The sequence below is a fragment of the Cajanus cajan genome, chromosome 8, assembly GCF_000230855.2.
Source record: "Cajanus cajan strain Asha chromosome 8, NIPB_CcT2T_4, whole genome shotgun sequence".
NCBI classification, from domain to species: Eukaryota; Viridiplantae; Streptophyta; class Magnoliopsida; order Fabales; family Fabaceae; genus Cajanus; species Cajanus cajan.
Window position 1 is genome coordinate 4418095 of NC_138524.1, and position 131080 is coordinate 4549174.

Below are 131080 nucleotides of genomic sequence, written 5' to 3' on the forward strand. Positions count from 1 at the left end.
GCGAGCCCACTACCCATTGCTTCCTCTTTGGAGGTTTAAGGAGCACTTTAATATATAAAGGCTCTACATATAGGTGGACCAAGCAATGTGGGACTATTTCCTTTTGAAATATCACATATATGTGCAACAATCCCCCACATATTTCGAAAGGAAATACTTTAAATTTAATTACATTAAAAAGAGAGATAGAAAAATAAACTGAGTTCTCAAATTGGTTGTAATACATTGGACCTGGTGTAGCAAGCTATATGAACCAGTCTTAGATTGATAATACTTAACATACAGTGAGATCGGTGTAACAAGCTATATGAACCAATGCACTTGATGTATATTAGTGGTTTTATCAATCATATTACACCCCCACAATTCATTGCCGTTATCGCTGTTTTGCGCTACTAGGCCATGCGCGTGCCCGGTATTCATGAGTACTCTAGAGATCTTGCCAAGATCTCATGCAAGCGGCCCCACTTGACACTCATATAGGTGATTTCATCAAGTGCATGCTGCAAATCATACACCACCCATAAGGGATATGAAAATCATTAAAAGTTTTATAAAGTGTCAAGCTTTCTCATCATAAAGTTTGACAATAAAACTTACCCTCTCAGTAATGCAGCTCTAGCACTTTCTCATATTTAAGGAAGGGACAAAAATGTAATTTTAGTGCTAGCAGAACTAACAAGTAACTTGTTTTTACCCATATGAACCCTATTCATGGGATCTCCAATCACAAAGGTTGGGTTGTCATCACTTGTTTGTTTTCAATTGGCTTTAGTCTCATTCCTCTCGATGTTTCATAAATCATTTTTCTCCCTAGGGGTTTTGTCAGAGGATCTGCCAAGTTTCCTTCTGACTTCACATAATTGATGGAAATTGTCCCAACCTTCAGCAGCTGCTTTACTATATTATGTCTCAATTGTATATGTCTATTCTTCCCATTGTACGATTTATTCTTAGCTATGGCTATTGCTGACTGGTTGTCATAATGTATTGACACTGATGGGGTTGGTTTCATTTCTAGAGGAATGTTTGCCACGAAGTTTCTTAACCACTCAGCCTCAGTGCTAGTCATTTCTAGAGCTACAAACTCTGACTCCATGGTTGATCTAGCAATAATAGATTGCCTGACTGATCTCCATGCAATCGCACCACCACCAAGTGTAAACACATAGCCACTAGTGGATTTTGTCTCATCTGAATCAGAGATCCAATTAGCATCACTGTACCCTTCTAGTACAGCGGGAAATCCACTATACTCAATACCATAATCCATGGTACCTCTCAAGTATCTCATGAGTCTCGCAAGCGCTTCCCAATGATCTTGATTGGGACAATGGGTATATCTACTCAGTCTACTTACTGCATATGCAATGTCGGGTCTAGAAAAGTTCATCAAATGCAGTAAACTCCCTATAATTTGGGCATACTGAGATTGAGCAAGAGACTCTCCTTTATTTTGTTTTAGTTGAGAGTTAACGTCGTAAGAGGTAGTCACTGACTTACAGTCATAATAATCAAACTTCTTAAGAAGTCTTTCAACATAATGTCCTTGGGATAGTAAAATATTATCACCCTTCCTTACAACTTTAACTCCCAAGATTACACTTGCCTCACCCATGTCTTTCATATCAAAATTAGATGCAAGAAAGGATTTAGTTTTAAACACTATATCATCACAAGTACCAAAAATGAGCATGTCATCCACATATAAGCATATGATAACACAATCATCATTCATAGATTTGGTGTACACACATTTATCAGCACTACTGGAACTAAACTCATCATTAAGCAACATTTGATCAAATTTTTCATGCCATTGTTTTGGTGCTTGTTTTAAACCATATAAGGATTTTAAGATTCTACACACTTTATTCTCTTGACCAGGGACCTCACACCCTTCAGGTTGAGTCATATAAATTTCCTCTTCTAGTTCACCATTCAAGAAAGCGGTTTTTACATCCATCTGATGTATCACAAGCCTATGGATTGACGCTAAAGTTATTAACACTCGAATAGAGGAAATCCTGGCAACAGGAGCAAAGGTATCAAAGAAATCTATATCCTGTTTTTGAGTAAATCCCTTAGTTACTAATCTAGCTTTATATTTTTCTATAGATCCATCAGGGTTGTACTTTCTTTTAAAGATCCACTTACAACTTATTGGTTTGGCTCCTTTAGGTAAGTCCACTAAAGTCCATGTATTGTTTTCTTTAATAGAAACAATTTCAATCCTAATAGCTTCTTTCCAAAATATTGCATCTAAAGAACTAATAGCTTCTAAGAAACTTATAGGATCATTCTCAACTAAGTAGGTATAGAAGTCACTCCCAAAAGATGTTTCTTTCCTTTGTCTTTTACTTCTCCTCAAGTCCTCAAACATATGTTCACTAGAGGTCTCTAAAGGTGAAGGTTGAGAAGAACTAGTGTTGATACTAGACTTCAAAGGAAAGATGTTCTCAAAAAATTCAGCATTCTTAGTTTCTACTATCGTATTACAATCAATCACACTACTTTTAAGGACAAGAAACCTATAGGCAGCACTACGTTCAGCATAACCAATAAACATACAATCAGAAGTTTTAGGCCCTATTTTCCTTTTCTTAGGATCAGGTAACAAAACTTTAGCTACGCACCCCCACACCCTCAAATACTTTAGGTTAGGGACATATCCTTTCCATAACTCATAGGGTGTTTTACCAGTTCTTCTATGAGGTATCCTATTTTGTAGAAAACATGCAGTTAATAAGGCTTCTCCCCAAAGATTATCAGGAGCAGAGGAACTATTTAATAAAGCATTCATCATTTCTTTAAGGGTTCTATTTTTCCTTTCGGCTACTCCATTGGATTCAGGTGAATAAGGTGGGGTTACCTCATGAATTATACCTTCCTTTTCACAATAGTCATCAAATAACATGTATTCACCACCCCTATCAGATCTAATCCTTTTAATTCTTTTATTCAATTGATTTTCAACTTCCGCTTTATAGGATAAAAACATGTCAAATTCCTCGTCTTTATGTCTAATCAAGTAAACTTTTGTGTATCTAGAAAAATCATCAATAAAAGTCACAAAATAGTTTTTACCACCTCTAGACATAGTTTGTTTTAAATCAGCAAGATCAGAATGAATTAAACTAAGCGGTTCAGATTCACGAAACACAGAATGACATGTTTTCTTAATAAGCTTTGATTCAACACATATTTCACATTTACCAATTTGTTCATCATGCATGTTAATCATACCTAGTCGTTTCAATTTTAAAACATACGCGGAATTTACATGTCCTAATCTAGCATGCCACATACCATAAGAATCAATCATATAAGCAGAAGAAGATGCAGATTCACTTGTTATATCAGAAACATTAAGTACAAAAAGACCTTGGTCACAGTAACCCTTTCCCACAAAAACATTATTCTTGGTCATAACAATTTTATCAGATTCAAATGATATTTTAACCCCCACTTTGCCTAACAGTGCTACAGAAACCAAGTTGACCCTGATGGAAGGAACATGCAGCACATCGTTTAAAGCCAGCGTTTTACCAGATGTAAGCTTTATAAGAACTTTGCCTTTTCCTAGAACCGGAGTGGTCCTAGAATCACCAAGGTAGACTTGCTCTTCTCCATCCTCCACAGCAGTGTAAGATGAAAAGGCATTTCTATTTGCACATATGTGGCGAGTAGCCCCAGAGTCTACCACCCATTTGCTTACATTGGTCACAATATTTACCTGAGAAACGACCGCAGCAATAATATCATCCCCTTCAGCTAGGTTAACCTTAGCCTTAGGAGGGTTGTCGTTTCTCGTTGCTCAAAAATGGCACTGAGGTGCATGGTGACCTGGCTTTCCACAGACAAAGCAATTGCCTTTTCTCTTAAAGACGGGGTTAGTAGCACGAGGGAAAGAGTTCTTAGAATTGTATTTATTTTTCTTTTGATGATACCTCTTTTTGTTGGGTTGTTCTTGCACTTGTACCACGTTTTCTTTTGCTGCCAATGATTTTGCCTTTGCTGCAGCGCACTCCTTACGGTTTGCATCCTCTATTATGATGTGGGTGATAAGATCAGTGAGCGACATTTGTTTGTGCCTATGCTTTAGGTGTTGCTTGTAATCAGTCCAACTGTCTGGTAATTTTTCAATGAGCAGCTCCGAAACGAATTCATCAGGTAGAGAAAGATTTTCTGATTTGAGGTCCTCCAATAATTTATGATATTCATTTATTTGCACTTTAATGTCTTTTTCTTCGGTCATCTCCCAACGGTAATAGTTACCTATGATGAAGCGTTGTCTAACAGAGTCCTCGGCAGTGTACTTCATTATCATTGAGTCCATATATCTTTGGCTTCCTTGTATGAGCAGTACACATCAAAGAGATCGTTAGATAAAGCACTAAGAATAGTATGACAGCAAACCTTGTTGGCTTGAGACCAATCATCTGATTTGGATGCGGATGCCGAAGTGGAGGAATCTGGCTTGGGAACAGTGAGAGCGTAAGCAACACCGTGCATGTCCAGTATGGAGTGGATGCGTTCTTGCCATCGGCGGAAATATTGTCCAGCAAAGACTTCAATTTTGGAGACATCAGGCAAGGTCTTTGCATACGTGGTGGTCGTCGCGGGTGGGGTAGCGACAGCAGTGTTAGCGGTAGCGTTGTTTGATGCGTCAGCCATAATAAGTCCTTAAGATTGTAGAACGTGAAACGGCGGGCGCAAGTGGAATAAACCTGGAACCTGAAACACTGAACAAAGATGTTAGCAAAATTCCCTGAGGCGTGTGATGGCACTGACCTTAAGGACTTATTCGCGGGATACGCGCAAGCCCCCCAGGATACAACAGGGTCGTCTTAGTAATCTGAGGAGCAGAACTGGCAGGCGAAAATTATGAGAACTCAGAGAGGGAGAGTAGGAGAAAAGCATTCGGGTGTTTTAATTAAAATGTCGTGTCAGTATGTATAGAGTCTCAGAAACCCTAATAGGATCTGACCGTTTAAGGAAATTAACCCGAATTAATTAAACTACAATGAGCTCACAAGGCCCATTCTCACGTGTGCGAGCCCACTACCCATTGCTTGCCTCTTTGGAAGCTTAAGGAGCACTTTAATATATAAAGGCTCTACATATAGGTGGACCAAGCAATGTGGGACTATTTCCTTTTGAAATATCACATATATGTGCAACAGAGTTGGACCTCCTCTTGAGAACTTGATGGGTTTCCGAGGATCATGAGAAACTGTCAATTTAATAAGGTGAAATATTATTTCCATACATAGAACAAATATATAGGAAGAAATAGGGTCTCCTTGTCTAATTCTTCTAGATGGTTGAAACTCCCCCAGAACCTCCCCATTCCACAACATCTACATTCTAGAAGAGGAGATACATTGCCAAACCAAATTAGTAAACATACTTGGGAACCCATTGCTTTTGAGAGTTCTTTAAACAAAGTCCCAATTCAAATGATCATATATTTTCTCTAAATCTATCTTTATCATCATCTAGGTTTTCCTCCCTCTCTTATGCTTTATTGAATGAATCACCTCTTAAGTAATGGTAATATTATCACTACTATGACAATTATAACAGGAGAGTTCCTCCATGATGTGCACCACTCTTCAAACTCTTCTTGACTAATTGGAATAGTAGGGCATGAATTTCAACCCTCAACATCTCCTTCAAACTCAATATATCATCCTTATAGATTTCTTCTTTTGGGAATTCCATCTTTTTCATAAGACTATTGAAACCAGTAAAAATCTTCCCACCTCCTATAGATAAAAAGACTATTCATATAGGACTTGGTATGGTCTTTACCAACATTCTCTAAAGAAACCTCAAACAACTCTACACCATCCTTCGTCTTAACTTTTTTCGTACTCCACTTATTTGGATCTTCATCAGACTCATCCCTTTCCAAAACCCTAGCAGAGTCTATAAACGTCTCTATAAACTAAATTTGAAAGTTATACAAAAATACTCGAGAGACTTTAGGTTCTACCTTAATAATTAGATTACTTGTTATAAAAAATATTTTCACAAACTAAAAAAAATGAATAAAATAATTTTAATAATAACAAAATCACAAAATAAGATAAGAAATACATAAATTTTCTTATGTAAAAGAAAACTATTTTTTTTAAAATATTTTAACATATTAAACTTAATTAAAGAAACAAATATTAATATTTATCATAGATTAATATCATTACTTCCACAAATTCAACCGTTATACATTATTAAAAAAAATCTACAAAACAAGAGGAAAAATAGATAAAAGTATTTTAATAATTACCAATAGTTATTAAATTTTCACAAAATTCAAATAAAATTTAACTCCATAAAATAAGATGGAAAAATAGGATAAAAGTATTTTAATAATTATTATTTCTGAAAATTTTAATCGTTATACTACATTATAAAAATTAATTTCACCAAAATAAAATAAAAATGAGATAAAATATTTTAATAATTACTAGTTATTATTAGATATTTTTAAAATCCAATCATTTTATATTATAAAAATTAATTCCAAAAAAATCAAAATAAAATTTGAATAAAAATATTTTAATAATTACTAAGTATTAGTAGATTTTGGTGAAATTTGACTTTTAAATATTATAAAAATTATTTTTGCAAAATAAGAAGAAAAACATTAATAAAAATATTTTAATGATTAGTAATAATTATTGTATTTTTGCTAAATCTAATCATTATGCATTATAAAATTAATTTTTCAAAATAAAAGAAGAAAAATATATAAAATGTTAGATTTTATCTATATTAACGTGTAATAATGTATAAAATATGAGGATTACAATTGTATTAACAATCAAAATATTATATTTTATCTATACTAGACATATTAAAATTAGATATCTTGACTAAATTTCCGTTTAAACTGCTATAATCATTAATTCTATTAAATGTATGTTTTAATATGATTACTAATAATTATAAATATTATTAATAACGATAATTACTAGTTAGTTTCCCTAATTACACTAAAATAAACGTTACTTTTAATATAATATTAACATAATTATTTTCTGCAAAATAAATTATTTGAATTGAATAAAATAAATATTTGGAGTGAAAATCTAATTACTACTAAATCTAATTTATAAATAAAAATAAAAATTATTAATGAAACTATATTAAGAAAAATTTTGGCAAAGTTAACGAAAATAAATTGAATTGTATATACATTAATTTATATAAATAATTGATTCGACAACTACAATTTAAACTCCTAATTTAGTGAATTGTTTGTTGTGTTTTATATATTTTATTTTTAAATATAATTTAAAAATCAATATTTTAAAATTTAAAATCAGAATGTGACAATAAAGATTAATAGAGTTAACTTAATAATTGAGGGAGATGGAGTCTAGATAGAAGCGAGAGAATTTAAGTAGGATATTTGTTACGTCTATTATAATCTTTCTTATGTATTAGGAAAGTAAAGTTTTGTCGATCAACAAAAATTTTAAGATGAAGCAGTATGAAAAGTGGTACATTAATGAAGTACCATTTTTAACTGTTAGATTTAATAATAAAATAATTAATAGTTCAGATTTGTTATCTGTAACTTGTTTATGAAAATTTTTGTATTTTATAGATTAGTCCCTATATAAGGTTACTGTTTTGGCCAGCGACAGGTGGTGAGGACAGGAAAGACGATGGTGGTGAGAGCGACGGCGAGGCTGTCGAGGGCGAGTCAAGGGCAGGGAGGGCCAGATTTGGAGGTGGCGAGGTTTAGAATTTAATTAGGAGAGGCCCTGGAAGAGTTGAACGTCGCGGACGACGAGGAGGGGGAGGTAGCGACAGAGGAGGGACATGAGGCCGGTGGCACCGAGGAGGAGGAGCACGAGCCTCCGCTGCCACCGCTTGAAGGAGCCCACGCCTTCGCGTTGCCACCCGTGCAAAGGCTCTGCTACCACCACGTGAACGAAGTCGCGCTTTCGTTGCCACCTCGCGAAGGAGCCGGCGCCTCCGCTGCCACCGCGCAAATGAAGTCGCGCTTCCGCTACCACCGCACGAAGGAGGTCGCACCCCGCACGAACGAAGTTGCTACTGCCATAACTTGAAGGAGCCCGCGCCTCCACTCTTCCTACGCGCGAAGGAGATTGCGCCTCTGCTGCTACCGCAAGAAGGAGGTCACGCCTTCGCTGCCTGCCACCACCGTGGAAGGAGACGGCACCTCTACTGCCACCATGCCTTCGCCGCCATCGCGCCTCCTCCATAGTGTCTCCGCATATAATATAAGGACTATTTTACAATTTTAAACAAGTTAGAAAACTTGTTATTGCATTTTTACTGTCTCATAGATGAGATATTTCTTTTAATGCTTCATGTTAGAACGGTTCGTCAATCAATATTGTATTATTTTGAGTTCTAGAATTTTCATCTGAAAAGTTGTGTTGTTGTCATTGTTTTAATAGCTGAAATACTCATCATTTTCTAACTATTTATATATTATTTAGTGTCTATTTTTAAACTAAATTCATAACATGGATCATGATTCTCTTTTTACATTCAACACAAATTTATGAATATATTTTAATATATGTTTGTAAGTTTTAAATTACTTAAACCTCACTATGAATGATACAAATTAATTATATTTTTTAATGGCTTGAAAATTGCAACTATCTACGTTATAAAAAATTATAATATTGCAATACATTTTAATAATAATTTCATATTCCATATATTATTAGTACAACTTTTCAGTTAATTTTTTTAAATTATTAAACTAATTTCTTGACTGACCTACTATTGTTTATGTACATTATATACATGTGTTTGTTTTATTTTTTAATTTTGTTAAACAAATTTTTATTAATATACTAAAAATAAAATATTAATTATTACTAATACTCTGCCAACGTATTATACAGTTAATTCAAAATATAAATTATTTTAACGGACACAATTCTGACATATAAAGTAAACAAAAAAAATATTTAACTAAATCACCATATATAAATCTTATATACTGAAAATTTAGACTAATTTTTAACATATATTTTAATAATTTTACCTTTCATCTTCTTGGAAGATAAATATTGAGTAAATAGTGAGCTGTGAATATTTACAAAACAGTGTCAACTAATAAATTGAAAAATTACCATCTGGAAGTGCAAATTTGACAAATATATAAATATTTAAGGACTACAATAACACTAACTAAAAAATAATTGTTAATAATCAATTAAACATATCAAATAATAATAAGTAAATAAATTTAAAAATTATTTAGTTTAGACATAAATATCATTTTCCTCTCAAATATACCTATATTTAAGGTTTGGATCTCTAAGAGTAACTCTAATGAAAATTGTTTGTCTCATAAAACAATTCAAGCTTCGATTTCTTATCATTGGAAGACTCTGACGTGACAATATAAAAGAAAAAAGAGAATTATTTTCTTAAGTAACTGTTCCTTACCAGATCTCAAACAAATCTTATTAAACATATTTGGAAACATTTCAAAAATAATAATGATAAAAATTAATTTCGTATAATGTCTATATATTTATTATTATTTTATTTTATTTTATTTTTAATATTTACTTATTATATTTTTTTTCGTAATTTATTTTTTTAATTGTAGTACAATTACCTTTTTTAATAAAAATTTAAAATTAATTTATAAATAATTAAAAAAAATTTAAAAGTTAAATTTCTTAAACTTTCTTATTAGTAGAATAAATTTGTATTTGAATTACTTAATTACTAGAATAAATTTGTGTTTGAATTACTTAATACTGATATAATACACTCAAAATTATTTTTATTATTTTTTTTCATTTTTTAAGTCCATTAGAAATGTTCTAAAAGCTTAACTTTTTTTATGTCAAAAGCTTAACATTACATCTATATTTTTTTAAGTCTACCATAATTTACGTGTCAAAGACACAAGTCTCTTGTCAATATTATGGTCACATTTCAACTCATTTTACCCTGAATTACTGAAGAAGAAATTAATTAATTAATGAATAAATAATTAATAATATTAAAATAGTTATAAAAAAATTGGCAAGTACACTTTTACTATAAAAAAAATGTCATCTTAGTGTTCTTAATTTATACAGCTGTCTCAAAGCTTCACAAAATTAAAATTCAAAAAAATATATATATCTTCATATTAAAATTACCATCCCAAGTTCTTAATTTAAATCATGTTTATCAAAACTAAAGAGGTAGAAATTCGATACTATATCATTTCGACTGATCGATTACCACATTTGTAGGTCAAAAAAGAGAACCATACTCCATAAGAACAGAAAACCAAAACAGATACCCAAACTTAAACGGCAAAACCTTAAATAACTGAACATAATCATATCAATCCCTAGTTCCTCCAGTTTCCACCATCGGAACCATCCCCGTAATCACGGTCTCTACCACCGCCATAACCACCTCCACCGCCGTATCCTCCGCCTCCACCATTACGGTTGTAACCACCTTCACGACGACCACCGTAGCCTCCACCACCGCCTCCGCGGCTGTAACCACCACCGCCACTTCCGTAGCCACCGCCGCCTCCGTAACCGCCTCCACCACGGCTTCCGCCACCACCGCTGCTGCGAGACTGAGCTTCGTTGACAGTGATGTTACGGCCGTCAAGGTTCTGGCCGTTCATTCCTTCGATCGCGTCTTTCATTGCCTGCTCCGTGGCAAAAGTCACGAATCCAAAGCCTCTGGATCTTCCAGTCTCACGGTCGTTGATAACCTGCACAAAAAAACAAGAAGGATAAATCAGATCTAACGCATAAAGCGAGAAAAACAGAGGCAGAACCGAATAGAAACCGATCGATCTTCTCCTTTGGTTAAAAGACGAAGATGAACGTACCTATTGGCGTGAGTAATAAAAGAATGATATAGTAACAGAAGAAGTATCACAGATCAAGTAAGGCAAATAGATCAGAAGAGGATCGAGAAAATCAGAATCCGAATCGTGTCAGATCAAATGCGATGCCTGGAATCAAACGGACCTTCGATTCAACGATCTCGCCGAATTGAGAGAAGGCTTTCTCGAGAGCATCACTGTCGGTGGCCCACGCAAGCCCACCAACGAAGCAGCGGTACTCTACATCTGCAGAAGCCATGGAAAACGGTAGAAACCCTAGATTTTGGGGACACAGAGATTGTAGTAAGATAAGCACGAAGAAATGATGCACTCGCAATGATTGTTTTATAGCAGGTGATTTGTTAACCAGGGTTACCGCGTGTGAGTTGGACCAGGGTCAAACTGTAGTAAAATGCTTCTACGGTTCTACCCTCCAACATTATGACTCAAATATTTCCTTCCCTCTGTCGGATTATTCTTGATTTTTTTCTTAAAATTACCTTTAACAATTTCTGTAAATTTATTCACGTATTTGAGATTTTGGTCATATTTATTTTCCTAATATATTTTAAACTTTATATTTCTCTCGAGATTTTTCTTGTGTTTGTAAAAAAGAAACATTTAAATTGATTTGCATAATAAGCCCTAATTTTAAAATGTTCAATATAGAAATTATAAAATATTTTTATATTAAAATTGATACACCAAAAAAATTGTGACAAGTAAATATTAATTGATTAATTCAACACACTAAATATTAATTGATTAGTATACACTATACACAGTGTCTTAAATTTAAATAATGTTATAGTTATTATAATTTTTATAGATAAAGAATATATTTATTACTAAATATTTGTCATATATCATAATAATAAATATAATAAATTGAAATGGTTAAATATAATGGAATATTTTATGAATTTTTTTTTTAGTAAAGATAGGAAAGATTACAAAGATGGTTGCAAAATGAAGATTGAACCTAGGACCTCATGCTTCTAACTATATTTTATGGATATAGTTAAACATAATGCAATCGTTTTATAATAATAATAATAAATATGTCTGCGTAGAATTATGATTTTTATAATGCAATCATTTTGATAATTTGTTTATATAAAAAAATTATAAATAATAAGCATACACATTTAATTAAAATATTATATTCACAATATTTTGATAAATTTAAGATTCAATTGTAGTTTTAATTTTCTTGTTTTTGTCAATTTGTAATTTAGTCTTTTTATTTTAAAATAAAATATTTAATATTTTTATTTATAAAATTATAAAATTTGATTTTATCATGAATTTGATGTTTATTGATTGTTAAATTTTGATGTTATTCAATAATATATCACTAAAATAACGTAATATTTAATGACATAATATGTAAAAATAAAAATTTAAAAATAACATTCTAATTTTTTTGTTATAAATATATTTTAATATTTATTTTATTAATAATGTTTTTATATATTTTTATTTATAATTTTTATATTAATAAGTATTACATCACTTAAGTATAAGTAAAAAATAAAACTTAATTATTAATATGTATTTATTTGATAAAAAAATCTAAATTTTGTATTTATAAAATTAAAAAAGACTCGTTGTCTCTCTCTTAAAATAGAGGACTAAAATTGCAAATGGATAAAAATAGAGGAACTATAAATACAATTTGGCCTAAATTTAAACAGGTTGAAATATTAAATTTTTAAAAAATAATTAAATTTCTATTTTTGTTTAAAAAAATAAGTTTGACTTAAAGTACATGTGAAAAAATTAACTTCAGATTTTGCGTTAAATAAATAAAAGGAAAAACTATACTTTTATTCTCTTAAAATATTTCCAAAAAATAAACCCTGTAAAATTTTATTTTAATTTTATAAAAAAACAAAACAAAAATCACAATATTTTTAAAATGTATATAGATTTTTTTTTAACAAAGACATCCTTAACTTATTATTAGAGAAAATTTTATAGATATATATATATATATATATATATATATATATATATATATATATATATATTTACTAATGAAATGTGTTTCTATTTTTTAATAGAGTTTTTTCTATGTATATTAGTAATGCTAAATGTGTAACACTAATGATTTTGAGGTGTCTTGATTTAATTATATGATTAATTGTGTGATTTATGTTGTTTAATTGTTAATTGATATTTAAGAACTCTAGAATTAAGGGATTATGAGGGTTAAGTTGGCCTCTAGGTAATTTAGTCAAATATAAGTTGGGTTTGTTTTAGGAAGAGTATATAAAAGTTTTCTTAAGATGTGAGTCTCATAAATTCATGTTCTAAAAATTTATAAAGAGAAGTTAGATAAATTCTTTAGAACTTGAGAAAAACTGTTTTTTCTTCCCTTTTTCACTTATTTAACTCATCTTCTACTCCTCATACAACTAATCAGGTGGATTGATTGTTGATTCAAGCTTGTGAAGCTATGAATCTCGGGCCTTAGGACGAGCGAAACTTCTTTCTCCTCTCATTTTCTTGTTTTGGATTAATAACAAAAGGTAAGGGAAGCTAATGATTGGTTGATTTTGCTATTGAAGTTCATATATTTGTTGAATTATTTGATTTAATGAAGTTTGAATGATGAGGTACTTGGGTTCTTGGTTGTTTAAAATTGCTCACGATTTGAAGATGATTGTGAAATGTAGTGGTTGCTTATTATCTTGGTAGTTGAAAATGAGTTCTACATGTTATATATGAGTGATTTTCATAGTTGCATGTCGTTGGATTGTTGTTTTTCAAGTGATTTGGACAAAATTAGTTTCTACATAAGTGCAAAAACTGATATCACACTAGACGCATCTTTAAAGCGTCGGGCATGATTTCAACCAAAAGGTTATGTCTTGTCACGACAAACCTAAGATTGGTGGCCTTGGACACGAGAAAAGAGAATTGTCTAAAGTTGAAATCATATTGAACGTGATTTGAATGGCACCAAATGTGAGAATAGAGAATTGTCTTTGCTTGACAAACACTAGTGGAGTGATGTTAGATGCGAATCACACAAAGGCCCTTTGCCTAATTGGGGCCGCGTGGGCTTTTGCCACATTAAGCACGAGAGGATGAAAACTCTCTACCTTAATTGCACAAGGCACAAGTAGTTTGGCATTAGGCATGGGTGAGACGGGGAGTCCCCTATCTTAATGGCGTCAAACGTCTAGTGAGTAGTGTCGAGTGCAAGTTGCATGATGAAAACTTGTTGTTTAAAGTTGTTTTATAGCTAAATGATGATGAATAAGTTGTGTGGATGATGATGTATAATAATGAATCTATATGTTGTAAGTTGATGCATGATTAATGATGTTTATGCTGTTAAGTTGTGAGATGATAGATGATTAAGTTATAAAGTTATGTGCTATTTTAAATTGTTTAAGTTGTTAAGATTCTAAACATGTGATGAAGGTAACTGCCATTGTTAAAAATACATAAAAGTTATAAGAAAATTAAAGTTGTTTTAGAAAACTAAATATCTCATTATGTGAATATATGTTGTGGTGTTTTGATGTCCTAAGTTAAATCCTTTCTGTAAGTAAGTTGATTTTTAAATAGGTAATTGTTTTAAACTATCTCTTCTTGATTTTATGTTATATCCATATATTGGTAATGTCGAGACATGCATGTATTAATATAATTATATATATAATACGTATAATTTTTAAAATATTTTAATGAAGAAAAATATATTTTATTTTAAGAATGTGTTTAAAAAAATAAGAAAAATTAAATTATTTGATATAATTAATAATAATTAAAATATATTTATGTTTAAATAAATTTATTAATAAATGATTTTAAAATATTTAAATTTTCTTTAAATACAAAAAATAATAATTTCTTATAAAATAAATTAGCTTAAAAATATAAAAAAAATAATCATAACATCTTCATAAAAATAATTTATTAAAAAAACTGTTTATAAGTTTAAGTTATTATTTTAAACACATAATATTTATAAATAAATAAAAAAGAATATTTAATCTGAAGAGTGTGCAGGCATTTGCATGCATTTTACAGGTGCAGCCAAAATTGGGAAAGAAGTTGCAGGCGTTTGCATGAAGTGTGTGCCTTAAAACTTAAAAATTATAATTGTGGGACCTAACATCACGTGATAACGCTGCAATTGCTGAAACAAAATATCTGACGTACCTGCTACCAAAATATCTCATGCGTCAAATACCTTTTTATCCCTCACCTTTCAACCAAAATCTCTTTCGTCTGCTATGTTCCCATTTTTTAATTTTAAAATAAAAATTCAATCTTAGAAAATTGAAAATAAACTATTTTAAATACATGTTTGACATTATTGAATTATAATGTATAAATGTATAAATAAAACAAAAATTATTTGCTTATTTAGAATATTATAACAACACTTTCACATAAACTTGCGTTTTATTTAAATGGAGAGAAAAAGAATAAACTATAAATTTAAACTTTAAAAGTTTTGATATTCGGGTGAAACAATACTAGATGAAATTCAAAGGGAAAATTTTAATTATTTAGTTTTTTATTTAATTAAATTATGCTTTTAATTATTTTATAATATTTAAACTTTAATTTAAATTTATTGATTTTTAATTTTAATATTAGTTTATTAAAATTTATAATTTTGGTTCATTTTTTATTCGAAAATCAAGGATCAATTGTTTGATGTGTAGGTATGTTATTCAGTGGATCACGGGCGACTATCATTTCAGATTTTTAGCCAAACTCTATTTGCAATCGTCATACAAAATGGAGGATTAATATATGATGGTTGTGTTTGTGAAAGTATATAATTGAAGTTTTATTATAATAATCAAAATTTTAAAATCATATAAAATATAGTTTAGTTTGCTTTCTTTAATATATTTTTTATTCTGATTAATATAAATATATCGATAATTTTACTCTCTTTATCCCTACACCCATAAAAGATAAAATTGGACTACTTTGAATTTTAAAGAGACAAATTTATATTTTTAAAATCCATCTTCATTTTCATTCTTATCAAAGTCTCGTTAAGTTTGAGTAAATTCATGAAAGTCATTATATTATTTTTAAAAAAATTAATTTATTTATAAATTTTAAATAAATAAAATCATAATTTGATAATTATATTTATATATTTATGTGTATTTTAAATAAAATTTTTAAATTTAATCTTTATAATTATATATTTATGTATATATATGTGTATTTTATATTATATATATATATTTATTTAATTTTTTAAATAACAGAACAGGTACTGTTCCCAAATCCCAAGTCAAGAAAGCTTGTACTGGAATTCATATTGGATCAAAGGAGGAATGAACTGATGAGACAATATTTAAATATTATTTGTACAATCCTTAGTTGCAACGAGGTCCCATGGTCTAGTGGTCAGGACATTGGACTCTGAATCCAGTAACCCGAGTTCAAATCTCGGTGGGACCTTTTATTTACTCAATGATTTTTTTTTTTGTATTTTAGAAAATATATGAATAAATAATGTATTTTGCATTTTATTATGAGATTATAAATTTTATTTTTGAACGCTAAATAATTTTAAAAATTAACTCTCACAATTTATGTTTTTACTTTTAAATAAAAATGTGAATATATTAATTCACATGACGTAAAAAAAATATTTTATATGTAAAATTATTGTTTTTTCTCTCTCACATTTAACACTTTATTTTAATAAAAACATTTCTAACAAATGTACTTGTTTTAAATACTGAAAGATGTCATTTTTATTATTATATTATTAAAAATGTCATTCTCGTAAATAAAAGTTGACCACTGCATAGAATAAAGTTTACACTTATTACTATAGATATTGGAAAATGGCTCCATTCGACATGATTACATAATAAAACTGACGTTGTGTTTGGTAGTGAGACGGAAGTGGAATTAATATGCCAGGAAATGGAAAAGAAGAGTGAGTAAAAACTAAAGTAAAAATTGATATTGTTTATTAATGTACGAGTAGGGCCTATCGGCCATACCTAGAGCTGTCAAAATGGGCTTGGCCCGGTGAGCTAACCCGGCTCACTATGGGTTCGAGTCGGGTTGGGTTAAAAAAAATTTGAAAATTTTAATACGGGTCAAATTTGAACTCGGCTCACCCGGGTTGAACCCGTGGTGAGCCGGGCTGGCCCACCAACTCGTGATTAATTTTTTTTGTTGAAAAAATACAATAATTATTGGGTCATGGTGCAGTCCAACATGAGACAATAATAATTTAATGTTAGATTGTGATATGTAATTTTTGTGATTTTGGATTGTATTTGAAGTTTAAGATAATTTTGGATTATATTTATCTATTTGAGATTATTTAGATTTGATTTGATTGTATTTAAAATTATCATTTAATGTTTGGGATGAATAATTCATTTAAGGATGTCTTATTTAAGAATCTCAGATTTTTAAAATAAGTTTAAATTTTTGGGCTTTAGTTGTATATTAAGAAAAAAAAATGAATTTTTTTTTTAAGGTGAGCCAACCCGTTTAACCCACCAACCCGTAGTGGGCCGGGCCGGGTTCGATTTTTTTGAGTTCACTGATAAGTGAGCCGGGTTGGGTTGACCCACCAAATGGCCAACCCGTGGTGGACCGGGCCGGGCCGGGCCGGGCCGGGTAGCCCGTTTTGACAGCTCTAGCCATACCCTTCGGTTTGGTCATCCAGCTTAGCATTGGGAGTGTTGACATGATTAAATGCCAACACAACTCATCAATACGAAGTATTAATAATGATTAGACCGTACCAATTCAGTTCAGTCGAGTGTCGAAGAAAATCACTTTATAAAGGTAATCGGGGTTCGAAAGGATTGTTTCTAGTCGCTGACACCTAATCGACATTCTTGATTACCGAAGGGACTTAAGGAATGAGTGGTAGGATAAATAATCCATAAACAGTGATCAGAAGCTAATCGCGTATGTAAGAAGATTAAGGACATATTACCTAATTCGGTATATCTAGCACGGGGCCCATAGAGGGCAGGGCTCATTAATGTCACTATAAATAGTTCACATCTCGAGGTACGTCACTGTCCATTAATTACTATCGATATTCGTGCTTGTCTTGACTTAAGCGTCGAAGTGCCTTTTGCAAGTGCTCTCCCCCTCCCTCCCCCTCACCGGAACATTCGCTTGAAGCTCTCGTTCGGTTTTCAAAATATTAAAAATTACTAGTGTGCCCTTCAGACCGCTACAATTAAAAAGAAATTGGAAAGAGGATTAAATTTTTTTATATTAGTTTATATAGGATTAGACAAAAAATAATTTAAAATCGTGTTATATACGGAAGTGGAATTAATAAGAAAAAAAATGGAAAAGAAGAGTAAGTAAAAAAATAAAGTAGAAATTGATATTGTTTATTATAAGAAAATTGGAAGGAAAATTAAATTTTTTCATTAGTTTATATTAGGTTAGACAAAAAAAGAATTTAAAATCATTTTATAAATTAATTTCTAAATATGTCTTTTTTCTATAAATATATTACTGATATGAAATATTTACTGACTTTTTCAATAATTAATATCTGTCAAGAAATTTAATTAGTCACAATCATTCCTTCTAATCATATATTTTTTTTAATACAAGACTTGAACTTAAGTTTTGCTTAAGAAAATCAAGTTTAGTATTATACAAATGAATAACTTAAACCTTTACTACAAATATGTCTTTTATAATTAAATTTCTAATTCAGTTTTTTAATAAATAAGTTCATATAATTAATTATATAATCGTCATAATTGATTATATGGAGTCACCAAACTGCTTTTCAACATGTCACAATTAAATATAAACTTTCCATTGATTATGAATTTTCACAATATTACATTAAAAATCTTTGAAACTAAAAATTTGGCATTCATGTTTGACTATATTTCTGCCATAAATCGATTATGATCTCTCAAAATATCACATAAAGCCTCTAAAACTCAAAATTTGACTTTTATACCCAATTTTGTAGCAATCATAATTGATTGTGGTTGTTTAATTTGGAAGTCAAATTTTAACTTCCATAGTGTCAATTATAAGTGGTTCGAAACATTATATTGACATGAAAAATTACGTTAAATAATAAAAAGATGCGAAATATACATTAACTTTAGTGAAACGCAAAAAATTACGTTATCATTATATAACCAAACATATTATATGTAATTACGTTATCACTATCTTTGCAGTTCCATTATACCAAATGTAGCATTAAGCTTTTAATTTATAATTCTTTACATATAAAATCCTACATTACTGTTTATACACGAGTTCTTTTTCTATTTAAGCTAATGGATATTCAACGTAATTTTTGACATATAACACCCTACATTACACATAAGGTCTTCTCTATTTAAGCTAATGAACATACACCACCTTTAAACTTCACTTATAAACTCAACATGCATTCTCACCAAACATTTTCCATATCACAGTTTTGCAGTTTGCACAATGATTAGCCAATGGAGTATATAACTCTAATAAATATATATAGTTATCCTACTCAATCCGAGTAGAATTACACGATATAGAAGATACATGTGGTTATTTAATTACAGAGTATTAACAGGCAAAAGAATATCCTTGTGAATTTTTCTTAAGGAGTTTTGAAAGAAAAAGATGACTACAAGAGAAGAAATATATATTAAGATTTAAAAATATACAATATTAAAAATACATGGAGTTAGAATATTTTTTTTTTAATTTCCTTTAAGCATGATAAATACTCTCTGTAATTTTTATTATAAGAAAATAATATATTTCTTGTTCTTAAATATTTAATGATATTTTTTTAAAATATACATTTTTTAATACATGACTTTTCAGTTGAATTATTTGTTTTAACATTTATTATAAGGTTAATTTATTTTTTTTCATAAAAATAATAAAATTTAGTTCAAATATTTTTTTTAATATATGTGTCAGTTATTTTTACTTATAATAAAAAAATTAGAAGGAGGAGCATTTGTGGATAAAAAAAAAAAATTAAAAGAAAATTAAGAGTACAATATCTATATCAAAACAAAAGTTCTAGTAACTCCAAACATGTAGTTCAGTAACAGGGGTTGATCTACGCTTAAATAAGGTCAGAGGTTCGAATTTTGCCTTATCTATACAGCCACGTTAAATCTTGGGGTCAGCTATCCTATTCTTTGAGATGTTTCCAACCTAGCGAGAAGATTAGTCACTTCTATGAGCAACTAGTACTCCGGAAACAAATAAAAAAAAAAAGTGCTGGTCAGTCTTGTTCGTTAACCTCTTAATCAGTGTTTCTAACAATGTCGAAAGTGAAGAGTGGCAACTGTTAAACTCTTATCCATTACCGATTCCCACCACCATCTTCACCTTCATCCCTGAGCTTCATCGAGCAAATAAGAAAGAAAGAAAGAAAATAATAGATGTTCCTCTCATGTCAAAAATACAACCTCTCCGTTCCCCTCTGCACCCCAACATGCACCATTTTCAAGTGTCAAAACCCACACGCCCCCAACGAGCACCACTCCATTCTCCGCAAACACAATTCAAAATCCACAGCGTATCTCCTTCACCACCTCTCCCACAAGGGTGGCTTCGATCACCAACCCGTTCCCATTCCCAAACCCAACCCCGCTGAGCTTCAAGACCCAATGCCCCACGAAGAAAAAGTCAAGGTTTTGGAGCTTTCCCTCGTGCGCAGAAGAACCCCTCAGTTCCCTGGCTCCATCTACGCTCAATCCCCTAGCGACCCTGATGTGGGTTCTTCTCTGCCCCCTCTCCGCACACTCTTTCAGTCCAATGCTGACACTGACGATGGAGACGAGGAGGAGGAGCAAGAGATGATAATGCGCGCTCTCGAGATTCGTAGAAAGGTCACCGAAGAGGTTTTCAAAGAAGCCTTGCGAAGGGGAAAGTTTGGAATCACTTACGCTAACAATTTGGTTAGTAAGTTATCCGGGTTCATTGATTACATCATGATTGAAGCTGCTCACTTGAAAAAATTGCCCCAATATGCAAACTCCACCTTCAATTTACGCGCCAAATTTATAATTGAGGACTCCAGAGTGGTGCCACTTATTAGGTAAGGACTTAGATTCCCATGCGTTGGTTGTTGGTAAGCTGTTTGTTGTTTTGTTTGTATGAAACCAAATGGGATGATCAAGGTTTTAAATTGCGGTTTTTGTTGCTATCCTTGATGATGTGGGAAATTGCAGATAAATGCAGCTACAACTGTGGTCGCGGTTACTTCAGTAACCTTGATGATGTGGCTGAAATTATGTTCGTGGACCGTTTTTTAAGACCTTGAGATGATTGATGATCAATGATCAATTGATCATCCTTATTGATTGTTTTTTGTGGGTTGTCTGTGTGGGATTTCAATTTGAAATGCTTGTGTTTGATTGTTTGTCTTTGATTCTCTAGATGGTTGAAGCATAATGAACTATCGTATCCTCGGATAGCAAAGCTCATTTTGATGTCAAGAGGAAAAACTGATAGCATAAGGAGTCTTGCGGAGTGGTTGAAATCCGTGCGAGTGAAAGGAGAGTTTCTTGGTGTTGTAATGTTGAATGCTGGACAGAATATTTTGCAGCGCAACCATGAGGAACTGGATGAGATTGTTCTGTATTTGGAGTCCAATGGAGTCAGGAATGATTGGATGGGTTATGTTATTAGTCGTTGTCCTCAATTGTTGTCTTACAGCTTGGAAGAAGTGAAGACTCGTGTGCAGTTCTACCTAGATATGGGTTTAAATGAGAAGGATTTTGGCACAATGGTTTTTGATTTTCCTAGAGTACTTGGTTACTATAGTCTGGAACAAATGAATGAAAAGGTACATTAGATTTTAACATACTTTACATAGTGAAGTCATCTTGAAATATATCCTCATTGTCTTCCAAATACTTTGCTAATTTGTTCAGTTTTAGTATTATCCAAATCAAACATAAATGAAGTTTAAAGGCTTAAAGACATAAAGTTTACTTTGATGTTCATGTCGGTGCTGCAACTGTAATATTCAGGTTAATTACTTAAAAGATTTTGGGCTTCAAAGTAAGGATGTTGGCAGATTGCTTGCATTTAGGCCACAATTGATGGCGTGCAGCATTGATGAACAATGGAAGCCTCTTGTTAAGTATCTGTATTATTATGGGATCACTCGAGATGGTATGAGGAGAATGCTTACCATTAAACCAATGGTCTTTTGTGCAGACTTGCAGATGACTATCGTGCCTAAGGTATGCAAACACTGTTTTATATGTTTCTTTCATCAGTTGAGTGAGGCTTGTGATTAAGGTGTCAGCTGGTACAATTTATTGTGGTACTTTACACAGGAGTTTCATTTTGTTATTGTTATTTTCATTCCTCCAGCTCGTGAGATCTAGATGTTAATCTATTTTTATAGATTAGAAACCTAGTAGTTTCAGAAATAAAATTTCCAATGATTTCAGTCTTATTTCTGGATAATAATGCTGAAAATTTCACCTATTTTATTGTGAAGGTACGGTTTTTTGAGGACATAGGGGTTCAGAAGGACGCGATTGGCAACATGCTTGTGAAGTTTCCTCCTCTACTTACATACAGCCTGGACAAGAAGATTAAACCAGTGGTTGGTCCTTTTCTTCTGCAACTATGGAAGTAGCCACCATTATGTTATTTTTTCCAATGCCTTGCTGCTGCCATGATAGTCCTTTTCGATAATAATTAAAAAACAAAAAGAAACGAGTTTTCATATTATTTTCAGCAACACCAGCCCTAAATCAATTTGAATATAATCTTGTGCAAGCATACCTTATCGGTACCCAACCTCGTACCTTCATACACTTCAAACCACGTCCAGAAAGCATGAGTTAGGAATGGGAATTTATGCATCAAATGCTATGAAGTTGTCCTTCATGTAAAAGTAATGTTGCATAGACATAATAAGTTGATCACAATAATTATATATGTCTAAACTGTCTCATCTAGAGGCATCAATTGAGTCTTTTGCTGAAAATTGAATATTGTGTAGGTCATATTCTTGATGACCAAAGCTGGAGTCAATGAGAAAGATATTGGCAAGGTTATAGCTCTTGGACCTGAGCTCTTGGGATGTCATATAGTACATAAGCTTGATTTACATGTAAAATATTTTCTGTCTCTTGGCATACGACTTCGGCAATTGGGTGAGATGATTGCTGATTTCCCAATGCTGCTCAGATACAGTACAAATGTTCTTCGTCCCAAGTATATTTATTTGCGGAGAACCATGGTCCGGCCTTTGCAAGATCTCATTGAGTTTCCAAGGTATCACATAATTATATTTTGACCATAGATTGCAAAATCTTGTTAAATACTTGATGTTTTTTATCGCATTGCTTGATTTTCTTCAATTATCCATGCCCTGTCGTTATCAGGTTTTTCAGCTATTCTCTTGAGGGTCGAATTATCCCAAGACACAAGGTTCTAGTGGAGAATCAGATTAATGTGAAGCTGAGATACATGTTGGCTTGCACTGACGAAGAATTCAAGAAAATGGTCAAGGCTATAATTAGAAAGCGCCACAGATTTGAATCTGGTGTCACAAATGAGGATATTACTCATCCCCAATCTGATACTCAGGGATTTGAATCTGCTGTCACAAATGAGGATTTTAGTGCGGATGTTACTACATTCCAGGCATAAATTTTTTTGATGGCAGTGGTAAATATAACGGTTCTTGAGTTTTTAGGAATTAATGCAGTATAGTAATTTTACCTTGTTATACTCTCTTAACTTCATTGGTTAATAGAAGTGATTGTCATATAATCTTAGTTGTTCTTCACAAAATTGGAGGTGCTAAATGACTTGATAACAGCTGGTGTATGTAAAAAATAGAAGCTCTTAATTTGTCAGTGCTGCCTCACTTGTAAAGATAGAATTGCTGCACTGAAACTACCACTGTGGTGTCCGGACTAAGTCGGGAGTTGTGGAGACCTGACCAGTGTACTCTAAGATGGTTTGAGGTATATGCTTACACACTGTACATGTTGGGCTTATAGTGATTATTTTTGTTACATGTCTGCTTTAGTTCTTTATTTGATCCTATTTTTTCACCTTATTTTTGGTTCCACAACAGGAGCAAGGGAAGAATTGATTGTTGTGCAACTGAATAATCTGTATGAACTTGTAATGACACGGTAATCTGATATGATGCTTATTATGTTCCTGAATGCTAGTGTTGGGTCCTGTTTACCAGCAGGATACCAAATTTCATCCTTCTTCAGAAGGTCAACACTCAAATTGATATATGAAACCTATTTTAATCTAGCTTTCTGTAACCAGCAACTTAGTATCAAACTCCTTGATGACTCAATTATCATCACGTTTTTTATATGAACACGGTCCGGACATTGTAAGATGTCATTATTACCATCTCAAATTTATGCCGACCTTAAGATAGTTTGTAACAGCACCCTTCAGATCTTAATTTTAATCCATTAATAACAAAGCTTTTGGCTACAATTTATGAGAATAAGATTCTAATGATGTAAACATGTCAAATAATTAAAACAAGCACATCATTTAAAAATTGCGGATGCTAAAGAACCAACCTCTAACCATCGTTGTTGTTTGCTTGCTTGTTTCTGGTTTTTGAACCTTTGTTCTCAATACACGATAGTGTTGTATGTTGAAGAGAAGAGAAGAGTAGACTCAATGACCCAAAATAGAAATATGCGTTCGATTTATAAAACTCTAATCCATCAGAGTTTTTTTTGAACATTGGAGAACTATGCAGGAATTACTCATTTGATATTAGGTTGAATTAACATCAATAATGGACCATATTCAGAATATGTTAACTGCTTAATAGAGGAGAAAAAATCAGGAGTGTATATGCACATTGTGAAAATCATAGGCACGTTGCAAACTATTGTTTCCATTTATCCCACTGTTGCAAAACTGTTAAAAACAAAGTGTATATGCCAACATTCTCCCACTTAGTCCATTTATCCATTATCAATCAGAATAAGAAACCAAATATATGAATCATGGTGATAGGTCCTCTGATAATGAGTATTATCTCCCATATATCACAATATATCAAGTCTTTCATCATAAGCTTTTAGCTCTAATGAATAAATCATATGTTTATTCTAGGTCACAATTAAATGAGTTTTTTTTCAAAGTAAATAGGTATGTGCACAAGATAAATGAGAAAACATCAAACTAAATAAGAATTTTATCAAAATAAAATAATTACATCAATTGTCACATCATGAAACTAAATTCTATTCGTGTTACATGATCTTTAAAATTATTTTAATATGTGGAGGTACACGCGTAAGGCCACAAAAGAAATGCAATGTAAAGTAATTCTTTTACAATCAAGTTTGTGACTTTATCATATAAAAAGGAAATCAAACAAAAGGGTGCTTGTAGGATTCAAACCCGTGCCACAACAATTATATTTCAAATAAGCTAACCACTACACCAAGCGCTTTATTTAATATGTATGACACATTTAAAATATAAAACCTTATGCGCTTCAATAACAAACAAAAATGAAATGCGAAAACACAATGCATTTCACTTGTGTTTAACCTTGAGATAGGTCTGTTGGACCCGTTTATGACTTGTGAATTTAGAATTAAAACTCGACTATTTTAGCATGTTTTGAACACCAAAAACACCATTTTAATTACAGAAAACTTAGAAAAATCATCATCTTCCTCTCCAGTTTTAAAAACAATAATGGGATTAAAACACAATACCCAAAACAAACACAAGGCAGAGGTTTAACATATCTCTGATACCAAATATGACAATAAGATTCTAATGATCTAAGCATGTCAAACAATTAAAACAAACACATTCAAATCATTTAAAAATTGTGGAAGTTAAAGAACCAATCTCCAACCATTGTTGTTTATTCGTTTGTTTCTGGTTTCTGAACCCATGCTCTTAATACACGATAATGTTGTATATTGAATAGAAGAGTAGGCTCAATGATCAAATTAGAGATATGCGTCCAATTTATAAAACTCTAATATATTATAATTCTTTTGAACGTTGAAAAAATATGCAAGAATCACGATACTATATCCACAAGTCATTTGATAATGAATTGAATCAACATTAATAATAAATCACATTTATAATATGTTAACTACTTAATAAAGGGAAGAAAAGAAAAAAAGTGTATATGCACATTGTGAAAATTGAAAGCACATTGTCAATTGTTGCTACCATTTATCCCACTATTGCAAAACTTTTAAAAACAGTGTATATGCCAACACAATTTTCTTTTTCTTTTTGGTCATAATGGAGCCGGTTATTTAACTTATTTTGTATTGATTATGAATTATTACAACTTGTGTAAAAAATGGACGCGTACAGAATTTATTAGAAAGCAAACACAGGTGACATTTTCAATTGGTAAAGACGAAAACAAATCATCTTGCATAGCTTACTCGCCAGCAAAAAGCAATTCTTCACGGTACGCGGCGTGTAAATGGTATGAAACTATAGTAGCTGAGGCCAATAAACCTTGTCCTTGCAATGCGATAACTTTTCTTTATCATGAAATTATCCAAACCACAAAATTGAAATTTGGTAACTTTCTCATCAATCATTTCTTTCAGAACATACGAGTATAACCATAAGGGCGTAAATTTTTTCCCATATCAAAATTTTTCACAGAAATTGAACTAATAATCTACAAGTAGTGTTTGCTCTTAGACAAAAATAAATTATAATTTGTAAATGACAATAAGAGACAAACAATAATCATTTTAGTCAATTCCAAGACGACATATTGCATTTTTCTTTATAAGCCCAAGATCCACCTGAAAAAAAAGAAGGATAATATCACTTCGTATATATATTTTTTTAAAAAACCAATATTTATAAACAGGAACCCATCAATACGAAGGAGCAAATAACCAGACAGTGGTTATTCAGTTCAAAATTGAGATGGGTCCAGCTTTATAATTATAATTATCCCCTAAAAATACCTTGTGTCCAAAGAGATCTCTGATGTTATCTATCCCGTACATTATCATTGTTGGCCTGTTTCCAGGTAAAATAACAGGGTTAAAATCAATTTGTTATTTGCACGGCAAAATTATAACGATAATTGAAACTTAAATTTTAAAAATTAAATCATTTTATTCCCAGTGATGGTTATAGTGTTCCTGACTCCTAAGTTTTTCTCACCTTTCAAGGGAAAGGCCCCACGCAATAACTTGGACATCTTCGGGAAGTCCCATCGGCTGCAACATTTCAGGTCTGAACATGCCAGAGTTTCCTACCTCTACCCATTTTTTAAAGCCTTCATGATAACTGTTAAAGTACTTGATTAACATATCTCATGATATCCAAACCAAGACAAGGACATACCAAATAATCATCATTTCAGAAGACTCACCTAAAGATCTCCATGCTAGGTTCAGTGTACGGATTGTATGCTGGTTTGAACTTCAGCTTGGTCATGCCTGAACTCGATAATGAAATCACTTCTTTTAGCTAAAATCAGCAAGATTAATCATACTACTAAAGCCTGCGCTTTTACCATGAAGTTTCCAACTTCCATTCAACATTTAAATCTTTTTCAGTACGAGAGCATTACCTAAGCGTGAGAAGAAATCATGTAGGACTCCAATTAAGTCAGAGAGAGTGAGTCCTCGATCGCATACAACGCCTGAATTGAAACATAAAAATGTGACGATGACAAAAGGAAAATGAGAATTCGTTCCGAATCATTAAAATAATAATTTAAATTATAATATATTTAATTAAATAATTATTTTATAATAAAATTATTAAAAAATATTAATATTTTAAAATTTCGGCCAATAATTGGGACTCTCTAGCATAACTCATGACAAAATTCCAGCAACTTTTTTTTTTGGATAAATTTTAATGCCAAGAGTAGACATCAGGTAGGTCAAATCCAAATAGATACTGAATAGCTGTCTGTAGTTTATTGCAGTAACCCCTACCCCCTTATTTAATATGATTTGTAATAGGACCATCAAAGGTGAGCGTATTTTTTTGCAAGATGAACAATTTGAAAACAATTAAAACCACAGGTTGTTAGCTCTCACATACCTTCTATCTGGTGGAACTCAGCAAGATGTGTACGATCAACTGCTTCATTTCTGAAAACACGATCTATAGAGAAATATTTTTTTGGGGAAAATGGTTTCTGCATTGACATCAAAGTGCAGGGGGAAACAAAGAATGATGTAAGTAAGCTATAATTCAGAGCTAGAACTTGGAAAGCACAATCTCGTATTATCTGTGTCATTTATAAATTTCAATCCAAAATCATCAGGAAGAATAAGAATATTAGGAGGCCTGAATGGCATTAAACACAATGTAATCATATGCACCCACTGGAACATGATACCAGCAAATTCAGACAGATACCTGTGCCAGTTGGTAAAGCATCCTGGAGGAAACAGCAGTTGTATGGGTTCGCAGGAGGTTTTTATTTGCTTCCTCCCTCTTCCAGTCATATGCATATCTACCATTGAAAAATTTGTAAGGTTTTTCCGAAAACATTTTGAAATTATCCATCTATAAACAGTAAATAACCTATGCTAAAAAGTGTTGAGTTCGCTAAAGTTCGTACCCTCTAGACCCATAACCACCAGATTCATGAATTTGCTTCACTCTCTGAACATAATCTTCTGGCAATGTCTGTGTTGTTGAAGGAGCTGCAGATTGTGTCACATGTTCTCAGAATAGAAACATAAAATTAGCATGAAAATAATCAAGGTTTAACTAACCTTCCAAAAAGAATGTATCATGCGAATCACGAGCTGGGTGTTGTTGGGGCTGGAACAACGCATCGAAGTTCCAGAAGCTGCCAATTAAAACATTCAGATGAAAAAATTATGGTGAGGTGCTACTTGCCATCCACATAGTGAGTATAACTATAAGATGTTGGATTCAATACTTATAAAAATTTAAACATAACTCTATCATCTAAATAGCACATTCACACAAAAAGAATCAAGAGATCAAGCAGATTAACAATATGTTTTGAGATTTAGAATAGATATATCATTTAAATGTCACTTTATTCATGTTTTAATGCATTGTTTAGAATTTAGAACAAAAGTTTCTTTCCATATTATCAAGTCACTACAGAAAGAACCTTACCAAGAGACTTTTTCTCTATCATAATAAAAGAAAAATAGCTCCATTGGTTACTTCACTATCATACGAAGGCCCAATGAAACAAGTTACAGAAGACATTACTAACTTGAATACTGACAAAGATCTAAAGCTATATTTTTCTCTCTTTTTTGATTAAAAGGGGGGGGGGGGGGGGGGTGAGGAACTTGGTTTCTGAATTTAAATCTTAAGGGCTACAAGTCTAGGGCATTTCTTTATTTTGAGTGATACTAAAGATTTCTTAAAGGAAACTACCTGCAAACACTTTATAACATTTGTTTCCCCTGCTTGCTCGAAAGCTTCAGCAAAGAGCACATAACATTTTTTTAGTAACCCTCTGCTTGGTAGAGGGGAAAGGAGTGGATTTGATAGAATTTATGGTGGGTCTCACATGCATTATACTTACCTTCAAGGCTTCAACAGACATTAATGCATGAAAGGATAAAATGATAATTTTATATATGTGTGTATATATATATATATATATATATTTACATAAAAATCTAAATAAAATACAAATTAAAAATATCAATTCACCTCTATTTCTCACCTAATTCCACTCTACCAATCAACTATAAATTTCACTCTATTTTCTACCTATCCCTATTAAATTAATTCTCACCTATTTCATTCCACTCCTTCCAATTCCTCACTCTCTTAGAAAAGGGAGGTAAAGAGAAATCATCATCCACAATCTTCTCTCAACTATTATTCTATAAATTATTTTGCTATTTACACATTTCAGGCATATTTCTTAAAAGAATATATTCCAAACATCATTTACTGTTTTTTGACAAGACAGGAAAGCACCAGAACCTATCTGCCTCTCAATCAAAGTCTCAAAGACACTAGGATGGCATTGATGTGGAAGCAACCAGACAAAACATAGATCATGTTTCTTACATCATGTGGATATATATTTAAAATTCTGCAATACATTTAATGGAAATTATTTATTATTGGAAAGAACATCACATGTCATTATGAGAATGGAGAACTTGATAACAAAGATATAAGGAACTTGATCTAAGTTTTGTCCAAGCAACAATTACCTGCTCTCAACAAAATTATTTGTTGGCATCTCCTCAAACCTGCATAACAAGATATTAACATTAAAAATGTTAAACTTGAAATTTGATATGAATATTTACCACAAAAGACATAAGCCTTCCAAATAACACAGATTGGACTCACCCCATGCAGAGGAAAATCTGTTTCAGCTGAGATCGTACCTGAAAGTTGAGAAATCTCAGAAGTATTAAAACACAAGGAGTATTGTCCAATATTTTTATTTGGGGAGGATAGAAGCATCACTTTTAACAACAAAAGTCTTCTCTCATAAAGCGAGGTCAGCTAAATTAATCAACCAATGTCATTGTGCTCTATTAGAAGAAAAAAAAAAGGAAAAAAAAAGGAACGGCATAATTAAATTGTCTGTCCACATCATACAGATTTGACAAAGTTTTATGTTACCAGATAACAGCTAAACATAATCTCCCTCCTTTTTGAGGGCTAGGAACTGGGAATGTAAAATTGGAAACAAGGCAAGACGTAAGTAGATATTTTTTATTTTGAATAAAAGCACCATCTTAATTAAAATCATAATACAATTTCTTCATGTAGTATAGTGCACATATAAAAACTATTGAACACACTAAAGGTACAGAAACATCCATATGCTTTAAATAGGGGTGTTGTAATTGCTATCCTGATAAAACCGCAAGTTTAAATATGTAAAAAATACACTACGTTCCTGTTTATGTTTTCCTCAATATAGATATTTTGTGAGTGAAATTTCTACAGTATTTGTTTAACCTAAATATCAAATGATATTTGGATTGGGGAAAAGAGGAGTAAGGTATATCTCCTTGCCTTCAGCAATGGATGAAGATTGCCACTCTCAAGAGGTTGACCTTTAGCACTGTAGTTGTATTCTTTGAACTCTGTTTCTTTCCACTCACCACTGACATAAAAACACAGTAAATTCAGTTATATGATGCAGATTGACAAAAAAAAAAGAAGTCTTGCACATAGTAAACAATTGAACAGAGATTACAAGCCCCATTCACATTCAGTTTAAACAAAAAATACCTCTGGAAATTTTCTCGTGTCAAGTCAGTGACAACCTTCTTTCTTTTTGGTGCATAATTAGGTCCCTTTTTCAACGAGTAACCTTTCCACGTCCTAAATGATAAGATACCAAGAAGAATTTCAATAATGAAAGAATAGTCAAGTCATTTAATGCACATCCAGTATATCTGAATAACACTTTAAAACAACCAAGTGAAATTTTATTACTGTGGAACAATGAGCTTTCTCGCTTTAAGTGCTTTGATCTCATCTGAACCAATGCTCTGCATTTGCAATATATGGTAGAATTTCTAATGAGATATGGAAATTACATAGGCAAAACTGCGAAAGAAAATAATAAGCAACTGCCCCCCCAAAAAAACAAAGAGGAGTAAACAAGAAGGTCAACAACAATTATCCTCAAAACAAATAAAGGATGGATTTCCTATGGAAATTACATAGGCAAAACTGCAAAAGAAAATGATAAGCAACTGCCCCCCCAAAAAAAAAACAGAGGAGTAAACAAGAAGGTCAACAACAATTATCCCTCAAAACAAATAAAGGATGGATTTCACATAGGTTAAGGTAAACCTCATAACTAAAGTGATCTCAAATCAAAGTCCCCCTATGACTTCCTGTAACTGTCTCATATGTTGAGTTGAATCTGATGTTCTATATAAAACCTTGTCATTCACCAAAATCTTATGCGCATATATTTCCAAAACACTCCATTTAAAAAATGATTGATGCCAACTAGTGTGACTACACTCTTGTCTACCCGTTGATAATTTTACATAGCCTGGTATATATCAACATTTCACCTCCTCAACTTTTCTAAAACTTCCTACTATTGCTATATGAACAGAACTATTGACAAGCCCCTCCTAACCAAAACAGAAAAGAATCACAGTTCTTCAAATTGCCTCTTCTAATGTAATTAAGAAGTTTGCTGACAAAAATATTCATATTCATGTTGTACACATACCAGCCCCTGTTGTATTTTAAGTAGAAGCTCTTTGACTTTGTCATCCACATGTTGGACCTGCAGCAATAAACAGGATTGTCAAAAAATGCTCGGTAAATAACGAATTCGTTCCCATCTCTAAGGACAGAGAGAATTCAACATGGTCATTTTCCATTACACGCAAATGGACCTAAAAAAAAGTACTCAAAATCTAAAAGACACACACAAACACTTTGCAGCCTAGAAAACATGCACATTCACACAATGCATGCGAATTTGTGAGTAAAAATTGTTGGGAAACCAAATTTCCTAATTACTTCACTCAAATGGCCTCAGCTCAGATAGAGGAGAGACCCATATCATCTAATAACCTAATCCACTAGTCATAACACCCAATTTTCCTACCAAGATATCAATTTCTTAAAAAGAAACCAACACGTAAAATCCATACCTTTCTAGTTATCAACTGTTTCCCCATTTCCACCCATTTGTTCTTTGCAGCTTGGGCACAAGCTATCTTGAAGAGAGAAGGATCCAGCTTTTTCTACAACCAGCAAAACAAAAGCAATTAAATTCACAATCAACATGAACAAATTGCACAGAATTGCGTGTTGCTAACATTTAACAAACATAAACAACCTGAAGTTCATCTTTAGAGATACCCTCTGGCGGTATTGCCAAAAAAAGCTGCACTTCCGGGGATCCCACAGTGGCATACGTTTTCCCCTCATCAGTCAGCACCCACGTTTCGCGCTTAATGTCTTGCGCGTCCACGTATCTGAAACCGTGAAGACTCTTTATCACGTTCACGATCTCGTTATGGTCAATGCCGCGCTCAGCAGCGAACTCACCCGAGTCTCGAATCTCCTCGTGGTTCTCTAGGTAACCCAAAACTGCTTCTTCCGCCATCTTCACACTCTTGCGCCGTCGCACAACACACCAAAGAAGTTCGGAATAAGATAGGTTTAGTAGGCCGATTAAATTGGGCCACCAAACTCGGGTTGGGCCGGCCCAATAAAACTGAATAGTTAGTTAGTGAGCGGTGACTTGTAGTAGTACTGTAGTAGGGTTTTAGTATTTGTAGTTAAGCGAGCGGGGTTCAAGCGTAATGGCTTCCTTGCTTTGTAAATCAGCGGTGAGGGTGGGTTCTAGATCCTTCGCTAATCGTTCTAGAAGCTTCGTTCAGAGCTCAACGACTCCGTTTCTGCTCTCTTCGGCTTCCTCACCACGCATCCCTCTGGCTTCAAGGTACAACACACTTCGGCTTGTGGTTTGAACTGTTCTTATCGATCTGCATTGCGTTTTGGCGTTAACTTTGTGGTTTTCGTGCTTGATAGGGTTTTGTCGGTTGTGATAAGCGTTGAGTCGTTGATGCCTCTTCACAGTGCTATCGCTGATGCTAGGCTTACGTCGAATATCGCTTTCGATTCCACGTGCTGGAGCTCGCTTTCTCGAGGTACTACTTCGGCTTCTTCTTCTTAACTACACTACGCGTTCTTAAAACATACCGTAGCTATTGATTTCATAAATTGCGTCAATAGACAATAATGATAGAATTCGTATTGAATAATCTCTTTTGCACAATAATCGTTTTCTGTATAAATATATTCACGTGTTTATGTAATTGTTTTTCGGTTAATTTTACATAGTTTAATGCGGGAACGACAGGTTCAAAATATAATCAGAATTTGTGAAAGTGAAATTTGATGGAAATGACAATTGTAATTTTGATAAATGAACATGTCAGGGAAAAAGTTATTAAATTCATTGCATGGAAATGGAATTTCATTCAATGCGTTTCTTTTGATAATAAATACGTGATTGCATTTCCTTGGAGCTACTATTCTGTATATCAGATGTATAATAAGGGAAAGTTTTGTGTGTAAAATAAAATTAGCAGAATGGGAATGAGCTTTGAGTTGGAATGTGATTTATATTGCAGTGTTTGACTGTGTCGGGAATGGAAATGCCGTCCATTAGTTTTATGCATTTGCCTGTTTGGACATTTGGTACATGGAATGGAATCATGATTATGAACTATTCATTTTTTCATTGAAAATGAGAGCAGAACCATCGTATTTTTAAGTAGACTTCTTTTGTGCATCCCTTGATTTGTTATACGATTATGCATTTGGCAATTGGCATCTATTTTGATGTACACCACATGGCCTTTTAATGGGGCTACTCTTGACAAATATGTTGAGTTTGGAAGCTTTGTTACATTGATATTTTCTTGGTTGTTTTTAGCTTTGGTCTCTTGTTCCATAGGATTCATTGTCCTCCTTTTTCTTTCTTAGTAAATCTTTGTCATGGCCTAATTTTGGAAAAAAAGAAGTTATTGTAATGCTTGTTATTGTTTTCTTCGTAAAATTAATTCTCAAAGTACAGAGTAGTGAGAGTACAAGACAAATATTGGTGTCATACTTACTGTTTAGTATGTATGAGAGTCGTAGGTTTGCATGAAAAAAAGAATAAGCTTTACAGTCGTCAGGTCCAAATGATCAGACCCCAACAAAATGTTGTTCTGTTATTGTACATGATTAGGTTAAAGTCTCTTATAAAGTTTCTATGATGGTTGTTGTGTTGATCTTTTTTCTTTAGTTAGTAAAGTTATGTTTTCTTCTGTCCTTAAGGTATGCTGGTTGACATCAACTTTGTGTTACCAGATGGATACGAGACCTGTTTCTTAATTCTGAACTTGGCCAGTGTACTTTTATTATGTAAATGATAATCAAATTTGAGAGACTAAGTCTTTGACTTGGTGGGATTGGTGTAGGCATCAAATGAGTGTGGGTCACGTGAAGTAGACATAATGAAGTAAAACATAGTGACATTAAATGAACAGACCAAAACTTAGGGAATGGTCACTGTTTTGCTTTTCTGAATATAAAATCTTAGTTATTTTTTCCCATTAATTCCTTTTTTAGCATTTATAAACATGTTCCACTCCGATATTCCTTGCTCCTACCTCTAACCAAAAACATGTAAGAGAAATTCTAATGGATTGTTAGCATCCATTATACAGGTAGGGTAGTGTTATTAATTTCCAGTTAGTATTTTTCCACAAAACTGGTTCCGTGTACATAAATATGAAGTTGATTCCACTACTAGTTTAAATTTGTTGATCAGGGAAAGCATTTGGGTTGTTAGCATTTCAACACCATGCGTGAGATTCTTTGAAATTTAAGATTACCATGTTTGGTATGAAAATAAAAATAATCATAATTACCGTAACACGTAGCAAATAAGGAATTCTTGGCTACCAGAATATCCTATGTTCCCACTATTTATTGATATCATAAATCTTGGGATACAAGATTCCATGCTATTTTACATACTGGTGTAAAAATAAGCACATACCAAATAGGCAAATACCTCCTTAGTGGTAGTATAAGTGTAATCATTGTCAGATGGGTCCCCAGTGTGGTAATTACCTCTGTCTTCTTTATGCACATCCTGACAACTTCTTTTACTTTGTTGTATAGGGCTTAAAAAAACATTGTGACAGGCCTGCTGGATCCATTCAAGATGAATCATAAGAGTGAATCATAAGTTTTCTTTTCTGTGTCACCCTAGGATGGGAAATGAACTTCAAACATTTAAATTCTGGTCAATTGTACTGTGATTCCCTCCAACTGCAGACTTGTGTAATTGAATTTCCTCATTGCCTGAGAATAGATGACCAACATGCTCTCAGTTACATTTTCCCAAAATTTTCTTGAATGGATTTGGAAGGATTAACAATAAGATCCAAGCTTCCTTAAGGATGTTAAAATGATGTTTCAGGTATATATCTTTTAGGGATGAAAGAGTGTATGTATTTACTCTATTTTTTGTTGGCTCCCAGTTAAAATGTTATATTCTGTCCACTTTTTCCTCTTTTGTGTGTTACTTTAATGGTATAATGGCATTGTGTTTAACGATCGATTTAGCCCTCAATGAGAAGTGAAACTAATTTGAGAACAGGAAATTGTCATGTAATTGATCTGGAACTGCTAATCTCTGAATAAAATATCATGATCTCATCATATTTGTAATATTAAACTCAAACCTTAAAGTCAAAGATGCCTACATTAGCCATGGACATAATGGATAATTGTCATTTTCCCCTCGAGTCGGATATTTCCCTCCTGATTTTTCCATTGTTGAAACTTCTTCGTCATGTCTACCGGGAAAAAAATGAAAATTGCTTGACACTTAGTTCCATGGATTTTACACCCTCCTGCTGATTGTAATCCATATTTTTCGTTGATGTGTCCTAGACTTTGCAGTTCCTCGGTGACAAGGACTAAAGGATTCCATCATATCAAATCCTAGTTGGGTTGGTTAATGTTGGTTAACATCTCACTCCTGGTCTATTTATTTTATGGCTGTCACGTGAATGGTATTCCCATCATACCTTGGAGCATAACAATCCAGTTTGAAAAACAGTATTATTCTTTTAATAATGTGAACCTCATATCTATTTGCTCAATATTTTTATATAAGGTAACGATTTTAAATTTTGATGAATGGTCTTTCACCTCCAATTTGAATTATGCTTTAGAGAAAGTGCCCGGCAGCTAGTTACTAATCCCATTGGTCCAGAAAGGATTATCTGTAACCTTTTTTTAAACCTGATATTTCTTTTGAAGAGTCCCCCTTTTTTTATTTATGATACTTCTATGTTAACTGTTTGGTCTATACTTTGAGGCCCTTCCTGGTGAATTTTATTTTTCATTAATATATTATTAGGCCTCTTGATAGGCTTTATGTGAGTAATGTTTTTATTTCCCCTCCCTCCCCTCTTTCAATTTTTTATCCATTGTAAGAGAATGGGGTTGCGGGTGGGTGAGGTGGTATTTTAAAAATTGTAGGATTGAATTTTGCCCATATGTTCATGTCTCTAAGAGGTGTAAAATGGTTCAAGTTGGCTTGATCAACTTTAACCGGGCCAAATACTATTTAGGTTGACTTGACTTGTATTTTTTTGGATTGTCATTTTTTATCCAATCTAATCCATGGCAGGCCATCGGGATAAATTGACCTAGTTAAAAAATACATTAAATGGATTAAATCTATTTTTTTATAAAAAAAATTATGACATTTTTAATTGATACTATATATTGTCATGAAATGCCTAATTATTTTTGTATTGATGATAACTAAAATGAGATAGAAAAAAAATGTCAAAATAAGAAAACACTCAATTAGTTATGTAGATATACTTGAACAATTGAATAGATAAGAAAATCATATCATAAATAGAAAGGTTTCTCAATTGAGATGTTAAAACTATTCTATACCTTGTGATTTTATTGTGTGAAGAGTGAACCTTATTATGTCTTTGTCTTCATTTTTAATAAACAAAACAGAGATGATTGTTGTGCCCAAAGTGTGTGGGTATCCTCCAAAGTCCCACATTGAGTAGTTTGTGTTGTGCCAAAGTGTGTGGGTACCTTCCAAAGTCCCACATTGGGTAGTTTGAAGAAGGGTAGTGGTAGAGTACTACTATAAATAAAGGGTGAGGGTTTGTGTTTACTTACCACAACAACATAGGTTCCTTTGAGTGTATTGGGGACTTGGGTAGTTGTGTGCAAGTGTAAGGTTTCCAAGTTTTTCCAGAAAACTTGTGTGAGAGGTTTTGCAATTTTGTCCTTGTAAAAATTGCTAGTAAAATTTGTTTGTGGATGTAGGCAAGAAGTGCTGAACCACGTTAATTCTTGAGTTTGTTTTCTTTAATTTGTTTCTCTTGTTGTGTGTTTCCGCTGTTGCAGTTTTTATTTTCCCTCTGGTGCCCAATAGTGGTATCAGAGCTGATGGTCTGATCGGGAGACCGGCTCGATGGTGGGTCTCTAGGGAATTCTTAATTCTTAGTATGCTCTGTGGTTGCAGCATTGTCTGATCTTCCACATCAAAAAAGAATTGAGGTTTTGCTCAAGGGAGGAAGAGAAGCAGAGTACCAGGGAGGAAAAGAAGCAGTACGTGGGCCAGAGCAGAACGGTGCTATGACTACGATGAAGTTAGATGTTCCTTTGTTTGATGGGAGGATAGACTTCTCCTTATGGCAATGCACAATCCAGGACTATTTAGTACAGCAGGGTCTTGATTGTGCCTTAGAAGAAGAAAAGCCACGTGAGATGAAAGATTCAGAATGGAGTACAATCCAGAAAAAAGCAGTGAGCACAATTCGATTGGCACTAGCTCCACAAATCAAAGTGACTGTGTTGAAAGAAACCTCCCCAAGGAAGTTGTGGAATTTGTTGGAAGGCAAGTTTGCATCGACGACGTTGACCAATCGATTGATGATGAAAATGGATCTGTACTCGCTGAAGATGGAAGATGAAGGTAATGTGTTTGATCACATTAATAAGTTTAATGAACTGGTATCTAGACTGATGAATGCAGGGGAGACTATCAAAGATGAAGAGCAAGCATTGTTGATATTGGCTTCTCTACCCAAATCTTATAAATCACTAGTGCAATCATTGCTAGCTGGGAAGAGTACATTGCTACTAGATGAGGTGATAAGGGCGTTGAAGGAGAATCAACAAATGATGGGTGGTGATAAATCCTCTGGAAACAGTCAGATACTGCTAGCTAAAGGCGAGCGAGGAAAGAAGTATGGTGATCAACGTGGTAGAAGATTCCAGCCGAAAGATATGAGTAATATTCAGTGTCATTACTGTGGAGAGTTTGGTCACATTCAATTCAAATGTCCAGAATTCAAGGAGGACTTGAAATGTATGAAGGAGAAGAAGAAGAGTACTCCTTCTGTAAGTGTGGCCTGTTATGATGATGGATTAATGTGAGACTTTGGATGAAGGGAGGAATGTTGTGCCCAAAGTGTGTGGGTATCCTCCAAAGTCCCACATTGAGTAGTTTGTGTTGTGCCAAAGTGTGTGGGTACCTTCCAAAGTCCCACATTGGGTAGTTTGAAGAAGGGTAGTGGTAGAGTACTACTATAAATAAAGGGTGAGGGTTTGTGTTTACTTACCACAACAACATAGGTTCCTTTGAGTGTATTGGGGACTTGGGTAGTTGTGTGCAAGTGTAAGGTTTCCAAGTTTTTCCAGAAAACTTGTGTGAGAGGTTTTGCAATTTTGTCCTTGTAAAAATTGCTAGTAAAATTTGTTTGTGGATGTAGGCAAGAAGTGCTGAACCACGTTAATTCTTGAGTTTGTTTTCTTTAATTTGTTTCTCTTGTTGTGTGTTTCCGCTGTTGCAGTTTTTATTTTCCCTCTGGTGCCCAATAATGATATCGGGTCATTAGTTGAGTCATTAAGGGGACAACGAGAATGAACACTCTCGTAACAACTATTTTAACTCTAAGTTGGTAACTATAATTTTGTAAGTTAATACGAAAAAAGCAAAAGACTTATTATTATAGTATTATTATTACTATTACTAGTAAACTTGCATGTCAATCTAATTTGGGTTCATTTGACATGTCAAGCTTAGCTGACCAAATCAAAATTGTTTGATTCTATCTTGGTTATCATTTTTAAGGCCTAGCCTGGTCTTATTTGTAGGCTACTTAAATAGGCCTATCGAGTTAGACTTAAATTGACATATGTAATGTCTCTCCCTCTCAAGCAATGTCTCTCCCTCTCAAGCGCTCACCACTTAAGCTATTAAGTTAAGTGGTGCATAACCGAATGCTTGGTTTGAACAAACTCTGGCAGAATTGATTTTTAAATATTTAATGGTTAAATATGTAAAAGTTGTTTATGCTTTGTTTAGGAGAGGAGGAAGAATTGAAGGGAATAGAAGATAATAGGTGAAAATTGATTTGATAGGAAATAGGTAGAAAATAGTGTGAAATTTTTAGTTGTTTGATTAAGTGAAATTAGGTTAAAAATAAAGAGAAATTAGTATTTTAAAATTGTATTTTATATAGATAGATTTTTATGTAAAAATATATTAGTTAGACAACAATTATCTTTTACTACAAACTATTTAGACAATAGTGTATGATTAGTTGTCCAAACTTTTTTTATGAAAAATTCCAAACAAAGACATTTATAAGAGAGTGAAATTAAATTCACATGGATCTTACTATAATTTTCTTAAAGATCCATATAAATCATCTCCTCCAAACTGTGTCTTTTCAATTCTTGATAATTCTCTTTTTTCTTTTTCCTCTATTCTCCACTAAATCACTTTTCCAAACACACGATTAGTATATAAAAACTGAATCTTATTAGTCCTTCATTTTTGGAAATATATTTAGTCATTTACAAAAAAAAATATATTTTTATTCATTTTTTATATAAACAGGGTTTTTTATATTTATTTTATAAATGATGGACTAAAATGAGATAATTTTTTATAAACTAAAACTGATTGTGCATAGAGAGGTTAAAAATATATAATTAAAAATTAATTTTAAAAGGAGAGATTGAATAGACCAATTTTACGTCATTTTCATCCGTGCTATTTTCCACCTTTGAACATTCTAAACTTCTAACTAGAGAATAATGGGGAAAGTAAATTCAAGAGAAGCAAATATGGTAGCATTAGAATTAACATCCCAGAGGTTCCTAATGTACTTGAAGTCCAGCAAGCCGCCTCCTCTTCTAGTAGTTTTTGGTATTGGCCAAGCATCACTCATAAATTAATTAGTATGCACCGTAACACATTTACTTATTTATTTATTATTTGATGAAATTAATATAATAATAAATAATAATTCGCCAAATATTAAAAAATATATTATGTTTGCAACATATTAATTAAGCTCTTAATTCACCCAAAAAAGTATATCAATTAAGCTCTTATTTATGGATGTGTTTTTATAAATATAAATAACTTTCTTGTGTTTTATTTGATTTACCTTTGACTATTAATATAATTGAGTTTTAAATTTATCATTTGTTAACATTAGCTGATTTTAAGCAAGTAAAAGTAACTAACTTTTATCAAGAAATGTTTTTTCCATAAATTTTTATATTTGGTATGAAGAGGATTCAAGTATCCCTTGCAGTTTTTTTCCATAAATTTTCTTAAATAAACATCTGTACCCAAATCTAAATCTGTTGAGTAAAAAAATCCACTCTTCAACCATTTCGATTCTTTTAAAATAATAAAAAAAAAAGCTTAAATATGTTTTTAGTTCCTTAAATTTAGGATAAATTTATTTTAAATTTTTCAAATTTAAAATTATTGTTTTTAATTTTTATAATTTCAAAAAATCTTATTTTAGTTATTATATTCAAATTTTGTTAAAAAATTTATTAAATATTATTGAATAAAATCTATCTATTGATGTTCCTATTAGTGAAAATATCACATTAAATTCAGTTGATATTGCATAACTGTCTTAATTAGCCACTTTTAAATATGTTAGTGGTGACTTAAGGGACTAAAGCAAAATTTTTATAAATTACAAGAATTAAAAACAACAATTTTAAATTTGAAGGATAAAAAATAAATTTATTTTAAATTTGAAGAACTAAAAATATATTTAAGCTTATAAAAAATGAAAAGTGATAATAATTGATTAAAAATTAACCATCGAAACTATAAACAATAAATTAACTAATTTTAACTTGTAGAATGTACTAGTTAAATATTTATTATATGTAATTAAAATTTACAATAAATTTTATACACAAATAAATATTATATTTTAAATATATAAATTATATTTTAAATTTATATAAATAGATATTTTAAACATAAATAATATTTTAAGTTTTAGATAAATATTTTATATTATAATATAATATTATAATTTATTTTAAAATATTAAAATTTAATTTATAAGTAATTATAATAAATAAAATTGAATTAGATAAAGTAAAAAAATCTAAAAATTCTTTCAAAATAAAAATATTCTCATAAAAGTCGTATTTAATATATAAGAATTAATTAAAATTTATGGATATTCTATATTATAATTGGAGTTTGTCTGTTTAGATGTAAGGAAAAAAATATGAAAAATAATATTTTTTATTTAGTTGGAGAAAAAAAAAAGACTTTGGAAGACAAATTTTTAATTTAAATATTAATTTTTTTCCTCATTTTCTTTTCTGTCAAACAAATTAATAGGCATTATTAATATCTATTTGTTGATGCAAAAATCTGTGTTTTTTTTCATTGAAAATATACTTTTTTTCTTAATAAATGGCCAGCTTTACTACTTTATTTTAAAGTTGTGTAAAAATTTAAATGGGTATTTGGATGTTCGTGGAAGTTTTGAGGTATTGTAACTTTTATTTGCGGACAGCACAATATTTATTTAATAATTTGAAAATCTAAATTATGAACGGCGAGAAGAAGGTCCATTGGACATGTGTGATTTAGCGTATCTGGACGGGCTTCGACCTCTTTAATGAAAAAGAAAAAAAGAACTGTGTGTTTGTAATTCTAAGTTTGCAAGGAACCCATCTGCCTAGAGCGAGGACCGGGAGCATGGGAAGGATCACAATTCACGTCCACGTCCTTTTCATATACACACAGACCCGACCCTTTCCTTAAAACTGCATACATTTCTCTGTTTCCCGTGGATAAGATCTCGAATACAGAAGGACCCCACTTCTTCCATTAAATTAACAATATCTATATCCAACACTGAGAACAACCCATATCATTCTCTGCAAAATCTGGGTTCTTCCCTCACTCTGCTATGATTTCGATTGATCCTATGATGTTGAAGCAAAATAAGACGATTCCTCCTTTGTTTTGACGACTTGGGTTCGGTCTCTTAGCTCGTTTAGATCCTCCTCCCCCCCTTCTGCGTGCCAGCGATTCTGGGTGTGAACCAAAAAGCTTTCTCGTTTGCTCCATTACCAATTCGTTTCTTTTTCGTTACTTTACACAAGATATTTGTGGTGAGTGCGGTGGTGGTTGGGCGTTAAATAATGCGTTTCCGTTTTTGATGATGTATTTGCATCAATGCATGGTTCCTGCTAGTGATGCTTTTGTCGTGTTCCTATGTCGTGTCTTGCCGGCTATTTCATCAAAATCTCTACAGAGGATATTCATTTGCTTTCTGATTGTTCTCTGGTGATTAGTTCTGTTGTGTGATCCATTTCTCCCCTTTTCTTTCACTGCATGCGTGTGGTTAAGCACTTAAATTTCTTGTTTTTCTTCGGCAAATTGGTGGATTGTCTTCGGTATGGTATAATTTACTCTTCAATAAAAAGTGGGTATCAATCGGATTACTGAAAGAGACACTGCTTTCTGTAGATTTAACCACCGAATTGTGATATATTCGAGGAGTTTCTAGATTTATCTCCTTCACTCCCTCTTATCGTCTTTTTGTCTGTTCTTTCTTCCGGTTCGGACCTTTACTATTCACTTTATATTTTTTTTTTTTTTCTTTTCGATTCATCTATTGTGTTGGTAGTTTCCTGAATCCATTTCTTTCTGCGTTTATCTTATTTGATTGGGTGCGGGTTGCTGTCATCTTCTCTATCTTCCTCATCCGGGTCATCTGACTTGTTTTAAGTGGAACTAGGCTTGTTTCATTTTAACATTTGATTGCTAATTCTATACTTATTTATTTATTTATTATTTTGCTTGCTTTGTTTCATTGCCGTATCTAGATGAGCTCTAAGGTTAGTAGGGATTTTTTCTCCTTTGTCATGCTGATGATGTGTAAATGATTGCCTTTTTTTGTCCTCCAAATGCCCAGATTTTCTTCTGTGAATTGAGCTGAATTGAATTTGCTTTGTTGCTGCTGGCGTCCGTGCTTCCTGTCTAACTTATGGTCAGTGGATTAGTGTTGACACAAGTTATTGGTTCAATTGAAATGAAAGAGTTTCAGTGAGGAGGAGAATTAGACTGTCTGGCTATGGAGAATTCTTATAAAGCTAATGGGAATGGACCAACTGAGAATGGATACTCTGTTGCAAGGCACTCTTATCAACCCTCCTTGAAGGGGTCACTACCTTGGCTGGATGTACGGGTGTTTTATGTAAGAGTGTGCAAGTGTGAGTTTGATGATTCCACTCCTGGGTTTCTTACACTGAACCATGTTCCTTTGAATCCTGACACTCTTCTTGAAGTTAATGGTGTTCGTAGTAGTATGAATTCTGACGGGATGTCAACCCTTCTCAAGAGAGACAGGGTAGATAGAAAATCGGAAGAAGTAACGTTTGTAAGCACTGATAGCATAAGGATGAGTGGTAGTGTGAAATTTGAGGTGTTTGATAAAGATGTTCTGCTGCTATCTGGTGTTTTAGAATTATGTAATAATAACAATGGTGTTGTTAGGGAATCAAGTTATAATGGACAAAGGTGGAGTATGAACTGTGAGTCGTACATAATTCCAGGCACAAGCTTCTTTAAGGGGAAACAATTGCTTTTGCCAGACTCAACTCTCCCAACAATTGAGGTCTACATTGCAGGCTCCTTCTTGGGTACTCCAATTATCTTAACAAAAACCTTGCAGCTTATACAGAAAAAACATACAAAGAAGGGGGTGTTGGATGCAATTCCAGAGAATGAAGCCAGTGAAAATGGGAAAGATCCTTATTCAGCACTTGCTTTCCAGGTAATTAGTGCTTGTTCAGTTATTTTTTGGCATGCTTCTTATATTGTCCCTCTTTGTTATGTCAGTTCATCAGCTGAGTTAACTTTATGTCATTTGAAACTTGAGATGGTTTAATTGATATAAGCATTTGTATCTGATGGAAGTCAGCACCTCCGAGACTAGGAGATGTGACATAAAATAACTACGATACAAGTGAAAATAACCTCTGGTCTGTGTCTGATGTTTTATTTTCCATCTTCTATGTTGTTCACTTGTGTATTGTTTTTTATGGATAGCTGTCAAGAAAAGGATATCATTCATGTCCAGTTCATCATTTAAATTTGGTCCCCCCCTTGAGCACATGCAATTAGCTTAATCAGCAAGACATACTAAATGTTGAAATTTCTCCCCTGACAAGATGTTGGAAATTGATAGCCAAACCAATTGGAATTTGAAGATTCCTTTTTTTTTTCTCATTAAGTAATTATAGACCATCCTTAATATTTCTGTGGCAATCCTGCAGGCCCCGGATTACCTTTGCGACAAACACGATGATGAGGATTATAACAGCCTCTACGCAGGAACAGCATATACTGATGGCGAAGATGGAGAACTTTCATGGTTTAATGCTGGTGTTAGGGTGGGTGTTGGTATTGGACTTAGTGTTTGTCTTGGCATTGGCATTGGAGTTGGCCTGCTTGTTAAGACCTACCAAGGCACCACTCGCCACTTCAGAAGACGGCTGTTCTAATTGAAGCTTCTATTTAAACTTGAAGTTCTCTGCTTTTTGTCCATCTCCCTCTTAATCCACACAGCTAACCTTATTTTTGTCCATCTCCCTCTTCATCCAAAGACAACAGGTTTAAATATCTTGTCCAACTGAGTGAAGTTCTCTCTCTCTCTCTCTTGCTTACTTTATGTCTGTAATATAGTTTAATTTTAGTGCCATTCTATGTGAGTTATTTTTCTTTTTGGTGACAATTTATGTGAGTTATGATCTTAAGTAAAGCAGCAAGAAGTTTTCTTTTATTTGCTCTACTTATTAAGGTGTTGAACTGGCGATAACATTATTTGACTTGAGTGGGATTTAGTTTAGTTTTGATTTCCCTGGTGATTGTAAATTCGTAAATGGTCGTGTTCTACCTGTATTCATGGAAGAGGTAGCGTTGGTATTTTTTTTATCTATTTTCCGCATAAATTATATGTATCTTCTACCAGAATCAATCATTTTTTAGTAACATATTATAGGTAGGAAAAATTTTCCTGAATATTTAAATTAAGTATATACTCAGGTACTCGAATTTGAAACTTTTGATTAGGTTGGAACAATCCTTTATCAATTGATCCACACTTTGCTGAGTATTTATGGTGATAAAAAGATGGGGGGAAAAATATGACAATTTTGTTTCATATTTATTTTTGGGTCAAATGGTGCAAGTACGAAAGTTGACTGGCCTGCCTAGTTGGCGGGTTATACAAGGTACTTCATCATGGAATTGTGACCTTCCTTCGTGGAACAAATTAGTTGGGTACCTTGCAATTGCATTATAAGCATGGTGAATTTCTATCCACTGTTTGAGGTTGTCACAAAAACGTGACCACCCGCACCCTTCATGCAGTAGGCATGTTGATTGACTATGCGGATAAAACATTCAAACTCATCTGCTGACTGATTCTGTTGTCGTCAACTAATTTTCTTAATGAAAGTTGAGTTGGGTTTCAAAACTGACCGTCACCCGTAAACTGTGTTCCTAGGTGAAACATTTGAATGAATTTGCGGTAATAAAAAACGTGTAAATCCTAGGGGTGGGCATGGATCGGTTTTTTTTAAAAACCGATCCAAACCGATCCAATCCGCTTTTAAATGGATTGGTTTAGTAGATTCTGATCCGATCCAGTTTACTGATCCGATTTTGAACCGAACCTAATTAATGGATCGGATAGCTGATCCAGATTTATGGATTAATCCATTTCCAAAATGGATCGGATAAAAACCGGTTTAAAACTGGTTTAAAACCGGTTTTTTGAAACCAGTTTTTTGAAACCGGTTTTTTGAAATAGATTTTTAACCAGATTTTTTTAACCAGATTTTTTTAACCAGATTTTAAAACTATATAACCTTAATTGTAATGCTGATATAAGAAATACATTTATCCTATGTAGAACATGAGATGAAATACTTTTGTCATGACAATTTTATCCGAGAAGAATGAAGTGAATTAAGTGAATGATTGGGCCAATTTGAGTGAATCATTGTCTGAGCTATGCAAGTCGTTGACCCAGCTGATCTGTGAACATGTTTAGCCTGATTCCTTTTCACGTTCCACATTCTTTTTTATTCTTCAAGTCAAATTTGAGGCATTCAAATTGTGTTTTTGGTAAATTTTGATTAGTTTGGCCATGCACACACTGTCACGTAGATATTGAAAAGCGGACCAAGATCACAGTGAAGCCAACAAATTGACAAGTTCTGCATGTTATTTCCACATAGATGTAAAATTAGTCAGCTTCTTGTTGAATAATGCTTTATAATATTGTATCAATTAGTCATGGAATGTTACAGAGCTACCTTCCTTGGAGACGTTGAGAACAACCTATGATGTCAGCAAGCTACAAAATGATTCTGGTGTACAATGGGATTAGCATCTGCTAATATTATCCCTAAGCACTTCTTATAAACCTCTTTCCATCAATTTATGTATGATGTATAAAACTATAAATAGAAAACATTAAGAATTAATACAAAAAATAGTATTGTAACAAGGAAAAGTAAAAATATCCCAAGTGTTGTCTGGTGGGAACATTTTCAGGCAGAACAAGATCACTAGGCAACTTCAGGAGAACACTCTTTGGGGCTTATTAAACTCCAAATTTCACAAACAATTCAAAAATCAAAAAAGTATTAACATAACCAAAGCATAAGAGTTGTTAAATTGTATAGCATCGGTCTCAGAATAGATAAAAAACTTGAATAACAAAGAAACTGAAGCCTAAATTTCTAATTCATGCAACTACCTAATTGTTTCTAAAGCATAAATATAGTGATAATCAAATTCAACATTGCACCAGATCGAGAAATAATATAATAACATAATAAGCCTTCTTGATTTCTGCAGCAGATGCATCAACATTGACACCTAACATGTCATAGTAGGCAGTGTCCTTCACCATAGCTTGTGACAATCGAATAACAATTCACACCTTCAAATTAAGCAAATTGAATAAATGCCAAAAGGGGGCAAAAAATTACAAATTAAAATAAATAGTTAGCAGCATGGTATCAATAGAAAACACTAGAACATTAAGAAAGTTAAAATGCTCGTTAAATAATTTGCTAACACAAATTTTGGAACCAACCCAGAAAAAAAAATGGAATAAGTTTCGAACTTGAGATATAGAGAGTTAACAATTCGAAGGAACCTCAGATTTCAATCATCTCCAAGTGTAACAGAGGAGGCTGAATAAGTAATGTCTGATGGGGAAACAATTGCTGCAAAATAAAAAAAAGGTTATCAATTATTGATCAAATTATAATAAGTATATAATACAATAATGCAGTATAAAATAGATCTAGCTTATTACTTTGTTCAAATTTCTCCAACTCTTCAAAATCCCCATTTTCATTTGAAAATAATGGTAGCTGTGTTCTTTTAAGCCAATCTTGTGTGCAAATAAGTGCTTCTACCATTCTAGGTGTAAGAGAACTACGATATGGATCAAGAACTCTTCCTCCAGTACTAAAGGTAGATTCAGAGGCCACTGTAGAAACAGGTATAGCAAGCAAATCTCTAGCCATTTTTGAAAGAATTGGAAATCTACCCGAGTTGAGCTTCCACCAATTCAAAATATCCAAATCTACGTAACTCTCTTCTAAGGCTTCCTCCAAGTATTTGCTTAATTCAGATTTATTAGAGCTAGTTCTTTGAAAAAAATGGTTATAACCATAAGGGTCATCACTACCTCCTTCATTGAATCGAGCTTCTTGTGAGCTAACTTCTAGAAGGGGAAGATCGTACATATTTTACAGCACCGCGAATTCTCAAAATAGCATCAATGTTATCCTTGAAACCTTCTTTCACAATCAAATTCAAAATATGGGCACAACAACGCATGTGAATATAATCTCCCTTCATAACCAAACTATTCCAAGAAATTAACCTTTTTTTTAGATATTGGATTCCAACATCATTTGACGAGGCGTTATCAACTGTCAAAGTAAGAACACGATTCAATCCCCATTTACTCAAACAATGTTCAACCTTTTTAGCCATGGTCTTTCCTGTGTGACTAGTGACTTGACAAAAGTTTAACACCTTCTTTTGCAGCTTCCAATTGTTGTCAATGAAATGAGCAGTCAAGCACATATAACTCAAATTTTGAGATGAAGTCCACGTGTCTGTGGTGAGGCAAACCCTTTGACAGTTTTGAGAAATAAATTCCTTCAAAATTTCTCTTTCACTATCCCAAAGTTTATAAATATCACGTGCTAGGGTAGTACGTGAGATGACATTAAGAAAGGGTGCTACAATGCTTAAAAACTCACGAAAAGCTTCATGCTCGATACATCGAAATGGGAGCTCCATTACCACAAACATTTTGACAATTGCAATTCTCAATGCTTGTTGGTCAATTTTGGGCCTAGCCAATGAAGGGGAAGAAACCATGGTTCCAGATGAGTTTGATTTTTGCTTCTTGCTCAACATGTTATTTGATATACCCTTGCATCTACGTAAATGATTTCGCATAGCACTTGTTCCATTCTCAAACCTAATCAATGTACCACAATGGTTACATTTAGCTCTCTTATCTATGTTGGGCTTTGGCTCCTCAATAAAGTGATTCCATACATCAGATCGATTCTTACGCCCTTCAGAATCGCGAGGCGGTAACATTTGTTCAGCTACATGTTCTATAGTATCAGAAACTAAAGTTTCATTTAGCTCAGCCATGTAATTGTTCTACAATAGAAAAGAAAAATAGGATGTAATTTTAAGCAAACAAAGGAAATTGTAATAAATAGTCAGAAAAAATATAAGCTTAAGAAATTTTAGCTGTTGGATTAGAACTGCAATCAATCCAGATAAATTCTAAATTGATGGAAACATAGGGATATGCTTTGATCCTATAGTTAATTAAGGGATTGCAAATGTTACATGGATGTAATGCATATGACAGCAGATGACACCTTACATAGTTAATTAGGAGAATTCAACAGTCGTGATGATTACATGAAGTAGAACAACAACCTATTTTAGAAAGATTAAAAAAACTGACAGTTCTTGAAAACTAAGAATTATCCGGGTGCATGGCGTCTTGTACTCGAGTGAGTAGTGACAGTTCTTGAAAACTGCTCTGGATTTCATAATTAAGTCATAGATTTCAAGCATTTAAATGTGCCCGAAAATTAGTCAAAATTAGTCAAAAAAACTGCTCTGGAACATGTAAACATTATTTACCATGGTATAATTAGTCAAAATTAACGTGAACAAATAAACAAAATGCTCTAAAAAAAATTGTAATAGCTAGGTTGAAATTCATTACCTCACTGGATTTCTTTTCACAGGGAAGATCAAATTAGAGCTTGAAAAATTGCCATACATAGAGACAGCTGCAGATGCAGAAAATGTTATAGAAGTTACTTGAATCCAGGATTCTCCTAATGTCGTTTATGCTACAATGAACTCAGCATAGCAAGGAACTCTGTAGATTCTTCATTCTCTTTAACAATCTAATCACAAAAGAGAAGATCAACATGATCAAAATATTGGGACAACCTATGGTGCTGAATGCTCAATTCAATCTTATGTGAGAAATAAAAAATGAATGGAAGATATATCATAAATCAGCAAATGCTACAAGGCAAGGTTGGAGTGGTTTCTTGACATTATAGGCAACAAAAAAGTACTGATTTGAAGTTCAAAGTCAACACTTTCAGCACAAAATGAGGAATGCTGCTAATTTGTATGCATATAAAACAGAGACAACCTCACCGAATTGCAAAAATGGTTGTCTGAGTTCCTCATCACTGATATCAGAATCAAGCCCTCCAACAAATATCTACAACAGAGACCAGTTGCTGAGATATGAACAACAGAAGATGATTAACATGTAAAAATATTAAATATATCTACACATACTAAAATTCCATGATAAATTTAGCATTGGGAAATATATAATATGACATGAAATGGGCAAGGGAATAGAAACCAAGAGCAAAAGCAAGACAAATCTGCAATAAACAACAACAGAAAAAGGTCCATTCAAGCTGAAACAACATATATGGCAAATAACCTATGAAGCAATAGCGTTTCGCGTTTGGATTTTCGCAGCAATAGCGTTTCGCGTTTGGATTTTCGCAGCAACAGCGTTCCGCGTTTGGATTTTCGCAGCAATAGCTCCGCGTTTGGTTAAAATCAGGGGTTTTGGCCTTTTGGGAAATAGGGATTTAGCACAGTGGTGGGGAGTCTGGGGACGTAGAGTCGTGGACTCACCGACTCAGGAGTCAGGACTATGTTTCGCAGCAATAGCCAATAGCTCCGCGTACTGGGTAGGAGATTCGGATTGGGTAACTTGCTTTCCGTGTTTTGATGTTTGGTTAAAATGGATTTTTAAAACTGTTTTTGATCCAATCCGGTTTCAATAAAATGGTTCGGTTAATTAGATTTTTCAAAACCGGTTTGGTTCGGATATTTCTTGTTTGGATCGGTTATTTTTTGGATCAGTTCGGTTCAGTTTTAAATGGTTCGGTTCGGTTCGGTTTTTTTGCACACCCCTAGTAAATCCGTTAAGGATTTTAAGAATGCTTCGGCTGCGCCACAAAACAATGAATTTAGATGTTTATGATCCTTTAAAATTATGTATAGTATCAGTAATCGTAGGCAGGGATTGAAATCACCTTTGACCCTGGTCCTAACCCCTTTTTAGTCTGGGTTGTGTGAGTTGGGAGCTTACAGCCTCATTAAGTGGGGACTTTTATGGGAGGGGGCAATAGGTTATCTTGTGAGTGTATATTTTCATAAATTTATTTTATTTAATAATTTATGTTCTATATTAAATTTTAATAATTTAATTATTAAATTAAAAATATCTAATATATAAATTTAGTTTCTAAATTTTTAAAAATTTAAAAATCATTTATATTTTATTTTATTAATTTAAATATATGAATAATTATAAAAATATTTTATACGTTAATTTGAATATTTATAACAAAATATCATATATTTTTCAATGTAGAACATAATTTATTGAATAAGTGAATCTCTATATCTATATATATATATATATATTTTGCTTGGTGTTGTTTTAAAATCATTGTCTTATTCTTGTCTTATTTTCTATATTCAAATTAAACTATGACGAGATTAGAACCTATCACTTTTTTTATTTGTTTGATTTTTTTTCTCTTATGTATTATATTCATAAATCTATGTCAGGTGAATTTTTAGTTTATTGACTTGAAATGATGACTTTTTTAACTAAATAAGAAACACATCAAAACCTAGATTATAGATAAATTAAAATAAAAATTTGTATATTAATAACTTAAAAGAACAAAATTATATGTAAACTATAATTTGAGACAATTTTTTCTCAATCATATACGATTACTTTGAAATAAATTAAATGAAAAAGGTGATACATAATTTTGAAATTTATTAAAACTGTTATTTACCAAATGTAATGAAATATAATCTTCAATGGAAATATACTGTTAACTAAACTCTTGATTTTCTGACAATTATAATGATAAAAAAAGATTGGAGTTAATAATTAATTGGGCTAGTAATTTTTTAAAATTTAATTCAAATTAAAAAATGCTCTCAATTCCATATTAATTTCGCCCATTCGAAACAGTTTGGCTGTATCTTAAGTGACAAAACTAAATTACCTGCAACGGGTCATAACAAGATGGTATCTTTATTTTGACCCAAAATTTCTAAAGCACAGTGTCACCCCCGGCCCGAAGAAATACATGCAACAGCGAACTAAAATCTTGCATTCCAAAAGCAAGGAAACCAGCCTCAGGACAAGGTCTATTATGTATTTGGGCTGTGGTTTGTCCTAGAACTAGACGAGAAGAGAGTTGGTTCGGATTTTTAATATGTACAATGTTAAGGTTAAACTTAGTGAACATAGTATTTACATTACATATGCACAATATTTGACAATAAGGCAACCAGGTGCAGCTCATTGATCAAAGAGACAATCTGGTTTGAGGGGTCGGGCAGCACGGCGGAACCAGGTGTTGAATGCAGTGACCAAATGAGGACAATCTTCAACATTTCGGGTTGAAAAGCTGAGGCACCGCTGCAGCAACTCTTGAGCATCTGACATGGGCAATGTGGAGATGATTCGCAAGAATGTTTCTTCCAGTTCCAGATACAACGATTTGTTGCTCGGTGATATTGGTGAAACATTATCTTTGCACACAACCAACACGGGCAGCCAATCTTCTACCAGCTTCCTTCTCACCTGAACAAAGCAAAGAAAACTAACTGTAATGGGAACACAACACCAAAGACACTTATGGAATAAAGAATTGTACATAAGTTTTGTAAAGAATATTTTTAAAACCTTCAGGAGAAAGGTGCCAAAGAGAAATGCAACCCCGTAGAGAGAAAAAGAAAACAGTAAATATATGATTATTTTGCATTGATTTGCCATATAAGATATATGCTCAAGCATAATATCCAGATTCCAGAATAAAAATTAAACAATAAAATTATCAATTTACAAAACAAATCCGACAACTAGTTACTTGTAACACTCAATCTATTTTTACCCACGGCATTGCAATTACCAAGTTAGATGACCAACAACCTCAACCATGAATAGGTGCCCAATCCGTTTAGCACCTCAGGCGCACATTTTGGTGGCCCTAACTACAAAGCATTCACCGATCACAAAAATCTTTTTATAGCCAGCATTTCCTACCCAAGTATGCAGAACTTAGCAATTAATTCACTCTTCGAAGGGAGGAGGGCATGAATTCCTGATGCCTGGTACAATTGTACAATGTCCCCAAAATCCCAATATTCTCCTCAACTCATGACTTCAACCTATTTGTGTTGATATGAATAAACAACATAGCGTAACAATTTGACATAACAATAGCTGACTAAACAATGTTGAACTGCTTTTTTTCTGCAAATAAGCAACACAACATCAACAATTGCTTGCCTAATGCTCGGTTTCCCAAAGGCAAAGGAGTTTCCTTCAGCAAAAAAGATCATTGCAGCCAACAGACAAACAGGCTACAAGTCATACTCATAACACAAGAATATTTCCATAGCAGAACACTTGTGAGTAAGGATCTCAAGCAGTAGCAAATCCAGTCTCCAGCTCATTCACAACAGAATTTCTAACTTGTTTGTTTGGTGAAATGAGAAAGAGGGAAATGGGAGACATGATGAAATTAATCTTTTTGTTTGAAGGCAATTGGGAAGTAGAATTGTTACAAATCCAAGGACCCCATCTCAAACAATTTCCTCTCTTGCTAGGCGTGATATGAAACGACATTCAACACTGCATGCTCTTTGTTCCCATCTTTGCCTTTCTTGACTGCTGTCAAGATAAAGTTGCAATCCCAAAGCCAACTTCTGCACGTGATTTTCTTCTCTTCGCCGCTGTGGATGGCAACATAACGCCTCCACCAGTCACCAACAACGTACAGATCACCACACATGCTTTTCTTCTCTTGTACTTCAGAGTGAGTTTTGGGCCATTGGTGACTCAATTTCTTTTTTATTTAATTTATTTGTTCTCATTTTTAGGAATTATGCTAATATACCCAAGAACTGATGCCTTAGCCCTCAATCATCAAAACTTATGACAACTGCGGATCAGGATCACCTGCAGTTTTAGAAAAAACTGCATGTTCCTACAGTTGCATCCAACGGATGCTTATATTTAATTTTCTTTTATATTATAATTATTTGACAAAAAATAATTTGGATGGTTAAGATTTATTTGTTGTTTATAGAACTAGAGAGAATCATGATCCGAAAACTGCCAATACAGTCTGTTACTAACTGAGCCAACCTGACCTTGTAGAACAAGCCTACGCCTAATGTCAAATGAAAATAAACAACGAACTCTACATGGGGAGGGTACATTATGGTCCTTAACCAAACACTTATTCAATAATAAACTCATTTATGACAAATTTCAGCACAAAAGCAAAATCAAAGACGAAAATTACCTGTCTAGAAGCGAGAATGGTGCCAGCAGTGACAGCATTGGCGAGCCTACAGGTGCACCTTAGAATCACAGCAGGAAGGCCAGGCACAATGTTCCTCCAGGCATCATCATGAAACGCCCTCTGCAAATCCGCAGTGAAACCGGCTTGCTCGCTCCACTCCTTCACTGCAACATCGGCAACCCTAAGCTCGATCATCCTCTCCACAAGCCACAGAAGATGCTTCCCATTGGTGGAAGCCTTGTGCAGATTCAGCCTCTGAATAGCCTCCGTCTCATTATGATCCCCTCTGAACACGGGACTCGAGTAATCCTCCAACGACTCCTTCACCGTCTTCAAGCTTCTCGCGAAGGCTTTCTCCAACACTCTCTTCGCCGTCTCCTTCGACGATAAGTCCCTCAGTATCTTCCCGACGAACGCCTTCACGAACGCAGTGTTGCCGTAACTGTTCATCGCGGAGGACACGAGTCCTTGGAGCATCGCCTCGCACGAGTCCTCTCCCGAAGGAGAAACCCTAGCCACGAGTTCCTTCGACTCTTCCTCGCTCAGGAAGGGGATCAATCTCACTACTCTCTTCTCCTCATCGTCCGTCCACGGCACCGCTTCCAGGAAATCAACGCACCAACGAACGCACTCCTCGAAGAGAAGCTCCAGCGCCACCGGCAACAGATCCAGCGCCGTGGACGCGCTGTCCACCGCGGCGGCGAAGTCGTTCGTGTAGAGAAGCTCCAGGACGGTGAGGTGAGACTGGATCGAGGCGGCGGCGGGAGCGACGGCGAGGTTGAGTCGGAAGAGGTCGCGGGCGGCGGCGGCGGTGGAGGAGTGCTCCGGCACGTGGACGTGGCCGATCCACCGGTCGGATAAGAGCGCAGAGAAGTATTTGGAGCGGCGTAGGACGTCGGAGTGGAGGTAGACGTGGAGGTCGGAGTTGGAGATGGAATCGGCGGAGGACTCGAGCGGGGAGGGACCGTCGACGTAGAGGCGGAGGACGACGTCGGCGGTGGCGGAGTCGTTGAAATGGAGAGCGTCGTCCGCCGCGGGAGAGGGACGGTCGTCGGCCATGGGGAAGGGGCGGTCGACGTTTTGGGAGAGTTCGGTTAGGGTTACGTCGGAGACGGAGGAGATGGTGCCGGCCGTGGAGGAGGAACGGCGGACGGCGGTGGTGCGCTGCCGCTTCTTCGGAACGCCGGCGCTGGAAATCATTGGATTGAATTGGAAGAGAAATGAGGAAAGGTTTTTTTTTCAATTTTTTGGTGTATTTTGGGGAAATGGAAGGGAACGGATCAGGATGGAGCTGTTGAAGAGCCAGATAAGCGTTTCTTTAATCTAGATTTTTTTTTTCATCTAAATAATTTATTAATTTATAATACTTATCTAAAGTAATTAAGTCATTTAAATAAAAAAAATTACTAGAATGAATATATAATTTAAAATAAATACTATAAAGAGAGACAAACAAATCAAAAAGTATATTACATATATAGGATTGTTCTATACATGATCATGTGTGTAATTGTACGTATATATCCTGTTTCACTGTTTGTTTAACTAATAAAGAATTGGAACTATTTAAAAAAAAGAAAAAGGAAGTTTAAAAGTATTACTGAAAAAAATAATTTTTTGTTTATTAAATAAACATATTAAGTTTAATTCGAATTAATTAGTCTGAAATTTATATTATTTGTCTGATCTTAATTGTTGTTATTATATTAAGACACTTTGATTGTCCTTGCCTTACTAAAGATTAAGTAAGAATTTTACTTTTTTTTTTGGATACAGACATTAGGTGCTTTTTCTGAAAGCATTATATTCAAATTGAATAAGATTGATATGAAGTTATTTCTGTTTTACTATTTAATGCATATGAAAATTCAGAGTTGGACATTGATGTTGTTAATTAAACAACATTTCATGTGATCAAAATCAAAATTACATTGGTAATGGCATGTTAATTGGGTTTAAAAAAAACTTATTGTTTATGAGCAGTGATTCGTCATGAGCAATGAGATGCAACTCTAATAAATTAAGGAGGGAGGATAAGGATAAGGTTGAAGTTAATGAAGATTGATTAAAGAAGATGAAATGGAGCTATCTAGGAGCACCCACTGGAATATTTTATGAAAAAAAATCTTATCCAAAACCCAGCACCGGAAGATGTCTTTTCTTTACACAGCATTAAGAAATAAACAAATGGAACAATAGCATCCTGCCACGTCTAGAATCTACAAAACGATGCTACAAGTATGTCCCTTATCGTATTTTCTTTCTGGTCAAGCTAAATCTTGCTTCAACCAAGCCTTTAACTTTTAAATGCTAAATTATTCTTTTAATTTATTTTTTTACTATTTGATTTATTATTCTTTCTATTATTGAAAAATTATATGTAATCCCTAAAATTAAAAGAATGTAATAACATGTTGGGAATGTATCCCACATATCATGCATATAACAAAATAATATTGTTAGTTAATTTTAGATGAAAAGAACAATGTTGGATATTTTAATTTTTTATTTCGTCTTCTCATCTTAAAGAGATATAAACTTATCTCCCTACTTTATTTTAGGATGGGGATGATTGTCCCTCTTAAAGATTTAATTCAAATGGACAATTTACAGTCAAATTTGTTTATAAATAATTGAATAGTTTGAATATAAGTGGAGTTGAAATTAATTGGAGAAAGATTTGGAGTTGAAAGGGTTCTTAGCATATCAAAAGTTTTATATGGGTTGGAAGAAGTGGATACTTGTCTTCTCATGTTGAGTCCACTTATCATGTTCTCAGGTTAGAACTATGGGATCCATTTGGAATTTTTTTTCTAACTGCAATTATACATATTGAATTATGAGAAACATATCTCACAATTTCAAATCATGGATGTCTTATTTTGGGCTTTATTTGAAAATGGGTTTCAACAACCGTAGATAGTCAAAGTTACTCGTGTTGTTCATGAGGCTAACTATTTTGCTAATTTTATTGTTGGGAAAACCTATTCATAGCCTATTGAGTTTTTTTTTTTTTTTTTTTTTATAATTCACCTCTTGCAGAGGGTATGACTAGATTTTCAGAATTTTTTTGAGAAACATAATTAATCTTATAACTTATTTTCTGAGCAATTTTTTTCCAGAAAAAAAAATAAGTTTTATAGATATTTTAGTTTTCTTGTGTCAATTTCTACGTAGCTTGGGCTTAATAAAACAAACCAGCCTTGTAGCTGGAGTCAGAGAGTTCAGAATTTTAAGGCCATTTGCTTGTATTTTTATTTTTGTTTTAATTTTTAATTATAAATAGTCATTTTATTTTTAATATATTATCTATTTTAAAGATTTGTATAAGATACATTAAAAATATATTTTTTCATTTTTTTTTTCATTTTCTGTTATAATTATTGAAAATATAAATAATGTGATACTTTTATTAAAATAAAAAAATAACCAATCGTTGGTTGGTGCAGTGGTAGCATGGGGCTGTACTTGGTAGGGAGGTCTACGGATTGATCCCCCACAACGGCGATTGGGAGGGGCTTAAATACCGTAATCCTTGGACCCGCCCCGAATCCGGATTAGTCGGTCCATTATGGTTCGGATACAGGGTGGTTATACCAAAAAATTAAAATAAAAAATAAAAAGGCACTGCGATGACGAAAACGGACGCGTAGTTTATAAAAAAATATCCACGACCTTGTTTCTATTTTTTCAGTGCTGATAGAGACAGGGTCCACTCGAATGGACTAGGTTTCATTGGGCTTACTTTGGGCTGACTTTTCTTAGAGTCCAAATTGCGTATTTGTAAGTTCTGAAACTAAAAAAACAAAGTGTTATTGTAGGTTTATACTTTATTTTATCATAATAATTTTTTCTTTTTGAGAAAATCAACATAATATTAAACAGTTGAAAAATTAAAACCACTATTATAAAATATATATTAAACATCTAAACAAAAGTATTTTCTGAAAAATTAAATGAAGGTAGACAAGGTTAGGAACAGTAACTTAAAATAAAAGGTTTAAATACTCATCTAGTTCTTGTAGTTTCATAAACTTTATCAAAGTATTTAATTTTAGTCTTTATACTTATAATTTTTTTCTTCAATTCTCTATTGTCTATTTATTATAGGAACTAAAAAAATAATGTTTACACAACTAAGTAAATTAAAAGATAAAGATGATAAAAAATATATATAGATTAAATGAGCATTTAAATCAATAAAAAATAAAATATTTTGATAAATACATGAAATAATATTACTTATATTAACAATAAAACATAATATATGTTTTTCTTTAGTTTGAGTTTATATTTTTTTGCAACTCTTAATTTATTTTTTTGATCTGAAAAAAATAATATTAATATGTGATTGAAGTTTATGATTGTTTTTTAATAACTTTTTAAAATTAATTTGCTATATAAAAATTTATTTGTTTTTGTATTCAAACAAAATTGAATATCTTTAAATCTTTATGAACAAATTTACTAATTTTTTTATATTTATAATTTCGATTATAATAGCCACATCTCATACCATAAACCATATGTATTGAGAGTTTGGATCTCTCTTATCTCTATTGACTATTATAGGATTCTTCTATTGTTATTACAACTTGGAAATCTCGATTGTATATATCATTCTCTCTCCAATCTAATTGTTGTGCAGTAACTAATTAATAACTGAGATTTTTGCAAGATATTGTCTCGACGAAAAACACAAAAGGAAATGATCGGAGATAGCATGATTACGAGGTTTCAGTCTCCATCTCTATTTGCTTTCAAGTGTAATTCTTTCTTCTCCTCTAAGTACCATAAGCATTAAGGTTTTGTTTTCTCTCTCCCCAAACTAACTTAATTGTTAAGAAAATATGAAACATATGCACAATAAAACCTTACTCAGGATAATTTACCTTCATTTTAGTGTATCCACAAGTTTGGACTAGTTTTTTTTTTTTTTTTTTTTTATATATATATAGGTTCCTATTAAGAAAAGTTTAAAAAAAATAAACAATCGTAAACTAAAGTTTTTAAAACGAAACTCATCTTGTTGACCCGTAATTTTTGGACTAATACTCCTCAAATTTTCTGGATCCATTTGGCCAAGTGTTTGGGTGGACCGTAATTGCATTGTTTGAATAGTCAAAATGATAATCATTTTCAGCAAAATATTGGCAATTTGGCACATGGTACGCGACATGCGCCATAATCGGAAAACAATAGCAACACCATGCACTGAAGCTGGAAATCATTACATTTGGCATGTGTCTGTGTCAAAAGTCAAAACATTCAAATGTAATAACGTTAATAACAACTGCAAATCACATATCTGGTTGTGGTCTTTATGTTCACTGTTGTAACTTAAACATATCTCCGTCTGGTGAATTTCTTTCAGAACTGCACAAGAGAAAACCCAGAGCTAAACATGGACAATTGCATATAGTACCATGTTTCAAAATATTTTAGCATATGGATTGTTGACGATAATCATAACATTATTTTAAACCTTCCAAACAATCCTTAAATCAAACAGCGTGTATCGCGGGTTTGAAATTTTTTCTCCCCGAGGATGCATGTGCCATAGTGGGCAAAAGGGAGAATCTTGTTCTCACTTCAAAAGTTAAATCATGTATTCCTATAAAGTGTTGTCTAAAAGGCTCCAAATCATACTACAAAAAAATTAATTAAATATGGCAGTTTTAATATGGCAGTTTCAAGAAACTGTCACTATTTACTTTATAATACGACAGTTATAAAACTGCCATTATTTTCATTCAAAATATGGCATTTATAAGTGCCAATATTTTAATGACAAAAATGTATGTAAAATATGACATTGTTCTATTTTTAAAGATGTCATTATTATTTGCTTCTAAACTAAACTTTATTTTCTCTCATATTTAACTTAATAAATTTTGAAATTTGAATTCCCATTTTTTGTCTTTATTATTTATTAAGTAGATATTCATTTTATTAATTATTTAAAAAATTCATTAAGAAATTTTAAAAACTTAAAACTATAAATTAAATTGAATCTTAATTAATTAGAAGTATTAATACTTTGTTGGAAGGATATTAATATTCCTTGCAAATAATAGCTGATTGCACTAAAAAAAATGCTAAATAAGGGAAGTTATTTTGTAGAAGTTTTTAAATTTTTTTATAAATTATTAAAAATTTAAGAATTTGGTTTAACGTCAAAATGAGTTGAAAAGTGCACTTTTTTTTTACTCAATCTATGGAGGTTTATGACCTCTTCTAATTAAAATTTTTATTTTTCTGCTTAAATTCTTTTTCTTTCCTCTTTAAAATAGAAAAAATTAGAGTAAATTAATTTTTTCCCTCTCAAATTTCTACCTAAAAAAATCTGAAAATCATTCACTTCCCTTCCTCTCGTACATTTCCAAAAAGAAACCCCTAAACCTAATTGCTTGAGTTCTCTCTCCCTACAAAAATCTCAAAACCCTTCGTTTATCGTCGCCGTGGTCGTTGTGCTCTTTCGAGTTGTCGTTGCTGCCATGATTCCTCGTCATTGTGCTTCCTTGTCGTCGTGCTCTTCCGAGTTATAGTTGCTGCCTTGCTTCCTCAGCTATAACAGAACAAAGACGTCTCCATGCTTATTATTTTGGTTAGTATTTCTGCCAAAGCGTCTTGGTTCTTGAAGCATTGTTGGTAAAAATATTCTTGAAATTGGTTTCGCATACTAAATGGATTGATGTGAGTTTTGTCAATAGGAACAGCGGTGCCAATTTTAGGAAGTCCCCTTGTGCATGTCGAAAGGAATTTGTTCTTTTGTCTTGGAAAAGAGAAGAGACGACTGTAAAACATCTTGTGCAATTTAATTTAACTTTTGGTTGGAAGTTTTATAGTACCAATTTTTGTCTCTCCAAAAGGTAGCTAAGAGGCTTTATTTCTTCTTCCCAGATTCGAGGGTTTCTGTGTTTCTTGTTTCAGGAGAAATTGAAGAGCAGTTAGATTACGTAAATTTGTCAATCTGACAACCTTGATATTGAGACTTATGTTAGAATGTGTTGGGGAATATATTCGGAGCATTCTGTCAAAAAAGAATTTGCCTTCTTATTTTATTGTGTGACGAGCACTAACTGAAAAGTTAATATCAAATATTTTTTTATCTTAAACATATTGTTAATAATATCAGCAGCTGGTTTAGCTGCATCTTGAACCAAAGTAACACCAAGCTGGATTGGCTGGTTTAGGTGCTGCATACGTTCAGTTGAATTGAGTGCTGGCTGGTCACCAAGCGGTGCAGGAGCTGCTGGAACAGCACCACTTTTGACAGCTCCTGCCGCAGCATCCGTGCAATTTTTCACTTTAAACATATTGATGCATATATGTTTCCTAATCTAGCATGTTGGAGCAAGTGTGCGATAATAGTATGCTCTTAACCCAATTTTTTTTATAAAAAAAATATCTTATTTTCATCAAATCCATTTTTATAAATTCATTTTGCACATTTGATTTTTGTAAATTCTAAATTTTTAAACCCATATACTCATTTAGTTTAGAGTTTTAATAAATTGATTTTGAATAAATGTATTTAAATAATCTATGCTTTGTTGTTTATTTGTATCATATCATTTTTATGCTCTGTTGGACTTATTAATTTATTTGTATTTCATCATTTTTATGCTCTGTTGGACTTCTTCCAAGACAAAGTGACAGAAGTTTAGGTTCCTCCACTTTATCAGGCGGAGCGGCTGAATCTTCCACACCTTTCTTGGAAGCCTCTCTTTGAAGGATGTCAAAGAAACAAAGTTGAAGAGAGCGGTATTCCTTTTCAACTTTTTCTAGCATTATCTTCGATCTTTCATTCTTTTCTTTCATGTTACCCATTTCAGCTTTAGCAGAATTAATTAAGTTTATCTTCCTATATTTTGGAAACAAGTTCATAAAACTATCTGTCAATTCACATTTCAAAGACACCTATAAGCTTGAACGTACTTAGAACAAAAGATTCCTCCTTATTTCTTATTTATGCATCATATTTTATGTCAAGGCTAAGCTACACAGTAGTTTCCTATTCATATTAATAAAGGTAATGCTAATGTTTCCTGAGAAATAGCAAATTGAAAAAAGTATTCAATTAAAGTGGAAAAGTCAGTTTCTTATTTCTATGGTTTAATTTGGTGCAGAAATTAAAAAGATATTCTTCAGAAACTATTTCCAACGCAGCATTTCTTTGGATCTGATCATATTAGTTGAAAAATAGAATAATTAAATGTAAACGTTTTTTGACTTTTGTTTCTTTCAAACTTGGTTCAAGATAGTATCTGTAGTAAAATCTTGTTCAAAACATAAATATTATTAACAGTCGTTCAGTTTAATCATGAGATGAATGAAAATTTTCCTGTTTTGCCTACTGCATAATTAATTTTCAAGTTGAACAATTGATTTTCATGGAAATTAAAATATTAAAAGAGAATTAATAAGTAAAATGTAAAATCAACTAAAATTTGTAAATCTGCTATAAGTAATTATGAACACAAATCCTCTTAAGTTAATCACCTACTCAATGCATTAAGCATAATTATGAACACAAATCCTCTTAAGTAACTTGAGTGTTCAAAGAATATATTGCGTAGATCTTTCATGAAAACTTTTTGTTCTTATATAGCTATTAGTTTTATATGTTAGCTATATATTGATTCCTTGATTCCTTAGGTTGTGCATAAGGCTTTTGGACGTATTGATTCCTTGATTAACAACGCTAGTGACAAAGGTAATTTCACTCCCCATTTTTCTGCTTCTATATAATTCCTGTAATATATGCTTTTTTTGTTTTCATAAATAATATTATACATATACCTTTTACCTTGTATTTCAGGCATCAGATGTTGGAAGTGGTGCTCCATCACCAAACAACATAAGAGGATCATCAAGAGGAAGCAATGGTGATAATGAGGGTAGCCAAAGGAAGGCTAGTTAGGCACATTAGTATATTAGAAAATGCTACTTTAGTTTATGTAATGAATCTATAACTTATGAAGTACTTTGACTCTGTTTGATATAACTATTTATGTTTTCCCTGGTACAAGTAATGAATGAATCAACTCTATGTTTTGTATTTTGTTATTACAAGTTGAAGTATATTGAATGAACTTGGTTGGTTGAATTTTTTAAGAGTTGTTGATTACTTCGATTTCACACAATTATGACATTTTAAATATACAGGTGTTTTTAATATTTAAAATATTTAATTAAAAATTCAATTTTTATAAATAATTATGATAAAAAAATATTTATTTGAAAATTATGACAGTTAGAAGTGTCATACTTTTATGTACAAATTGTTATAATAATGGCAGTTTGATCATGCCATATTATTATGGAAATAATGGCGCTCAAAATTGTCATTATTAACCTATATAATTATTTTTATTGTGTAATTTACGACATTTTAGAGTGTCATTATTTACACGTCTAAACCGTTGCTTTATACAATGTATTAAATGGTGGGTGTTGCGACGGTGCGCTTGTAATCGTCGTTTTTTACTCTGTGACGGCATAAATTATGGCGCTGCACGGAACCGCCACACATGTATATATTGATGGTCATAAATGTCATTATTTACAATTACAACTGCCATTATTTACAATTACAACTGCCATATATATAGTTGTAACGATAATATAATTGTTCATGAAATTAAAATTTAAAGGGCAAACATTTACATAAGGTTGTTGGATCTAACTACATATTTTTGAAGAATGAAATATATATAAGTAATAATCATGGTTAACTAATGCATGAGAAGCATAAGTAATAATTGCGACTATGCAAAAAAGCTATTTTGATTGAACTAAGAGGTGATAGATTAACTTCAATAACATAGTTATAAGAAAATAGATAAATGTCAAGCAGTGTTCTTAAAATATTGGTTAGTACAAAAATTTGTATTAATTAAACAACTATTTATTATATATAAATACAAAAATATTTAGTATATATTTTTAAAATAGTTTAAAATGTTTATTAGGATGTATTTAATATATTTCAATAATATCTTTAAAACACTCGTTAAAAGTTGAAAAAAGTCACGGTTAAATACTCGATGGGAATTTGTTACTCATCAACAATTCCATATTCTTGTTTTTCCCCTTTAGGTAATACAACATTATAATTTAAGAAGTCGTACGTTTTTAACATTTAAGTATATATACAACAGCTGACTCATATAAAACAAGTATAAATAAAGAGAAAAGAATTTCAGTCGTGACTATTAATATTTCAACATATCTATAATCTATTTGTATAATGCATATAATTTATTAAAAAATATTTCCTTATTAATAATAATAATTACTTGTTTTATGCTATCTTTATATAACATTGTGTTTGCTATAGGAAAGGAGTAGAAGGAGAGGAAATAAGTAAGAAATTATTTAGTATAAAAAAAGAGAAGAAATACAAATTATTATAAAAATATCTTTTTTACCCTTATTAATTATAATTTCCCCCTTCTTTTATGGTAACTCCCCAATTATTATTATTATTATTATAATAATAAGACATGTGATAATGTAAAATAATCAATTAGGGCCAGAGGAGGTGGCGAATGGCATGATTAATGATGGATTTTTAGTGTAAATTAAGTGATTATGTTTTGTAAGCAAATTCAATATCGGCTTCTACATAATCAATTTTTGTTTGCACCGATTATGAGCACGTTTGAATGTTCATCACATTCAGCTTGATTCGCATTGATTAGAAATTAACGATGATAATTTCTATTGATTTATTAGACGTCAAAAGATAAGATTGATCCAATTTGTTCCATAAATGCACAAGTCTACAACACAGATGGGTGTGAACTAGTAGTGTTTCAATAAACAATTTTTTCGCACTTCACTTATTTTTTGCTGGGATTTTTTTTTTCTATATGTACGAACCACAAAATTTTGTCTAAATTATTTACTATTGTCTTACCAAACTGACAAAGTACGTACAATTTAAAAATTCAGCAACGTTATGGTACACGAGCTTTTGCTATGATTTTTGTTTATTTTACAAAACACATGTTTTAATATAATTTGATTTTTTTTTCACAAAACACATGTTTTAATATAATTAGCTCAAGTGTAAATTAAAAGACAAAAGAAATTGGATTATCAACTGAAAACGGACATCACATGTAATCAACATTATTTTAGTATTCGTACAGTACAATGTGCACTAACAAGCAATTTCCTTAAAAATTAGCAGACGAGGGATAATTCTATTTTATTTCAAAAGACGAATTCGTATATATCACTCACTTATACGATTCTTGCCATTTAAAATTTTTGTTTTGAAAAAATACGTTCGACATGAGAACAATTTCTCTAAAAACAACATTAAATAATGAATCATATTTCCTTTTTATAAAATCTTTATTTATTTTATTTTTAATTAATGTGAGATTAATTTTTTTTAATACATCACACGCTCTATATTATTAGGTTTGACGAATGATTCTTTTAAAGTAAATATTTTATGATAATAGATAAACAGTAAATAATTTTTTTAATAATTAAAAATAGAAGATTTGAGTTTTTTCTAACAAGAAAGCTAGCACCAGTTAGTTGCCTGTATTTCACTGACTTAAGTTAAAGCTGCCCATTAACACATTACATCCCATTAGCAGTCACGCAATTGCTTGCCCAATCCACACGGCTGCACTATACAATCATATCATCTACTTATTCTTTAAATTTGTATCTACCCCACCCCCCCTAATTAAAATGTACAGATACATAAAAATGTCACTACCTGGGCCCGTGTTTATAATATTTAAAACTGGTTCCATTAATTCTTATTAATCTCATATTCCCATACTATTTGTAAGAAAAGAGGCAAAATCCAAAGCCGTGTTTATTTCCGTTCTGTAGTACGTGGAGCTATATATGTTGGTGAAATTAATTGTCAAGCAAGAGAATAATATTGCATTCATTAACAAATAGTTTGGTGGTGAGTTAGGTTGCCTTTGATAATCGCATTCACGTGGAATCACGATCTAGTCAATTTGACATGTATATCCATCCATTTGCGAGAGCCATTCATAATTGGGGTGATTTTGCTCCAACAAACTGCTTCATTGGCTGATCAAAGTCCCCAATATTAAAAAACATGGAAAATAAATATGAATACGTAGTTAGGTTACCTCTTGCAGTCCAAGCTCAACCTCTAACTTCGTCTACTTTTTAATACATGGGAATAATAAGGGTTAAATAAAAAAAAATAACTATTTATAAGCAAACCACACATATATCTTAACTCAAAATTATAACATGTAATTATAATTTTTTTTTTCTTATATACTACTCAATATACATATCCTCGTCTATTATTGAATAGATTTAATTTATTCATATTTATACATCAATACCGTTTTTCGTTCACGCCAAAAGTAGCATATATGCAAAATTCATTATGTCAATATGTCATGTAATTAACTTAGCTAAGAAGCTTGCAAGGTTTTTGTAATATAACAAAGAGGGCTGTCCATGGTAGCCTATTACGGAAAGTTAAAGGCACTGTGAGATGATTTACCTGTCCATGAACCAGCTTTGCATGCACTTGTAAAGGGTGCACATGTGGCCATGCGGGAAAGCTTGAAAAACGCAAGGAAGAAGAAAGATGCCACACCTTCTTGATGGGGCTAGACGACGCATTGTATGGAACAATTCGTTCCAACCTGCTCGCTACAGACCCTATGCCATCCCTGAACAAAATGTACTCAATTCTTGTACAAGAAGAACGAGTGCGAAATATCACCCAAGAAAAAGAAGAGCGTCCGGAAGTCATGGCCTTAGCAGTTCAAGCAAGCGCGAAGGTCAAGGGACGTGAAAACAAAAGTAAAATTGTTTGCACACACTGTAATAGGGCAGGACACGATGAAGCCGGTTGTTTTCTGCTCATAGGATATCCAGAATGGTGGGGAGACCGTCCAAGAAACGATGGAAAAATAGCTGCACGAGGACGAAATCAAAACCGAAGTGGAGGAACAGGATCAGCTACCTCTTGTGCATCAAAGGGACTTGTACGCGCTAATGCAGTACAAAAATCTGATTCTAATCCTGGTGGTGATGCAGAATACGGAGGACTGAGCAAGGAGCAATGGAAAACTCTGGTAGAAATGCTTAATTCATCCAAAGTCACTCCAAATGAAAGCATGACTGGTATGTTTAAAAATAATGCATGGATACTTGACAGTGGAGCATCAAATCACATGACAGGAAATTTGCAAAACCTGTGCAATGTGAGGGACGTTTCTGGATGTCCTGTTGGGCTTCCAAATGGACACACTGTTATTTCTAACAAGGAAGGAACAGTAAAACTTATTGATAATTTAAACCTTGAACAAGTACTTTATGTACCTCAATTGAAATGCAACTTGATTTCTATATCGCAATTGTCAGATGAATTAAATTGTAATGTCCAGTTTGTTGGTAATATGTGTGCTATACAGGACCGAACCTCGAAGATGCTGATTGGAGCGGGTGAACGAAGGGATGGACTCTATTTCTTTCGAGAGGCCCTCATGAAGAAGGTATGCAACGTTGAAGGAATGAATGAGCTAGAAGTATGGCACAAAAGGTTGGGACATCCATGTTGGAAAACTACTCAATTAATTTTCAATGTCAATGGAAGTAGAATTAGTACTGTCAAAAATAAAGTTTGTGATACATGCCAAAGAGCAAAGCAAACTAGAGAAACATTTCCTTTGAGTAATAATCAAGCTTCTAATATATTTGATTTGATACACTGTGATTTATGGGGTCCATATAGAACTCGTTCATCTTGTGGTGCTTCGTATTTCCTTACAATTGTTGACGATTGCTCACGTGCGGTATGGATCTATTTGCTAGTTGATAAGAAAGAAGTCATGAAAATGCTAAAAAAAAATATTTTCTATGGTAGAAAGGCAATATAACAAAAAGGTTAAAACTGTGAGAAGTGATAATGGAACAGAATTCATTTGCATGAGAAATTATTTTCTAGATCATGGGATAATTTTTCAAACTTCATGTACGAACACACCTCAACAAAATGGGAGGGTCGAACGCAAACATCGACATATTCTCAATATTGCCCGAGCTTTGCGATTTCAAGGTAATTTGCCTATTGATTTTTGGGGAGAGTGTGTATTGACAGCAGGATATTTGATCAATTGCACTCCAAGCACAGTTCTAAAAGGCAAAACACCATATGAAGTGTTACATGGACAAAAACCCTCCTACAATCACCTACGTGTGTTTGGTTCGTTATGTTTTGCTCGCAACCAACACACCAATGGTGACAAATCTGCAAGTCGAAGTCGTAGATGTGCCTTCATGGGATACCCTTATGGGCAAAAGGGTTGGAGAGTTTATGATCTTGAAACTCATGAATTTTTTATTTCACGAGATGTGCAATTCTTTGAAAACCAATTTCCATATCAGTGTTCTAAAAATGAAAAAGAATCCTCTCACTCCTTGCCTGCTGATAATATGGTAGACACTGTTCTTGATGACATGGAATCATCAACAGACCTTGCTCTGGAAAATGGGGGTACACACACAAGCACTATAGCAGTCACAGGTTCCGTAATGGAGACTCCGGACATTACTAGAGGCATTCTTGAAAACTTCGTTCCAGACACTCACACCACAAACACCACAATGCCCAGTAATCCTGATGAAAATTTGTTACTTGGACGTGGGTATCGTGTAAAACAGCCATCAACAAGACTTCAAGGGTATGTAACACACACTGTGCAGAAGATGAGTCCTTCCCCTAGCTCATCAGCTCCATCACATCCTTCAGGTACTCCTTATCCTATTGCTCACTATGTAAACTGTGCTAAATTTTCTTTGCCACACAGACACTTCCTTACAGCAATCACCGTTGAAAAAGAGCCCCTATACTTTCATGAGGCAGTGAAAGATGCAAGATGGAGACAAGCCATGCAAGCTGAGATAGATGCACTGGAACGTAACAATACATGGAGCATGTGTTGGGATTCAAACAAGTCCCACATTGATAAAATAATACAACAAATAACAAATTATATAATATAAACATACTTCAATGATGAGATATTGTCCGCACGTAACAATACATGGAGCATGTGTTGGGATTCAAACAAGTCCCACATTGATAAAATAATACAACAAATAACAAATTATATAATATAAACATACTTCAATGATGAGATATTGTCCGCTTTGGGCCTTAGCCCTCACGGTTTTGCTTTTGGTCATCACCCAAAAGGCCTCTCAATCATTGAAGTATGTTTGTATTATATAAGTTGTTATTTGTTGTATTATTTTATCGATGTGGGACTTGTTTGAATCCCAACAATCCTCCTCTCAAACAAGGGACCTAACCTTTCATGCAGCGAAATCAGAGCTGCAGGTTGGATTCGGTGACAACCAATAACCCTATAACCCCTCATAACTCATAAAATATAATGTGCTATATAAAGACAGATTTCGCTGCATGAAAGGTTAGGTCCCTTGTTTGAGAGGAGGATTGTTGGGATTCAAACAAGTCCCACATCGATAAAATAATACAACAAATAACAACTTATATAATACAAACATACTTCAATGATTGAGAGGCCTTTTGGGTGATGACCAAAAGCAAAACTGTGAGGGCTAAGGCCCAAAGCGGACAATATCTCTTCATTGTGGAGTATGTTTGTGTAATAACCTTATAAAAATAATTCATAAAATATCCTCTCAGACAAATACCATAAAAATAACCCCATCAGTGATATCAGAGCCGCAGGTTGGATTCGGTGACAACCAATAACCCTATAACCCCTCATAACTCATAAAATATAATGTGCTATATAAAGACAAATTTCGCTGCATGAAAGGTTATGTCCCTTGTTTGAGAGGAGGATTGTTGGGATTCAAACAAGTTCCACATTGATAAAATAATACAACAAATAACAACTTATATAATACAAACCTCTAACTTCTTGAGGGGGGTAATACCGTAACAACTTCTTGTTAACAGATTGTTAACAAAGTTTGTTATGAAAATTAGAAAAGATTGATTATTAATTTTTTCTGTTAGAATCTAAAAGATATTTTAGGAATAGTTTTGTGTATATAAACAATAGACCATTAAGGAGTAAATTCATCTGGTACCATTATTCACATATATCTTAACTCAAAATTATAACATGTAATTATAATTTTTCTTCTTCTTATATACTACTCAATATACATATCCTCGTCTATTATTGAATAGATTTAATTTATTCACACTTATACATCAATACCGTCTTTCGTTCACGCCAAAAGTAGCATATATGCAAAATCCATTATGTCAATATGTCATGTAATTAACTTAGCTAAGAAGCTTGCAAGTTTTTTTTTTTTTTTTTTTTACACCTACTTGCAAGTCTATTAAACACTCGTAATAATATTTACGTACGTAACAGGAATTAATATTTTCATTTTTAATTAATTTAAATATCTAATAAAAGGTGATAAATACTTCCTAATTATTTCCCTTTCAAGTCACTTGTTCAAACTTTCATAATAACTTTTGATACCTAAAATATCAAAAAAACAAATTTAATACACACTCATATATATCTCACAAATTATATTTTCATTTTTATTTGGTTTTAAAAAAACTAACAAAAAGTGACAAATATTTCTTAGTTATAGTCCTTTCAAGTTTCTTGTTCCAATTTTCATAAATTTTACACACAATCACAAAAATATGTTTTTTATTTCATTTTTTTCCAATATAACAATTTTACACAACATCCTTTAACCTTTTTTTTTTAAATGAAAATAAACCCAATGCATTTCATTTAGAATTTGTTGAACAATACATGAAGGAATGTAATTGAAATCACAAAGATCAACATATAATTTAGTTAGTATGTTTAGGTATAAAACTAATATTACAATTTGTCAAACTACCTAACACTTAGATCCATTAGTTCACTACTACACTAAATACTTAAATATTTGAGATAAACAATCATTCTTCAATAGTCTGTCTCAAAAGAAATAGTACCATGATCTCGATCATAAATCCAAAATAATCCTTAAATAGTGCAAGTGCCTCACATTCATGTGGTTAAGACATAAAGTGAAAGTAGTGTGCTTGTGCTCTAACAAAAGTTCAAGTGTGATCTCATAGTATCCCAAAATGAGGAGAAAATCAATGAATGAATAGAATTAGATAGTGCAATGAATATCAAGATTCTACATATTATTGTGTTTAATGCTAATTTGCCCAAATTTCTTTAACTTTGAAAATAAAATATATAATTTATATTTTAAGTTACTATTTTTTACAACTTATTGTTGTTGATAGACTACATACTCCACAAAAATCCTCTAACCTATTATTACATGCTTAAGATATCTTGTTTATGATAATAGTTACATGAAAAATCAATTTTCTTAATAATGCAATTTATATTATGTGATGATTATGATTAATTATGCTTAATACTATAATTAATTAGGTTTAATATTATAAAACACTACAACTTGTTAGAAGGAACCAAAGTATGCATCATATACATGTGACTATCTTTTGTAAAGTTTGACTATGCTAAAGCGTATAGCACACATAAGAATTATTGATCGAATAAATAAACAATTTAAATATCATAATTTTATCAAATGTTTTTGATGTTTAAACTAAATATCAAGCTAAAATCACGCACATTAAATCGAAGTTGATCGTACAATTCTATTACGAGTTTAATGGCATGTACAGTGAATGTAAATTTATACCGTATATATCCCCTATTACTGTTATAGTATAAGATAAGATCATTGGGAGTTGTTGACAAGTGGCAGTTGGTAGAAAACGCCAAATTGAAAAAATAATAAAGCGTGTTAGTCATAATAAGATGAAGTAATTAATTGCGAAATGGAGCATATATAAAATAATGTAATAATGAAGCATCCCAATTACCCAACATACCCCACCGTCAAACACAAACAGTCTCCCTGTGACGATATTTTCACCGCTTTATGTCGCGGTGAGCGCAAGGGATGCAACAGCCAACAGAACAGAGAGAGTAAATGGCATTGTCGTAAATAACCCAAACTGAGAACAGAAGACAACAACCCAACACCTCTTTCCTTTTGTTACTTTCGTTTGTTTTTGTTTTTCCCATTTGTATCCGTTGAAACTCCACTCCCACTCACTCTTCTCAACGCCAGGCTCTTTTCAATGCCTATAACTCTTCCTACTTTCACCACCCACCAAACCCAAACACTCTTAAACGCTTAAACAACAACAATGGCGACGGCAGCTTCAAGCGTGAGTGTGAAGCTTCTTCTGTTAGTGGCGATTTTAGTGGTGTTCGTTGTGGTGACGGTGCTTCTGGTCTTCTTCCTCTGCCTCCGCGGCAGCCGGAGCTGCAAGAGCCGGAAGTTGGCCGCGAAACACAGCTCCGGCAGCATCCCTCTGGTCTCGAAGGAGATCACGGTGGTTAAGGCGTTGGATCTCACGCCCAGCGAGGTGGCGGATGACGTGGAGGCTCATCCCAAAAAGGAGGCGGAGATCAAGCTCCAAATTGGTGGGGCCCACCGCGCCGAGATGTCGGTGGAGGATCCCGATATTGGCTGGGGCCGCTGGTACACCATAAGGGAAGTGGAACTCGCCACGCGTGGGTTTTCCGAAGGGAATGTTATTGGAGAAGGAGGGTATGGGGTTGTGTACAGAGGACTTCTCCATGATGGTTCCCTCGTGGCTGTCAAGAATCTTCTCAACAACAAGTATGTCACATGTCCTAAGTCCTAACTTTTTTTTATCTGAATTTGACTCGTTAAAAAATCTTCTTTATGTTTCATATCTTATTACTCTTCACTAGTCTTTCCTGAGTTTTTCACTCTCTACGATTCCTGGAACAATTTTGGGCAACCCTTTATATATATTTTAAATATTTGTATGTACGGGGACAAAGTTTTGAGAAACTGCACTTTGTGTAAATGAATTAACCCGGGAAGTGTGTAATTGTGTATTGAGTTGTTTTTAATTGTCTTGAGAAGAGTGAACGCGAGTTTGGTGGCGGATTATTTTACTTTTGAGAAACAATTTTTTTCTTTTTTAACGTTGTTTGAAAGAGTTAAAAGATAAAGATTCTTCATAATTTAAGCGTTCTAAACCTATAATAATGGTCATTTGCTTCTCTTCTCCCCTGTTTTTGTTTTTATTTTGTTTTAGGCTGGGTAATAATGTTAGAATGTTGCTTTTCTATTTGCTTTTACCTTTTGCTTTATTTATTATGTTGTTCCTCGTTCGTATATACTAATTACTTTGTTGACTTTTTCTTTATTTAAGGTACTAGCTTAATCCCGAAAAACTTTAATTTAAACAGGGGGAATGATTACTTTGTTTCCATACAAGTTACATAATCCAATCGCTTTGTATGTGTTTCGGGGTTTGTAACTCGTATGCAAATTCAAAGAAGAGAACTATTACTGTAATAAATAACGGTAACTTCATGTTACTCCCTTCATGCAACATTTTCTTACCATTGTTAATTAATAATTGAAGTTGTCCCTACCCTAATTTTTGAGGTTTCCACATTAAATTAAGAACAAGTGGAAAAACAATATGCGAAAGGGTTGCTTTAGGATTGCAACTTTAGTTTTAAAAAAGATGTCAACTGTCAAGTTTCCTGAAACAATGCAATGCAGTGTCTTTAGTTATGTTATTTTAGTCTAAATCCTTACTGTTGCAGTACCATCTTAATGAAAATTCTTGTGCATTATTGTATCACTGTCATAACTAGGGGTCAAGCTGAGAAGGAGTTTAAGGTGGAGGTTGAAGCCATTGGAAAAGTAAGGCATAAGAATTTAGTTCGTTTGGTAGGATATTGTGCAGAAGGTGCACGAAGGTATCGTTCTGTTTATATGGCAATTATTCTTTTATTTAATGTCTTTCAGACGATAAAAGTTCAGAATTCCTGTATTTTTTTTATTATTTTAATAACACATTTATGTCATTCAGGATGCTTGTTTATGAGTATGTTGACAATGGAAACTTGGAGCAGTGGCTGCATGGTGACGTAGGACCAATTAGCCCCTTGACATGGGCTATTCGAATGAGAATTGCTATTGGGACCGCAAAAGGGTGTGTTTAATGTTCATTGAATTTCATCTCTCCTTTTTTAGTAGGTTGCTTATGTTGATTTCCTGCCTCTGCAAATGGATCACATCAATTTCCTTAAATGTACTATATGATTTTCTTAACACCAGTTTAGGATTGATTTCAAGTATATATTTAAAATGATGAACTTTATTGGAAAAATAGTATTTTTTACATCAGAGATATGAAATATAATAAGCATACTACTTTCAATGCACAGAATCAATAATGGAGGTTGAGCTTAATATTTTTCTTATATTCATACTCTTGTGCTATAAGTCTTTCTCTGACCAATGTTATCATTCTCCATAACTCCGTATCCATGCTTGTTCATTTTATGTTATCTTAAACATTCTCTCACAACAATTAATGTTTCTTCATTATAAAACAGGCTAGCCTATTTACATGAAGGCTTAGAACCCAAAGTTGTGCACCGGGATATAAAATCCAGTAACATTCTATTAGATAAAAACTGGAACGCCAAAGTATCAGATTTTGGACTTGCGAAGCTCTTAGGATCTGAGAAAACCCACGTGACTACACGTGTAATGGGAACATTCGGGTAATTTGCACTTTCTCGAGGATCAGAGTTATTTTTAAACTTCTATAGATGATAATTACCTTACCACTATTTTTCTGCAGATATGTTGCACCTGAGTATGCAAGCTCAGGTATGCTTAATGAGCGCAGTGATGTGTATAGCTTTGGAGTTCTTCTCATGGAGATAATCACAGGAAGAAGCCCCATTGATTATTCAAAACCACCTGGGGAGGTGATTCTTGGTTTTGTTCTTGTTTTCATTAATACATTCCATGAACACCATGGTGTCTTAGTCTTAACTCTCTTATTGTCGATGTGCCTCAGATGAATTTGGTTGATTGGTTCAAGGCAATGGTAGCAAGTCGTCGCAGTGAGGAGCTAGTTGATCCTTTAATTGAGATTCCTCCCTCTCCAAGATCTTTGAAGCGAGTTTTACTCATTTGTCTGCGATGTATAGACTTGGATGTAGTTAAACGACCAAAGATGGGCCAAATTGTTCATATGCTTGAGACAGATGATTTTCCCTTTCGTTCTGTAAGCACTATACTCCAGCCACGTTAAGTACAATTATTCATCTAAAATGACTAACTAAATTTAACTTGTTGAATTAATAGGAGCTACGTACGGTTAGAGACAAAGATCCTTTGCCTTCTCATGCAGATGTTTCCATTAAAGTTCCATCGTATCCACCAAAGCATGCAGAAACCGTAGAAAAGTCGAGATGGAGATGATTGATTGTAATATTGGTCATGCAACTTTGGCGATAGAATTATTTGTATTGCGATTTTCATTATGTTATGAGTCACTGTGCATATCTTATACGGTGTAGTTCCTTCAGGTTTCGACACCATTTTGTTGTATTGCATTATCTTGGGAACTGAGGAGAGCATGGCTTGTAAATACGTACCTCACTGATCACTATTTGTCAATTTTGTTTGTCTGCTTGTGGACACATTCAAGGAAGTAAAGAACTTGGTGCATGTTTGAAGAATTAATTATTGTTCCATAGTTGATTGAGTCAAGCAATTTCAGCTAATTTTGGGTTAGATTCATAATTTTACATTGAGTTTTACTATTACCTTATTTTTAAATTAAAAATGTTTAAATATAAATTATTTTACATCAAAAATATTTTTATTCAAATTTAATTTTACAAATACTTATTCAAATGCACAGTTCATTACCAACAAATTGTTGGGAATAGAATTGGATATGTTCTTTTTAGTTAAGATTTTTGGATTTTGAGTTTTGTAAAAAAAAAAAAAAAATTCTGATGATCTAACTTATTGAAACCTTCAGCTGCAAGTCCAATCTTCTCACAGTGCCTTAAAACAAAATTCAACTTGCATTCATTTTCAGGATTCTTCACCTAAACACGAGACTGGTTTAACTATTTTTAAACATCAACATATAATTTGTTATGATATTCCAAATATTATTAACAATGTGTTACATCATTAGAATAATATGAAGAATGTGAGTTTATAATAAGTACATAAATAATTTCATTGATATGACTTGTAGACTTTTTGAATGATATTTAAAAAGTAAATTTAGATCTAAAATTAATAATATCATCATATTAATATAAAATTGTGTGTGAACTCAAATACTCTACAAATGGTATTTGAGCTATTAGTCTGGCTAATTTATCAGCCCAAATGAGCATTGTACACCGATAGTTTAGATTCCAAGGGAATAATATGATATTGATGTGTGTGAACCTCGGTGTACATGATGTTGAACTCAATCTACGAATCAGAGGTGTTCCTTAACTTGGACGACGTTCCTGCATGATTCATCGCATGTTGCTGTTGCAAGGAAAAGAATCGCGTCTCTGGTTCGTAGTGATTATTACTCCTGCATAATGCATGAGTTGTCGGGGCATGTATTGAATCTTCTTTTTAGTAATCCTTTGATCATGTCAGTACCGAGTACTGACCAGTTTGTAACGTGATATAGTAGTATGGCTCTTACAAATGCATAAGCATAACGCCACCTGAGAAAAAGTACACTTGTGTTAGCTTGTCTTTGTATGCAAGTTCCTTACGCACGTCCCATTGCCTAAATCATAGAAATGTACAATTGTATTCAATTCTCTTACGACATTCTATTTTCAATTAAGCAATTTGGAAAGCTTAATCTCGTATCCAAGAAGAAGTTGAGATTAGATTCCAAATTATAATAACCTCTAACGGACATCATCGTGGATAAGAAGTTATCTAAAGTTAAAAAAATAAAAATTCTGAGTATAGAGTGAGGATACATTCATCCCTGGATCAAAACTAGTTAAATTCATCACGCATTTTAAGTTAAATCAGCAGCATATGCTCTCTCATTTGTGTAACTTACTATAGTGTATTGTAGAGCCCACTTATGATTTGTCACTGTCGGATCAAGATCTACATTAGTGCCTCCAGCTAAGTCATTACAAGACGAGCCCAACTCAAGATGATTTTAAGCTCTTCAAAACTCGAGTTAAACAATAATCAGGCAATCAGCCTCGTATTAACAACAAGAAAACATTCACATTTAATATAATGAGGATCCATTTCAAGATAACATTCTCTCGTCAATATTCTTCAAAGTTACCAGCACAATAACCAAACATATTAGAAAAACATGTAATGATATTTTAAAAAATATTATTTATTGTGATGCAGTATACATCAATAATAATATATGATATATTTTTTGTGCTTTAATAGATGATATATTAACATTATCCCTTAAAAAAATAATTCAAAGTTTGTAAAACGAGAATTGGATTCCCGCTTACGACTAGCTCATTGGCCCAACCGTAATTTTTTTTAAACATGTACATGCAATATTCTATCATTAATAGTTATAAAAAAAATGTTAATAATAGTTAAAAAACCTTTTAACATATTTTTCTAAACACATTGCAAATTATACATTTTTGTCAGAGTCATTTCTTATTTAATAAGTTTATTCATATTTATTATTTATAATTTTTTATTAATATTTAGAGACTATTAAAATAAAATAAATTATAATTCTTTTATAACATTTTTATATAACTATAGTACGAATTTGTCAATAATATCTTTTCAATAATCATTATATTTTTCTTATATGATATCTATTAAATATATCTTATATTTTCAAAACATTAAATATATATATATATATATATATATATATATATATATATATATATATATATTTGCGTGATAACAATAAATCTCTAACATACTCTTTATTATTGGTTAAATTTTATTACTTTGTTTCTTTTATGGAAAAATTTAGGTTTATTTATATTTATTTATTGTGTTAAGAGTTGAAGAAAATAATAATTTATTTTTCAAGTAAACCTTTATTTCTTATTTAATGACTTTTAATTAATTAACTCATTTATAACTAGTGGGTATTTATTGGGAGTGGGAATGAAAAAAAAAAGTAAACAAAAACACTTTAAACTATTTATGGGACATAAATAAATTTATTACATTTCATCTTTCTTTACACCAAATTTATTACATTTTTTTTAGTTTGTGTATAAAAATTCTAAATAACACTTGAAAATAACATGGAATCCTTCAAATAATAAGTGAAATCATTCAATTTTTGTAATTTTAAGAAATTTTAACTATTAAGAATATATTCAAATAAATGTGTTATATTAACCTTTTATTTAATATACTTTCTTTGTAAATTAATAAAATATGTTACTTATACAAGACTTAAATGCATTTTTGTCTATCAAATATCATAGTTGTGTGATTTTATTAGTTCCTCAAATTTTAATTAATTAATTTTAGTTTTTAAAGTATCTCAATTACGTAATTTTGGTTCTTATATTTTTAATTAAGTAACTTTAGTTTTTTAAGTGTTGTAATTATGTAATTTTAATCCCTCCTGTTAAAAATAAATATTTTTTGTTATTGTGCTATTAAAGGTAAAATAATGTTCAGTGTGACTAACTAAAGACATTTCTCCCTTCTTACTTCTAGAATTATCAATCTGGTGCCTGATGTCTAGAGAATGAAAACTCTTAACTTCAAAACACATCCAATACCATGAAAGCGCATTTGGTGTGATATCAATTTTTATACTTATGTAAAATCTAAGTTCATGCAATTCACCTGAAAAATCTAAAAATCTAATAACATGCATTGCAAAACACAACATATAAAACAACAAAAGGAACTTATTTCTACCAACCAAAACAACATACATTCGTCATGAATCACCACATCCCATTCATGAGCGACTTCAAAAACAACCAAAAAATCCAACAAATTTATCATCTCATCTTTTCCAATTAAGGAATCAACAATTAATTGGAATCCAATAACAACATTAAAATTCAACCCAACAAATATTACAAATCTTTTCTTACCTCTTGTTGATCTGAACTAATACGAGGAAAAGAGAATAATCAACTCTATTAAACTTATGATTTGGGATTTATAGATTTTACAAGTTTCGAATCACTAGCTTTATAATTTTTGGTAAACTACAACAATGATAGGAAAAATGATTTTAGTAAGAAAAAAAATAAAAAAATTCACTCAACTTCTAAGAAATTTCTTATTAGTTTCTCTATAATGTTTTTTAAAACATAAATTATGAAGTTTACGTTTTAAATTTTTTTTTATCCATAATTATTAAAATTAAACCAACTTATCTCTAGTTCCATTATTCTAAAAGACCAACTTCACTCTCAAGTCCCTAACTTAATAGTTTTGAAATGACAAATTAACAACTAAAAATAATTAAACAATACAAATCATATAATCATTCATTTAATTAAATTATATATTACAAATCTAATTATATTATATAAAATAGCACAAGTACAATACTTAAAAGACAAATAATTACTTAATCAAACTACGAGAACTAAATTTTTTACACTATTTATAAGATAAAAAGTAATAAGAAAAATAAATATAGAAAACTTATCAGTAACATTTCTAATTATAGTAATGTCCAAAGCATGCACTTATTTATTTTTCATTTCTTTTATTCTCTTTTCATCTCATTCTTTTCTCTTCCCTTTCTCTTCTTCTTTTATTCTGATCTCTTTTTCTTTTTTTTCCCACATCTTGCGGAGTGTATGTTAATTTTTTTTTTCTTTCTTTTTACTAATTTATGTTTATGAATTATGATTATTCATCGGAAGGATTGGGCTAAGGAAAATGACACGTGGGGGCCATAGTTTCCCTCCTTTAATTTTATTCCCCTCTCCTTTCGCATTATTTTTTCAATTTTCTTTTTTAAAAGGGTTAACGGTTCATCATCTCATCTGATACCAGATCTGTGTCGTTTCCTCTAACCAGAGAGAGGCATGGACGAGAAGCTCTTACAGCGATTAGAATCGGCGGTGTCGCGCTTGGAGGCGCTCTCCGCCGGAGGCCACTCCTCCGCTGCACCGGCCGCCGGAGCCGATGCGGCCAACGATCCGTCCGTCGTCGCCTTCGCCGATCTGATCGACCAGCATGTCGCTAGGGTTTCCCGTGCTGCAGAGGCTATCGGAGGACAAGTCTTGGATGTGACAAAACTTGTGCAGGAAGCTTTCATTGTTCAGAAAGAGCTTTTGATTAAGCTCAAACAGTCTCAGGTTCGTCTTCACTCCATTCTCTGTTTTCGTGTCGCGAGGATGCTCCTTTTAGTGTGGAATTAACGGATTTGGATTTCATCTGCGACGTTGCTAAGAAATTGTTGCATTGTATATGAATGATAGTATTGCCCTGCGCAAAAAATAGTGATGACATTGTAGTGTGTATAGTAGAGGCTTTGGTAATGGTTCTGTAATAGAGTCTGATACCGATTGAACAGAATGTGATGGCATGCTTTTTCTGCGAGTTACATATATGTATTTGAATTTATATATCTGGTTGTTGTTGTGGATTGTGTGGATTCGATTCATGTTTTAATTGAGGAGTTTCTAGGACAATGGGGATTGGGGAGGTTCCATGTGTCGTGGTATTTTTTTGGGATATAACTTATGAAGTCAAATTGAGAATCGGTTGCTCATATGAATGAAAGAGGAGTTAAAGAAGGGTTATGTCAGTTGCTAGAATGAATCTAAAGTAGACTAAGATAACACAGTTTTAGATGCAGTTGAGGTTGCCATCTTTTTGGAAGAATCCTTTTCTCCTTTCATGCTTGTGTAATTTTGCTGTTAAATTTGTGCTTCTCTGAATGGATGAACAATGTGGCTAGTTGGGTTAAATTGTAGAAAAAAAATAAACTGATGATACAGGAAATAATGTTGAAAATTTTGATTTCAAAATTGGGATTGTGTGGGCAATGTAAAGAAAATCAATGAAGTATTAAAAGAGTGTGTAGTGAAATATAGATGTCGCTCCTGGTAAAATTGACAGTAGTTGTATTTATGTTGAACTAATGCACATGGCTTTGAGAATTGATTTTCTAACCAGAAAGCTACAAAACCTTCTCAACTGGGAGAATCAATTCCACAGTCTCAACTTGAAAATCAATTTTGGAATAATGCGTAATGTTGTCTTGGTAGTACTAGGATGGATTGGTTTTAAAGAATTACAAGACTGTTTATGGCTTACACAAATCAAATTTAGTTAGTACAAGAGAGAGCACATATAGTTGTTCATGCTGTGAGTTTTTCTTTTTTTTTGGACTATGTCCTAGTGTTTGTAAATGCTGTGTTGATATTTCTCATCCTCATTAATCGTGCAGAAGCCTGACCTTGCTGGATTGGCTGCATTTCTGAAACCATTGAATGAAGTGATCACAAAAGCTTCCGCATTGACAGAAGGAAGGAGGTCTGATTTTTTTAATCATTTAAAGGCTGCGACTGACAGTCTCTCAGCTCTAGCATGGATTGCTTATACGGGGAAGGATTGTGGTAAGTGATGAATGATTCTTTTATAGAATGGATCTTTATCCTTCAGTATCTTATGTTTCTTCTGGTTTTTCAAGGTATGAGCATGCCAATTGCACACGTGGAAGAAAATTGGCAAATGGCTGAGTTTTACAGCAACAAGGTATTCTTGATGTATGACAAAATCTTGTTAATATGCATGGGATAACTTTCATGATGGTACTCTACATTTAGGAGGAAATTGTAAAGGAGTCCCTGCAGCTGCAAGTGATCTTCCTTGATAATTTTAGCAATTTGTACCATGTTCTTGCATGTAAAATGTTTCAACTTACCTTAGAATGCATAGGTCTCTTCACTTCATGATTTACATCAACTTAATGGATGAGAAAGGAAATGAATAATGATCAACAAACTTTTATGTGCTTAGGCTCTGTAATTTGATTTTAAATGCTTGATTTACAATTTACTTTTGGCATCATTTACATGTAGAATGCCGTGTACTGATCCTGCACTAGACTTTTCATTGAACTTTCCTATCTCATATTGCCTGCTATTTCCTGGGTAAAGAATAATGATCTTGCCTTACTTTGATTGTAATAATTAGGTGCTTGTAGAGTACAGAAACAAAGACCCGAATCATGTTGAGTGGGCCAAAGCCCTTAAAGAGTTGTATCTACCTGGATTGAGAGATTATGTCAAGAGCTTTCATCCTTTAGGCCCTGTTTGGAGTCCAACTGGTAAAATAATTACACCATCAAAATCTTCTGCTCCTGTTGCACCTGCTGCTCCTCCCCCTCCATCTGCTTCTCTCTTTAGTTCCGAATCATCTCAGGCTTCATCTTCTAAGCCTAAAGATGGAATGTCTGCTGTTTTTCACCAACTCAGTTCAGGAAATGTTACTTCAGGTAGCTTATTCTTTACTCCTACATTTTTTATTGAATGTTCAGCATTAATGAATTGTAAACTTTATCTAATAGGTTTAAGAAAGGTTACGGATGATATGAAGACTAAGAATCGCACTGATAGAACTGGAGTTGTTGGTGCTAGTGAAAAAGAAAGTCATGCAAGCCCACGTGTGCCTCCTAAAGCAGGACCTCCAAAATTTGAACTTCAAATGGGCCGCAAGTAGGTTTTTACGTGCGTTTTAGTTACCATATGTATATGTATAAAAGTCGGTGCCAATAGTTTCACTATTCCATTTCCCTAACCTAACTAATCTCTGCCACTGTAGATGGGTTGTTGAGAATCAAATTGAGAGGAAAGACTTGGTCATAAATGATTGTGATGCAAAGCAGTCTGTATATATTTATGGATGCAAAAACTCTGTTTTGCAGATTCCGGGTAGTCCTTCTTTTCTTTTCCTATTTGCTATTCAACTTGTCAGTTGGTGGTGAAAAGTCTACAAGTGACTAAATCACTTCTAAACAATTTGCAGGCAAGGTCAACAATATAACTATCGACAAATGCACAAAGATGGGAGTTGTATTTAAGGTTTGTGAGACATGAGAATTTGATATTTAATGATATTAGATAATAGAATCAATTCAGTTTGATTGATGCAAATTCATTTTTCTGTTTTAAAATGTAGGATGTTGTTGCAGCTTGTGAAATTGTAAACAGCAATGGGGTGGAGGTTCAATGTCAGGTACCTAGACACTATCTTCCCTTGTTTTTTCCTCGCTCATTGACAACTTCTAATGCTGTTGGCATGTGAGGTTGAATATGATATTCTGCCCATAAATATTTTAATAACTTTACTGATCTTACTAATGATATAACTGATGAGATGCATAGAATAAGAATTTAATATTAATACTAAATAAATACTTGATACGTCAAATCTGATTTTGCTGTACTCATGCTTGCTTTTACTAATCATAGGGTATAGCTCCTACAATTTCAGTGGACAACACTTCTGGCTGCCAGCTATATCTGAGCAAAGACTCTTTAGAAGCATCCATAACTACAGCAAAGTCAAGTGAGATCAATGTATTGGTTCCTGGTGCGGAGCCCGATGGTGATTGGGTATGTTTTTGTGCTCCTATTTTATGTATGATACTGAAAAGTTTGGCTCCTCATCATCTAAACATGAACCCATTTAAAAGAGCCTTTTCTCATTTCCCCTTAACTTTTTTGTAGATATTTTGATGTTTTCACCATTGGAAATTGATTATTGGAAATGTTATTGAAAATTGAATATTGGAGTATGTTTTTGTTGTTTTGATGTTGTTTAGTACAACATAGAATAGCTGTGTAGCAGCCATACCCGAAATTGCTGTAGCAGGATAGCAAAGCGTAGGATGTCCACAAGCATAGGATACCCTAAATAATTTATACTTTACACTCCAATTTTTTATTTTTTTAAAAGAAATTCATGATAAATAATTGTTGTCTAGGAGCAATAAGAACGTAGGAATGAAGATAGAAAATTAAAGATGATGAAATTAATATATAAAAAATCAGAATTAGATAAAAATTAGGAGAATTTGAACTGAGGTATGATAAATAATTCACACAGAATCACCAACAGTCTAGGAGCAATAAGAACATAGGAATGAAGATAAAAAATGAAAGATGATGAAATTAATAAAAAAAATCAGAATGCATTAGATAAAAATTAGGAGAATTTGAACTGAGGTATGAAAGAAGAAAAAAGAGCTGACCACAAAACAACAACCAAGCCTTTTCCTACGGAAGCAAAAAAAAAAAAAAAAAAAGGGACCTGTAAAGTGTAAAGAAAGAACAGAACACCATAGTACATAATAGTGTGCTATTGACTACTTTTAGAATATGTTTAGCTTCCCACCTCAATTGTACTCTGCATCTAAATTTGCTTATCTATCCTGATGTTTCATACAGCTGTGGATGATGAAATTGATCTATATGTAGAATCTTGTCTAAAACATTGTAAAATTACACGTGGTTTACTGGTTTGGTCTTCCTAAAATTGTTAAATTGGATGCATGGTCGTTGTCAAGATATTATCAGTTGACCAAGTCAAGTGATGTAAATTTCCAAATTTAACCACGTCTTCTGTTTCAGGTGGAGCATTCTTTGCCACAACAATACATTCATTTGTTCAAGGATGGGCATTTTGAAACAGCTTCTGCTTCTCATTCTGGAGGTTAAATTAATTGGCCATTTGGAGTTCCTATTTCTATTTACATCATTTTGGAATGCTGTGGGAGTGGCTTCAATTTGTTGTTTCGTTAATTCATTTACAAATACAATCACATATATAGGTTTATCGAATTCTCGTTGCTTATGTTTGTGATATTTCCATAGGTTTATTGAACCATTGGAATTATCCTTACGATTTTTGTTTTAATAGTTTGCTTCTGCCTGAGCGTGTTTTTGTCCCAAGTTGCATTTTGCAATGGGTTTTTTTAGCTATCAGAGGACCCTTACATTTGTCTGAATATCTTGGTTTGATTCTGGTGTTCTTGCATATTTTGAGGATGGAGCAATGATCATGTATTCGGTTCATTCGGAAAGATATTTGTGCATCTGTTTGAATCGATTAGTGCTCCCTGTTTGTAATGAGAAAATGAAATGAGTTATTGACGTTCTTGGCTTCAGCTTGCATGTTGATTTATATCTAAAATATTTTATTTTATCAATTGTTTTAACCGTGCCCCAAGTTCGTTGGAACTTGTGTTATCTTTTGTAAGTTGCAGCGCTTAATAGATAATGAGTCTGATCGCATCTTATGGGTTACATTCTATGTTAAATGTGTTTTAAAAAAAAAGTGACATGCTTTGGTTTGACTAAAAAGATGAAACAGGGAGAATACAACAAGCCGTTTTTTTATTCTTTTACCAGTTTAATGTCATTTCACCCGTGTTAATTTAACAGATAATTTTATCAAATACTATTAATTCAGCAAGTTGTTAACTTAGTTTTTAGCTTGATGTTAGTTTTTTAACTTTAATTTCTATTTAGTTATAGTTTTTAACTAATTTATTGACAAATTTTATGAAAAATATCGTCCCAATTTTATATCGTTCATATATTTTAGTTTTTCACATGACTACCTCGAAATGGTATTCACATATTTTTTACAAGGTCAAGGATGATCATACACGGTTCATATGATCTTGTTTTTGAAAAAAATCATGTCATAATCTCTTGTTTTTAACTTCAATAAAATAATTCATCTCATAATGACAGCAACCTCTGTACTATTTCAGATTTCAGAGTCACGAAGACGAAAATTTTCATTATTAGAAATCAGTTCTTATACATTAAAGAAGAATATTTTTTATTACAAAATGATTTTTAAGAATTTTTTTTAAGATGAATATTTTTATTACGAAATGATTTTTAAGAATTTTTTGATTAAAAGATTTTAAGTTTTTTATTATTATTTTTTGTCTGATTCATTTTTTATTTATCATAATTATTAATGAAATAAATTTTAATATTTTTAAATAAATTATTGATAAATAAAAAATCTTATATTATAATATAAATTAGTTATTAAAAATTTTAAATATAATTTATATTTAAAAATATTTATTTATATATCCGATTTATTATAAATTTTAGTTGTGTATAATAAACATTTGTACATGATAAACTAGTTACATTGACTAATGTTCGTTGGTCCAATTTAAAGTGGATAGATACATTTGTCAATATTGTGATACAAAAAAAAAGTAATTACAACCCTATATATATAAGGAATTATATTAAAATTTAATATTTTCAAATTTCAGTCTTGGCATGCCGATCTTGAACACGGATACTCCTTCACATCCACGGGTGTTGCAGCCATGGCTTTCGCGTCCCGAACTTAAGACCTTGTGGGAGCAATGTGAAGAGTTAAACAGCATAGCAAGATTATTCTTTTTCACGTTTCTTCTGTAAGAACATCTATTTCATAGTTTTAACAACGAAACTCGAGAGTATCCTTTGTAACCCATATACCTGTGTTTTTACCTTTTGAATGGCCTAATTTCTTTCTCTTGTTTTGATTTTCCAAGACATTTATTATATCTACATTATTGATTGAATGTTCAAATTCATGAATAGGTTTGATGAGACAGATTAAGGATGGAAAGAAGAATAGGAATCGCACTGATGGAAGTGGAGCTGTTGGTGATAGTGAAAGAGAAAGTCATGCGAGTAGGTTTTTATGTGTTTTAGTTACTATATGTATATGTATATGTTTTAAAGTGAATTATGCATGCAATAGTTTCACTACTCCATCTCCCAATTCCGAAACCTAACTAATCTCTGCCACTGTAGATGGGTTGTTAAGAATCAAATTGAGAGGAAAGACTCGGTCATTCATGATTGTAATGCAACACAGTCTGTATATATTTAGAAACATCCATAATTATAGCAAAGTCATGAGATGTCAATGTATTGGGTTCTTCCCGAGCCCGACGGTGATTCGGTATGTTTTTGTCTTCCTATTTTATATATGTTACTAAAAAATTTGGTTCCTCATCTAAACATTTCTATTTATTTATAGAGTTTATTCATTTACAAATTCAATCACATATATAGGTTTATCGTATTCTCGTTGCTTATGTTTGTGATTTTTCCATGGGTTTATTCAACCATTGGAATTTCTTGTTATCTCATTGATAACAACGTCTGTACGATTTCAGACTTAGAGTATACTTCTAAGGTTCTAATACACGACTTTTTCACATGATCAGTATTGTTAATCGGTATCTCTAATAAAATAGATTTTTTTTTGTTATTAGAAATCAGTTTTAAACATTTTTTTTTTGCGAAAGAGATTTTAAGAATTTTTTGAACGACAATTTTGTTTTTAGAAAAAATTAACTTCTTGAGAATTTTATTTTTTATTTTTAAGATAAATTATCAATAAATAAAATAATCTTATATTATAATATGAATTATTTATTAAAAGTATGGTTTAAATTTTTTTATTTATACATATTTATAACTTAATAATTACTAAAGATACCTTACATGTTTCATCATCTTATTTTAAAGAATATAAAATAATATTAAAATTAAATATCATAATATTATAATATTTTAAGATCATCCTATAAAGTTTGTGATATTTATTTTTTTTTTCTTTTGCACCTGAAGGCCATACAAACATGAAACATGAACCATATCAGCGCTAATGTTTTCTTTTGCATGAGATTCCTTACAACCAATTAAAAAACAGAACCTTTAATTACTAATTAGTACAATAAGGAAGACGTGCAATGATATTAACTTTACCTTAACTAAGACCCACACACACACACATATATATATATATATATATATATATATATATATATATATATATATATTATTATTATTATTTTTTTTTTCTAAAGTGAGTGGCTTAATGCATAATTAGTATTCTCGGGTAGTTATAATTAAATGGCGATACTATAGGATAGAGTGTAGTATAAGAAGAAGAAAAAAATTACACGCGAAACATTTTTACATTATTATTTAATTATAAATTATCATATATAACAAATTTATCAGTATTTATCAAAATATTTTAAAAATTATATATTTCTTATTAAATGAAAATGTAAAAATATTACATCAATAATACATGCCTAAAACTGCATAAACTATTAGGTTAGAATTGAGTATGAAAATTATGTATCTGAACTTGTAAGCTGGTGGAAAAAATAAAGTAGCTTTAGCATCCCTTATTTTTTGTTAATTTTTTTTAGTAATATTTTAGTTCATATATTATACGAGTCAATTTTAATAGATAAATATCATAAGTAAAATTAATTTTCATAATAATGTTCATATAATAAAATCATTAAAGTAAATATAAGTCAAAAGACTTGGATAACATTCAATAATTTTATTTATAGAAAATTATTATATATATATCAAATATAATTGAGGGATTATCCCATCTATACTGGGATATCACTTTTAATAATTATTTTTGGTTCCAATTTTTATATGGATCATTTTATCCTTAATTTATTTTTTAATAATTACTTTTTTTATAAGTAATTTCTCATTCTTTTCTTTATTTTTTGTTTTTTTTAATACAATGCAAGTACAGAATATCTTTTTCCTGCTAGTTTAATATAAATAATTTTTAGACAATTTTATCTTATATTTTTAAATAATAAAAAATAATATTAAAAATTAATTATTATTATAATAATAAGATTCGAATTTAAAAAAACCAAATACAATATTAATTGATTATCAAATACTAAATTTTTTAAAATATTTTTATTTAATAAAATATAGAGGTACGAAATATTTCACTTTACTAATTAATATATATATATATATATATATATATATATATATATATTATATCAACATAATTAATGAATCAGCATAATTAAAATTCAAGAATAATTCAATAATTTGATATGTTTCACCAATATGGTCAAGATCATGAAATGTATCATTTTCTTGTTGCTCTCTTTATTTCCATGTCTCCTTTCTTTTCTTATATTTATTAACATTATTTTTTTCTTTTTATTTTTTTATCACATAATTTACGATATATATATATATATATATATATATATATATATATATATATCTTTTTTCCCCTTCTTATTGTCTTCTCTCTTTATTTTCACGAAATTACTCCTTATTTCTTTATTTATATTATTTTAAGTCCTCGTAAATTGACATGAGACAAACGATTTCAAATTTCGTTTTATTTTATTTCATCATTTTCCCTTTCCTTCCAATTTTACCATTTCGTGTGTAATCAGTAATTGTCTATTATATGGTTGAATACCTAACCTATCTTTTTTCTTGTTATTTTAAATAAATGATAATATATTTTAGGGAATTGTTATGGTACCCATGAAAATTAAAAAGTTTTGGTACTGTAAATTATGTGAACAAATCATTTTTAAAAAATAAATTTAAAATAATATAAGTTTTAGATTAAAAATTTATATAAGATGAATCAATAAAAAGGCTAATTAAAAATAATAATTAAAAGGTTAATTTTTATTATAAATTTTATTTATATGTGACAGAATTAAAAAATTAAAAATTAAAAATTATAATAATATTATAAAAACATTAAAATAAAAAATAAAAATAATAAATAATATAATTGAAAAACTAATTTATATTATAAATTCAAAAAATTAACAAATGGGTACCGTAGAAGTTTCCTATATTTTATTGTCTGAACCTAATATTTTGTGAACATCAAACTCGTATAGAAATACTTAATGAATTTTAATATTCTCCGTTAAAATAACATTATAAAAAGTCCAATTATTGAGAAACAATATATAATACTACAGTACCTTTTAATATAATAAATTAATGTTACAATCATTTATGATAGGTTCTCTTAAATAAAAAGTATGCTATCTATTTCTTATATTCATGTTATTTATTTTGTTTATGAGGTAACTATTAATTATTGTTCTAGCATTTCAATGTAAAAGAGCTGCTTGAAATTTCTTCTCACATATTAATATTAAAAACGTATTGTTTAGATGCAAATAAAACATATTTGTATGATTGTATCAGTATTCTTTCTTTGGGAATCTTTTTTAATTTTAAGAAAAAATTCTTTATGAACATTACAGGTTCTGCTTGTATTTTAATTTTCTTTCTTTTTATGTACAAAGATTACGCCTTATATGCTTAGAATAAAGGGTTCTCTTGTTGGAACCTAAACCTTTGTGCGAAACCAACGAAAATGACCAATCCCGAATATCTTTACCTCTTTCAGAAAATAAAGTATTTAATTTACCACTTTTTGTCCCCATTCTGTCACCACAATTTCACATTCCATTTCAAGTAAAATAAACCTCGTTTTATTTTATGAAAAGAATATGATAGAAGCGAGATGGAAAAAAAAATTGTCTATAAAATTATTCATGTATAGTTATCCTTAAAGACAGCATATATAGGACCCATCTTAAAGTCGTTTTTTAACTGTGGATTCTTGAAAAAAGTCGTTTTACACTCCGACACACTCTTTATATAGTTAGAAGAACTTCGACTTGTACATCTTCTACTTCCTTATCGGCATCGCTGTGGTCATTTTTTCTCTTTCCTTTTTAGTACATTGCTTTTGGCTTTCGTCTTCATGTTCCCTCTATAAGAACATCTATTCATAATTTCATAGTTCTAACTACTAAACTCGAGCATAGTTGGTAGAAAAGCTGAACTCTTGATCCAAATTAACCACCATGCCTACACATTCCAAACCTTCATTCCTCCTCTGCCTTTCCCTCATCGCCAATGCAATATGCTTTGCTGGTGTGTTCTCTTAATTAATTCCACATCCTTTGTGACCATACTGTTTTACCTTTTGAATGCGCCTAATTTCTTTCTTTTCTTTTCATTTTTTTCTTTCATTTTCCAAGAAAGTTAAAAGCCCAATTACTTTAACACTTTCTGTGAATTTTCTATCTGAAACTTAGCAAAGTGGAACTTTGTACCTTTCTCATTCGGAAGTTAATTAGGAGGAACAAACAATATTGTGTTAATGTGTTTCTAATTATCAACTACTCTTCAACAAATTTTTACATCACATTTATTATTATTAATTAAAAATAATTATTAAATAAAGAAAAAAATGTGTTAAGAAAAATGTTTCACAAACTTTGATGGAATTTCTAAAAGAGAACAACCCTTCACTCAATTTTTGATTTTGATTCGGTTACTAAACTTTTCAATAACTATACAATGGTTTTAGCTTCACGGGTCTCTGAGTATCTTCTTTTCCATGCAGTTTCGCAGCCCTTCATCGGCGTAAACTACGGCCAGGTCGCCGACAACCTTCCGCCGGCTGAGGCCACGGCGGAGCTCCTGAAGTCGACGACCATCGGAAAAGTCCGCCTCTACGGGGCCGACCCGGCGACCATCAAAGCGCTGACAAACTCCGGCATCGGAATCGTGATCGGCGCGGCGAACGGCGAGATAGCGAGTCTAGCCTCCGATCCCGAGTCGGCGACTCAGTGGGTGAACGCGAACGTGTTGCCGTACTACCCGGAAAGCGACATCACTATGATCAGCGTGGGAAACGAAGTGATAAGCTCCGGCGACGAGGCCCTCATTTTGCAGCTTCTCCCGGCGATGCGAAATGTCCAGAAAGCCCTCGACTCCGTATCGCTCCGCGGCAAAATAAAAGTTACGACGGTGCATGCAATGGCCCTTTTGGCCGAATCGGGTCCTCCCTCTTCCGGGTCATTCGACCCGCGTCTCGTGGATACGCTCCAACAGTTGCTGGCTTTTAATAAGGATAACGAATCACCCTTCGCCATCAACCCTTACCCGTTTTTTGCTTACCAGACCGACCCGACACCCGAAACGCTCGCGTTTTGCTTGTTCCAGCCGAATTCGGGTCGGGTCGACTTGGGTAGCGGGAAGCTTTATAAAAACATGTTCGACGCTCAGGTCAGTAATTTATTCTTCCTTCACAATCTGTTATTCTTAGTTTTTATAATTTGAAAGAGATTAAAGTGATATGAAAAAGAGAAAATATTTTGTGTAATTTCATTACACATTAAGGAATGCCAATGTAATACGTCGAATTGTTATCCACATGCATGCTACTTGCTTAATAAAATGTTCTTTGCTTTGATCTGAGAATAATATCATCTTTCTACTACCCCATTCCTATGTCTAGTTGAAAAAACAGTCTGTCAAATTTTGAAAAAAGCATGATACGTAAGCCAAATTAAAAATAAAATAAAATTATGTGGTGGTGAGTGGAATTATTTAGTTCTGATAATAAATTATGATTGAACTTGTAAGTCTCCTTTTTAAATTTTCTACCCTTTTATTCCAAAGGGCAGCTTTATTCCAACATGCATGTTCGACGATGAGGTCGGCAAATTATTCTTCTTTTTTGAAAAAATATGTTTACATCCTATAAGCTTTATCAAACATATATTTGTCTTAATTTTACATTTTTTGTTTTCATAATTTATATAAGAATATCTTGTCAGGTCATTAATGTGAATATAATTTATCCAATTTTCTAGTATATAGTAAATCTTGACCTACTATCCATGTATAATCCATCATGCTACTTCACTATCATCTTTTTATCCCATTTCTCTGCCTAGTTGTTAAGATAGTTTGTCAAAATTTTAAATATATATACTCCCTAAGTCAAATTTAATTTGAAATATTTTATGTGATGGTAAGTGTAATTATTTAGTTCCGATAATAATTTACGATTGAATTAGCAAATTTTTCTTTATAAAGTTCCTGCCCTTTTAATGAATTACTACTAATCTTGTTCTTGCTTTTGATAATAGTACAGCAGTAGAGATAGAGAATCACACTGATGCATCTTTTTATTCTGCATGCTTTTGCTCACTTTTCTGTTTATATAGTGGTTCGCTTTTTAATTTTCATGCAGAAAGTGGTTGGATGGCGCCACATGAAAAAGTGAATAGTTTTTTTACTTCAACATGTTAATAACTAGAGTTGAGAGGTGAACATGTTAATAATATATGGATGAAATTTGATTGAAGGTGGATGCTGTGCACGCTGCTTTGAGCCATATGGGGTTCGAGGACATTGAGATCGTGATTGCTGAGACAGGATGGCCCTCTAGTGGGGACAGCAATGAAGTAGGAGCAAGTGTTGAAAATGCCATGGCCTATAATAGGAACCTCATTGCACACCTTAGATCATTGGTTGGCACTCCTTTGATGCCTGGAAAATCTGTAGACACATTCATTTTTGCACTCTATAATGAGGATTTGAAACCTGGTCCTGCTTCTGAGCGAGCATTTGGTTTGTACAAAACTGATCTTACCATGGCATATGATGTTGGCCTACTCAAGTCTAACACTAGTGGACAAATGGTAAAAAATAATAGAGTCTGTATAAATACACACAAACTTAAAAGAATTTTAGAATTTTTTTTTAAATATTTTCAAAAGTTCTTCGAAGTTTATATTTAAACATAACACGTATATGTATGGTATTGATTTTTTTTCAAAGAAAGAATTTCAAATGGTTTTGAGTAACTTGTAGTGTCCTTTTTCACAGAATCCACCAGTTACTCCTAAAACACAATGGTGCGTTCCAAAAGTGGGAGTGAGTGAGGCTCAATTGCAAGCAAATATTGATTATATATGTGGTAGCAAAATTGTTGATTGTGGAGCAATTGAAGCAGGAGGTGCTTGTTATGAACCTAACACAATAATATCTCATGCTGCCTTTGTAATGAATCTCTACTTCCAGGAGGCTGGAAGAAATCCATGGAACTGTGATTTCTCTCAAACAGCAATGGTTACATCCCAAAATCCAAGTAAGTTTTCTTAACACCTTTTTTTTAAAATAAAAAAAAATGTGGCAAGAGAACAATGTATAGTCCTATATACCCACTTCCAAATGCCATGCACTATTCTTTTTTAAAAAAAAAAAACACTACATTGACACTTCTCATTTTCTTTGTTTATCTTTTTTCATCACAGTATATTACTTGTTCTTTTCTTTCTAACTATAATAACATTTGGGATATCTAAAAATCATTTTTGTTTTAGATGTATAAATTGAAGAAAAGAGAGACGGGAAAAAAGGAAGAAGAAATAAAATAAAAATGATATGAAAGAAAATTTAGATATATGAATAGAATTACTCTGGTTTTCAATAACATTAATTATTGTTATCTAACTTGATTTTCCTCCTCTTTGTAGGTTACAATACTTGTGTTTATCCTAATGGGAGTACCTGAAAAAGGTTCAAGTAGATGTCAACTAAACAAAATATTTAATACTAGAATAAGGCTCTATCATTTGCCCTCTTTTATTTACGGTCTATTAATTGTAAATGGATGTCAAACCACGTTTATTTGTGCGTGGTATATCCTACTTTTAGGTGTCACAGTTCCTTGTTTCCTTCAATTATTTTATGAGCCCACTATCCTATATTTATTCAATTAAATGTGATTGTGCCGGAATATTTCCCATGTTGTATTTTGAGAACATTTGAAATGGTTTTAGTTTCACATTTTTTTGGTTCCAAGTGTTTTCATTTTTTACTTCTATTTATTAACATGTTTTAAGAACTTCTAAATAAGTAAAGGCATGAATTTAGAAATACCCATCCTGATTAACTTAATTTCATGGTATGTTATGAATGTCAGAGGCTTTTTGTTCAAATATACGTTGATCTGAAAGGAAACCTATAAGATAAAAATTATGAGTTCCATTGTCAACAAGTTCCGTTGTCGTCCAGCGGTTAGGATATCTGGCTTTCACCCAGGAGACCCGGGTTCGATTCCCGGCAACGGAATCTTTTTTAATTTATTTTTATTTTTAAAATTTTTAGTGCACTAGTGCTTTCTTGTACCATTCGGCTTTGGTCCATTCCACTTCATTTCAATTGTTCAATTTTAACAAAGTCAAACATTGAACTAACAATAGTACACATATGTTGAAAACCCAAAACAAATAATGGAGGAGATAATTAATTCCCTGGGCCTGGCCCTGGCCCATTCACAAACAAAGATGAAACCTACTATACTTTTAGTTTTGGGCATTTTCACACAAGGTCAGCTCCTAATAAATAGGGTTGTTTGTTTAACTTTTGAGTTTTGACATTTGGGATGAGATGTACATGCTTGAATTAATATTTGCAAGCATAATTTTGAATTAATAGGGTTGTAATGCGTTTACTGTAATGTAATTTATGATTAGATTATTTTTATTCAAAATACATGTTAATAAAATGAAATTTGTTTGTTAATCAAAAGTATTTTTATTTGATGTTGCTCTTGAAAAAATACTACCAACAGAAAACTAAACTATCAAAAGTAATTCATGTTGGTATGAACTGAAGCCCATTTGGTGTCTAACTTAAATGGAAAAATTACTTTTAGATAGTCAATGTAAAAAAAAATAAAAAATGTTAAACTCACAATCTTTGTAATGAGCTGCCCAATAGTTGACGCTAATTCTAGTAAGAAGATTTGGTCATAAAATATCATGTTCAAATTGGAGGAAACTTCCGCAGTCTACATTGACTTCAATTTGAAATAACATGGTAAGAAAACAAACATTTTCCACCCAATAATTTGATTATTAATGCCTCTAAGCAAGGTTCACATCATAACTCCTTGATATTGATAATCCACAATGCAATTTGGAAGTAAAAGATTTCCATCCAACCTTTAATAAATTAAAAGCAATTTTGATTCTTTAAATAACTTTATCCCAAAAATAAATTATAGATATTTATTGGCCATTAAGAGTTTCTGAATAGAACTTGTAAAGAAAACAAAGTCTTGGAAAGTCTCTATCCTTCAGCCCTCACCATGGTGTGAGATAGAGATTGGAGGCACTACAACGTATAGAGTAAGACTTTCGTAAGATCATTAATCTAAAGATGAGAAAAAAAAAAAAAAAAAAGGAAAACGAGGTGATTCTATTTTTCCATTTCACTCTTGTCGCAAACGCTTATTTAACTCATTAAAAAAAAAAATAACACTTCTTTGATATAATTTTTATTCTTTAATATTAAAAAAATTAATCACCTATATACTATGTAAAAAAAAATTACATTAACAATTAATTATATTTTTTAATTATGTCATTGTAAAAAATAAATATATTTAAAATAACATGATATAATTAAGAAATATAATTAATTCTTAAAAAAGTGTGTAAAAAAAGATATTTGATAATAAATTTTAGAAGAGGCCATGTAAGAAGAGAGATGGAGAAAAGTGGGGTCAGCTGAGTAAAGGATTCTCTCTCATATGCAGCGGTCAGAACTCAGAAGGGAGAAGCATCTCTTAACTTGTTCTTCTGCTTCTGCTTCTGCTTCTTCTTCTTCTCTTTCTCTTTCTATCTCTCATCATTTTCATCTCTTAAATTTCCATTCCGCACTCACAATGCTCTACCCTTCAAACCCAACATCTTCCTTTCTTCCTTAATTTCTCCCAAATGTCTGTCACCGACCTCAAGGACCGTCACGCCGCCGCCGCCGACACCGTCAACAACCTCAGACACCGCCTAAAGCAGAAGCGCCTCTCCTTGCTCGACACAGATAGTAAAGCTTCTTCTTTTCTTCATTCTTTTTTATGTTCAACTTGTACTATCATAGTGCCAATAACTTAATTGCCTTTAGATCTTGCTCATTGTTTGATGGGGATTTTTCAGTTTGTGAGTACGCAAAGTCTCAGGGTAGAGCACCTGTCACCTTTGGACCTACGGATCTCGTTTGCTGTAGAACCTTGCAGGGTCATACGGGAAAGGTATCTTTTTTCTTTTCTTTTCTTTTCTTTTTTTTCTTCTCCTTTTATCTGTTCTGATGTGTAATGTGTGATTTGCTCATTAAGCTTGCTTGATTTCATGATTTCATGATTTCAAGGGCATCACCATGGTTATTTAAGGTCATCTTTTAAACTTCTCAATATGCACTTACAATATAAGAAAAAATGAATTGGACCCTGGTTGGATAATAAATCAATTAGGTCATGCACAAGAAAGTGTTTATCGAGAAATTTATCCAAACATGGTCTTATAAAATCAGTTTTTGGACAAGTTAAATGAGAGACTTTTTATAAAGCCGCTTATGCTTAAGCTTATTTTAACTCATGAGAGAAGTTATTTCATTTTACTTTCTCGCTTTCTTGTCTTATAAGTGTCTTGTTAAAAAGTTTATGCAAATGGGGCCTATCACAATATAGTTTGTATGTCATTAAGTGGTTTAGGACTATAACTTATGAATGAAAGTGCTCCTTTGCATTGTGTCTCCAGTTCTGAATGATGTCTAGAATGTCGTGGATAGTACCGACTTTGTTGTGGATTTCTTTTAACCTTCAAATATTTAGATTTTAGGTTGACTTGGTATTCATTTCAAATTTGCAGGTGTATTCATTGGATTGGACTTCTGAAAAGAGTCAGATTGTTAGTGCATCTCAAGATGGGAGATTAATAGTGTGGAATGCTCTAACTAGGCAGAAAATTCATGCCATAAAGCTGCCTTGTGCATGGGTCATGACATGTGCTTTTTCACCAACTGGTCAGTCTGTTGCATGCGGTGGCCTTGACAGTGTTTGTTCTATTTTCAATCTCAATTCTCCCACTGACAAGGATGGGAACCTACCTGTTTCCCGGATGCTGAGTGGACATAAGGGTTATGTTTCCTCTTGTCAGTATGTTCCAGATGAAGACACTCACTTAATCACTGGTTCTGGTGACCAGACATGTGTTTTATGGGATATTACTACTGGCCTTAAAACATCTGTCTTTGGAGGAGAGTTTCAGTCTGGACACACTGCAGATGTACTCAGGTATATTAGTTGTTTGCTGAATTAGTTTGAACTTTGAACCGATGTTTGTTGTTTGAGTAAATTATTATCTCTGCTTTTGTATTTTGCATTACTATGCCTACCAAAAATCTATTATGCAAACCTACAAAAAGAACTCCTGTGTCTTCACACACAAAAAACTTAACTACTAACCCCAAAATACTGGCAAGACTAGCAGATTTGTCGGATCATGGATGTTTGTTTTATGGTCAAATATTATTCCTACCTCTATTCAACCTTTCAGTTGAGGAAAAGAAGGTGAGAGGACATTCACTTGCTGGTGCAGCGGCTGATTGAATGTTCTTGGTGTTCAATCATGCGTCTTTTCCCTTTTTCTTGTTATGCAAGTCTGGGAAAGGGTAGGATATATGAATGAAACTTGACCAGAAGACATTCGTGAAAATGTATCGGTAAAAGAATCCATTACTTGTTGGACATAATATTATATTGGATTCAGTTTCGGCCTTTCTGTAAAGGGATGTCTGTGTTAGGAACCCAAAGAATAACTTTGTTGATCGAATGAAACTAAACAGAAACAAGGAGAAAAAATTCTCCTCCGAGGGTTTCCCCTTTCTTATGAACTTGCTAATTGTATGCATGCCTTCTTCGCCGTATTTGTCTAATTGATCACCAGTATTGAACTGACTACTCCATCTCTCGCTAACAAATTCTCCCTTCCCATCTGTTCCAACTCCTAACAATCTGTGCAGTTGATTCCAAATAAAAGGGAGGCGATGGTAACTTTTGTTGTTTTTGGTTGAATAAATTAATCTGCAAAAGAATGGCCACTTTAGCCTCAAAATGCAAAGCATCTTCATAAACATAAAACTTTCTTTCTTTACACATAAATTATGAAATCTTGTTGGTATTTGACATGCTGGTTAATTACCAAGTTTCTTTTCTATATTTTTTGTTAATCTTGAATCTTTTCTTAGAAATATTTCTACTTTTTGTCCTCTCGCAGTATCTCCATTAATGGATCCAACTCAAGAATGTTTGTATCTGGTTCTTGTGATGCAACTGCTCGATTGTGGGATACTCGGGTGGCAAGTCGAGCAGTGCGAACATTTCATGGGCATGAGGGAGATGTTAATGCAATCAAATTCTTTCCGGATGGAAATAGATTTGGAACTGGCTCAGATGATGGAACCTGCAGATTATTTGACATTAGGACTGGACATGAACTTCAAGTATATTATCGACAGCACAGTGACAATGACATCCCGCCTGTAACTTCCATTGCATTCTCTGTTTCAGGAAGACTTCTTTTTGCTGGATACACAAATGGAGATTGCTATGTTTGGGACACTTTATTGGCAAAGGTACTTGGTGCTCTAGTGAAACATACAACAACTTCGGATTGCGTTCTTTCTGGTTGCACTATAACCGAAGTCTGCTTAGATTTTTAACAGAACATATGTTTGCTTCTTTGTTTCTTTGCAGGTGGTCTTGGATTTAGGATCGCTCCAAGACTCTCATGAGGACAGGATCAGCTGTTTAGGTTTGTCAGCTGATGGAAGTGCCTTGTGTACAGGAAGTTGGGACACAAACTTAAAGGTGATAATGCATTTTTTCCTCTTATTGAATAACTCTTGGGTTATGGGATTGGGATAGACAGTTGGGTACCAGTTTTGAAATTATCTTCTACAAGTGGTTGATATTTGTCTTGTTATATTTGCTAACAACTTGCCTCTTGCAGATATGGGCATTTGGAGGGCATAGGAGAACAACTTAAGCCATTGAGGGCTACTAAAAAACCCGATGGCCTTTGCAAGAATGGTCAAATTGGAGAGAATTGCGTGGTTATATAACCCTTCATTTTAGCCTTGCAACTAGTGCAACGGTTTGTTTATGCTCATGTCCGTTTGTCCATGTGTGTGATCTAGTACTATTTCCATTGTACTAACCGCTTCGGTAACTATACGTTAAACCAAAATGAAGTACTGTTTGTTTTCTAGTCTCTTCAGCATAGCATGCTATACCTATCCCTTTTAACTATGACAATTATACTGCTTAAAAGACCTACCTTGCCTGTCTTAAATCTTACAGCAAAAAATGGAGTGATGTTACAATGGAGCTAACTGAGTGTCCAGAACTATCTATACAATTTGTCAAATCAAGTTTGCCATGTTATTTTTATTACGATTTCAACACAATAAATAAAACGATACATTTTCACTTGTAATATCTCTAATACAAAAACAGTTGCCAAAACTTTGAAACTTTAAATTTTCAATGCTATCTAATAAATAACATGGAAACTTTGAAAGGATGTAAAATACGTCTATCATTCGTCTTTCTCTTAACACCTGTTCTAAAGAAGTTAGGTGAGTGGCCGTTATCAACGCTATTTTTGTCCTGTAAAACCATGATGCAGGGAACTACGAGGGTAACTTTGCATTAGCTCTGAGCCGTAAATAGTGTGATTATTGAATGGTGTGATCGTTGAATGCAGCTGTGAAAACTCTCTCAGACCCGCTTCTTCCGTAGCTAGAGCTATATGTTTATGTTGACCACAGATTAAGATGTCCAATGACCAAAGGAGTCTAGCAAAATTAGTTGAGAAAGGTGGAGCTAGTTGTGTAAATTGTGTGGTTATTTTAGTACCAGGTTTAATTTTCATAAGATAAAAGAAAAAAAATTGTCATTTTACTTTTAGAAATTGAAAGAATTACAATTTGCATGGCTCCTAAAATTCGAGGGGTTCTTTGATAATTAGAATATATATGTAGATCGGTGTATTGATTCTTTTTGAATTTAATATAAGCATCTTATTTTCATTTATATCTGGGTGTAGTAATCGCTCATAAGTTCAACGTGACGTGACATATCTACTAGAAAATAAATATAGTCGTACTAGGGATATAAATTGTAATATAAAATGTTGCAAACTCTTTTGTACTAAGATTAATTTTTATAGATTAAAAAAATTAAGATGTCCAATGCATGTGTAATAAGAAATTTCTGTAGCCAATATTCTGTATGCATCTTAGTTTCATTTATATCTGGGTGTAATAATTGCTCATAAGTTTAGCGTGAGGTGAGATATGTACTTGAAAATCAATGTAGTCGTACTAGAGATATAAAATTGTAACCATACATTGAATAATCTGATCGTGTGTAAACTTCTGAATCTATTTTTAGCCAAGTATAGAATAAAAAAATTAGGCTTTAGGATCATCCACAACACTGAATTACATGCAGCACATGACCACTGAACCATTGTGCACATACCAATCGTACAGAAAAACGTAGATTTTAAGAACACAAAGTGACGTATCTTTGGAACTAAACAATTGCTGTTTAACAGATAATACCCAAATCATTGAGATAACAAATATTTATGCAAAATCCCAAAAATTCGTATTACAGTTGCTACAAAGAAATGAAGTATAATCATCACCATGGAAATTTTACTCCAATAAACCCGACGTAATACTTGTAAGTATCGTTGCTAGACTAACAAACATGCAGTGGGTGACCAATAAATTGCATATACTAAGACCAAGTGTACAATTTTGCAATTCTTTACACACAGCTATCTATGAGGCTGCTAAACTCCAATCTCAGTAACAAAAAGAAAGGCCGAGTTGAGTCAACATTCCTTGACTAAGTGCACTAGCCGCTAGCCACTATCACATGGATGGTGTCGCTGACAGTTTCATCCTCGGATCTAACAGCCAGTTTCATCGCAACATCCTTCGGACCATCAAGTCCAAAAGACAACCGCACAAGCACCTTCACATTTCCTATGAATACACCTGACAATAAGCATGTGTGTGACCTTGAATTGGGTGGGACTACCTCGGTGCCCTGCAATTAGTGAACAATAAAATTATGAGAAAGATATCAGTTTCCCATAAGATAGCCGTGAATAACTAATGAACAGGCACCGATAAAAGATGCTCTATTCTTTTCATTTCAAAAATGCTAAGGTGTTATGAACTATGAAGATAGAGAAATGCTTGCAGCTCAATGGCACCATTACAAGCCAAATATCTAGATGATGACAGATTCAGATATGACAATTTTGAGCGCCTAAGAATCCCTTTTTAAGTTCTCAGGGCATACAACAGCATTTACTACATTCATACCCTCCTTGCACCTGAATTTTGGCAATGTTTGAAAGGAACTAGGCTGAGTGAGAGCGATAGAATCTTTTATATACACAAACGTATTTGCTCTATGTTAATAATATCAAACTCTCAACACTTAGGCTTGAACTTTGTGCCATAGGAGTAAGTATCTTACTCCCAAAGCACTTAAGAATTAAAGAATGTCTTCTAAATTCAGGTCAACTGTGCACCTCTAGGTGAAAGTGTGTGTATGCACATGTCAACGCCATTTTACATGCATACATGGCTTCATTGTGGCTTGTGTTTACCAACGTGACAAAGTTCAACTTCAAATTTTTCAAAGGAATTAGGTTGACCAAGTCTATATGCATACACTACAAAAGCACAGCTGAGTAATATTGACCTCAAATTTGTGTAAAAGGAAAAGGATGTCAACTTCTGGTATATGCTCTCTAATAATTCATGGAAAATGAATCTAACAAAATGTTACCTTGTTTTGCAGTAAATATTGAGTAAACGGCTCATGACCATTTTAATATAATGGGTCTGATCTCCTAACAACAAACATTTACCAAAGCAGCTATCAACATCATTGGCTTACCTCACAAGGCTGCATACCAAGAAGATTGATGACGACATTTACAGCTTCAGCCAAACTCTCCCTGGGGCCAAGACCATATTCATCCACTCGCTCACAATCAGGGCCCATGCTTTCCCATGCACTCCTGAAATTAGACACCCCCACTTTCAATATGTAGTCTGCTGTGACAACCTCCAAATCCTCTAGCTGGTATTCATCTTCAACACCATCATCTTCTGCCTCACCAGTGGTTGGATCAACCTGGTCAATATCCAATTTATGAAGCAGTGGTTAGATATCCAAAAAATATTTATAGGTTTTATTTCCACAAAACTTCCTGCCAGAGAAAACTGAAATAAGCCTCATGGTTGGGGGCCTAGGACTAGGACAGAGAAAGACCACAATGCTTCACAAGGATAAAGGGAACAAGAACCTCTTTAACAATAAATTTCAGAATGTTAGAAAATTTTCCAGCTGTTGGCAATCCCTCAGGCCTCTCAAATGCCACAAACGTCTGCCCAGGTGAATCATAAGGCAGAGATCTAAGAGGCTTTGAGAACACCTCAGAGAACTCTTCTGCATCCGAAGCATCCACAAGTACAATAACCTGGAATAGAGGAAAAAATTATACACAAGACCTGGAGTTGCATTATAGTATGAAATTGTACAGTATCTATATAGCCCTTACATCTTCCAATAATTGTTCTGGTATCGTGTTTGTGCAGTTGTATTGAAACACAACATGCCTATCAAAAATGTGTTTAACAACATTAACTGCATATTCTGTCTCTGCTTCAGTAAGCTCCACAGGTTCTGAAGACTGGTAGGAATAACAACTTCAGAATAAATAATACATATTACATTATATATGGAAAGAAAAATATAAAAATATAGAATTGAGTAAAATAACCTTAAAAAGCTTCCCAAAGTTTGCAAACTCAGGAATGGATAGAAGCAGCCTTTCATATGCATCTGCAGTAGATGGGGGACCACTAGGAGGAGCACCCAATCCAGTAGGCTTTTTACCAGCAGCTTTCTTCTCTGCAAGAGGTTGAGACTTGACCTCCCTGGGCACTGAATTAATATCAAAGGCCTCTTCTGAAGGCTCCTGCACTCACATTAAAACATGCAATATGACCTTAAGACCTTAAGCAATGAAAAGCAAGAAAATAGGGAGAACTTACATAGTTTTTCAAACTAGTTTCCAGATTGACAAGTGGGATATCAAATGACCCAAAGAGGAAATCTTTCACATCTTTATCTGTCTCGACAACTGAACCATCACCTCCAAGTGTGTTCAGATAAAGTGTTGCTCTGTCACGAACCTGCCAAGAAATCAAAATCATTCAGATACAAATCAAAGTAACGGCCTTGAAAATTAAACACCTCCAGAGTTGCAAATTGTATGATCTCATAAACCACATATGTATAGAGATGCCTTGTAAGATGCGACAAAAACTCACCTCATCATCACTGTCAAAAAGACACCGCCTCAGCAGTACAAAAATGCGGGGCTGCAAAGAGTAATTATGATATTTTAAATTAATACAAATATCAAACTAAACAGTCTAAGAGAAATTTAGAGAAAATAATTGATAACAGAGGGATGTAACACCTTTAATTCATCAACAGCAGCACCAAACTTTGCCAGTGTGCTCACAGCACTGGCCCTAACAGTCGCATTCTCAAGATGTACTCTGTTATAAATATAGCGAATATATTTGCTGGGATCGGATGTTTTTGGTCCTTCAACTCCCAGGAAATGCAGTATCTAAGGGACAATGGAAAATTAACAACTGAAGATAAAAATCCAAAGGCACGCACAGTAAATGACAAAGGACAAAACCAAAATTACTACCTGTGTGGACAAATAAGTGAATTCACAATCTTCAATAAACTCACAAAGATGAAGCAAACCACTTTCCTTGGCATCAGGGATATCTCTAATAAGAATCACAATTGAATCTACAATTGCTTTCTTGTATTCAAAGCCACCTTCTTCCCTAAGAATGTTACTTAGGAAATTCATCCTGAAAATGATAACAGAAAAGAAACCAGTAATTTAGACCTTTTATCTGGGAAAAACATTCAAATGATATAAGTAACTTCTGGGGGAAAGAAACCTATAGAATGACATGTACTCACAGAGATCTATATTTTAAAGGGAATTTCAAGCACAGAGATCTGATTGCTTCAACAACAACAATTTTGAACTCATCAGCAATATCAGACATGAAATTTGTAATTTGCTTCATAAGACGGTCCACACTTGATTCATTTCCTGTTTTCAATAGAGTAGTAATAGCAAGTGTGGCAATGCTTCTGTTCTGGTCAGAGATTAAACTTTCCATATCAATATTGCAATTAGTGACAGCCATTGGATGTGTCATTGCCACCTGCAAAGTTCAAAGCCATACTTAACCATTATAAACAATAATATGATCAAGTTTAACACTTCTTATGGCATTAATTACAATACTATATTTAGGAAAACAAAAAGACTTTTTGATTTTATATCAACTTCCCCAAAATCATAGAAGGCAAGAAAGCAAAATGCACACTTCAGAGTGGAGTTTGTCATGTATCCTGCCTCAAAAAGCATGAAAAGGTATTTTTACTAAATTTAAGAATCTAAAAAAGGTTTACCTTGTTCAAGGTGCGGACAGCCGCAAATCTTAAGACTGGCTTAGAAGAACTTAAGAAGAGCTGAAGAACAGTAATTGCGGGGGTTAATTCTCGGCTAGTTACTCCATTGAGCTCTGTAATTGCCCTGGCAGATTCAAAAATCACCATTTCTGACTTGTGACGAAGGCAACTCTCAAGAAAATCATAGAAAGGGCGGTCCCCAGATTGTGTATTATTCCCTGACTCACGAATAACCTGCAGATATCATGCTAGATAAAGATTACGCAAATAAAATATCATTTCAGAGAGAGCTACTTTTGAAAAAGAAAACACACCTGACTTGTATAACGGATCAAAAGGCATTGGGCCAAAGGAGAGCGAACATTTCCCCTGGTCAAGCTGGTAACCAGCTTGCTAACAGCAAGCCTATCATTTTGCCGTATCTGCAATGTTTTAAGCCACCGTGTGTCAGTGTGAATACTCTGTTTATGATTTATTTGATTTCTATGATAATGGAGGTAGGATCCTCAAAAGGCAAGTTTCAACTCATTTACCACAAGAGGTTGAAAGTATATAAACCTTCGCAAAACTCAGTAATAGTGAAACTTTTCACAGTGCTATACAATGCAGCCACTAGTAACTTACCGCTATAGTTGAAGGCTTGAAACTAAGAGTATGAATTGGAGTATGCTAAAGGTTTCAGTCACAGATGGCATAAAATCATATGGTTGAAAATATCAACTTCTGAGCTCAAACAGAAGTCAAATCCTTTGGGTAAAAATGCATTGTTATCAATCCCGAATAGTGGTACATAGCGGCCAGCCCAAAAAACAGCATAGGAGGCTAGCGGATTACAGGATTCAGGAATTTTTTATACAGTTTATATAATGTATACTGTATACATATAAATTCTCAAAAATGATAAAAAAAAAAAAAATTTACTCAAAATACATGACATTCATAATTAACAATAAAAAGGCATAAGTGTCTTAAGCAAAACATACAAATAAATAGCAATAGAAGTCATCAACCATGAGGCCCATCATTATTATTATTGGTTAGTTTATCAAACTACGTCGTTATACTTTACATAAATAAATAAAGTCAATCTGGAACCAAAACAAGTTTCTACCCGTCTTCTTGTAGCACCCATTCCAGCCAATGATTTTAGCTGTGAAATGTGCTGTGAAGACAAGGCACATCGTGAAGCCCATTGTAGGAGTGACAGGGGGATGCACCACGATGGTTCAATGGTGTCATTTGATTGGTAAATCAGCCAAAAGTTGTTATGAACCAAGGCACATGAATCTAATAATACACTCCTTTATGTAAGAGCCCTATGGGCTCAAAAATTTGGACAATGTACAAGCCCAACCACATTGTGATGAAATTGAAATTTTATTTAGAGGGAATAAGGATCAAACTCTTGCTCACTTGGTCATAGAAGCTTAGGTACCATGTCAAAAACTAACTACCCCAAAAGCTCAAGTTCTTAGGTAAAGATACATGATAAACATTAATATCTAGCAGGTTTGACACAAATAAATGAAAGACAACTTCATACTGAATATGCAACAAATTTTAAATGTGATAAACTAAAAAACTGATCATGCAAAAAGTACTGCTGGTACATATCCCAGTGGCAGATGAACCATATTGCAGCATTGATTTACTAAACGATCAAGAAGTAGCAGGGCAACAGAGTTTTGGTTTTTCAATAGAATTTATTTTAAACACCAAGAAACATAATTATTAGAATCTTAACTGCATGTGATTTGAATCACACTATGAATCTTACAATACATGAATGCATCGTTGTGATTCTATATCACCAATATGAATCACAATATCGCAAAATTCGAAAATTTTCATTTTTTTTTTTTACTTTAATGTTACCACTTCTTATCAAAGAAATTGAAATGTTTGATAAACTTAAACAGTTAAATGAAAATGGACTAAAGGAATGCTTTTGAACACACCTTATTTGATTATTAAGATCTCTATTTTTATTCTTCAGAAATAGGATTCCACACCGTCACTTGTTATGCACTAAATTTGGCTGGTCCATTGTGTTATTTTTAGTCTTCTAAAATAAAGGTATCACATACTAAGGTATGACTTATGGTGCTTTTTAAGTTTAAAATTATTGCGTTGAGCATTATACATCATTTATATCATGCTAGTTTTGATGTGTTACTGAATATTAAAATTCGATACAATTTATGATTCAGTATTTAAAAATTAGCCTGAAAGTTCATGATTTGAATTGCAAATTGATAAAGCACAAAAAGAAACTTTACAATATCAAACCATTCATGTGACATACCTGATGCAGCAAAGCCAGTGCATGAAATTGCACAAGAGCTGCCCTTGATTGAACAGCTTCCTGAACCTCATTGCTCCACCTCTTAACAATCTCAGGATTTGTCTGATAAGGGGGCATAAAATAAGCAGAAAATATATGGGGAATATACAGAGATTAGGAACTACAAATAGATTTTAAAAATACCTGGAGCAGATGAATGCCACTAACTAGGGCCGCACTTGCAACAACTGGATTCTTATCGACAATAGCTTGTTTTAAATATCGCTCAATTTGAGTAAGGAGAGTTCCATCCGTGATACGACAGAGCACACGAATGGCATTTGCCCTATACATATCAGTCTTACTATTCATGTCCTTCATGAGAGAGCTCGTAACAATAATAACCTATTAAAAAAATCGAGATGGAACAATCAGAATTTCAGTTCGTAATATACAGACCATAAATGTGAATCTGACTGGTAATGAAAATTGCATGAGAAATTGTAACCTCATCTGCAGAGGGAGAGAGTTCCTTTATTATCAGGTAGACCATTCTTCTTAACCCAAGATCTCGAGACTGGAAAAGCTTAGTCACAGCAAAGAAAACTTCTGTGGCCTCAACCTATGAAATTGCAACAAGAATAAATAACTGAAAAGGGAATAATAACAACTCTAACATAAACCGGCAAAGCCATTCTATACACAAGCACAAATCTCTATGAAATAAAAATGACAAAGGAAATCCCCCTGACCTTGGTAAATGTCTCCCCCTGATTCAGCAGGTATAAAAGTTTTGTGATAACCTGGAAAAGAAAAAAAATATAACAAACATATGCAATGTCAAATTCAAGCATCGAATAACAATAAAAGCATAAGATCAATGAATGAGTATATCAATAAACCTGTGAACATCTCCTGGCATCTAGCTGTGGGTCATTAAAAACCCTGGCCTCCTGAAGAACAGCTCCCTTTTCAATTCCCAAAAATGGAGAATACTCAGCTGATAAACAACCAACAGAATCAGAATTACTTAATGAATATGAGCACTGAGTCATTTCTTCCTAATCATAATAATATATGTATTCATAAGACACAATACACCAGCCCGAGTTAGCGACCAAAATGAGAAAAAGAAAAGAAAAAAAAAAGTTAAAAAAAATCTAGAGAATCTATCAAGTATGAACTCAGCAGCCATCTCATCACAATAAACATGTTCAAACAAGCAGTTGCAATTTGCACATGATTAGCGATCTGCATTGCAAGCTACATCCCTGGATCAATTAAAGCTTCTAAAACGACAATGAATGAGAGGAGAGCCAGAGCTGAAATCGAATCGAATTATCGTGATCTACGCGAACCCTACGGCATTCGGAATTGGAGAGGTAAAATAAAGATTGGATCTGGAAGCGAGAGTGATCTGATCCGGCAGCGGCAACAAAGGGAGAGCTAAAGGCAACGAGCAGATGGAATTGCGAAAGCGAAAAGCAGAAGAATGGAAGAATCACCTTCGTCGTCGCGGTCATCGTCCTTCTTCACGAGCGGTTGAGCCATGTGTGTGAGATCTGAAGAGTGCGCAATCTGAAGACTGTAGTATAGGTGCCTCTGCGCTGCGAGTGCACCACTCAAGTTTACAAACAACAAACAAGAGAAGAATGGCTCGTCAACAGAAAAAGAGAAGATGGCTTTGTAGTATGAGATTGGGTAGAGATACTACCACTGTGTCCTACCGTGTTACCCGGTGTAAGGTAAAATAATTATTATTACACCTTATGTTTTTCCACGTCTCTTTCTCCTATATTTACTCTTTTTTGTTTATTCACTGTCTTAATAATCTCAATAATTATATTATTATATTATTATTATTATTCAATCCTATATACTTTTAAGAGGTAATTTTTATATTAAACTAAAAATATGTCATTAACAAAAATCTTATTTAAAAATATATATCACTTAAATTAACCATTCATTATTAAGTCCAATTTAATATCTTTGAACTTTTTTTTTTATATTGACATTTTTTTAATTCTCATATAGGTGGCAGCTAGTCTTTCTTTGTCATACATTTTAAGTGCTCGGTAAATGGAAGATTACATCATAAGTCATCCCATTCTGGTGTTAGTTTATGAAATACTATTATAAATGTTTTAATTATTATTATTTTTTTAAAAATCATTGTTTGAATGTAATTATGTAAAGGTGCATCTTAATTCTGATTAATAAAAAAAAATATGAAAGTATTGAATACAAGATAAAATATATTGTATTCTATTAATCTAATATCTCTTTTTTTTTCCCTGCGATTTGAATGATACAACGTAGATTTTTTTTATTTCATTAATGAAAACTTTTATTTCGCTTCACATTATTTCATTATATTTTATTTGATTCCATTCATCATTAAATATAGGTTAAAATCCTTATTTAGTCTCTTATAATATTTTTTTGTTTCAATTTAGTCCTACTTTAATTTTTTGTTTCAATTTGGTCCCCAATAATTTAAATTATTACAATTTAAGACTTTCATCCAAATGATTTAAACGGAATTAACTATTGGTCACGTGGATGCTAGGTGGATGCCAAATTTCATGAATACACATGAAACCAGAACGGCCCGTTCTGAAACCAGAACGGTCAGTTCTAAAACCAGAACGGCCCGTTCTACTTGCACATGTTATGTGTTAATTTTGCAACTGGAAATAGTCGTTCCAAATGCAAATTTAACACATCATGAGTACAGTAGAACGGACCGTTTTGGATTCAGAACGGCCCGTTCCAGAACGCCAAATTCATGCATACGTTGACAAAAATGCCGCAATGTGATTCAAAAATTGAAAATAAAAATTCATAACATATCATAAATTCAAAGACATAAACATGGTTCAGAAACTGAAAACAAAAATTCAGAACATAACATATACTAAAAAAGTTCAAAGAAATTACTGAGAAAGGAAATCATCTGGGTAACGCTAAAGGGAAACCCTAAACCACAAAAATTTAGGTTGTACCTCCTCAAAAATAGGTTGTTATTGTTAAGGTACATCGTCAATGACTTCAAGGGGAAACACCGTCTCATTTCATCCTTGACTGTATAGCCCAAATGTTTAGCAATTGAAGTTATCAATCCCCATTGACAATATTACCAAATCTAGTATTTGAAATGCTTTGTACCTTGGGTTTTTTTTCTTGCACGATTCACAACCGTGAAATATAAGCATTGATCATTCTGGACCAAAACGGCCCGTTCTGAAACCAGAACAGCCCGTTCTGGTTACACTATTGATGTGTTAATTTTGCATTTGGAACGGCCCGTTCCGGGTACAAAATTAACACACCAAGAGTGCAACCAGAACGGGTCGTTATGGTTCCAGGTGTATTCAAGAAATTTGGCATCCAGACGCATCTACGTGACATCTACGTGGCATGCACCTGACATCCACATGGCCAACAGTTAACTCCGTTTAAATCATTTTGACGGAAGTCCCAAATTGCAATAATTTAAATTATTGGGAACCAAATTGAAACCAAAAATTAAAGTGGGACTAAATTGAAACAAAAAAATATTATAAGGGACTTAAATATATATTACAATACTTTTTATCCCTCTTTTAATTATTTAATTGGCTCAACTTTTTAATTGGTTTAGTTTAATTTTTTTACTGTTAAAAAGATTAATTTAGTCTTTAATTTTCAAAAACGATACAAAATTATATTTTCTATTCTATTTAGACTAACTAAAAGTTTTAATTCATTATTTACTTTATGACACGTGTATGGTTTTTATAACGACACTGGTGTAACTTTTACTAAGTGTTACACCGCTCAATAACTTTATATTAAATGTGAATTTTGTAAATCCAACCGTTAGATGGAAAGTTCATATCTCTTAGATAATATATGTCAAATTTTGTTAAAATTGAACAACAACTCGAAGGTAATCAAAGTGTTCATATTTTAATATATTTTGAAATGTATATATTACATCAATTTTGTTTTATGAGAATGACGTATCAAATCATCTTAGATTAATATAAAATTTGATATATATGATCTAAGAGATATGAACTTTCAATCTAACGGTTGGATTTACAAAATTCACATTTAATATAAAGTTATTAAGCGGTGTAATACTTAGTAAAAGTTACACCGGTGTCGTTTGAATCCTCCTATTTTATTTGTGTCACATGTAAAAAATTAACATTGTTAGTATAAATCAGATGAAAATAATAATATTACATTATTTTTAAAATTTATAGTCAAAATAACCAATCAAATAAAAAAAAAGAAAAAATAATTTAACCTTAAATATAACTCAGAATTTTTTAAGGTTTTTATTTCACTTTAAATAAAATTTACTATATCACATCATTTTTAATCAATTTATATTATATTTTACAAGTTTTTCTCTAATAGATAATTCTTATAATTAATCCACACTTTTATAATTTTTTATTTAAACATTATTTTTTTACAATTTAAAAAATATTTTAATTATTGTAATTAAATATTAATTTTATTATCAAACTAAGGATTGATAAATGATATCAATGACTCCTTTCTTTTGAAATTGGTATCAAGTTGTTTTATTTATTTTGATTTTTTACTTTCACTCTTATAGTTTTAATATTTATCTTTTTTTCCTTCCCCAACCCCAAAATCTTTCTCTCCCAAACCTTCTCAAAAAACCTTTTCATTTCTAAGCTAGTCCCTTTCTCCTCCCCCTTTCCGTTGGGGTGTTTCATGAATCACACAGAAATCATTTTCTTGCACACGGAGATCATTTCCTTCCTCTTACTTCATTGGATCCATGTGTAGATCAAGTCCATTTCTTTGTTGGGGTTTAATGCTCTTTCTTTCTAATGCATATATGGTACCATATGTTGATTTGGGTTTTCAAGTTTTATCTCAAATTTTTATTTTTTTCAATTTCAATATTCAATTTTATTTTTCCAGATTTTGTATTGGGTTCCATTTCAAGTTTCAATTTTTTTCCCATATTTTATATTGTTGTTATTTTACTTTATTATGATGTATTTTGAAATTACTGTATCTATTGAAGGTTAGAGTTTTGATCTTTTTTTGTTCAAGTTTCAATTTTTTTTTGTTTGGGTATGTGATTCCTCTTCTTATATGATAATATCATTTTTCTCTTAATGTTTGTTTGTGATGTTAGTTAGTAGACCTTGAACTAAAGAAATATTTTTTTTTATTATTTTCAAGCAATTCAATGTATCACATAATTAAATTCAAGTACAAATTGTTTAGAAGCATCGATTCTTGATGGTAATATACAACACAAGCAATTCGTGGTGGAGATGCTCTTAATTCAAAATGATCCAAAAAAATTACAATAAAAATGTTTTTATTTTTATATTTATATTTATTTACTTTTGAATTCAAAGCATTTGTTTTGTGAGACAATGTTTATTTTAACATTTGTGGATCTCACCTTTTGTCAATAAAAGGTGTTTTAATAGATTAAGAAAAATGGATATTTATAAACTAAATTTCACCTCCATTTTCAAGTGACGCGTAATATTTGTAGTTTCAATAAATACATAATTTCATTTCTTGTCCCCTATTATCATTATTTCTTGAATTTGGTCCCCATTTTAAAATTCTGCAACTAAAACCAAACAAGTAACAAGGATAATGATTTAATATTTTGACGTGTCTCATTTGTCTTTCATGGCAGTATATGATGTGGGTGTATTTGAAAAAATAAAATAAAATGCTTTTTGACCAAATAAATAAAAATTAAAATCTTATCATATGAGTAAAATTACAAAAGTTATAATTTTTATTTGTCACTTTTACGACATAGTCGTGTGAGGCAAATCACGACCACAACTATGGAGCAAGTTAAACATAAAAACATTTATCTCTTAAAGTTATTAGAGTTTTGAGTAGGGGAAGATGCGCTCATAATATAAGACACTAGTGTTCAATTTTTGTCTTATTTCTAAGTCTTTTAAAAAATTCATATCAGTAATTAAGACATATAAAATACATAATTATATCACATCATTTCTCAATCAAGTGACATCAATAACTCGGATATAAGTGAATTGAATTATAATTGGAATTTTTCATATTCCAAAAGTATTTAATTATAAAAATATAATTGATAAAAATAGTGAGAGAATTCTCAAATTATTTTTAATCTTGATATTCATACTTTACAATATCAAATTAAGATCAATAAATATTAAGGTAATTAAAGAAAAAAATATATATAAAAAAATATATAAAAAAAATATATATCAATTTCAATCTCGTTAAACAAAATCTCAAGTTCAAGTCTTTTATATGAAAAAAAAAACATGAATGAAAGGAGAAATATTATTTCCCTCTAAAATTCACAAGCTAAATTTTTTTACAAAGATTAATCATCAATGAAATGGATGAATACATCATACTAATAATATGGTTAAAAAAATTGAAATTAATAAATAAAATAATAATAATAATACAAATAAAAAAGAAGAATATAAAAGATAGAAAATAATTTATCTCAGTTATATTTACACTGAATCCCATATAATCGATCCTCAAATTACACTTGGAGATTTTTTTTATTAATTTATAAGAGTTTGTTGTGAAACAAGTTTGTTTTTATTTTTTATTTTTACATTAAATACTTAACTTTGATAAATTCACCCATGACACTCCTCATATTTTCACTTTAACTATCCATTAGGTATCGCAAGAAAACTCTCCTTGCAAATATAAATTAACACCTAAAACCACTATGGAAACCACCCTTAAATTTTCATAAACAAAAAGGTCAAAGACTATCAATACTAAAATATAAATTAACAAATTGAAACACAATATTTGGCTCTTAATTTTCTTTGAGTCTCGTCTTAATAATACAATCCATTTCTCAATAAATTTTCTCAAAATACATTTTTTAATATATTTTTTTTGTTATTACGTTGGAATTAAGTGGTAAAATTTAGGAGAGATTCCTAACGCTATCAATAAAAATAACTATTTTTTAAATCAACATTAAAAAGATATTTTTTCTAAAAAACATTTAAAATCATTTAAAATTCATATTTGGTCAAGGAATCGATTCCTTTGAGAAAAGAATGTAGTGCATATTTGGTTTCCATTTTGTAAATTAATTTTGTCTTCTTTCTCCATGTCGAACAGTAATTTTACGTGAAAGCTATTATTTATTGCTTCCAATTGAACGTGATTTTTCACGTTTGAACTCCAATCCAAACACGCACGTATTCCTTCAAAAATCAATTCATTTCCAAGGGAGTTGATTCACAGCAAATAAATAAATAATGTCCGAAAATCGATTCTATCACATTATAACTTAATTCTATGTCATTCAACCAGTGTCAACTAAGGTTAAAAATTCTATTAGGTTTAGAAGAATGGAAAGAAGAGACTTTATGGAAATAAGATATTCCTTTTTTTTGTTGTTTAATTCAAAAGAAAAAATAGAGAAATATTAAAAATGAATTTATTCTCATACTCTTATAATTTTAAATTTTAAAATATAAATAAATACATTTTAAATATTATACTCAAAATATTATATAACCCACTGTCTTCACTCTAAAATCTTTAATATTAAAAAAAATTAAAATTAAATGAAATTGAATATCGCTTCCTTCCGTCCTTTTCTATAAATTGAACCAAGCAACAATTATTTTTTAAAAGAAAAAATCTTTGTCCTATCCTTTCTTTCTTGTCTAATTTTTTTCCCATCACGGTGTAAAAGAACCGAACACTAATTATTAATTGAGAGTAAAAAAAATGAAAGAAACATTTTTTATTACTTTATTTTGTATTTTCATTTCCTCATTAGTTAATACATGGATTTTGAAATAAAATGAAAAAGAGTAAATGTGTAAAATAAATTATTGATAAATAATTGTTGACGCTGTTATGTAAGAGTCCCAGCTGTGAGACGGGGGAATATTCGGAAATAGAGAGAGAAAGGACGGTTGCATTTGCATTTGCATAGAGAGAGAGAGAGAGAGAGAGAGAGCGCAGGAAGGTGCAGAGCAAAGGGGAGCGCAAGCGCTTAGTCAACACAGAAAGCGTTTAACTCTTTTTCTTTTATTTTCTTTCATTTCTTTCTTTCTCCGATCGCATCGCCATGCCTTCTCGAAGAAGAACTCTCTTGAAAGTCATCATTCTCGGTGACAGCGGGTTCGTTTCTCTCTCTCTCTAGGGTTTACTTCTCAGTTCTCACACAGATCTCTTCTCCCTTCGCGCTTTCCAACCACTTTCTCAACTCTCACTTCAATTATTCCATTCCGCTTATTCCTTTTCTCACTTAATTGGACGATATTGTCAAAATTATTTATGCTTCTCTTCGGATCGCAAGAACCGTGCCTTCTGTTACTTTAATCTATTGCTCAATTGCAATCCTGCTTACTTGATTTACGCCTTGCAGAGATTTACTGTTTCTACCGTTTATTTTCTCTTTTGAAAACACTCTGTAATGTTGTTGATGCTTCGCAGGGTGGGGAAGACGTCGTTGATGAACCAGTATCCTTCGCTTTCTGTCTGGAAACGCCGTCTGCATTGCTTCTTACTTTAATCTTCGATGCAATTTGTTTCCGTCTTGTGTGCAGGTTAGGTATTTTGGATATGGAAACTGCGTGTTTTCCCTAACGTGTGTATTTTAGATATGTGAATAAGAAGTTTAGTAATCAGTACAAGGCGACTATTGGAGCGGATTTTTTAACCAAGGAAGTGCAATTTGAGGATAGGCTTTTCACCTTACAGGTTTGTGAATAGTGTTTAGCTTGTTTTTTGCAATGCGTGCTTGGACCTTAAGATTGGGGTAACATGATGGATGTTTTGGAGGGGGGGAGGGTTAGCAGATACTGATTCTGTTGGAGTCTCGTATTTACTCTCTATGATACTAAATTTTACGGACGAATTCACAGATACTAATTTTACCTTGAATAAGAAGTTATGCTCTGATTTTACGGATGAATTCTTGGGTTTTATTAGCCTCCTTAATGAATGGGGTTGTGCACTTGTGCATGTTGAGTTTGCATGATATAAGCACAAGGAACAAATCATGGAATTGCCGAAGCATCACATATATGTCCACATCAATTCCCCCCCCCCCCCCCCCCCCTTGCCTAGTAGTTTCTTGGATTAAGTTTTTTTTTTTTGTTCCTTATAATGTTGGAATGTCTAAGAGTGTGTTTGGAAATCTGTTACTTTCAACTTAATGCTAATCCAGCACTCTCATTGCCTTTTCCATTTATGCATTGGAATGTGTAAAACCTCCGTTTAACAGCAATCAAAAGGGTTTTAAACACAGTCTAAACTGTTTTGCAACATGTAGTTTCTTGAATTTTGTGGAAATGGTCTTGTGAATGGGTTGTAGATAGTGCTAGGTGCTGTTTCCTGTCATTTCTGAGAAACCAATTATCCTGTTGTTGATTTCATGTCATCATTATAGTATGTCTTGTACATGTGACAGTAGCAATCTTAACGTGGACTTCATAGTATACAAAAAAATGGGTATTGTTAGTTGTAAGCAGTAACATTCAGCATCTTTTGTCTATGCCATATAGATTGAATGTAATGGGATAGAGAAATGATTCCTAGATTTCTAATGACTAATGCCTAAATTGTTCTGTTGTTCTCTTAAGTGCCTTTATGGCATCTTCCTAGTTGAAGATTGTGATTTGCAAGCAACAAATGTCATCATATTACAGTCTGGAATTATTTTACATCTCATTTTTATTTGTCTTTTTAAAGTTTTAAGTTACAATAGTAAAAAGTTTCATTAATTTCTGTATTCTTAAACTTTACAGATTTGGGATACAGCTGGCCAAGAAAGATTCCAAAGCCTTGGAGTTGCTTTCTACCGTGGTGCTGATTGCTGTGTTCTTGTATATGATGTTAATTCAATGAAGTCGTTTGACAACCTTAACAACTGGAGGGAGGAATTTCTTATTCAAGTATGCTTTTATTCCTCTCTATGGAAATTTTCTCAATTTTATTTATTATCGCAAGCAATTTTATACAAACTTTAAGATTTGCGATCACTTTTGCAGGCAAGTCCTTCAGATCCAGAGAATTTTCCTTTTGTTGTCATAGGAAACAAAATAGACATTGATGGTGGGAACAGCAGAGTGGTAAATTTTATCCCCTTAAGTTTGTGATTCAATGTTTCTTTTCTCTTTCTCTAAATGTGTGAACACAACTAAGTTTTTGTGGACAGGTTTCAGAAAAGAAGGCACGGGCTTGGTGTGCATCAAAAGGAAATATCCCATATTTTGAGACATCTGCCAAAGAAGGTATTAATGTTGAAGAAGCATTCCAATGCATAGCAAAGAATGCCCTGAAAAGTGGAGAAGAGGAAGAATTGTAAGTTCTTAAACCTGGGCATCTCTTCTTTCATATTTATGAACTGACCAACTGAATACACTAAGGCACAAAATACAATGAGTTAGATCTCTCAGATTATGATTAATGTTTTCTTATTGAGACAAGTCATTTGTTATGTTATAACTTATAACTAAAAAAAAGGTTTATGGGCATACATTATTAATTGCAAGCTGATATTGTTTGCAAAGTGCATGTTACTGTTTTTTTTAGAGTACTAAAATGGGACATTTTTTTAAATAATCTTGAAAGTTAAGACACAATTACAACTGCTTCAAGAATTAGTATTGGAGATGTTTGTCTATATAATTTCGATTGGTTACTGGTGTGTATTTCAGTTGCAGTATTTCTTGATGATCTTAATATTTGAGACTTGAATTATTCATTCCAATGATATTGATATTTCGTTTTGGGTTTTGTTCTCCTTGTGGTAATCCGTGATTATTGAAGATACCTGCCAGACACAATTGATGTTGGAAACAGCAGTCAGCCACGGGCAACAGGATGTGAGTGCTGAATATATAGGTTTTCTCTTCAATACAAATAAAGTACATTACTTCAAAATGATTTTACCGTGCTTAGTCATTGCTGTCTATGAGGCGTCATTGTACATTAGTGTTTGCTCAAGAAACAAATTGGTTCAATGCTGTACGTTGGGTGCTTGTTTGGTTTGTGATAATCGATCATATCAGTTGTTCTACATGTATGCTGTTCCGATATTGTGAAAGAATCAGTGTAAGATCTTTCTGAAGTTTTAATTTCTTTGTTTCTTTCGTACTCGACATCAACAGTAATTTGTACGTCTATTTTCGTTACACTACAATTTCAGTGATCGACTTTTTCAACACGGTAGTTTGCGATGATTCTTCACGAGTTGATCAGTAATCTCTTGGAAGTATTGAAACCTCGAGATGGTGATTTTCTATAAAATAAAATAGAAGCTACATGGTGTTGACCTGCATATTTTCCGACCGTTATAGTACGAACTATACGTAATGCACTATTATTTTCGTTCGATAATTTTATATTTGGGATTAAGCTTTCTCGTGTTTTTATAAATTATGCCTGCCGTGGATTTTCTCTGGGATTGGAAAAAAATTGGCGAAGGCAAAGTGGAAAAGATCCTTCTGTATAATTACGGCCAATAGTGACCTACCAGGTAAAATATTTTTTTCCCGACATGAAAAATAACTGAATGAAATTCGCACAAAAAGAGACTGGGAAACAAAACAGAAAAGAATAGTCACTAGTTATAAGTATCTGCTTCTTGGTTGACATATAAACCTGCAAGCAACAAAGAATACAAACTAGAGCATAACCTACGAAATCGGAGAAGAAATTAGGAAACCCAATAGTTCTATGATTATATACATCTCATGTCATTGGTTTTTAAATTTGATACTTGAATTTATATTTTAAAATTTTAATATAAGTAAATGCCGAGTAATTTTTTTAATTTTTAATTTTAAATATTTTTGTGATATATAGTGTTTGTAAATTAATTGTTTAGTTTATTTTTATTTTTAATCATGATTTTTACTAAATTTAAAATGAAAACATATCTTGTAAGTACTTATGTAATAATACATCTAAACGTAGAAATCTTATAAAATTTTAAACACTTATAACATAATATAGTAAACCTAGTAAATACAAAACTTAATTAAAGCTATTATACCAATCAGGCCTTAAATGAAAGTTTAATAAAATGATCAATTTAAGTTCATCAAAAACTACATATAAAAGGAAATAAAAAGATAAAATTAATTAATTTATTCTTTTGAAAGTTAAAATTAATTTATCCATCATTTAAGAATATTTTCTCATTTAACTCGTTTAAAAAATTATTTTAACTTGTCGTAAACTAATTTATTGTTTGTCAAAAATAAAAATAAAAATAAAAAAAAGCCAATTCATTTTTGTTTTTTTTTTCCTTATAAAATGCTTATTGAAAAATTAATTTTAAGTGTTTTACATCAAAACTCATAGAAGGCATCAACAAAGATCCTCTAAAATCCACCGAAAAGGGAGATGTGAATGAATACAAAGAAATACCATACACAGCACAGCCAATTCTTGATCATTGCCAGACTACTATATATTCTTTATGAAGTCATCCAAATTTCAATATGCTTTCATCCAATAATTTAGTGAATAGCATTGAAGTTAGAGGATCGAACGCGCACATTTTGCACAACTATCCACTTGTTTTAAGTCAAACACCTCAAATAAATTTCAAAAAATCGCTCTACAGATTCAAATATATCAGTAAACTTCCGTCCGCTCATCTCCTGCTGCTCCTTATAACGGGGAAAGGATGAACTTCCAATCCAATATTCTGCTCACCGAATTCCCAACACTTGTCAATTTGGAGTTAGTCCTAACCAGCACTTCACCTTTGAAAGAATTGACTGGATCAAATGACCATGGGTTAATAATAATGTGAGCAAAAGGAAAATCAACAAAATGAGAATGCATACTCACATTGTCACAAGATGGCGAGAGATCAGTAAGTATTAAGACAACAACTTCTTTTCCATATATGTACTCGACATTTATTTTGTCCCAACAGAAGAAAGCTTTTCCTGGTTAGATGGTCGAACTGAATTTCCTGCTGCAGTTGAAGATGCTAATGGGTTTTGAAGAGTAGTAGCCACAGTGCCTGCAGGTCTAGAGATTAGTGGCCTTTGAGGATTCATCATCATTTGTGGTCTTGGGAATGAGTTTGCAATATTCGTAGGAATTCTACTGGTTGGTACAGATGGTGGTACACCTCTAGATGAGGAAGCTGGTAAACCAAGCCGTGAGGCAATTATCAAAGCACGCTCATGATAAAGCTTATGTCGTGATCTCTCTACATGCTCCCTTGCCCTCATCACCACATTCTCCACATCATTGAAAAATGCCAACTTTGTTTCCAACTTGTGTAACTGCAAGTAGACAGAATTTACCAAGAAAGTCAGGAGAAAAACATGAATACAATGCAATAAGACCTTTACCAGGCCATGAGATTACCTGCTTTTCTATCAACAAGGAAGTAAGATGTCGGATTTGGTCCTCTTCCTGATTTGCTAGAAGTTTTGCTTTTACTGCTGCTGCAGCAAGTGTAGAAACTGCAGCACGTTTCAGTTTCTCAAAATTACTATCCTGTTTAGTATTCATACCATCGTCTTCCACTTTTGCTCCATTATCAGCATGATCTTTACCTGACCCTGTATGTTGATTTTATTCACGTTTGTGGATTAAAATAGGAATATCTAAAAAGACTTCTCAATTATTGAGTTAGACCTTAATTGCCTCTGGTAAATCTCTAAATACATTTTATGAATAACTACAGCATTTCTTCTTCCCTTTCTTTTCTGTGTATGTGTGTGGAGAGAGAGAGAGAGAGAGAGAGACCTGTATTTGAACCATTTTCAGCACCAGAATTTGATCTAACTGGATTTGAAGGTGACATCACATCTACATCTTTTTCGGTCCCATTACATTGGGATGATTTTGATGCAATTAGTGGCTGAGAGTCAATCTTTTCCGATGGCAAGGAATTAGAAACTCCATCAACATCCATTACTGAGTTTGCTGTTTCTAGTGATTCACAAACTGGATTTGTAGATTCTGAATTTTCAGGCTTGCTCTTAGCTGGGGGAACAGAATCAGAAACCACCTCGACATTTTTTGATGTCTCTAATGGCTTTGAATGCTCTCCTGGTGAACTGGATTTAATTGACTGACGGGGTTCTTTCTTCTCTGGTGGAAGAGAATCAGAGGCATGTCCATCCTTTACAGAATGGGAAGGTTCTTCAATTGAAGTTCCCGCCTGAGCCTTGTCAGAACTAGGTGGAATTTCAGCCTTGGAAGTTGAAACACCTGAATTTTGCCGAGTGCCTGGTGCTTGATCATTGGGTAGCTTTGCATTGTTGGGATCATTACAATTGTCAGGCCCACATTCATGATTAATCTTTGCTTGCTCTTTTGAGGAAATTGTTTTTTCTGAAGCTCCATCATCTGTAGAAGCTGGTTGTCCCTTGTCTTCTGAAGCATTACTTTCAATGTTCATATTATTTTGATCGTTTGGCAAATCTTTATCATCCAACATCGGTTTATCTTGTTTTACATTTACTTCAACCTGATCTCCCTCACTTTTAGAATCCCTATAACCCATTCAGACACAACATTGTGAGTCCCGATCAACAACAACTGGACTAGCTATGGAGCTACAAAAATGAAAACTCTCCATATAAATCACATACCTCTCAGAACTAGTATGTTCCTTCTTATTGTCTGGTGGACCTTCTAGAAGAAAGCAACACCTTGCAGCAAGCTCGGTGCCAGGAGAATTTCTTGACATGGATTTTATAGAGCTATGAGCTGAAGCAACAGCCACATCAGAACCCACCAAGTGTGCAAGGAAAGTTGCCTATCGAAGAAAGCAACATAATATTACTTAGAAGAGGGAATGTGTTGGACTGAAAACATGGAAAATATATACATGAAATGACACAAGTTAAGAGAAAGATAGTATATAATGTAGTAATCATTATTTAACAGTGTAATAACACAAGCAATTTTGCAAGGCTTGTCATCTGCAAGGGACAGTCATGACATAATTCCCAACCAGCCTAACAGACTATGAAGCACCAACTCTGTCATGGCACATATGTATTATATATAATTAACATGACAAAAATGTAAATTGAGAATTAAGATTTATATTTTCACCATCAAAGTTGTTGAGCTGTACAATTTTTATGACAATAACCCTTAGAAGAAGAACCATATCACTTAAAAGTCAAAACAACTAGTAATTCCTATGAAAATAAGTCTTGCAATGTTTATGAATAAGTTGACTTTTTAAATCTTTTATAATAAGGTGTTGGCTCATGTCTAAGTTGTGTTGGAAAGGTATACGAGTTATGTCAAAGAGGTTTCTAGGCTGTGTTGGAAAGGTGTCCGAACCAAAAAAATAATCATAATAGTTGTAATGCAGTAGAGAAGTGTCGAACGCCTGTCCGAAATGTGCCAAACACACCAACACGGTATTCTATTCATGTCTGTGCTTTATAGGTATCAGACTTACAGGTAAATATAATAATGAATTCAAAATTATTGTTCTGAAGATAGGAGAGTTATATTAAATAATTCAAACTAGAAATATCTAGAATCAAGTGTTACTGTTCACACACCAAAGTATATAACTTACCAGTGCCATGACAGGATTACCCACTTCAGCAAATGAAGAAGGGCCTTCAGGTCCAGGAGAATAACCAACTGCTGCAAATGCTTCCTTAAGAGCATTTATAGCACAGTCATTGCCTGCTTCCTGATCAAACTTCACCTTAGCAGCTTCTTCTGATTTAGATGTTCCCTCGCTAGCTTTCTCATCACTGCCTTGTAACTTTGGAGTCTCCTCCTGATTCACATTCACTTCAACATCTTCAGCCTTGGAAGCTTTATCATGGTCTTTGATGCCATCATTAGTATCATTCTCAACACATTCTGAAGCATCCTTGTCCATAGATGAGTCATTGTTTGTGGCAACTGGATCCACAGTTTCTTTACAACCAGCATCAACATCATCACCACAATCAACAAAGGTATCCTCAATGGGCATTTGAACAAAGTGCAATATGCACTGAGCTTTTGTTTTCGTTCCAACATGTTCTGCAATTTCATTCCAATTTTCTTTATAAAGTTCTAATGCTTCAAGGAGCAAAAGGGTCTCTTGATCAGTCCATTTTCCACCATTAACCCCTGCAACTTCAGCTGGTTCCATGAGTATAAAGTCCAATGAAGACATGCCAGAGCCAAATCTTCTATTACTAAAGCAGTCGGTACATAGGTCAAAATCTGCCTGTCAGACACATCACAGAATTGATAAAATATACAACATGAAGTGGAAAAGCAAATTAAATAATCATGCACAACCACATTCCAGCATTGTATTAGTGATAATTCAACTAAGAGTGAACAGTTAAGCAGCCTGCTGCTAAGTAAATTACAGAAACCATTACACCCAAAAATCAAACAATGACCTTTTAAATCAGCAAACACCTGGCCTCTGTACATGAATGATTCATTTGTAAGTTCACTAGTATTTGAAAATGTTTCAACTTTCAAAAACTGACTGTAGTTGTTTCACTGCTCTAGAAATGTTCCTTTATGGTTGCCATTTAACAAAAAAAATTATTTTGAAAAATCTAATTCATTTCAGAAAAAATTGTAAATTGATTCCATATCATCAAACAACAAAGGTAATCAACAGAAAACATTTTTTAAAAACAACATTAAAATGCGTTAATAATTTAACTCCTCACTGAAAGAATGGGATAAACTACCAACATACCAACCAACGGAAACAATGCTACAACTTTTATAAGAACACAAGTTTGGGACAAGATTGCATCGAGTAGTATACGAGGAATAATAGATAACTATATTTAAAGTTAACCATATCATCAGCATATCAATTGATCACTTATTCAGTTATAGATATCAACCTGCTTCTGGCAATGGTAACGTTTGCGAGAACAATCAGCAGAACAAGAGTTGCAATGGTACTCAAGCATCTCAACTGCTGGCCCCTCTTGTTTCACCAACTCTTCAGTAATTGTGGACTCTGGAAACAAGCCAGAGGTCGTAGCTGGAGTCATTTGGCTAGACCTTTGAACAGGAGGGCGTAATTGAAGAGTTTCAAAGTGATATAATTTTTCAAGCAAAGAATTCTTTTCTGCTTCCCCATCATCAGCGGCAGTGACCGCAGCAGAATCCATTGAAGGGAATGGGTGGAAGTTAATTAAACCCCAGTAGTCCAAAAACTCCATTACCTCTTGTCTAGCATCCAAGTCTCCAACATTAAGCTCTGACATATCTTTCAATTCAATTTGAATGTTTGGATTTGAATGAAATTTCTTCATTATCCAATTCCGTATCTCCATGTATACATCAGGAGTCCGATTTTCAGTTTTGTCATTAAAGAAAGAAGGCAACATTCGCTTCTCAATTGAATGGATATGTGACCATGAAAACCAACCTGAAATTGCACCAATGGAAAAATGGGTAATTTCGGGAATTTTTTTTACCTTTGAGTGAAAACTTAAAATAAGTTTCTTGCAATTAAATATTGATCCAATGGTAAATCAACCATTGGGAGAAGTTATGCATCAAGCATTTGCATAACAGTATTACTAGTACCCTACTAGAAAACAGAAGCATTCTACTCACAAGTTACAACTACACGATAAAAAGATAGTACTTACACTGCAGTCTATTAAGGCAGGGAAAACAATATTGAAAAGATAATTCACTAGTTGAATAACACTTTGCTAAGTCACATTAGGCGAAGGTTAGCTTGGCCTAGTTAAATTTCAGATGTTAGAACAACCACACACAATCCCCCACATCAACCCTCTTCTAATGTAATTTAGAAAAACACCCGAGTCTTCAAACAACTACACATACTGAGGGTAACGTAATTTAAATAGCAAAAACCAGTGGAATCAGGAACAAGAGAAAACTGCAAATGGTAAAAACATAACCGGACATAACCTTTCATGCACAATTTAAGCCGAATCACTCGTTCATTGCAGAACATCAACTGAGAAAGAATCGCATAAAATCAAAGACACAATGTGTTTCACACTATTCACTGCAATTGAAGCCCTAAAGCTAACCGCAAGCAATTAGGGTTTCAGAAAAGGCCCAATATCTCACCGCAATGAGTGGGAACCACGTGCGCATTGGCACCGCGAGATCTGATAGCTTCGAATTGAGCTTCAATCGCAGCCTCGAGAGTCTCCCACTCGCTCTCCTTCTTGAGCTGCTCCGCCAGCGCGGCGGAGTCGGAGGAGTGGGCGAGGGCGGAGTGTTTCACGGCGGAAGGAGAGGAAGCGGCGGCTCCGGCGGAAGAGGAGGCGGCGGCGGCGAGGTTGCTAGGGGTTTGGCGAGCCCTAGTGAGGGGGCCATTGTGGAGGGGAAGAGGGTGGAGAGGCGAGGCCTTGGCGCGTTTGGAGGGCGCGGAGGAGGAACCGGAGGCGCTGAGGGCGGAGGACTTCCTCTTGCTGGCTCCGGCGCGGCGGCGAGACGATGCGGGCTCCGATGCCGGCGAATCGGCGGCGGAGGGAGCGGCGTCGCGGCGTTTCTCCTCCATCGAGACGAGAAGGAGAAAGAGAAAGAGAGAGGCGTTAGGGAAAAAAAAAATATTTGGTTTAGTGTAACTGTGCTGCGCTTTTCTTCCGAACATATACCTACGTCATCTCATCTCAATTCACAACAAACCCTTCTTATGCTTCCCCACTCCCTAGTCCCTATGCCTATGCATTTCTCTATTCCATATTATCATTTACACTCTTCATCTTCACTATAAATTAATAACTAACAATCTCTTAACAAAATTGTTAAAATAGCCATATTACTTTTATATATTTGTTAGGAGTTCAATTTCTAGTTATAAAGAAGGAGAATCCATTCTTTACATCTATAAACAAATTAGTCTCTAATTATTATTGTCTATAAATCAAAATTTAAAAAATTCTTTAATTAATATATATTAAGTAATTAACATTTTCATCTTATAATATGAGGTGAGAGAATGAGGTAGGATTTTTTCTTCTTCTAGTATTCTAATTGGTGACAGACCTCTTACTAATCATGCAAATAAGAATGGTACAAAGCTCATTTCATTTTGTGTCAAGTTGATTGGGAACCTCTACTTGTTCTAAAGGAAAGAGAGATTTCTTTTGAGTGTAATCTTTTAAAAGTAGAGTTGGCTGGTGGTAATCCTTTACCATCTAAAATTTGTATGAATGATAATTACTTTAAAGAATTGTGTGAACTATGGCTAGGAATCCTAATTATCAACCTGTTGGAAAAAAGTATTAAATATCCAATGTTGTCTAAATTGTGATTTTGGAAGCCTAATCAGGGTTTTGATTGAAGGTGTGTGGGGCACAAATATTTTATGGACAATTTGATTCATCGAAAGATTACTAAAAAGTGATGAATGGAGTTCCATGGATGATTTTTTACTATTACTTGATAAATTAGACATGGTTGCTAATGTTTATTGTAGAGGCTGAGACTATTGATAGCACACTTGTTGGATTAGATTTCCTAGTTTAAAAAAGATGTACTATGATGAGTTTTATTTTGGGGCTAGCTCTGTCTTTAACAAGCCAATTAAGGTTAATTCCAACATGTTTAAAGCAAATAAGGGAAGATTTACATGTGTTTGTGTATAATTAATCTCCAAAAACATGTTTTTGGTAGAGTTAATATTTGTTGCCATTGGTACCATGTAGAGTATGAAGGCATGCACTTGTTGTGTTGTTGTGATCATTGAAGAAAGGGTTGCCTTGTGAAACTATGAAAAAAAACACGAGAATCACTTAATGGTAATACTCAAATAGGAGACATTTCATAAGGTAACAATACATTAATTGTGGGACTTGACAATGAAAGTCAATTACCTAATATATCGAGTAATAATGACTTGGATATTAATGGTAAGAAGAAGCAAGTTGATACAAATGGAGATTGAGACAAAGTGCAATGTAGGAAAAAAAAAGAAACTATAAATAACAATAAGAGAATTTTAATAATGAACAATTTAATTATAGTTTTAATATGCACCAATAGCCAAACAATTTTGGTGACATTAATTTGAAGGTAATGAAGACATTTAATGCCCATGATTCAACCAATAATGAGAACAATTGTTCATATCATTGTGCGCAAGACCTAAAGAGAAAAAGTCTTTGTAATGACTCTTTGCAACTTGTAGTGCATGTTAAACAATCTCCCCTAGGTAAGTAACAAATTTGGACATCCAATACCATGCAATCATGTACAACCCTAGTATCAATATTATCATACTTGACTCAAAATGATTGGTTGAGTCAACAACTAGTCACATATTAGATTAAATATGCTTTTGGACAGGTGTGAACCAATTTGACTCGAGCAAATTTGAATGAAGACATTTCCAAATTTTTTCATAAAAATGTTAGATTTAGTGTATAATTGAAATAAACTAAGTCCTCTAGGCTATTAACAAAAACTTTAACCATTGATAATATATATATATAATAATAATAAACCAATTCATGTGGTTTATCTGATAACCCACTAAATCAGTAATATATTGTTTAGGCATATGTTTAATAATGCCATGCACGAAACTTGTGTAGAGTGCACTTTGATCGTTGTCTTTTTATTGTACACTTGAAAGAGTATAGTGTCACCAAGCATGAGCATTCTTGGAGATTTCTTGTTGTTTGGTCTCACAGTGAGGACTTTCATGATGTGGTGAAGGAAATATTGGATAAATCCATAACAAAATGTTTTCAAAAAAGTAACAAGGGTTAGATCTCCAATCTCGGCCTTAACTAACATTTTCATCAATATTTTTTGCATGAAAAATAAAAGTGGAGGGGAGACTTAGAGGTATCCAATAGAAAATGGATACTAAACAGGGATAAACATGGATTAGGTTGAGTCACACTTATCCTTATCCTTACCAAATCCAATTTTTTTTACTGTACTATTTTTTATAATTCAAACTCAGTTTGATTAAAACTTGAAAATATATTGGACAACGTCAAATCGACTTGACTTGAATATAATACATTAACTTTAACACAATGTATAGTTAAGTGACAAAATAAAAGAAGTACAAAACTTAACTCAAGGTATATTTTATAATAAATATTTCAAATAAGCAATTTCATTATAAAAATAATATAATATAAAAAAATAACTTAATCATTTTTTATTCTAAATGCACACAATTAAAAAAAAAATTGAGACAACACTATATATAAATTGGGTTGAAAGACCTTAAAAATAATATAAATCTAACCTAAAAAAAATGCATTGAGTCCAATTTCAAAGGTCAAACCCATCAAATCAACTTTGGAATGGATTTAAATCAAATGTCTTCACTCTAACTAAGGAGATCTTGTATCACCTTATCTATTTGTCACTTGCATGAAAAACTTTCTATGTATATTAAGCAATTGGTGGATTATGGAATTTGTCAACCCAATTCTATCTCAAGTGGTGACTCAAGCATCTCACATATTTTTCTCTATATATGGTATCCTTTAATTTTATAAGGAAAATGAAACTCAAGTTCATTGTTGATCCATTGACAAGTGTACTAATGTCAACTTAAACCCTTTAGCTACTTCATTATGAAGAAATCAAATTCGTCCAAGTCCTTGAATTTTCACTTAAGCGAATTAAGGGTGAGAGAAACTTCCAATACATAGCAAAATTCGTTAAAGCCTTTTTATTTTTTTCTTAATCTCTTTTGAATTGACTTAAATTCTCCCAAATTTACTTTAGACCTTTTGAAGCAGTGACTAATCTTCAATTTTGTAGTTTGACTTAAGCCTTTTTGGATTAACTTGAGAAACAAAGTTTCTTCAAAAAAATATTCTACAACCTTTCAATTCTCTTCTCTCCTTTTACATTTTTTCTTTCCTCTCGTCCTACAAATATATAGTCATGATTAATTACTAAAATTGATTACTAAATCAAAAGATTGGATCTTGATTTAAAAAAATAATTTACAAATATATATATGAGAATTTTTTACATATACTGATATTTAACAATTATTATTTCTACTATATAATTACTTTTATTAATAATATCAAAAGTGAGTATTTTAAATTTAACATATTAATATTAGATTTTAAAAAAAAGTTATACAAAGTTATTAAAGAGGTTATAAAGATTCAACGAAGATTCCTTTGGAATGGTGTGAAGGAGAGTTCAAAAATTTGTTGGGTTAGGTGGGATCAAGTCTGCAAGCCTACAAAGGAGGGAGGATTGGGGGTGAAGAATATTGAATGGTTTAATATAAGCTTATTGGGAAAATGGGTGTGGCGGGGTTTGAAAAGTCCTAAGTCTCTTTGGTCTCAAATTTTATCAGCACGTTATGGTTGTATGTCTATTCTTTTGAGGTCTCATGTGGTTCATCCAAAAGCTTCGGATTGGTGGAAGGATTTGGCCCTTGTGTGTCAACAAGCGAATGCATGGTTGGATAATAACTTCTTGAGAGTCGTTGGAGATGGAGGTTCGGTGCGTTTTTGGCATGATAGATGGGTGGGCGGGGTTATTTTGAGTGAGACTTTTCCTCGTTTGTACTCTTTGGCGAAAAAAAACAATCAACAGTTGGTGAAAATGGACTGTTTGTGGAAGGAGGGTGGCAGTGGGAATTTCAGTGGCGGAGACGTTTGATACTTCAACGGGAAAAAGAGTGGGAAAATGAATTAGCAGAATTAGTTGGTGGGGTGGAGTTGCAGTCAAATATACCCGATATGTGGCTATGGAAATGTGATCCATCAAAGGCTTTTACTGTAAAATCAGCATATTTTTGGCTGCATTCCTTTTTTTCTGCAGGGAATGTTTTGGAGAAAATTTTAAAACAAAGTTTTCGATGCATTTGGAAGGTAAAAGCTCCAAAGAAAACTATTGTTTTTGCTTGGCAATTATTGTTGAATTCACTACCAGTTCGAGCAAGTTTAGCAAGGCGTGGTATTCCTGTTAGTAATGTTTTTTGCGCTTTATGTAATAATGAGGCAGAGAACGTTTGTCATCTTTTCTTACACTGCAGAATTTCATGTAAAATCTGGTATTTGGTTCTTCGTTGGCTTGGTATTTCAGCGTGCTTACCTAATGCTTTGGATGAATTATTGCTAAGTATGGATGGATTTGCATGTGTGAAG

General features: G+C 32.7%; 14 protein-coding genes, 1 long non-coding RNA gene and 2 other non-coding genes across 24 annotated transcripts in view; 12 read left to right on the forward strand and 5 right to left on the reverse strand.

Moving 5' to 3' along the window:
- Window positions 1-10207: 10207 nt before the first annotated feature.
- LOC109800681 (glycine-rich RNA-binding protein GRP1A) lies at window positions 10208-11185 on the reverse strand. The gene is made up of 2 exons (XM_020361506.3): window positions 11004-11185; window positions 10208-10741 (listed from the first exon to the last, which is right to left on the reverse strand). The coding sequence occupies exons 1-2, from the start codon at window positions 11115-11117 to the stop codon at window positions 10361-10363; spliced, it is 495 nt and encodes a 164-aa protein (XP_020217095.1). The 5' UTR covers window positions 11118-11185; the 3' UTR covers window positions 10208-10360.
- A 5052-nt stretch (window positions 11186-16237) lies between these two features.
- TRNAQ-CUG (transfer RNA glutamine (anticodon CUG)) lies at window positions 16238-16309 on the forward strand. The gene has a single exon. It is a non-coding gene; the product is annotated as a tRNA-Gln (tRNA).
- Window positions 16310-20110: 3801 nt separating this feature from the next.
- EMB2219 (Mitochondrial transcription termination factor family protein) lies at window positions 20111-24121 on the forward strand. Of its 2 annotated transcripts, XR_002240033.3 has the most exons (7): window positions 20111-20918; window positions 21260-21668; window positions 21856-22071; window positions 22335-22442; window positions 22845-23119; window positions 23230-23817; window positions 23931-24121. XR_002240033.3 is itself a non-coding variant. In XM_020362777.3 (6 exons), exons 1-6 carry the CDS (start codon window positions 20260-20262, stop codon window positions 23495-23497), a joined length of 1935 nt encoding a protein of 644 aa, XP_020218366.1. In that variant the 5' UTR covers window positions 20111-20259; the 3' UTR covers window positions 23498-24121. The 2 variants fall into 2 exon arrangements, 1 of the variants encoding a protein (XP_020218366.1); XM_020362777.3 differs by having other exon boundaries at window positions 23230-24121.
- Window positions 24122-26397: 2276 nt separating this feature from the next.
- On the reverse strand, window positions 26398-32968 carry LOC109800189 (phenylalanyl-tRNA synthetase, putative / phenylalanine-tRNA ligase). The gene is made up of 17 exons (XM_020360926.3): window positions 32652-32968; window positions 32464-32556; window positions 32034-32090; window positions 31277-31332; window positions 31070-31162; window positions 30851-30941; window positions 30173-30210; window positions 30031-30069; window positions 28588-28664; window positions 28431-28515; window positions 28226-28322; window positions 27905-28001; window positions 27423-27494; window positions 27222-27288; window positions 27011-27136; window positions 26809-26863; window positions 26398-26640 (listed from the first exon to the last, which is right to left on the reverse strand). Exons 1-17 carry the CDS (start codon window positions 32919-32921, stop codon window positions 26587-26589), a joined length of 1467 nt encoding a protein of 488 aa, XP_020216515.1. The 5' UTR covers window positions 32922-32968; the 3' UTR covers window positions 26398-26586.
- A 14-nt stretch (window positions 32969-32982) lies between these two features.
- On the forward strand, window positions 32983-39184 carry LOC109800368 (retrovirus-related Pol polyprotein from transposon TNT 1-94). The gene is made up of 3 exons (XM_083061832.1): window positions 32983-33260; window positions 33350-33468; window positions 37887-39184. The coding sequence occupies exons 1-3, from the start codon at window positions 33121-33123 to the stop codon at window positions 38801-38803; spliced, it is 1176 nt and encodes a 391-aa protein (XP_082917958.1). The 5' UTR covers window positions 32983-33120; the 3' UTR covers window positions 38804-39184.
- Window positions 39185-42319: 3135 nt separating this feature from the next.
- On the forward strand, window positions 42320-45510 carry LOC109800190 (uncharacterized protein At1g01500). 2 transcript variants are annotated; one of them, XM_020360927.3, is made up of 3 exons: window positions 42320-42826; window positions 43633-44493; window positions 44996-45510. In XM_020360927.3, the coding sequence occupies exons 2-3, from the start codon at window positions 43792-43794 to the stop codon at window positions 45221-45223; spliced, it is 930 nt and encodes a 309-aa protein (XP_020216516.1). In that variant the 5' UTR covers window positions 42320-42826; window positions 43633-43791; the 3' UTR covers window positions 45224-45510. The 2 variants fall into 2 exon arrangements, with proteins under 2 accessions (XP_020216516.1, XP_020216517.1); XM_020360928.3 differs by lacking the exon at window positions 42320-42826 and adding an exon at window positions 43010-43275.
- A 6934-nt stretch (window positions 45511-52444) lies between these two features.
- LOC109800011 (BTB/POZ domain-containing protein At1g63850) lies at window positions 52445-55982 on the reverse strand. Its single transcript, XM_020360689.3, has 2 exons — window positions 54677-55982; window positions 52445-52947 (listed from the first exon to the last, which is right to left on the reverse strand). Exons 1-2 carry the CDS (start codon window positions 55874-55876, stop codon window positions 52663-52665), a joined length of 1485 nt encoding a protein of 494 aa, XP_020216278.1. The 5' UTR covers window positions 55877-55982; the 3' UTR covers window positions 52445-52662.
- A 1317-nt stretch (window positions 55983-57299) lies between these two features.
- On the forward strand, window positions 57300-63788 carry LOC145949314 (uncharacterized). Of its 5 annotated transcripts, none has more exons than XR_014428404.1 (7): window positions 57300-57455; window positions 58126-61283; window positions 61390-61548; window positions 61873-62049; window positions 62327-62443; window positions 63338-63395; window positions 63501-63788. It is a non-coding gene; the product is annotated as an uncharacterized LOC145949314 (long non-coding RNA). The 5 variants fall into 5 exon arrangements; XR_014428401.1 differs by having other exon boundaries at window positions 57301-57455; window positions 61390-61765; XR_014428402.1 differs by having other exon boundaries at window positions 57301-57455; window positions 61390-61474; window positions 61580-62049.
- An 8946-nt stretch (window positions 63789-72734) lies between these two features.
- Window positions 72735-76328, forward strand: LOC109800012 (putative receptor-like serine/threonine-protein kinase At4g34500). The gene is made up of 7 exons (XM_020360690.3): window positions 72735-73405; window positions 74425-74529; window positions 74643-74765; window positions 75172-75342; window positions 75423-75552; window positions 75645-75854; window positions 75935-76328. The coding sequence occupies exons 1-7, from the start codon at window positions 72927-72929 to the stop codon at window positions 76049-76051; spliced, it is 1335 nt and encodes a 444-aa protein (XP_020216279.2). The 5' UTR covers window positions 72735-72926; the 3' UTR covers window positions 76052-76328.
- A 4226-nt stretch (window positions 76329-80554) lies between these two features.
- CAP1 (cyclase associated protein 1) lies at window positions 80555-85727 on the forward strand. Its single transcript, XM_083061831.1, has 10 exons — window positions 80555-80907; window positions 82005-82173; window positions 82248-82312; window positions 82754-83054; window positions 83127-83274; window positions 83381-83490; window positions 83585-83640; window positions 83738-83794; window positions 84031-84174; window positions 85192-85727. The coding sequence occupies exons 1-10, from the start codon at window positions 80635-80637 to the stop codon at window positions 85276-85278; spliced, it is 1410 nt and encodes a 469-aa protein (XP_082917957.1). The 5' UTR covers window positions 80555-80634; the 3' UTR covers window positions 85279-85727.
- Window positions 85728-91110: 5383 nt separating this feature from the next.
- LOC109800707 (glucan endo-1,3-beta-glucosidase 7) lies at window positions 91111-95091 on the forward strand. The gene is made up of 5 exons (XM_020361543.3): window positions 91111-91362; window positions 91838-92502; window positions 93591-93926; window positions 94114-94375; window positions 94764-95091. Exons 1-5 carry the CDS (start codon window positions 91293-91295, stop codon window positions 94799-94801), a joined length of 1371 nt encoding a protein of 456 aa, XP_020217132.2. The 5' UTR covers window positions 91111-91292; the 3' UTR covers window positions 94802-95091.
- A 198-nt stretch (window positions 95092-95289) lies between these two features.
- On the forward strand, window positions 95290-95361 carry TRNAE-UUC (transfer RNA glutamic acid (anticodon UUC)). The gene has a single exon. It is a non-coding gene; the product is annotated as a tRNA-Glu (tRNA).
- A 1415-nt stretch (window positions 95362-96776) lies between these two features.
- On the forward strand, window positions 96777-100343 carry LOC109800708 (guanine nucleotide-binding protein subunit beta-1). Its single transcript, XM_020361544.3, has 6 exons — window positions 96777-97119; window positions 97230-97324; window positions 97941-98365; window positions 99348-99705; window positions 99827-99940; window positions 100083-100343. The coding sequence occupies exons 1-6, from the start codon at window positions 97014-97016 to the stop codon at window positions 100116-100118; spliced, it is 1134 nt and encodes a 377-aa protein (XP_020217133.1). The 5' UTR covers window positions 96777-97013; the 3' UTR covers window positions 100119-100343.
- A 1342-nt stretch (window positions 100344-101685) lies between these two features.
- On the reverse strand, window positions 101686-109664 carry LOC109800104 (coatomer gamma-2 subunit, putative / gamma-2 coat protein, putative / gamma-2 COP). The gene is made up of 18 exons (XM_020360800.3): window positions 109475-109664; window positions 108872-108969; window positions 108722-108772; window positions 108478-108591; window positions 108174-108374; window positions 107991-108092; window positions 106000-106107; window positions 105686-105919; window positions 105185-105435; window positions 104898-105069; window positions 104655-104810; window positions 104503-104553; window positions 104224-104364; window positions 103950-104147; window positions 103728-103859; window positions 103473-103646; window positions 103061-103300; window positions 101686-102196 (listed from the first exon to the last, which is right to left on the reverse strand). The coding sequence occupies exons 1-18, from the start codon at window positions 109518-109520 to the stop codon at window positions 102002-102004; spliced, it is 2664 nt and encodes an 887-aa protein (XP_020216389.2). The 5' UTR covers window positions 109521-109664; the 3' UTR covers window positions 101686-102001.
- A 6227-nt stretch (window positions 109665-115891) lies between these two features.
- LOC109800846 (ras-related protein Rab7) lies at window positions 115892-119107 on the forward strand. The gene is made up of 7 exons (XM_020361748.3): window positions 115892-116144; window positions 116460-116486; window positions 116627-116726; window positions 117776-117922; window positions 118019-118099; window positions 118186-118331; window positions 118800-119107. Exons 1-7 carry the CDS (start codon window positions 116092-116094, stop codon window positions 118864-118866), a joined length of 621 nt encoding a protein of 206 aa, XP_020217337.1. The 5' UTR covers window positions 115892-116091; the 3' UTR covers window positions 118867-119107.
- Window positions 119108-120364: 1257 nt separating this feature from the next.
- Window positions 120365-126636, reverse strand: CHB3 (DNA-binding family protein). Of its 2 annotated transcripts, none has more exons than XM_020360962.3 (8): window positions 126060-126636; window positions 124847-125379; window positions 123550-124200; window positions 122600-122766; window positions 121749-122500; window positions 121365-121561; window positions 120834-121279; window positions 120365-120745 (listed from the first exon to the last, which is right to left on the reverse strand). In XM_020360962.3, exons 1-7 carry the CDS (start codon window positions 126586-126588, stop codon window positions 120905-120907), a joined length of 3204 nt encoding a protein of 1067 aa, XP_020216551.2. In that variant the 5' UTR covers window positions 126589-126636; the 3' UTR covers window positions 120365-120745; window positions 120834-120904. The 2 variants fall into 2 exon arrangements, with proteins under 2 accessions (XP_020216551.2, XP_020216550.2); XM_020360961.3 differs by having other exon boundaries at window positions 120365-120760; window positions 126060-126635.
- Window positions 126637-130298: 3662 nt separating this feature from the next.
- The window catches only part of LOC145950763 (uncharacterized), a 1007-nt gene continuing 225 nt past the window's right edge, over window positions 130299-131080 (forward strand). The window contains exons 1-2 of the mRNA XM_083062462.1: window positions 130299-130428; window positions 130527-131080. The exon at window positions 130527-131080 is cut by the window's right edge and continues 225 nt beyond it. Coding sequence (XP_082918588.1) covers window positions 130299-130428; window positions 130527-131080 — 684 coding nt within the window. The remainder of the gene's footprint in view (window positions 130429-130526) is intronic.

Bases quoted from the DNA above. Each gene is read 5' to 3' on its own strand.
- LOC109800681 (XM_020361506.3), bottom strand. From the start codon at position 11,117: ATGGCTTCTGCAGATGTAGAGTACCGCTGCTTCGTTGGTGGGCTTGCG. The intron at 10,742-11,003 runs GTCCGTTTGATT...TTTTTTGTGCAG, and splicing joins GCGAGATCGTTGAATCGAAG to GTTATCAACGACCGTGAGAC.
- EMB2219 (XM_020362777.3), top strand. From the start codon at position 20,260: ATGTTCCTCTCATGTCAAAAATACAACCTCTCCGTTCCCCTCTGCACC. The intron at 20,919-21,259 runs GTAAGGACTTAG...TTGATTCTCTAG, and splicing joins AGAGTGGTGCCACTTATTAG to ATGGTTGAAGCATAATGAAC. The intron at 22,443-22,844 runs GTTGGTCCTTTT...AATATTGTGTAG, and splicing joins ACAAGAAGATTAAACCAGTG to GTCATATTCTTGATGACCAA.
- LOC109800189 (XM_020360926.3), bottom strand. From the start codon at position 32,921: ATGGCGGAAGAAGCAGTTTTGGGTTACCTAGAGAACCACGAGGAGATT. The intron at 28,002-28,225 runs GTATCTGTCTGA...ATGTCAATGCAG, and splicing joins TGCTTTACCAACTGGCACAG to AAACCATTTTCCCCAAAAAA. The intron at 27,137-27,221 runs GTGAGTCTTCTG...GTACTTTAACAG, and splicing joins CCTAGCATGGAGATCTTTAG to TTATCATGAAGGCTTTAAAA.
- LOC109800368 (XM_083061832.1), top strand. From the start codon at position 33,121: ATGGCTTCCTTGCTTTGTAAATCAGCGGTGAGGGTGGGTTCTAGATCC. The intron at 33,261-33,349 runs GTACAACACACT...CGTGCTTGATAG, and splicing joins CGCATCCCTCTGGCTTCAAG to GGTTTTGTCGGTTGTGATAA. The intron at 33,469-37,886 runs GTACTACTTCGG...CTGTGGTTGCAG, and splicing joins CTGGAGCTCGCTTTCTCGAG to CATTGTCTGATCTTCCACAT.
- LOC109800190 (XM_020360927.3), top strand. From the start codon at position 43,792: ATGGAGAATTCTTATAAAGCTAATGGGAATGGACCAACTGAGAATGGA. The intron at 44,494-44,995 runs GTAATTAGTGCT...GCAATCCTGCAG, and splicing joins ATTCAGCACTTGCTTTCCAG to GCCCCGGATTACCTTTGCGA.
- LOC109800011 (XM_020360689.3), bottom strand. From the start codon at position 55,876: ATGATTTCCAGCGCCGGCGTTCCGAAGAAGCGGCAGCGCACCACCGCC. The intron at 52,948-54,676 runs GTAATTTTCGTC...TGCTTTGTTCAG, and splicing joins CCATTCTCGCTTCTAGACAG to GTGAGAAGGAAGCTGGTAGA.
- LOC109800012 (XM_020360690.3), top strand. From the start codon at position 72,927: ATGGCGACGGCAGCTTCAAGCGTGAGTGTGAAGCTTCTTCTGTTAGTG. The intron at 75,343-75,422 runs GTAATTTGCACT...ATTTTTCTGCAG, and splicing joins CGTGTAATGGGAACATTCGG to ATATGTTGCACCTGAGTATG. The intron at 75,855-75,934 runs GTAAGCACTATA...TTGAATTAATAG, and splicing joins ATGATTTTCCCTTTCGTTCT to GAGCTACGTACGGTTAGAGA.
- CAP1 (XM_083061831.1), top strand. From the start codon at position 80,635: ATGGACGAGAAGCTCTTACAGCGATTAGAATCGGCGGTGTCGCGCTTG. The intron at 83,055-83,126 runs GTAGCTTATTCT...TTTATCTAATAG, and splicing joins TTCAGGAAATGTTACTTCAG to GTTTAAGAAAGGTTACGGAT. The intron at 83,491-83,584 runs GTAGTCCTTCTT...AACAATTTGCAG, and splicing joins CTCTGTTTTGCAGATTCCGG to GCAAGGTCAACAATATAACT.
- LOC109800707 (XM_020361543.3), top strand. From the start codon at position 91,293: ATGCCTACACATTCCAAACCTTCATTCCTCCTCTGCCTTTCCCTCATC. The intron at 91,363-91,837 runs GTGTGTTCTCTT...TTTTCCATGCAG, and splicing joins CAATGCAATATGCTTTGCTG to TTTCGCAGCCCTTCATCGGC. The intron at 92,503-93,590 runs GTCAGTAATTTA...ATTTGATTGAAG, and splicing joins AAAACATGTTCGACGCTCAG to GTGGATGCTGTGCACGCTGC.
- LOC109800708 (XM_020361544.3), top strand. From the start codon at position 97,014: ATGTCTGTCACCGACCTCAAGGACCGTCACGCCGCCGCCGCCGACACC. The intron at 98,366-99,347 runs GTATATTAGTTG...GTCCTCTCGCAG, and splicing joins CACACTGCAGATGTACTCAG to TATCTCCATTAATGGATCCA. The intron at 99,706-99,826 runs GTACTTGGTGCT...GTTTCTTTGCAG, and splicing joins GGGACACTTTATTGGCAAAG to GTGGTCTTGGATTTAGGATC.
- LOC109800104 (XM_020360800.3), bottom strand. From the start codon at position 109,520: ATGGCTCAACCGCTCGTGAAGAAGGACGATGACCGCGACGACGAAG. The intron at 105,920-105,999 runs GTGTGTTTTCTT...TGATATCTGCAG, and splicing joins TGATCCGTTATACAAGTCAG to GTTATTCGTGAGTCAGGGAA. The intron at 102,197-103,060 runs GTAAGCCAATGA...CACTAATTGCAG, and splicing joins TTGGTATGCAGCCTTGTGAG to GGCACCGAGGTAGTCCCACC.
- LOC109800846 (XM_020361748.3), top strand. From the start codon at position 116,092: ATGCCTTCTCGAAGAAGAACTCTCTTGAAAGTCATCATTCTCGGTGAC. The intron at 116,145-116,459 runs GTTCGTTTCTCT...GATGCTTCGCAG, and splicing joins ATCATTCTCGGTGACAGCGG to GGTGGGGAAGACGTCGTTGA. The intron at 116,727-117,775 runs GTTTGTGAATAG...TAAACTTTACAG, and splicing joins ATAGGCTTTTCACCTTACAG to ATTTGGGATACAGCTGGCCA.
- CHB3 (XM_020360962.3), bottom strand. From the start codon at position 126,588: ATGTTCGGAAGAAAAGCGCAGCACAGTTACACTAAACCAAATATTTTT. The intron at 122,767-123,549 runs GTAAGTTATATA...TTTCTTCGATAG, and splicing joins GTAATCCTGTCATGGCACTG to GCAACTTTCCTTGCACACTT. The intron at 121,280-121,364 runs GTAATCTCATGG...GTCTACTTGCAG, and splicing joins CCTTGTTGATAGAAAAGCAG to TTACACAAGTTGGAAACAAA.